The 144,179-nt window shown below is 39.6% G+C and overlaps 1 protein-coding gene across 4 annotated transcripts; it reads right to left on the bottom strand.

Annotated features, from left to right (window-relative positions):
• Nucleotides 1-41,124: 41,124 nt before the first annotated feature.
• ZNF608 (zinc finger protein 608) lies at nucleotides 41,125-129,520 on the bottom strand. 4 transcript variants are annotated; one of them, XM_021293282.2, is made up of 10 exons: nucleotides 129,196-129,520; nucleotides 125,068-126,109; nucleotides 88,210-88,465; nucleotides 52,167-52,254; nucleotides 49,246-51,697; nucleotides 47,106-47,523; nucleotides 46,386-46,558; nucleotides 45,342-45,495; nucleotides 44,002-44,083; nucleotides 41,125-43,003 (listed from the first exon to the last, which is right to left on the bottom strand). In XM_021293282.2, the coding sequence occupies exons 2-10, from the start codon at nucleotides 125,947-125,949 to the stop codon at nucleotides 42,997-42,999; spliced, it is 4,512 nt and encodes a 1,503-aa protein (XP_021148957.1). In that variant the 5' UTR covers nucleotides 125,950-126,109; nucleotides 129,196-129,520; the 3' UTR covers nucleotides 41,125-42,996. The 4 variants fall into 4 exon arrangements, with proteins under 4 accessions (XP_021148957.1, XP_064901353.1, XP_021148959.1 ...); XM_065045281.1 differs by lacking the exon at nucleotides 129,196-129,520 and adding an exon at nucleotides 128,653-128,872 and having other exon boundaries at nucleotides 42,028-43,003; XM_021293284.2 differs by lacking the exon at nucleotides 129,196-129,520 and adding an exon at nucleotides 127,029-127,664 and having other exon boundaries at nucleotides 42,028-43,003.
• Between the last annotated feature and the right edge of the window lie 14,659 nt (nucleotides 129,521-144,179).

Below are 144,179 nucleotides of genomic sequence, written 5' to 3'. Positions count from 1 at the left end.
GGCTCATGCCACACATGTGGAAAAAAACTGGAGACTCAGTCCAGCATCACCCAGCATCACCTTACATGCTTGTGGTCTCCTGTGCTGCTGTGGCAATGAATGACTGATGAAAGGGGAAGACTCAGCTTTCTATGCTACTGAACACATCACAAGATTGTAGCTTTCGTTTCTGCTGCCTGACTATTTGGGATAACCTGAAAATCCTTGCCTTTCTGGAAGACTTTGTAATTGGCAGGAAGGGCTCTCAACAGCCTAAGGGTGTTATACAGACTTGTTCCAGACACTAAAACTTACTTTTCAAACAATCTCAAAACTGTTTTCACCGAGACCTTCTAAAGTTTAAGAACAATCTCTTGAACCCAGTGTAGCTCAGAGCTAAGGAGACTTCTCCCTTTCCATAACATTTTTCTATTCCCTGAGCTGGCTTCAGAAAAATCTTCCCACAGTGCTCACAATGGAGATATCACACCACTCTAGTTTGGCTTTCTGACAACACTGGAACAGTCCTAGACACTTCTGTTCCCTTGATCAATGGCACTGTAACTCCAAACAAGCTGTATTGCACTCTGAGCTGGTCTCCACCATAAAAATGCACATTTTGTGCACGTAAATACATATACATACATTCATTTACACACTCAGCACAGAAGATGAAATAATTCTGCACCATGTACATTTTTCGTGTTAAGGCACACTGTTGCTTTGCAAGCAAAACAGTAGATCTTTCTTTTGCCAGTGACATTGCAGAAAGTGCTTATAATTCAGTGTTAGCTTATCAGCCATCCAATCTCTCACTCCAGGGAATGTGTCAACCATCAAAAGGAGTGCAGGAGGTGTGCTGAATCTTAATGGCTTCTATTTCATCAGACTCGCTTTCTTAAGGGCATTTAATCAATGAGGACAAGTAGTAGGCATATTTTTAAATAAATGTGTCACTTTAGGTTAATCCACAGTATAGTTGAATGTATTTGTTTATGCAATTCCCCGAATATGTTCCTGTGTTGCTCAGCTGAACTGATAATCTGTAAATCAAAACATGTTACAAGTAGTTTTAAACTAGCCCTTGAGCAATAACTTCATTTGACCTACTGGTGTCTAAACCATTTAGAAGTTTCAGATCCAAGGGTGTTTAATGTCAGTGTTTCATATACAGCAGAGTTTTAAGCAAGCCCTTGGTTCAGTGAATTACATTGTTTTTCAGAATATTTTTGGAATTTTGGAATATTTTTAGGAATATTTTTGTGGATTGTTTTAATTTGATTGTGGAGTTTTTTCTGTTTCTGTTGCCAAGTAAAGGTTATATCTGAAGCAAGAACACATTTTATGCAGATTATTAATGAGATAGTGTAGACTGCACATGTTTAATACTACATGCACAGACTTGGTTTAATACTAATTATATCTGGAAAATTCATGGATGTTCATCAGGTTTATCACAGAATAATGCTGTGATAACCACTTCAAATATCCCCTTCCCTTCCCTTCCCTTCCCTTCCCTTCCCTTCCCTTCCCTTCCCTTCCCTTCCCTTCCCTTCCCTTCCCTTCCCTTCCCTTCCCTTCCCTTCCCTTCCCTTCCCTTCCCTTCCCTTCCCTTCCCTTCCCTTCCCTTCCCTTCCCTTCCCTTCCCTTCCCTTCCCTTCCCTTCCCTTCCCTTCCCTTCCCTAGCATCTTTTTGGGAAAAAGAAGAAATAAATGAGAACGTAGATAAAAAACCAAAAACCTCTGCAATATTTAAGCATTACCTCAGTATTGCTTCATACTAATAAGCACCAATTAATTACTCATAAAAACTAATGCAACCATGTAATAGGATAACATATATAACTTAAATAATCTTATTTACTTTTAAAACAGTAAAAACAAACAAACAAAAAGCAACAGATAAAATGGATTGTATGGTTATGTAGACAGAGTTGTGTGTGCATGTGCAGGTGATAAGCAGCTACTACATTAACACTGAAACTGTTTATCCTCACTTCTCAGATATTAGCCACTGCTACAATGATACCAATATGTATTGATGTTCAGAGAGAGGAAAACTGATGAACTAATGGTAAAAATGGCTACCCCATCTATACTTGAGACTTGCACTGACGTGAAATACTGGCAAAGCTGCTTTGATTTACACTGATATAAACAAGATTATAATCAAGCTTAACAGCTAGGCTGAATGCTATTTGTGTTACTCATCTGTGAGAATATATAATGCCCAACTGTGTAGTTAAAATCCCCTTAGAGACCAATGCTAGTTTTACCTGCATTAATGACCACAGAGCTGTACTGTAATAGTGTAGAAATTATTCTATGCTATAACAGAAAACTTTTACAAACGGTCGTTTATTGAGTTCTTTGGTGGAAATACTCTGAAAATCTAAGCATGTGACATTGCGAAGGACATCTATGATTACAAGATGCTGCTTGTGTTATGTAATATAAATCATTTGAGCATGGGCACCCAAACAGAAGATGACTTTCCAGTTCATGTGTGGAGTAATTAGACTACTGAGAGCACACCACATGCAGAACAGTGAGTTAAAATAAAATGCATCAACAGGTCCCTTAGATAAAACAGAAAACAGGGCTGAGGAGGCATTACAGGTGCTGTCAGCAACGTTCTTAAAATTTAAGGGTGGCTGCCACAACTGCACTCTTTCTGAGTTAATCAGCGCTAGCATTGTAAGTGCTCTTATAAACGTACAGATAATGGGTACTTTCAAATGTATGTCCATGTGCCAATTTGTATCACAATTTTGCTTTTCTCCATTCAAGACAAATTAAACTCATTCCTGTGCATCCTACTGGTAATTCACAATTAGCTTCCTGAGACTGCAATCTATTTTTCTCTCCTACTTTGCAGGAGGCTCTGAAGACACCAGGTAAAAACTACCTCATCGCTTTAAGAAGGATCTTTAATATGGATCTGAATGCCACATAAATCAAACCTTTCTGTAAACTGTGCCTCAACCGCTTTAAACATATCTCCATGTTAGTTTTAACATCATTATGTCCCATTGTGATGGAAATGGACTTTCTGTATCCTGTGATAATGAAAATAGCCACTTATGCAGTTTCTGTCTGCAATTATCCAGGCTTTTCTCAGACTCTAGAGAAATCTAAGCTAATTGCTTTGGGACTTTTGCTACATTTCCATAAATTCTTTGTTAATTTTTCATGAGAAACTGTTATTGCAGTTGGCCTTAAAGTTCCCATTGTATTCAATAATGTAAAGAAGTCATTATGAAAACATAACCAATTCACTAGTGCCTCCATCAAAGCCACACTCTTTTATCTACATGTATTCTCAGGTGAGACTGAATGACTCATCCAAACCCTTCAATAGCTCTTTTTTATATATATTTTGATACGTGCTCTTCTTCATCTGAGCTTACTCAAAGCAAATCTAAAAGTGGCTCTACATGGCGCATGACCTTGTCATTATAGGACATTAATTGAGTTTGCTTTATCTGACAGTTGGCTGTGGAATTGCTTTTGTACCTACTCATCAAGTCAAAGACAAAGAATTCTGTTTTAAGTGACATTGTAGTAATAAAAGTGAGGCGCACTTTCAAGCGAATGCTTCACAGCTTATGATGTTACATTTGATTTATTGATTATTTTGAACTCAAAGTCATGATTTCGGTAGACTAGGAACAACAATAAAATATTAATCTGAATCCACTGTAGCGCACTTTGTGCAGATATTCAGTAATGAAAGCACAGGTTCTACCCTGATGGGTGTTGAGTATTTCTTACCAGAATCCATTTTTTCTTTTCTTACCCAGCTGGAATTCAGTACAAGGATGCACATTTGCCTCTGCAATGTTCTCTTAAAATGCAGCTATTATGAATGTTAACTGTTATTAATTAGATAACACCCTACAAAGAGTGAGAAAGGTGATTTTAGATTAGGGGTTCTGGGGTAAGTGCAGTTCTTTGCAGGATCCTGAAATAACAGCAGCTCTGTGCAGCTGGCTACACCTGATCAAGCGCTTTGCGATGAATACCACACAAATTAGAAACCAAGAACTGTCAAAAGCAGGGCTAAAGTTGTTTTAATGACTGTGAAAATGTATGTCACTATCACCTTTTGAAAACTGCATTGTAAAAGCTTTGACTGCATTCTGAGGACAAGCTTCTCAATACAAAAAATCAGTAGATTTGCATTCATATTGGTAGCACCATGCCAGTTTACAGTCCTCTGGCATCAGGCTCGAAGATGTCTGTACTTAAACAAAAGCGTCAGTGTAGTCCACTAAGATGCCACTTTAAAGGTCCCTGAACCATACAAAACCTGTTTGGCTCCCCCAGCCTCCTGAAAAACACTAAAAAAAATGAAAGCATCTACCCAATTCTCAGATATTATTGCATATTACAGATTTTCACCAGTTACCTTTTTCTCTTTTGATCATAAAATATTGACATCTTTGTAATCAGATACATGCCACTGCCATCTCTGAAGCAGTTAATGTAATTTGCAGTGCAAGACAAGACTTCCGCAATGATTTTCCTTGGATGTTCAAACAGAAGAAAATATACATTATTGAGAAATAAAAGAAAATTAAAAGGATCAGGGTAAAAAAACCACAACCAAACAAACAAAAAAAAACCCTGAAAAATCAGGATAAGCTAGTATTTTTCTAATTAGAGAATATTGCTTAACAATACGCTTTATGAAAAGCACAGATTTTGCTGATATCAATAGTAACTATTATAGATTAGAACTGAATCATTTAATGAACTTTCTCTAAGGTCCTCTAGCATCTGACTGCTGAAAAAAGGCAAAAGATTGTAAGCAAACCCCAGAAATCTCTAAGGTTTGACTCAGAAACATGCTCAGAAATCCCATTGCTCATCCTACACTTTTCTAAACCTCTTTCGTGTGTTAATGAAGCAGAGGATCATTGTAAGATTTGATCTCTCATTCTTTTGTAGATAGGTGGTCTAAAATAAAATAAATCAAATACTGTTTGGGATATTTATCTTAAAATGTTAGCCATACTTTTTGCTTTCTCACCAAAAATACAAAGCTGACTTTAATCTTCTCTACAGATGCAGGTCTTTCACATTTGTTAGTGGTTTTCCAGTGCTGGAGAACATTGATTCAAGACCTGCTCTCTTCTCATACTTCCTAGGACCTGTGGTGCTTTATTCTCCAAGGGAGTCACTGATGTCAATAGGACTATTGGCAGCACATGGCACCACCTAGGATGCCTGAAGTGAACACGGGGTTGTACTGGAGGGAGATTTACTCTGATTTAATTCTCGTTGTGCACACTCCTGAGCAGCGCAAGTTCACAGCCACTCTGAGATGGTTGTTTTTACTACTGCTGCTTTTCAAGGATTTGCTGTCACTGACACTAATGGCAAGACAAGTGAAAGAAGCAGTATGCCAGTTAGTAGGCTGAGATTTTTACTACCAAGACTCTTAACTGTTGGGTTTTTCATTACTGCACTGGTAGCAAAACCATTAAGTAGTGTTAGGAAGCTAAGCTTCTCACGTATATGACTTCAAAAGTGCTGAACACAGTCTATTTCTTCTTTATCCAGAGCAATGGATATGTTTTGCTGGGTAGCTACAGCCACCCTTTCCACATTGATTTTCTTCCACACAAAATTGCGTTTACTTTGAAAGAGGAAAACGATGGCAAGGCCCGCCCTCATCTCAAGTCTACTGTTGGAAGACTAGTGGTCTTAACAGTTGATCTGCCTTTCTTTTTCCTGTCTTCCCTCAACATCTGCTTTAGGCAGTAAATCCAGCCCTGTACATTCAGAGCAGCCCAGGGAGGAAAAATGGATCCACTGGCAGGGATGGAGGGATCTCTCAATTCATAAGTGATGAAAAAGGCAAGAAAGTTCAGTTCTGATTTTCCCTGTAGTTTCTGAGTGTATCTGAGGAGACAGGATGTTATTTAAGATTGACCTAAACAAGGTATTAACTGAGAGGGTTGAATGAAGGTTAGTGGAAGAGATGTGGGACATGAAATGCTGGAAACTAAAAGATCCAAAAAGGAAGGAGATATAAACACCTGTGCTGGCATGAATATGTGTGCACATCTGTCTGCTCACACAGGATTGAGGTGGGAGCCAAAGAAAAGAAAGAAAAGAGGTGCAGAAACATGCAAATGCAGGGAGCACTTCCAAGTCTCTTTGCTTAAGAGAACAGCAACAGCCAATGTTTCTTGTACAAACACTGCTGCAGTAATGCATGAAAACAGTTCACTTTGAACTTCTGGGGACTAATTGAATGGTTTGGCTGTGCTTCCCCCTAAGTAAGTCATTCTGCTTTGTTTGTACATGACAACTGCAAAAGGCTTCACAGCTGTAAGCTTGTAAAGAAAATTTCACTTGGCTAAATTCAGTCTAGCAGGCCAAGTTTATTGTATCTTGAATATACTTACAAGTTCATATGCAGGAGAGGTAGTTCCTTCTTCTGTAGCTGGATCTTGATGGTATTTTCTTTTACATGTCAGTTACCTTCTAGCTTTTTGGTATATTGGTGTTCTGATATTGCGTGAACCATGTTAGCAAATGAAGTGATTACATGAGCTAGTGGCTTGGGTCTTTTCACTTGTCTTTGCCTCAGTATCTGCTAAATAAGTGAAAACTGCCCAAACTATTCTGGGGAAAACAAACAAACAAACAAACAAACAAAAAACATAAACAAGAGCAAATACATACACTAAAGTAGCTTGGGATTTTTCCAGAGCCCTTAGTATTTAATTTCAGTCTACCAGACAGTAAAGAAGATTATTTAGGGATATATACACAAAGCACACAAACAACTTTCTCTGAATTGTTAGCTGGCTATAAGACTGATCACCAAAAGCAATGCAAAAAGAGTCCTTTTGTTCTTACAACAATCATTCTTTTTCTATTGGCTGAGTGTATGGAAAATTCCCTCAAAACACATTCACATAATACCAGTTTTCATACAAGTAAGTTCCATCCAGCGCTATCACATTCCAACCAGCTCCGCTGTGAAGACAATTGTTCATTGAAAGCTGTTGCAAAGGTAAAGTTCACATGCATAAAAAAAAACAACACACACACCAAACCAACAATCAAAACAAAACAGAAAAAAAAACTCTGCAAACTTTTGACTGTTGAGGCCCATTAAGCATTATGTTGTTCTTTACTTCAGTGAAGAATATCACAGAAAAGGTGTTACAACAAAAATTAAAACCACATTGCTTTACATGGTGCTTTATTTGTGAATTCCCTGTGGCTAGTTCATTTCTTTCCTAAACCCAAAGAAATGAAGTGTCATATGTATCAGCTTGTTCTTCATTGCTCATGTTCCTCTTTGTGTTGACAAGCATTTTTCAGTACAAGAACGCAAGAATGGTACTTTACTTAAAGATACTGCATAACGTTAAGCAGACAGTATTGTCATTATTCAGTGGCTATGGTAGACTGTGGATCCAGTCCTGGTGATGTTATTAAAGAGGCTGTCAGGATCTACAATTCACACATCATTAACCACTTCATTAAGACCACAGCAGCTCTGTGAGCCCTAAACTTGTAGAAGTTTCAAGACAATACAAGTAAATCCTCACTGGCTGAGACACATAGACTTCTCCAGTGACTTTTTCACTGGATAGTTAAAAGCTAGCAGTGTTTTTTAGGAAACACTTTTTTCAAACTATAAGCATAAATGCATAAAACATGTTCACTTAGAATTGATTTAAGTTAAAAGCATTACTTTGCAATGAGGTGTGCACTCTCACATCGTCAATCAAAAAAAAGGCAATAGCATACCAAAATGAGCAGTCGTTTAAGTATTTTCATATGGTTCAGGTTTTCTTTACTGGAATATGAAGCACCTGTGTGCTGAAACAATGTGAAGTAGAACTCTAACAGACGTGAGCAACATTAATCATGTTTATTTAAGAATTTAGAATTAATGGAGCATTGATTATGTAGCAAAATTTTTTATTTTCCTATTATTTTTGCCAAGACCTTCTATATTTTCATCCTACTATACCCATGCCCTTGCACTTGCTTTCCCTTCCACTCTTTTAGTAGGTACCTCCGTCCCTCTCTCCCTGCTTCTTTTCTTAGAGCTACCAACTCAGACATAAACACATAGCATAAATTTTGAGCTTCACTTTGGAACTTGATAGACTTGAGCAGATTTGGAAACAAGCAAAAAGATTTACACTTCCACTGATTATGCAGAGCTGACTGTGGAAGCCTCCTGGGTGGGATGCACATGCAGCCCTTACAGCACTGCCCAGCTCTTCACTTCTTGCTGGGGCAGGGCCACCAGCCATCCCTCCTTCCATGCAAGAGGGCTTTGGGCACTTTATTCAGTGGGATCCCTGTGAAGATTCTGCCCATTTGTTCCAGAGGCTGCCAACCTCCTCCCACAGCTCCTTCACCCCTAGCACCCCGATCCCTCAGATAGACCAGCAGGTCAGCCCCATGGCCACCCCCAGAGCTGCCCTAGCTCAGGGCCACAAGGCTGCAGGGCAGGCTGTGGCCAGGGGACAAGGCATCACTGGCTGCTCACCACCATCCATGCTCCAAGCCCAGGTGTCCTGACAGGTCTGGAGCAGCGTTTCTGTGGCCCAGAATGTCATCTTGGAGCTTCTCAGCAACAGCAGCCTGGCAGTCCAAAAGAAGTGCTCAGCCCAATCTACAGGTACTTCCTAACAGACGGAAAACCAGAATCTACTTTCTTTGCAAAAAAAAGTTATGCTGATGGCTGTTAAACTCTGGCAGCCTTGTGTGGGGCTCAGCCCACTGTTAGCATTAGGGTTGGGGTCAAGAGAAGAGCACGCTTAAAGCTACAGTAAGAGTGAAGCTGCAAAGGAGCTGCCAAAACAAAACAAGGGCTGCCTAGCAGTCACACTTTCTGCAGATTTTTATCATACACTTTTTGAAGGCTGTTAAAAAAAAATAATAACATGATATTGTATTTTTTGTTATCAACCCAGGAGTACTATGCAAAGTATAATTGATTGATGTTACCCCAAAAGTCCATTTAAATTTTACAAACTTAATTCATTGCAGCTTTACTGACAATTTAAATAGCATAGTTGTTGCCACAAAGTAAGTCTCTAGGTAAATGTACTGTCAGCAAACATATTTTACATTTCTTGAAGCCAGTATGTGAATATTGATATTGACATTTTTGTATAGAATAAGTCAAATTTTTATTTTCAGAATTTTTTTTTTCCTCCTCTGCATTTACCTAGAGAAACTTACAGATAGAATTCTATTCAGCCATAGCAGATTCTTTCAAGGTTAAATCCCAGGTCTCCAGGGGAATGTATTATTCTCCCTGAGAGATGTCAGTGTTTCTAAGAATGGTCTACTCAGGAAACAAAAATCTTTTTTGAATAGCACAATGCTGACAACTGTTTTTTCTGGGGAAGAGCAGTTTCATAATGGTCGCCACTTACAAGATTACTCACAATTTATTGGGATGTCTGAGCTGTAAAACTCTGGCTAAGTTAGAGATTATTCTTTCCGTGTTTTGGTGTACTAATGATTATGAAGAAATAAGGTTGGTTATGGCTTTCCAGCCTTTGTCTTTAGTGCCATCCAAATGTGACAAATACTACAAGACAAAACTGGCTTTGTAAAAGAGGACTGAATGAGGAGCTCTATGTTTTTTCCCTGTAATCATCACTGGTGAGTATTTGTGCTCTCAGCAGCAAAAGTGTTGGTTATGTCAGGAGCTGGAGGGTTTTTTACAAACCGGAAGGGTAGTCACTGTGTAAACAATTAGAGGCCCAGATTTTTCACTGTAACCTTGCAGTGACCTCAGCTTTGATGTATAAACTTCTTTGTGAGAGGTAAAACATGAATGCCTTCCTGTCTGTCCAGAATAGATGGCCTAAGACATGGTAGTAAATTCAATGTGCCCAAGACCATTCTCTAGCAATGAGGACAACCTACACAGAACAGCCCACGTCCTTTTCTTTAAATTATCCTACTGTTCAAAAGAAGACAGACAAATCCAAACCTACAATTTGGGTGCAGTTATGTCCCATGCACAGCAAACAGTATAGGCTAAAACTGGGCTGAGGTAGCCCTGGCGTTGTGTTGGTATGGATGGGTAAGCCTAGTGCCCAGCACCATTCCCCAGCTCTCCTTAATTTAATGGTACAGAAATATCAAAGGGGCTTCTTCTTGTGTTCCTCATTCTTTCCAGGAAGTAAATCTGCTCAGTCCATGTTCATTTTACTCAGAAAACTTTAAGGAAATACAAGGAATTACCTCTTAAAGGAAGGTCAATAGTCACCAAATAAGCACCTGAGAAAGTCAAATCATATTCATACATTTTCCCACCTCAACTAGCATATTCCTTTCACAATATCATCCTTTCCCTGCAACCAGTATTTATTCTGGAGTGTAAAAAGGATGAGAGAACAGAAAATCAGCTCAGACATTTCTAGCTGACCTGGTTGTGTGGAATTCTGTTTGTGCCCAGAGACAGGATGCCAAGAAGATTGTATCTATGGTAAATCAATGAGTACTAAATGCTAGAGAAAGTTATCAAGGTTTAATAATTAGTCCCGCAAGGTACCATTGGGCAAGCCAACAGTAAAATATTTGTCCTAAGAGATCATCCAACTGTGTAAGAGCTGAAAAACAGCGATCTGTGATTATGCACTGCACACAAAAATCCATGGAACTCAGCATGAGAAAATATTTGTATCAGATAATTGCACACACACACACACAGACAAACAGGAAGACTGAAATATAACTGGAGAAAATGTGAATGTTTTTCCAATAGTTATGTAAAAAACCTAATGGGGAAGTGCCTTATCCATCCCATGCAATTCCAGAAACATGCAAACATAACAAAAAGATACTGTGAAAGCAACAAGTATATCTGTAACATTTTCATGAACACTCCTCCTGATGACAGAGGATCATAATCATCTAGTGTACTAAGGCACCTATGGTCCATGCTTAAGTCACACAAAACTAAAAAAGTCCTTTTAGGAATATCTAGATATCACCAAAACATTTTTAATAAATAAAATAAAGTAAATTAAACCAAAGTAAACTAAACAAACAAAATAAAATAAAATAAAATAAAATAAAATAAAATAAAATAAAATAAAATAAAATAATAGTAGATATTGAATGCTGGTTAGATCTCAGCATGGAATGTTAGCCTTCAGAGTTCATACCTTACCAATGGCTCAAAAATCAGCTACAGGTGATGCCCTGGATGGACAATATTCTGGGCTACATGAACTTTAGGTAGGACCTCGTAGGACAGTCCTCAACAATCTACCTTTCTGATGACTAATGTAAATCTCCTTTGCTGGAACCTCATTCCTTTTATTTTTCAGCCTATCCACACTAGCCAGAAAGCAGAGTTACTTGCCTTTTTTATTTTTCCTTTTATACTGCTCTAATACTTTCACTTCTGATCAGACTCTTCTCAAAACTGAAATCCTTCATTTCTTACCATTCTCATTCTCCTTCAGACTCAGTTTACTCCGTTCACATCTCAAAATGTAATGGCCAAAAGATGAACAGGCCATGGAGCTGACTTCTTCCAATTGCTCAGTGGAGAGGGATCATTAGTTCATGTGTTAGAGGTTATGCTGCTTCATATCCCAGTATGATGTGTTGATGCTTTCACAAGAGCATGACATTGTTGACATGGTTCACTTTGATCTGTGATAGACCCCTACAGAGTGACTACCTAACTACTACTTGCACGCTTTATTTTCCCTACCTATGCATCACATTTTGCATATCTTTTGCATTGCACTTTTCCTTTAATGCACTTTCAGCTCATTTCAGTTTGGTAGAAAAAATATATTTTAAAAGGGTATATACTCTATTTTATTATGTAAATTGTTGATTAACATACTCAAGAGTGGCTTCAAAGCAGCTCAATGGGAATCCCCTCTCAGTACACACTTCAAGTTTGACCAATAACTGATGATAGCTGTTCTCCAAACACAGTCCACCAGTCACATATTTTCCTCCATCACAACAGCTTAATCAACACCACACCTCTCTCACTTCTATTTAGGAGCATTGTGTAATACACAGTCAAACTCATATTAAAATCACGATAGGTAGCATCTGTTCTTATTCTCTTAATGTCCTATCAGAGAAGGAAATTTGGTTGTTTTGTCCTGATTTGTTCTTGTTTTGTTGACTGTTTACTCAACTCCTTGTTTCAAGTGATTGCAAAGAGTTTATCACTTGTAGCATTATTCTGTGAATTTGAAAATAAGTTAGCCTACTAGACTCAGCTAACAAGGTGTGCTGACCCTGGATTACCATTTTCCCCACCTTGCAAAGCTGGTGGAATTATTGTGTGACACACAAAAACAACTGGTCCAGCTGCTTAGGCAAATAATTGTGTTTTGCACATTTACACAGACACTCTAAAAACTCAAAGGTTTTTAAGAACCTTGTGTCAGTCAGCTGTTTCAAGCCAACCATTTCAATCATATAGCAGTTTACTCATCTCTGCTCTTACAGCAAGTTTGGCAGTTGATCTATGAAAATTCATAAGTTTCAGTCCAAATTTTTGGAAGAAAACAAAACCCAGCAACTGATGATAAAAGAAATAGATGAAAGCCCATCAGCAACTAAACAGAAGTCTCCTGGCATAAACACTTTCTCCCATAAGGTCCTTGGCCTTGTTACACTTCTAACATCAGATTGATGGTTCAAACAGCTCCCCAGCAAAAAGTTAAAACACCTGCTGAGTTTCAAGGTGCAGATTGACTATGGCTCCAGTTTCATTACCGCTTTAAATAGCAGTGTGATACTCAGCAGATACCAATGTAAGTTAAACTACTAACTAAGCGGGTATTAAAATCTCTCATCGAGGTCTCAGAACAATTCTTTAAGATATAAAATGCAATTGCTTATGGGGTCCTTTTGGCTGCATGGTAACCAGAGTCCCCAAGCAGTCTCATTTTCACACTTATCATGTATTTCACATTCATCATGTATCATGTATTGACCAAGTACCTCATATATGTGGTAGGTATCTCTCTTTAATCTCAGTAAAACACCACTTGAACTGGAGATCTAGGGTAACCTGAAAGAAAGAACACAAGATCTGCAGTAATCCCTCTGCCACGGGTGCTTTCTAAAAAACCCTTCTGACACCAGTGTGATAATAGGAGTCCAAATGACTGATCAACAGATTTTCAGTCATTTCTCAAAAAAAAAGAGCTGCCTTCTCATTCTAACTGTATATTCACCATCAATAGTTACAACCAACAGTTATAATCACACAGACATATATATAGACAAAATTCCTCTGAGTGTTTGTGAAGGATGGGATTAAAGACAATAGCTATAGAAGTATTAATACTTCTACATTCCCATAATCAGGTACTATGCACTGCTGTTTTTCTGGGATCTGGCCCAGATTTCTGACCTATTTCTGGGGCACTACAGCATACACCAAGTTTATATAGTAGGCCAGGATGTATGTAATACACATAACATGCACAACAAGGAAAGCATTTCTCTACATATGGCACTGTGCAAACACAAGCCTTTACATGCACGCAAGCGTGAACTGTGTATTGGCCTCCTTTTGTAGATTGTTGGCCTTTGTCTTTTGAATCCTTGCTTTTGTTTTTAGACTTAACTAATAAAATGAAGCAAAACTTTATTTACAGAGAAGCACGTTTTAAAGAAAATGGCAGTGGCTTTAAAAGTGCCTTTTCTATTGTGCGAGAAATGTGAGGACAACTAATTCAAGATGATAATGTTAATGGAAGTTCAAAAAGTGTTTGAGTAGTCAGTTGTATGGATTTATCAAGTGAAGCATGCATCTTAAATGTATTAGAAAATTATCATCTCACACTGATTAAGGATGTAACGTTTCTTTTCATTGAGAGGTACTTTACATCTGGGAGGCTGTAATGTGGCATGCAAATGGCTTCAGTATTTCACAGACAAATCATACGTTTCTCACTTCTGCATGTTCTGTCACTAAGTGAATGTGACACTAGAAAACCCAGCTCTAAAAACGTTCACTGTTTTTCCATCCAAAACAGCCTTTTTATTACAAACTAAGCTTTTTGCAAGGGCTTTAGTCCATTTTGAGATATTTCTCCTGTATTTCCTTAGCAAGCTATGACACAGTCAGACAGACATGAGGAAACTTCAGCCCTGTGAACACTTGCTCACAAGAGACATGTAATCCCTGGCAGTGGTGCTTAATCACATTCCTCAGTCAGGTGTCAAACAGAGCAAAGGCACAAGCACACAAGAAAGTTTTGTTTAGAGGACCTCAAAAAAACAGCCAAGTGGCAAATCTGGCCATCTGTGCTAGACTGTGGCTGTCCTGTTTTTTCAGTCTAATCTGTCAAGATAACCATTTCCCCATTCTGTTAAACAAACACAGACTTCCTTGTTTAAACACTGCAACAGTTCTAACAGAGGACCGGTTTTAATCATTCTCTGCTAAGTACGCTAGCAAGAGACTCAGAAAACAAGCAAAACATCTCAAACGTAAGCTGCTGATTTTGCTGTGTGAAAAAGCACAGGGCATGTGACCCTCAGGTTTCAGATGGACTGTAAACAGTGAAACTGTAAAAAAAAATTATACATATATATATATATATATATATGTATATATATATAGTGTGCGTGTGACTCAAAAAGAGATGAGCTCTTTTTTGCCTCTTAAGTCAAAGAGGCCGAATTAAATTCCATTCCACTCTGAAAGAATAATTAGAATAATTAAGGGGAGGGAGCATCACTTTTCTTTCCCTGTAGGGTATCCTTTCCTACAGATTCCCTCTGCTACTCAGATTATGTTAATGTAGTACATGTAAAAGCTTTTTCATGAGCAATATAAAATGTGATGAATGTGGAACATTAGTCTATAGGTAGCCACTATTTTTAATACCAAAATCTAGGAAGATATGCCTCTCACAGAAAGACTATTAAATATAGACTAAAAAAAAAAAAAAAAAAAAAAAAAAACAAACAAAACACCCAATTAAAAATCAGTCTCATATTTTTCTGAATATAGACTGATCTTTTTATTCTCTTCAGCCTTTCCGCCCTCCTTCTCTTTCCTATTAGTTCTGATTATTTTCATTCACTTCTGTATTATTTTAGGTCTTTTGTTGTTCTGCATGTTGCGCTCTTGCCTTTCTCTTCCATAACTATTTGTTCTTTTTCTCTCTAAAAAGAGCATTTATTTTCAATCCATTCTTTATTGTTTCAATTCTTAATACCTTTAATGACCCAAATGCTTTCTCTCCCCTTGTCCTATGATATTCCTCTTCTTTTGTCTGTTTCATTTCATTGAATTCTACTGTTTCTTACTCTTCCTTACCACATTCATCCTTCTTTATTCCCAAAGTCTTCTTTTTCTTGTTACTGAATCCCTCCCTTTATCTCTTTATCACTGTGGGACTTCCCCACATCCTAATCCTCCACCTTTTACTATTCAACATATGGTGTCTCCTACCCTCTCATTCCTCACAGGCACCTTCTTCCTGTCCTGCTCCAGAGGATACATTTCCATCGACAGAAATGCTACTCTCACATTTTGCTCTTTCACCTCTTGATTTATTTACACTACGGCACTGGCTGAGTCTTACCACATGCTTCAGAATCAGCCTACCCAGGTTTTGGATCTTGTGATTTCCCACACAAATCATCCTAATTATTTTCTACCTGTAAGCCATGTCGGTGTACTGTTGGTGTGTATTCTTTGTCCTTTTCTCTTGGGATGAGGGTCTTGGCCAGGTCAGCGCAGAAGCTCCCTATCTCAGAGTTTCCTTGGTAGTTCATATAGACTCCCGAGAGCTCTTTTCTCATGGCACTCTGGTCAAAAACAGTTCTCCATGGAGAAAAAGAAAATGCACAATGTCTGCAGAGAATTTTTTAAACACTTTATTCTTGGACAATACAGGAACCACACAGGTCCATGCACAAACAAGAGCACCTATGTCTGTCTCTCAACCAGAGTTTATCCTTCCCTCACTCCTGCAGATTCAATTAATGATTGAGGCAGTTATACTCTTTTGCTTTTCTTTATTACTCTTTTATTACTCTCTTGTTTTCCAAGACCAGTTGTCAGTGGAGAGGGAGAACAGATAGGTCTGGAGAAGATATTCATGTTCTGTTAAAGCTTTAGTCACCCCTGTCAGGTTGCTCACCACTTTGATACCCTGGTCAGATGGCTCATACCCAGCTTGCAAAGTGAGGCTAGGACAACTGGCTGCAAATAGCTTAGTCTAACTGCTTTTGGCAAACACAGTTAACAAAATACCTCCTTTCACCTCTTACATTCAGGATAAAAATAATTAGGCACCTAGTTTTACAGCACAAGTGAGATGAAATAAACCCGAAGGAAAGTGCAATGGACAGTGAGTATAAAATAAAGTGTGTTTTGACAAAAAGAGATGCAGAGGAACAGGATTTTCTTGCACAGTAATGTATAGACACTGGAAATAGCATGTCATATACCTGGAAAACATTTCTCCTACCCAAAAGATGCAGTGATCTCCTCAGACCAATACATCAAATTGACAAAAATAGTAACTCTGAAGTGCTCCACTGATACAGTTACCCTTTTTGCTCACTGCTGAACAGTGCCAACACCCAAACGAGCATTCAGGAAGAAATAGTAGCTAAGGACCACAAGCAGCTCAGAACTGGAAAGAATAAGAAGGCATGCATGCAAGCCCTAGGAGGCATATAGTCTCAGATGGTTGGAAATTGGAAATAAAAGACTGCAAATTCACCTAGGAAGTATCCCAAGACCAAGGAAATACTAGTCATAGCCACATGAGGCAGAAGTAAAAAAATCATTGGAGGGGGAAGAAAACAAATAAACAAACAAATAAACAAACAAAAAACCTGTGACCCAAGTTCTGTTTGTCTCCAGAGGTGAGCTCCCCTCATATTATGCTCACCAAACGCGAAGTGCAATTTGCTATAGGGGACTCCATAAAGTGCCAAGTGCAGAACTGCTAGTTGTTCATAGTCTCCACCTGAAAACAGTTATTTTAATGCTTTTCAAACATTTCTAGGACCACTTACATAGAAATTCCTTCTGTTGCTGGAGAGCATGAGCATCCTTAGAAAACCTTTAAATCCAGAACTTTTTTAGAGATATATTTTAAAAATTTCGAAAATTGTTCTGTACTCCTCTGTGCTTACAAAGGTAAGTCCATCTTTGAGTTTTCTATACAGGATATCATGTCAGTATTGTGAAAAAAATAGTTTGCATTCTTCAAAGTTGTGAGGTCTGTTTTGGAAGATTTATTCTGTCTACTATGTTGAGGTCCTCAGTCAAAACAACACATCATTGCTGTGTGGAATCTTTCACTTAGTGTTAGAAAGTTCTGCTGAGAGTTTTTATGTTTATAAAACATTATGGTGCCTTCCATTAGTTCTGATAAGAAGAATAACAAATTCACTGAAGGATAATGAATTAGAGACACAACATTCTGATTTCCTTCTATCTGTTCCTTCTAATCCTGCCCTGCAAGTGGGTTAGCTAAACAATTTCATAATCTATAAAACACTTGAACATTCTGCAGTTATTAGTCACCTCAAGAAATTTACAGCTTGGGGAAAAGGGCATAGTTTCAACATTAATCCAAATATTAGTAAAGGCTGAGGTTATAGAGTTAAAGGATTTTCGCACAAAGGGAATATTGTTCTGAAGATTTAAATGCCAGAGGTTTATACAGGAAAATATCATCTCAGTCACCAAAAAAAAATGATGTTTCATAGAACTAGGTGCAAAGTGCATGAAGTAAGGAATCCAGATGATGGACACTGCAAGAAACCAGAATTAGAATAGAAACATCACAGGCATGAGAACAGAACAAGTTATGAGAAAGGAGAAATCTGAGAATTAAGAAATAGAGCTCTGTCACACATGGTATACGTGTCTGACTATTCAGATTTCAGGCTCGTGTCAAGGTTAGAATAAAATTTGACCTGATTTGGCCCAGGTCTGGCCTGTCTTGCTGCCAAGACACACTGCTGGCTCATGCCCATCTTGTTGTCCAGCAGAAAACCCATGGCCCTTCCAGTGAGATCCCAGTTGCTGCTTTTGCTTTTGATTACTGTGCCCCAGGAGCAAGAATTCACATTTACCTTCGTTAAACCTCATGCAATTCTTTACAACCCACGCTTTCATCCTGTCAATGTCTCTCTATAAAGAGTGCCTGTGCCTTCCCCTCTATGCACAGCTACTTCCACCTTGCTGTCCTACAGAAACTTGGAGCAGATGCACTTGGTCCTATAATCTGGGTCAGTTACAAGGATATTGAGTACCACTGTTACTAGTATTCTCCCTGAGGACCTCTGCTTGTGAGGGGCAAACACTTTGAGCCATTTAACACCACCAATCAGTTCAGGCAGTTTTCCATGCAACTTGTGGTCCCTGTGTTCAGTCTGTATCTTAGTGGCTTGTCAGCAAGGAGGCTGTGGGAGGCTGGGTCAAACACCCTACTAAAATCAAGGTAAGTGAATGTTCTCTGCTCCCCACTCGCCACTGAAGAAGTTGTTTCACCACAGAAGGTGACCAGACTAGTCACACCCAATTTACCCTTGGTAAATTTGTGTTGAAGTTTACCCAGACACATTCTTGTCCTTCACATGCCTGGATACAATAGCTTACAAGATGACCTGTACCACAATTTTCCCAAGGACAGTAGTAAAGTTTGTAACATTTTGGATCTGTATGTGCTTTGATCTAATTGTGATTTCCTGGAACTGTTCTCAGTTTAACACCACATACATTGGAAGGACACAAATGAGGTGCCTCTGAAGTTTGTGTATAGTACTTGAGAATAGGTCACACAAAATGGCACAGCAAAGGTAGATGTTCCTGTAGCTCATTTAGTCCCTAAGAAGCTCTTTACAGGTTCATTTGGGTATTAGAGAATCCTACAGTGTAGCTCATGGAAAAGTGGAGAGGTATAGAGGAAAAACAGAAGAAAAAATTGTATCTAAACTGTGAAGAATGTCTTCAGTACATATGTCAGGGCAAGCACCAATGATGGTACCTCTCACCTTTTCCCAGTGACCCACTATGTGTCCAAAACTGTGTTGCCCACATGTACATGCAAACAGAATCTGATCATGGGGAGGTCCTGCATGCCTATAACATCAGTACCTTCACTAGTCTGCCCCGCAAGGAGAACATTTGCATATACTTTTGGGGTTCTGTATATTAATAAGTTGGGCTGTCTGTGAGTGTTTATTTATGAAGTCCAGGATGTTTTGATTTGATTTCTGTGTTGAGGAGCTGAATGTCTTGTCTGAACACCTCAAAAACCCAGGAGGTAGGATGAATATTTGTTTGACAAACTCAATAGAATAGATACCTGAGTTCATTTCTTACAGGGCAACACAAAAGAGGTCTTACAAAGTAACAAACCTTACTTTGAATATTTGCTAAGAGAAGAAAATGATTTTGTAGAATAACATAATAGTGAAGGAATAAAATTGTCAATAATATATTTCTACTGTAGTGTATCCTTGCCTTTACTCTTATGTAAGGTATTTTCAGATAGCACATAAAGTCACATAAAGGCTTCATTCTTTTTCAGAGGAATGTGAATATCAGCTATTCAACAGTGAAGCAGATTCAAGACCCTTGTTGGCACAATCAATATACTTTTATGAATACTTACTTTATTAGTGTCATAAATAATTAATCCAATCCAGGTAGACTCCTTTAAAAAGCAATTTACTAAGCTTAGTAAACCATACAGTCCAACCATACAGCAACAAAATACCAGGAATACACTTTGCTAAGAGGCATGATTTTTAAAAAGGATTAGTTACTAGATTAAAAATATGATACTTTTCTTCTGAACCTGCAGTTCATTTGCAGTACAAAAAAATCACAACTCTCTGAGGCAGAAGAACAAATATATATATATATATATATATATATAATTTTAAATAAGAAATATTTTAAAAAACATAACATACTGTAAGAGATATTTCCCATCTAGAGGCAGTGGTAAATGAATGTATTACTTACTTCAGAATGATTTAAATATTGCTCAATAATTAATGCTCTGCTGTGCTAACACAGTATTATAGAGAAGAACTAATTCAAAGACAATTAGTAGTATTAGATACAAGTTTTGCTTTAGGGATTTTTATTATTTAGAAGCTATTTTTTACCATTAATTTAAACTTGATAGCTTACACTTAAGCTTAGGTTGCTGTGTCTGTGTGCTACATACAGACTCTGCTGGAGATACATATTCCCAAACCAGTCAGTCCTCACAGCTCAGAGACAGTGACGCCAGAACCCCTCTGCGCATTCAAGCTGTCCCATGGGTGTGCAAACATTTTTAACCCTGCCACCTCCTCGTTATTGTACCTAAGATATAAGAGAAGAATGCAGTATCCTGGCTTTGTCTTGCACTTCAGTCCCATGGAGAGGCAAAGGTTAAGAATGAGGAAAATTAGGCAGACAGCCCTGTGTGGCCCAGAGAAAGACATACTACCCTGTGGGGGCCAAGTCCCCTTACATAAATGGGAGAAAGCTCTATGAATGAGATCATTTTGACTTCCTCCGCTCACATGCTAATGTGAGCTTTCTTTCCTTTAGTTAAAGCAGGTCAGCCATGCAGGAAGGTTCAGTGCTGCATTGTGAACCATTTCCGAACCCCCAGTGCCTGGGCTGCAGCTCGGGTCCGAGGGATGTGTCTGACCATGCTGTTCCCGTGCTGCAGCCCGTGTGTGAGGGTCCAGCACTCCTGGGATCTACCATCCTGCTCCCAGACAGATCCCCATGCAAAGCCTTCAGCAATCCACACATCCAGAGGAGACAGGGAACTGGGCTGGACTTCTGGACTTCAGACCACCTTTTGGGGACTTGCTAAGATCAGATTTCTGTAACCCAGCCTTCACTAATACCAAATTAAATTTTAATGGAGGGCAACTCCCCAGCATTTAGGAGTGCCAGTGATCACACACTAGTCACACTGAGAAGATCTCAGACAGACATTCTTTCTGCTGCTGTTTGTTCAGTGGCTTTTTTTAATCTTTGTCTTACTATGCACTCAAATGCTTTTATAGCTTTCTTACTGAATTATGTTCAGTCCAGAGAAGTGAATCCAGTTTCTTCTGTTCCCACCATAATCATCAATTCAACCTGAAGTGAAAGGGTCAAATTTAGAGGCAAGTAAATGGTGGTGTAAATTTCTCATTAGCAAATCAATGCAAATCTGTGAAATTCAGTGTAATTGAACCACAGGCAGCCCTGTTTTAAGTGAAAACAAATTCCACTAATTTCTGTGGGAATAGCATGGTTTTGACTCTGTGTTTGACCCATTGGGCCATATTACCTCTATACTATTGACATCCCTGTGAATTTGAATTAATTAGGGAGGTCAGCATCTCCGACAGAGTAAATGTAAATCTGTACAATTCACCTGCTGAGACAGGAATGGAGCTGAAGCAGCAAAAAAAAAAAAAAAAAGAGAACAACAAAATGAACTTGGCCACCACAACATTTTTATCATCCCCCTGAACCTCACTGGTAATGGCAGCTTCTACCTTCTCAAAATGTGTGCTGCATTAACAGATTAGTACACTCGATGGACTTGATGGCTGGGAAGTGGAAGATAAAGTGCCCAAAAGGAGGCTGCCATGCATACAAAGCAAAATGCATCTGTGCGGCCCCGAAGCCCACGCTTGGCTGGCACCACCCCAGGCCAAGTGATGCTGCTGCATGGAGGAAAGTAGCAGAACCTCTGGATTATTGGCTAAATATGTGGTTAAAGGCAGTAGGTTATCTTACACATGTTAAAATCTTTTAAAACAAATGAGAAATAGTGATGAATGAGGAGAAAACAACACACACCCCAAAATCTGTAAATGTCCTTCAGCCAACAGCTCTCCACCAGCATGCTGTCTTCGCATATGCCTTTGTTCATATGCATTTCTGAGAGGAGACATGCTGTCTGCTCTCCTTCCCAGTGGCTCATGGTGCCTTGCATGCCAGAGAGGGCGGTTTATCTCATTGCACTAATAAGAGTGGTGCAATTAATCGCTTCTGGTGCGTGAAGGGAAACCTGCCACTGACATCGTCCAGTTCTGGGGGGCACTCTGGACCAGCAGTCGACAGCAGGTCACAACTTCTGCATCCACAGTCTCTCTGCTAATGAGACTCCTTAATCCCCATTGGTTTGTTACCAAAATAGCCTTTAATCAGGCTTCTGCACTTACTGAGAAGTTAACAAATTAATTTACTTATGCCTTTGAAAATACAACATGCAATTTAATTGTTTGAAAATCCATAATGCCATTTTACATACATGTATGCGTGTACACATATATATATATACATATAAATCAATGCCTATAAAAATTTAAAAGTAGACTTACATATAATGTGTCACATATTAGAAATAAGAAAAACAGAAAGAGAAAGAAATACACTTTACTGTGAAATTCAGTCTAACTGTAAGTTTTTTAATGAACCTTTATTAATTTAAAGTTTGCATCAGATCAAATTTTCTCCTCTTTTTCAAAAGACATCTTGCCAATGCTCTGTCATATTACAATCCCACTGTAAGGTATATCTGTTCTTACAAAATGGATGCATTAGTCAGGTTAGGTCACATTCAGCAGTAATGTTGTCAAGGACAGTCTTGGCTGCTCTTTTTTTAATTATTTATTTTTCACATTGTCCAGATTTGCTTGATATGGCTTTGCATTTTTAGCACTGTTATCTCTGAAAGCCAGGGTGAAGCATTATACAAGAGTCTTATTATTATCTCAGAAATGCATATGAACAAAGGCATATGCAAAGTATAAGCAGTTTGGAAAAAATACTATATCCAACATGGGAAATACTTAATGGATCAGATTCTAGCTGGTCCCTTTAGGCAGGCTGTTTCCTCCCCACACATGCATACAATTAATATTAATATACTTTTAAAGGAGATTTGTGGGCACTTAGTTCTGTGTACTTGCCTGTGAAGAGCCCTACAGAATTCATATAGCAGCCAAAATGAATTTGCAAACAAGCCAAAACAAGACGATAGCACCTACAGGTGTAAAGGCCACTGAACTGTATGCCAAGCACATGAGGACTTGTCTTTTCTGCAACAGACATCAATATACCCTCAGGCAGACCGTGCTGTCTGGAGTTAGCACTGGGGTCTGAGTTGCTGTCGTGTATCTGTTTCCAAGAAAAGCTGGAGTTTGATTTGCAGCCTGCAATACTGTTCCTCATTTGACACTCACTAAACACACTTTTAATGGTAGAGAATCGCAATAAATTTCAGGACTATAGATGTGAGGACATACAGACTGGATTCAGATTCTTGGCTCTGAATGTTTTAGATTTCAAATCTGGATCACAATTTAAGCAGTCAATGTTGGATTTGCTGTGTTCAGAGTCTCGTGACCTGTCAACTGTATTTCCCATCAAAATAGCAGGAGTTTTATGAAAGCAGCCGGTCTAGGGAGATTTTTTGCTGATCTCCAGACTGATTTCAACTTGCTTTTATGTACCTTGCACTATACTCAAACTCTGGGAAATGTCCTCTGCTGAGTGACTGAGAGATGAACCTGTGTATCACCAGCAAAGACTCATCTCACCTTCCCACTTGACTTGCTGGTGGGTTTATACATGTGAAATACTGAAATGGCAGAGAAGAACTGTGTGTTGTAGTATCTAACACCCTGTCAAACAGAGGAGCAAACACCCAGTGCCTTGGTGAAGGCTTTCTCTACCTCCCTGATGTGAAGCCCCATCCCTTCTGCTGGGAGCCACAGGAGTATTGAGAGCAATACACAGCTGCTGGAGGCTGTGAGACCTCAAGTATGCAAACCAGTAGTTAAAACCTCAGCTGGTCTTTGCACATCCACTCTGATGGATCATAGTATTGAAATCACTTCAGCATAAGCTGGAGTGTCATGAATTGCTTTAACTTCTACTAGCTTTTGATGGCCCCCTCTGGGGTCATTATTCTACTAGGACTGAACTTCTCAGCATACACACTCTCTCTGCAGTGGTATGTACTATATATTACATAATTCAGCCAGTACATATTACGTAATTCAGCCAGTACTTCAGGAATTATTAGTCACTGACTTCCAGTGCAGTTCTTTAGATCTAACCATCTATTTTTGAATAACTTAATTGGAAAAACAATAACAAGGATTTCTTCCAGCTTCGTGGAGATAACACTCACATCTTGGTCCTATCCTATTTGTTATTAAGAACGAGAACGGATTCATGCTGCTGCTGCTGTCAAACCAATATATCACCTTGATTAAAGTCTACAAAATCATGAGAAGGGAAAGAAAGTGTTTGCTGTTACTTCCAGTACAAAAATCCATGGTCATCAAATAAAGGCAAGAAGACTGCATCCAGGACACAAAGAGGGTCCTCATGCAATGAACAATGCATGTGCAAAGCCCCTTGGCAAAGGAGGACACTGTGGATCCAAAAGGTTTATACTGAATTCAAGAGGAAATTGAACAAGCACTGGGGGGAGGGAAGTTTGTAAACTATTACACAGAAAAAACAGAACAGGAAGTCTCCTTGCTGAAAATTGTTGGAAGATGGGAGAGTATTAACATAGATACATTCCCTACTCTTGCTCTTCTCTAGGCATTTGCCTGTGGCCACTTCTCACGACTGGCCTAGCTAGGAAATGGTTGTGTTTCTGTTCTTTGACCTTCCTTTACCCAGAGGACAACAAAGAGTGTTGAGTGAGTAGCTCTCCATGCCATGCCTGAGTGCAGCTGGCTCACTCATGGCCATCAACTTTCCTGCCTCCTGATTGATACGCCAGCACTTTGAACTCCCAGCATGGCTGATATACGTGTGTCTTCTTGAGCAATGTACACACGTCTGGAGACTGCTGCATGAGTCTTTGCCATTAATCTAAATATTAGCAGACCTGAAACAGTGGGAGTGGGAAAGTGAAATCGCTGGTGGCCTCTGCTGTGCTCTGAACCTTCCTATGGGAAGACCAGCTGGATTTCCAAGAGCTTTCAGGATCTTTGCAGGAATCTCAAAATATGTCTCACAAGATAGTTCCCAGATGCCTAGCTCGATTTGATTGCAGTGTGACAGCACTTCTGAAAATACATGACACCTATCTACATCTTGAGGCGCTTAAATCTCTCTAGTGAGCTGAACCTGTGTCCTCCAGAACTTAAAAATAGCTTTACCTAATTGGACTCCTACTTGACCCCAGCGTGGTCTGAGGTCTGCTCCATCTGCATAGGCTGAAAGGGCAAATGAAAATATATTAATCTGAAGTGAAAAGCACTTACGGCAGATGGAATGGGATCCCTTGAGGTACATTTCTGATCCCAAAGTTGTAGACAAGCAGAGCAATTTTAATATTAATACTACACCTTAAATAATAGAGAACCCGTGAGATTATGGTGTAACAAAACATGAATCACACTGTTATACACCAGATTAAAGGACTGCAGTCTGTAACTTTTCACAGTTTTCCACTAACACAATACTATAGTGATAAATACCATTCAACAGGAAATTCCTATATGTGGAAGGTTCTTTTTCCTTAACACAACAAAAAAAGAAAGAAAGGAAGAAGGAAAATGACAGGGAGAGGTCTCTGTAAGTGTGTTTGTGCAACACTGAGCTGAGCAAGCTGGCAGCTTTCGTGGGCAAGGTAAAATAATTTAAGCTCCAAATGAAAGACCTCAGAAAGGCAAAAGACAGAGCAGGACACAACAATATTACACTCACAGTGTATGCACATGTGCCGAAGGTATATCTGATTATACCAGATGATCTTGCATGTATGCATATTTATCTGAGCATTACACTAAAAACTCTAAGAGAGCAGTTTCGTTATCAGACAGAGGCATTCCTGTGTTTGGCACACTCAGGATTTATTCCCATGTCTTTGCTATTTTTTTTCCCCTTTTTTTTTTCATTGGAGTCTAAGGCACTCTAAGCACATTTTTTGGTTCCTGTTTAGGCAGAGATCTTCTTGTCCAATTCAAGGACACATTCACTCTCATTTTCAAAGCAGATGATTAGCTGTTCCTTTGCCAAGACAGTGGGAGTTGCATAGCTAAATCCTTGTGAAGGTCTTTGAGATTATTCTTTCTTGATAACTAATTGCAACAGCTGACCTTCCCAGTTTCACATCCATCCACAGTTTCCAAGCAACCGTGCAATGCACCACCTACTATGCCAGTTATCCAGTGACCATTATTTGCGAAACTGCACAATTTATTTATTTTTTCCTCTGTACTTCATTCACTGTTTTAAACTCAAAAGTGGGTAAATGGGTAATGTTGTGATCATGGGTCTGATCCTGCTCATCTGAGCTCAGTGGCAGCTCAGAGCTTCAGGATGTTGCTTCAGAGCTTCAGAGCAGCTCAGAGCTTCAGGATGTCCCCAGCTGCCCTCCTTACCTCTTTAAAAAAAAGATGCCATGCCCATGTGAGAAGCAGCCAGCCAGGAGGTGCAGCTGTGCATCCAGTCCCCCCACAGGGGTTGGTGTCAGCCCACTGTGGCCAACAGCATTGGTGCAGCCTGAGGCAGACATGGGACAGCTCTGTGCCATGCCACAGTGTTGTCCCTGACACAATGATCACACTCAGCCACGGGGCAAGCTGAGCACACATGTCAACAACATCCTAAAGCCCCAGAGTTAAAATTGCCACAGCTCTTCCCGCTGCTCCCCGAGGTTACAGCTCAGGAGGAGCAGGAAATACAGAAGAAACTCTCCTATTGCTCTCCCAGACAGGGCAGAGGCAGACTGCAGCACTCTTGAAGGTCTTATCTGGGGTACAGTAATTATTGGCTGCATGTTTATTGGATCATGTCAAATGAAAACATCATGTCTTCAGCAACACCACAAAGGGCATTTGATCAGCAGTAGAGATGAGCCTGTATTAAAAACTCAGACTCAGAAAGTTCATGTTCAGCCTTTGTGGCTGTAACCCTGCTCAAGTCAGGATGCACGCTTCCCCCAGCTATTTATTTAGCTGAAACACATAAAACTCTTATTAGTGCAGCTTGGGTTCAATATTTCCTTTTTCTCTGTTCCAAGAGAAGCATTGTTCTACAAGAAGAAACAGCTGTGTCTTAAAATAAATAAGATAGCAAAATAGCTGGTGTCAATGGGCAACATGAGCACTCTCTCTTCCCATAGAGAACAGCTCTTTCATTTGGGTGGTTAAATAAGAAAACAGGACTCTAACTGCAGGTACCCACATGTGAAAGTATTGGCCTGTGTTCCTGAGCTGAATCCTCTCATGTCCTAATTCAATTTGTAACATTCCTGTACAGCAGACTGGTGAATACTAAAACTGGATGTTTTTTGTAAACAAACAAATAAACAAACAAAAATCACCAGTGCAACTTCGGTGATAGTTATCTGAGCTCCACACTGTGAATCAGGTATATTCTTCACTTGATATTTCCTAACACCATATGTACATGTGCCTGAATGGAGAAAAAAAGATCCCCAGCAGCCACACCAACCTCATTTGAACATTAGATTTTTCACTTTCCCAACTAATCAATAATTGTTATAATTAAAATTGATAGCTGCAAATAACATGACAGAGTGTTGCTGCCAGAATACTGATTGTGTATTTGGTTTGGAAAGATAGGTAGTAGTGTGGAACACTTATTTTCCAATTTGCTTTTAGCTGTGTGCAAATTGCTTTAGCTGTATCCAGCTGATTTAGACCTTGCCTGGAGGTACACTAGATTAATTGGTAGCCACACATTCATTGCTTACAGAATGGACTCTGTAATTGGTGAAATTTGTTATTGCCAGTTTTAAAATAACTATATAGTTCTGCTTTTTAGTTGCCCTTTCATTAGTCTTTCAGGAAAGGGCAAAAAACAATTAGAACCTTTCAGATGATCAAGATTGCTTTTAAGTCTTTATGTAAAACAACCAGTGTGACTACAGTCAATATTTTATGCAGGCAAACATTAGTATGAATACGGTATTGACTTTTTTTTCAAACCTGAAAAGCTCTTCAGGATACACAAGAGGGATTTTTTTGTCCTTGTTGTGACTGAACTTTACATAAAGAAACAATTATGTTGTTACTACCCAGAGCTTTCAAAAGAACACTTTGTTCTTTTTTGTATCTTAACTAGCTTATTATTAAACAGTAGAACAATTCATTGTTGTTTGATGGCATCCAAAGGCATTTTTAAAAGGCTCTGGGCATAGCTTTTCTTAAATTCAGGCTCCTTTTTTTTGCCAGTGTGTGTAATAGGGACATGTAAAGCCTACAGCTAAATACATAAATAAAATGGACTACTTCCAAGTTACACATTCTTGTGATTATTGATGGATTTAGTAGTCAAGAGCCATGACCTGGGCTTATTTCAGTTTCTCTTGTTCATAGCTTTACTCCAAAACGCAACAAAACCCAACCAGTCACTTTTCTTTACAACAGCTGAGATGCTGAAGATGTTCTCCATCTTACTTGTAGTGCAGAGCATGGTGCAAGAGGCTGGAGTAATCTCACAGACAGGGTCCTTGCCCGGCCCTGAGCACACCCCATCTTTGTGAGGGCAAGGGAGGCTGTTATGCTCACTGCTGCCTTTAGGGTTTTTGACTGCTCAGGCTACGCACACAGCAAGGCCACGCAGAGGAAACCCTTGCACAGCTCTCATTCAGAGTTACTGTGACCACACCATGTGTATGAACTTCCTCTTGCACATGACATTTGAGCCATTGACCAGTTGCAATTAAACTAGATACTGTAATGACACTCCATAGTTTCACATATGTTGGTAAGCAGGCAAAGGAGAGAGAACCTGTCAGTGGCCTCATTTAGGAAGAATTTAACACTTTATTGAACATCTGAGAGTCTAAAAAGGCAAGAAAGCCATTGAAAACTGCTCTTTATTAGCTGCACTGTTCACAGAACTATTTGTTGAACTATTTGTTACTCTTCAAGCCTCTTTTCCTTGGTGATTAGTTAGCAGAAGACTGGTGTCAGAAGGCAGGTGTAATTCAACTGTTGATTCAAGTAGAACATCTGACCTTGATGCTGTCACTAGGGACTAATGGATAGTAAATATAAGAAGTGAGCCAGGGCAACGCATAATCCAAAAAGGGGTATGGGAATGTGAAAAGAAGATGGGGAAGAGCTCTGCAAACCTCACTGCCCTTAGCTTCCCTGATAAGATCTTTTCCTGAAAGTGTCATGTGTTTGCTTTACAGATTTCACATAGAGAGATTTTCAGTTCTCTTCCTACTGTATACCAATAAAATGATCTTTGGTGTGAATATAGAGGGGTAATTGTGTTATTAATACATGTTGTCTCTGTGAAATCAGTACTTGTTTTGAATTTTGTTTTCTATTAGGGAAGATCCTTTTCCCTAGGTTTCCTGTAGCAAAGACTCTGGCATGGATTCCAGAAATTCTTCTAAAATAAATAACCTATTTACAAAGTACAACACAGAGCAGCTTGAGGTCAGTTCCTCCTGAAGAGGGACCCTCAGCAGAAAAAAAAACTTGGACAATTTTACGCCACCAAGCCCCCACCCTCTGTGCATCACTCTGGGCCAGTTGCAAAATTGGAGTCTGGGGTCCCCCTGTTCTTCATTGGGTCTCTTCATTTTTGTCACATGGGCTGTCAATTAAAGTTCTGACCTTCAGTTGCTGTTTTGCACCCATGGCTGGAGAAAATAAGTCCTTGGTAACAGTCAAAACATTCTTTTGTTAGACACCATTCTGTTCCTTTACTTATCTCCAAAGATGAAGCTCCCTTTGTCTTTAGCTTAAAGACTCCATGGTCTTTTTCACTTAATGAGGCAGAAAGTTAAATGGTTCACAGCTTGCAGAAGTTATGCTAAGCAAACTCTACATAAGCGGTTTTTAAACATGTTCTATAAGAAGCAGTATACCAAATAATCAAATAAATTAAGGCAGTCTATTCTCTAACATTTTCATTGGATCTGCTGCCAGATGCTGCCAAGAATCTGAATGATCTGTGAAAGAATTTTATCCTTTTAAAGAAATAGAAAAACAAACAAACAAAAGCCCTGTCAAAGTTGAATTGCTGGAGGCTTATTTTTCCCTTTCAGATGAACAAGATTTAAAAGAAACAAACAAAAAAACTCCCTGAATGTATGTGGCACTTAATATGAAAGTCTAGTACTAATTTTGAACTCGCAAGTATATGAAAAACTGCATCCTGAAGATTCAGCTGAGATCATCTAAGCTGCACGCTGTAGTGCTGATGACTAAAAATATACCAAGCAAAACAAAAGCATCTAGTAAGGACAAAGCTATCGTGTTCCATGAGGGAAATATCCTTATTACAGAGAAAAATACTCAAGATGCATTCTTAAATATACATCAGCCAATTAATGAGCAGATATAGGTCCTTTATACTGGTGGCTAGTAAACTAATGCTGCAGTTTAATGGGTCCCAAAAGAATGTAAGAATCAACCTACTTGATGACAAGAAACAATGAGAAGGAATAGGACCAAAGGTTCCAACCAGCTGCTGTGAGAGGAAGTGTAAATGGAGACACACACTTCTGGTCTGTCATGCTGCCATGTGTCATCTCCTGGCTGATAATTTTCTATTCTTCAATAAAGTTTTCTTTCTGTGTAAAAAAGGGACTCTTCCTTCTTCCTGTCTTCACATGGAAGGCAGAAAAGGCTGCTTCTGGGTGTATAGCAGTTGGAAGAAAGTGAAATCATGTTCTCTTGAGGAAGGGGAGTTGCATATTAACAATGCGACAGGTGTAATGACTCCTAAAGACAGAGTTATCACGGCCATGCTTGAGCTTTAAGGCTGCCTCGTGCTTTATCCTGTCTCATCTTCTGCAGGTTGCTCAGACTTAGCAAGATAATTCTCAGCACATAAACATAAATAAACCATAAACACCCTGTCTCTTGATGCTGCAGACCTCTGCTGCCAAAGAATGCAGAGCATATTCACACACTAGCTCAAAAGCCAGCAGCATGGAGTCCGTAGCAAGCACCTGAGCATGGCAAGCACCCTCCTGCCCAATTTGTTGAACATTTTGGGATCCTTCATATGGAAAAAATATAAACAAAAGGTACCTTTGATTGATACACGAAACCGCTTGGGATAACAAAATTATATTATCTCAGTGTTCCTCAGATACTCTTCAGGTTCTATCTGCAAGAGGTCAGATGTGCACCAAGAGCATTTGTACCACATTAGCTGCATAGAGGTATGCCTGTCCAGTGCCGGAGCTGTCTTTACTACGAGGCATTGCAGTCCACAGTATCAGTGTTTTCGGATTTGCCTGCACTTGCTCAGTGACTTATGCGATTCCAGGGTTCCTTGTGCTGCTTGGGTGACCTCGCTGGACTCACGACTCTCCACATCACTGTATTTCAGTACAGAACTCAGCACTGAAGTCTCTAGAGCAGACTCTGGAGTTTTCAGCCAGGTCACTTTTATGTCAAAATCTCCTGTTCTCCCCATCTACCAGGGCCAGCTTTAATCATTCCCTCCCCTTCCTGTATATATCTTGAATTATTTGCCAGGCCTATACACTGACATATGCATACTGCTCTTCTTTAACAAAACTGAATTTTAGTGAATTCACAACTCAGAAGAATTAATCCTTTTGCAAGTGGGACAGGTTTTCAAAGCTTGTGATGTAGTCCCAGTGCAGAAAAAACTCCAAAGCTTAGCAGTCTTTAGTACCCTAGAGAGCTGTTTTAGTGCCAGTGGGCTACAAAAGAAACCCCCAAGTGAATTAATATCAAATCACACACACAGCATTTATGTGTGACCCTCTAGCAAAGGAGAGAGTGAGCACATGAGCATCTGAGAGGCACTTACATGTCCATGTACTCAAGGAAGAAGTAAAGCACTGTACTGAATATCAATTATCACCCTGACTCAAAGGACCAAATCCTTATCTGAGTTGCAGAATCAGAACCCAACTAAGACTAATGAGAAGTGCTCTGATATAAAAAACAGTGGACTCTCTCTTACTATTTTTAGTATTTTCTTTTTATAGTTGTTTCTTCTGTACCTTTGTTCTTTAAGGGAGTAACTCCAAAAATGAGGACAGATTTTTGGCAGATAAAGAGGAAAGTGGGCAGCCGGTTTCAGCAAAGCCACAAGCCATTTACAGAGGCTGAGGATTTGGCAAATTGTCTATTAAAGGAAGCCAGCTTCTTTCCAAGGAGGAAGATCGTGAATTAGCACAGCAGATATTTTCAGCAAAGCTTGGTATTAAATTGTTATGTTCCAGTGTACAGCATGAGGAGACATACTGTGTCATTGACATTTTAATGACCTTTTCTGTCTGCAGCTCTGCTTAAAAATCAGTGGCTTGATGATGCTCATCACTGCACACACTTAAACTGACTTAGTGGCAGAGCTGAGGAAGGTTATGGACAAAAGCAGATTATAAAAGCCTTGTTCTGGCATGCATTAGCAATGGAAAAGCAGAAACATCAGCTGTCCCTGCAGTCCATTGTATGGGAATGCCACAAGAATGGTGAGGAGGAGCATTGTAAGTACACTCAAGTGACTGTAGCTGGGGTGTAGAAAAGCACATGAACCATAAGTAGAACCTCTGTGTTTAGATAATGGGCCTGTGAATAATTGTAAAGGCACCTTGCCATACATCCTTGAGATTCCTACAGACAAAGACCAAAGCAATGGTGCAAAATGCAGAATTAGTGCACAATGGATTCTCCCTTATTTCTAATGGGATAACCTGTCTGGCACACCCTGCTGAGACCAGTCTATTTCATCTTTTTGTCTTGCAGCTTTCTGTAAGATGAAAGTACAATATATCGTCCTATTGCTGCTGAAGGTACATCACGTCCTGTTGGAAATGAAGTGGAAAACCTTATTCAGATGGTCACTGACTACAACCAGAACTTTGAACATGATGCTTCATCCAGTTGTAATTCTGTTATTCTAACACTATTGTTACTTGAAATTATTTTATGTATAAGAGTCTGGTGCACATCTAAGCAAAGACACCCTTTTTGTTGTGAGAAATTCCCCAATACTATGATTTATAGTGATGTTTTATACTATTGAAGCTATTTGCTTAGACATAAGTTCACACGCACGTTAACACTGTATATAGATGATATTAACATTCAAACCAAGCAGTTTACCAAATAATTGGACTCTTACCACTGAACTACAATATGCCACGTATTTATGACATGGAGGCAAGAGGTAACTGCACTATCACTCTGTGAGACAACAAAGTGGGTTGACTGTAGTCGGGGGTGGAGTGTGGTGGGTGCACTCAATGCCCCCCAGCCAAACCAGCACTCGTCTGGTCCAGGCTCCAGAGGAGGGAAGGGCCTGAGCCACAGCCGGGCCAAGAGCTCCTTCCAGGAGACCCACAGGGAAGCACAACAGCAAATGAACGCCGGTGGCTTGTGGGCGCAGGGAGTCTTGTGCAGACTTCTCCTACTGTATGCGATTTGACTACGAGTCAACCACTTCATTCTATAAATATGACAGCCTGGATGAGCCCACTTTGGGCTCTCCCTGCTAAAAAAGTGAGCTGTATGGTAATGGTTTTACTACTCACAGGTCAGTGGATGAGCCTAATTCAAGTTCAATACAGTAATCATCTAGCTTAAGTAGATGTGTGTTACATGTAATGAATTATTCAGAGATATAAGGTTGTGTGATTTTCAATATGTTCTTTGCTTCATGTTACTTGGTAAGCTGGATTTGCTAAAATTTTAAGCTGTAAAGTTCTGCTCATATTTACTAAAAGCAACTACAAACCACACTGAACACTTACAAGATAAAGCTTATTTTGCACTTTGCTAAGAAAGGATTTATTCAGACAAAAGAATATCTGCAAGGCTATGGACCAAAACCAATGTCTATAGCTGAACAAAACAAAGGCCCATGTGGAATCAGAGAGTGGGGATCCAATTAGGAACAAGAGGACCTAGAGGCGAAATTTTGCTGGGGGACTGGATCTCGTTGTGAATGGTCTGTAAAGACACAAAAGTTTGTAGTTTTCTATGCCTGGGGGGACCTCTGTGCAGGTACCCAGCTTGAGCCAGCCCTTCTGCTATTCTACTACATTCAATTTTTCATTTTCTAAGAATTTTGTCTCCTGAAAGTCTGCTCTCCATACAATTATCAGGCCTCACCTGCAAGTTTGCCTCTGGAGTTCTAAAATACAGACTCCAGAGCGAACAGTTATCAGGGAGAGAAGAATCCTGAAAGTTTGCTTTTGCAAATGGGCACAGGCCTCGCCCAGAAGTTTGTCTCTGGAGCTCCAGGACACAGCCCCCGGAGCAAAAGGTTATCACTGGGGAGAAGATGCCTCAAAGTTTGCTTCGTGAATGGGTATGGGCATCTGGAGAGCAGGTCAGCAGCATTTGGCTTGGCATGCTTCCACCATGCAGTAAATAACAGAGTGCACCCGTCACTGAACTCTTTTAAGTTGCACTGCTCTTTAAGAAATCTAAACATTGTTCTGCAGCAAGCAGAACCTTAAATTACTCCCCCACGACATCCATCTAGCCCTTCATCTGGTTCCTCCCACTCTCTTCTGGGGGACACTGAGCCCCAAAAGAGGGAGGCAGAGCAAGGTTTCTGAAGCAGTCAGCAGAGCTGACCACTGCTGAATAGGGAGCATTTCAAGGAGAAACCTGTTCTGTGTAAGGAAGGTGCTTCATTTGAGTACATGTATTAAGGGTCAGCCCCTTTTAAAGCCAATTGCAAATCTTATCCCTTTCAGCCATTCACGTTGTATGGGAAGAGGAAAAAAGTTCCCCTCTCCCTTCAATTAATTTCTAGTGTCATTTGGATTCTCAAACGCAAGTTTATACTACTGAGGAAAAATGGGAAAAAATTAAGGAAACAATGGACTGTTTCTTCATGGCAGCCTGTTAACTATGCAGAAGGTTCTTCAGTCAGAAAACTCTGTGGCTTTTTATTCCACAACTTATTTCCACTATTCTGTAAGAGTTTGATTGGAAAAATATAAAGACAAAATTTCTCTTTCACCTTTTATTTGCGTAATTAAGAAAATATTAGTAACGGTCTTACTGAAGGCTATTCCCTGCTTACCATACTATTAGAAACAGCCTAAACTCAAGCCTCCGAAGAGCAGAAATTGTTTATCCTTGTTCATAACCATGAGAGCATAGCCAGAGCTGAGGGCTCCTGAGGACTGGCAGGTTACATCCCACAGACCCCAGCCGGGGAACATGATAACTGGCGTACAGCCCCAGCCCAGGGCATCAGGCAGCCCTGGGACAGGGATGGACAGACACCAGCTGAGCTGAAACAGCCCCAGGCCACTGAGCTCAGGTGAGGGGAGGCTCCATGCAGGGCTGGGCAGGGCCAGCAAGGCTTGGCAGTGCCCTCAGGGACCTGAAAACGATTAAGAGAACAGCATTTATGCTACCTGTCAAGACATGCGTGTTAATCTTTTTTTTTCCTATAATTAAGGGTTTAAACAGGCTTTCAGAGAATCTTTGCTTCCTGATTTAGCTCTTTTTCAGCAGACATTGCTGCAGTAAATAAGCGCTATTCTACCATCAGCAAACTCAAACGATGGGTACCATCTGATTACCATATACCATTATACGATCCAAAACGATTGCAGGATGCTGCTGAAACAACAATGAGGCTACTGGAACTGAACTACAGGTGTCAGCTTGGCCTGTAGGAGTTCACTTTTCTATAGCACAATCTGCTTTAAAAGTCCCCAGAGCACTTCTCTATAATATTATGTGGAGAATAACAAATTTTCTGCATGATAAATATTGTTGGGCTACAAGTACTAATCATCTCTACCAAATCCTTAAGTTTGCTAATTTATCAGCCCAGACAAGAAGGTACAGAATTGCTACTGAGGTTGAAAGCACTATGTAGCATATGCTGCACAAAAATTACTAACAGTCAGTGAGAGCACCTTAGTGATATCTACACCCTCGTCACAACTGGGACATGTCACACTGCAATGTGTAACTTCAGTTGATGTCTCCTCTGCTGAATGAAAAACTCTTGCACTTCTTGGTAAAAGTAACAGTAAGATTCCCTAAAAAAAAAAAACCTTACAGAAAAGGATGAAGCTGTGACAATTTAGGAAATACATAAGCAAAGAGATTACATCAAGGAGAACGAGAGTTCACGGTAACACTATGGAGTGTTTGGTACAGAAATCTAAGTAAATGGCTAAAACTGAAACAAATTAAGGAAACAAAGCTCTTTTCCTAAAGCAGAATGAAGCTGATTCATGAAGTAATGACTGTATGTCTCCAGTTCCCTCTGATAAAAGGAGACAGAGCTTCAGACTTCCTCTATGGGCTTTTTGAGGCATTGGACCATTTCAAAATACCTAAGATACCTTTTAAAGCTGTAATGAGTTTTGTCAGTTATGTTAAGGTCCTTGTTAATAATGGTCTGCTCTAGCTACCCATGGCATCTTTTGCTATCATCTCTGAGTTGCAACAGCTATTATTCAGAGGGAACTACAAATATGAACTATGCTGTATGAATTTGAAGTGAGGCATGTTCTCTGTCCCAAACACTTTAGGCTGAAGAGAGACAGGATACATTAACACAAAATAAGATACAGGAAAGAAAAAACAAAACGAAACCAAACAAACACACCCTTCCACATACACACACATAAAAACAAACAAACAAACAAACAAACAAACAAACAAACAAAAAACCACCACAGGTCAAAGGAGAGAATGTGATAAAGAAAAAACTAATCAAGGGCTGAGATCACAAATGTATGCAGAAGGTTTTTAGCTGCACAAATAGAATGAATTTTGATTATATCAAATGGATGTAAGAGGGCTTAGTAAGTGGGCAAATGGGGCAGAGCGAGAAAATAAAGGAGTGAGAGAGTGTGGCAAGCAAACATTAGAGTGAGATTATGAGGCAGAAAGATGAGGACAGCACATTTGTCAGTTGTCACAGTGACAACACTATGATGCCAGGAGGAAATACAACCTCGATTCCGTGCTTGACTCTTTCACTGGTTCCCTGAGAAGAGCCAGGCTGGAGAGCTGCAGAAGAGCACTGTGGTGTTCTTTGCTTATGCCAGTTTTTATGCTATCAAGAATCTCTGGGGTGTTTTAGTATGGATTCAGAGGGTCTTGAACTTCATGTCCTTTGGGGGCACTTGTCCATGCCAGCACTTGTCAGAGTGACAAGTAGGACTAATGACTCAGTGGTTAAGTCCAACCAATGCACCTTTCAGAAGCAAGGTGTGGGGAGGTGGGGTGCTGGTGCCACAGCACAGAATTCACTCTGTGAGTTCTCTGATGTTCCGTAAGTCTACCAGGGAATCTAAAATTACAAAACTGGAGCAATGTTACTCCCAGCCCCTATTTTCACCAGCTCTAGTCTAGCCCAGGTAGCCAGCGAGCTGAGTCAGATAGACCCCCTGTGTGGCAGGCATACTCCTGCTCAATGTTTCTACAACTCCAGAAACTTCTTGACCTGATTATGGTCATGTATACACCCCAACTTCTAACCCCACAGTCTAGTTCTAAGGGACAGAGGCCCCGCTTTGTGTTTTCTTATGAGACAGATCATTCTGTCATTAATTCTAGTGGTCTGCGATAGCAGTCAGTGTGGACGCTTTGGACCTGGATGGCAACATAGTGGCAAAAATAATAGTTGGATTCACATGAATGATTAATCTGACCTCAATAATAATTTGTTCACCTACCCTCAGATCAGCAGAAGACCCTTTGCTGATCTCTGTGCAGGACATTAACAAATCACTAACCCTTTAACTCACATGGGAGCAATGTAATCATTGTAGCTGGACGTTTAGGGAGACCAAGGGAAGAGCCTATACTTATATTTCCTGTGGTTGGTTGCTTGGCATGGCAGATGCTGGTTTAGTGATTATATTCTCCAACCTACCCATAAGGCCATGGGGTGGGCCTTGAATGGCACCATGGCATGCCCCAAGGTTCCACAGGGAGCTACTGAATACAGCTCTCTATGGGATGTTGATGATCATTCTCTAATATATAGGAAACCACTAAATGCCTCATGGTGCATCAAGCACCCTGTGGATGATAGCAATGAATGCCCCAGTGCATGTGCTAATGATTCATTACACTGTCCTCTTAACTGTAAGTGGGCTAGGTACAAACATGCACATGGAAAAGCGTAAAGTATCTCCAGCATGGGAATCTCTTCTTTGGAATTGCCAAACGGAGATGGGATGCAAAAATGTAGATGAAATGCCCCTGTTGTGGCTATATCCGCCTGCTCAAAATGCTTTGATACATGGCTGCCTCTGCAGTAACATGAGCTATCTGTAATCCTCCATCCTGAATTGCAGTAAAACCAATTACATCTACTGCCCAACTATTATTACCATGTCAGGTTGATGCCAAACATCATTTATCTCTGCACCCCTGATTTATCTCTGCACGCCCTGTGGGCGTGTTCTGACGGCCACCTATATTCCTGACCATACTCAACCATTCCACAACTAGCCTGCACAATAGCTGTGCTTTCTCTCAGTCCATTTACCAGGAAGGACCCATACCAAAGCAGTGTTGAGGCTGTATACCAAGGGATTTACACACAGATGGCAGAAAACCTTGGCATGAGTGCAGCTGGAATCGACTTTTGGGATGGGAGTTGCTCTGACACAGAACCAGCAAGCTATTCTAAAACTAGGCCTGCAGCTATCAGCATTAGCCTATGCCACATATGTTAGTTTGGGACTCCTAAAAAATCAACTACAAGTAAAATGAACCTTCAAAACTGAGCCATTCTGGAGTTCACACTGTTAAAGAAGAAACGTATATGTGAAGTGCTGAACGTATCAGTAGACAATTGTTGCATCTGCATCCTGAATGTATTGATGCCACTTCAGGACCAAGTCAACGAGATTAACAAAGTAGCCAAGGACTCAGAGGCGTTTGTTGCCACACTAGGATCTAATTAGTTGGAAAAGTTTTTTGGCATATATTTTATCTTTCAGGGTGGCTAACCAGTCTTCTCCAAACTTTAATAATATTAGTAGGTGTGATTATTATAATCCGCATTATTATAAGTGTGCAATAATGAAACTTCTGGCCACCGTGGAGCATTCTCCCTCAGAATTTGTTCAGGAAATTTATGTTCCCTTAAAACCCATTCATGTGATTGATGTCCCTCTGAAATCTTTGTCATACAATTGTTTCTATTGTTGACTGACTACTGATTGCTGATATCAATTTGTAACAGCCAGAAAACAATGCAGAATGACGATCCACAGTGGCTGTTAAAACTCACCAACACTGTGTTCCCTTTTAACTTCGGAGGCAAGAGATGACTACACCACTACTCCAAAGAGACCAGCTGAAATGTGACTATGGTCATTGGGTAGATGCGTGGCACCTTCTGCCCCATGCCCCCGCCCTGCTTCCTACAACTCCAGAAACTTCTTGACCTGACTATTGTCATGTATGCCAGGCAGTGGGGGAATGGGTAAGGCAAGGCCTCACAGTTGACAGACCCTTAGCCACTGAGATGCCCTGGTCGAGAGAAGTGTCTAGACCACTGACCATATATGACCACAGATCTGATTCGATCTAGGGTATAAATGGGGCCCCATCAGAGGCCCCATTTGAGTTGGTCCTCCTTGGAGCAGCGAGTCTGCAGTTGGAGACGCTCCCCTTGGGCTGGGATGCTGCCGAAGGACACTACTAGGACTGAGTGCCTTCATCTTACTGGTGAGGGATCATACCTTCTGGACGCCCTTGAGTGCCCTCACCTTATGGGTGGGTGATTGTGTCTTCCAGGCTGCCATTGAGGGTCCTCATCTCATGAGTGGGTGAGTGTGCACTTCGAATCATCATTCCTGTGTGTTTAATGTGTAGCTGTAAGATCCCAGCCAGTATCTTGAACCTGGGGTTTGCTAAACATCATCGGAGTGATGAATAACTTTGGATAAACCCAGTTAAAATTGGTTTCCTGTTGGATGATTTTTGGTTAGAATAAAGTTTGTCACCTGTCTGGTTTAATTTTGGGTTGCCTCCATGATACCCGTTCATGTTTCAGTCTCTAGAACTACATGATTGCTCAAAAAAGCCCCAACCCCTTCCCTGTTAACATCCATTTCTTCCCAGTACAAGCACCACAGGCAGCAGCCCCCTGGCTGTTTTATTTGGGTCTGTGTGATGGGCTCCCACTGACAGACCTTCCATTTCTCTAGCTGCATTCCATGAACAGGCTGGACACTTAAATAAAAAAGTGTGGTGCATGAGCCCTGCTTCAGCTTTGCAAGACATCCAGCAACACCTGGATGGAAGACAGGAGTAGGGTCACTGATCACTGTTGCTAGAAGAGCAGAGTGGTGGAGGCGTCAGTTGGAGGTAACAAAGAATACAAGCCCTTCCAGTGGAAAACAGTGCAAATATACCTGGATCATGCTGCTCCAGCTGCCCCTCCCGGTGAGCAGCCTCTACAGCTCTTAGTTCCCAGGTTTGTAAATTTTCTTCCTCATATTGCTGCTTCAGTTTGCTCATCCTTTGGATGAAATGACCACAGCAGCTGCATGTCGGTGCTGGGACATGTGAGGGGATACCTTTTCACTTTGGGGATGCTGAACCAGGGAGTCATGCTCACTGTTGCACAGCCTTTAAGGAGGTCAGCATGACAAGTGTTAAACCAAAAGCAAAGCTATAAATGTAGAGGGAAGACTATAAGTGGAAGAAGACAATAAATGAAAATGGACGTTAGCCCCTCTTGCAGACTTCAAGGATATAATGAAGCTGTAACATCAATTATAACTTTAACTGTTGCATACCCTGTATCAAACAGAGTAATTCATCACAGTTACTTATGACGCTCAATGTTAAACCACATTAAATCAAAATCACCAATAGTGGGAATTTATATGATCTGTTTTGCTGCAGAAGCATTAATGGTCTAGGCCGGAAAAAAAAAAAAAAATCAATGGTACATTTCAACACAAAAACCATCTGAGCCTTTACTATAGAAGTAATAAGGCATTTATTTTTTTTCAAGAGCCCTGCATTCACAATATCCCCTTTCAAAAGAAAACACCCTTCCGTCCCATTTTTATGAGGCTAATTTGTAGTATGTCACCACTGTGAGACTTTAGAATGTATTCAGAACAAGACAATAAGAGTAAGCCACAGATGAACGATGTGTAGTAAAAATCAATAAACCTTATAACTAGTCACTAAGGGAACTTATTTTATGCCTATAAAAATAAAACAATTATAGCAATATTAATGGCAGATTCATCATAGTAATATAAAAAGTCCAAGTGTGCTTGTCTGTTGGGAATCTTTAATTCATCCTTCTGTATTAAGTATTCACAACGTAGAAGAAAGGAACTGACTTCAAGAACAAGTTTTAACTTGTAGGAATTCACCCTGTCAAAAACAAAACAGAATAAAACACAAAACCAAAAAAAAAAAAAAAAATCAGTAAAACTTTAAAAACATTTTTGACAATCAATATAACTGGGATATGTAGGAAAGGACAAGGGTTAAAGCCTTAAAAACCTGACCAGTAGATCTGATTTTTTTTTAATGTCATGATTAGTGATTTCATATTACTGTGTACTGTGTTAACCACACTGTAACAAAACATGTGGTACAGCCACATAAAATATTTATTTTGTGGTAATGCAGGTTAAGCACAGCAAGGGACTTTTTTTTTTTTTAATTGACAGGTCTTCTGGTTTTAGGCATCTATTCAGCGGGTGGGGGCCAATACACATATAATAGAAAATTTGCCTATAATTTATAGCACACAGAGCTTCTCTAAAACAGGTATTAGAGGTTTAAGTTCCATTAATACCATACAAAGTGTTACCATGGGCCTTTCTTGAGTCTATCCGGGTCAACTGAAAGAGGTCCACTGCCATTTGGCTTGAGCCCTGCATTGTTCACTGGGAGAGGACAATCCCACAGGCCCAGCAGGGACACAGCGGGTGGCTGCAGGTGCCCACCAGCAACTGAGCCCTGGGAGAACCTCTGGGGACACACAGCAGCAGCTGTGTGGCGCCTGCAGCCCCTGACATCTACACCTATGACACATCTTTCAAAGTGGCCCATAGACACTAAGAATAAAACAACTTTTTTTCTTTCTTCTGATTGCCAAATTGTTTAAGGCAGGTATAAAAATGAACGCATTCAATATACATTTTACATAAAACGAACTAGATTACAGCATAAAACAAGTAACCAGGCAATGGCATTAAAGTCTCTCTTCTAAAACCGGGTAATTGTAAACATTAAAAAAAGGACTGCAGGACTATTCAAGTAATAAAACAATCACAGATGTCTTCTGGTATGCAGGCTATTAGGTTATCTGCCATTCAAGATTATCAAAAAAGACATTTCATTATTCACAGAAGTTCATTATCTCCATTTAAAATCTATACATTATATACAACACAGTTTTTGTGGTACTAGAATCCCCATGCCTTCCAAAGGTATAATTTTTCACAATACACAATTACAATGAAAACAGTGAATACAGTAACATTTTACACTTATGCATCTTAATAGGAGCCACCAAATAGACGTCTACATTGTACCAAAGTGTCATCACAGTTAGCCTCTCTGAGAGCTTGTGGGAAACATCAGAAGGGTATGCAAGGTTCAGGCACACTGATACATAACATTATTTATTTACAATCGGAAAGGGAAAAAAAAAGGAAGAAGATAAAAGAAACAAACAGCCTCTTGCGGTTAACGCTTTCTAAACATGACAAATACATATCTCCTTTTACTGTGTGGTTCGCAACTTAGCAGCAGACCCTGTGTGCGAGCCCTGGTACTGATACAAAAAAAGTAAAGAATATATATATATTTTTATATATATATGTATATATATATATACGCATATATATATATATATAAAAACAGAAGTCTAATTACAGCAACATTTGTTACTCTGTGATAAAATCTGCAATTTACAAAAATGAAATGACTGGTTTTTGCCTGCCATTAAGGCATTTCAAATTAACACCATGGAACTGATGTCTGTAATAAAGCGCTTCCTCATGTGATCCAGTCACATGACAATGTACATCTCCAAACTCATTCTCTGAAAAGAGAAAGAAGAATGTTTTAGTATGCAATATCCTTTCCTCCCAGTTTTTTCTGCATCTCGGATACTCCATGAAACGAAACATGCACAGTACTCTCAGTCCCAAGAAGGCAAGACAGACAGCCATGTCCTTGTCCCTCCCCTGCCGGGAACAATGTAACAATAGATAACCTGTGTCAGGATTTATGTTCTGGGTCCTGAAACCATAGCATCCACCAGCTACAACCCTTTCTCACTCAAATAATTCCAGCTAAGAGCCTTACATGGCTGCTTGTTTTCAGAGTCAGCTTTCAGAAAGACACCCATAATCACGGAACGTTACAGTACTATTTAACACATTAAACTCTGAAACTTAACATGGCAGTGATGAAAGAAACCCTAAAGTTTTGAGTTTTTCACTTGAGATGGTATCATTATAATACAAAAGAGTCTCTGTCCTCTTGAAGAGTAAAGATGATGGTTGAAAAGCAAATTCTACCGAAAACCTAGTAAATAACTGAGAAGCAAACACGTGAAATGGGTATGTAACTTAAATACGATATGACTTCTCATGGACTCCCAAGCAAACTTCTCTGAAAGTAAAATCAGCAAACCAGGCAGACTTGCAGAATAGATAAAATCCTGAGTTTTCCTGGTAGCACATGGATCTAACTGAACATGAACTTTAAAACCCTTTGATAAAAAAATCTGGATGTTAAATCATAATCACTCTTTCCATCTCAATACTGATCCTTAAAACACAGTCTATGGAAAATCTCGGAAGACATACTACTTGTTCCTTATCAATGACCTATGTTACAGCTAAGGGATGTAAGTAAGGACAAAATGTCACCTTAAAGAGAATAAAACTACAATTAAGCCAAAGTCCCAAGTTTTTCTTCATCTATAAAAACTGTGTCAATCAAAAAACTGCAGACCATCAGGCTATGAAAGCTATGATTTGCTTTGTCCTCTCTACATTAAGATATATCATTTAAGATTTACTGGCTATTTACCTTCTTTGTGCAGGAAACATACCAGATGCAGATGCCTGTGCAGCCACCTGCTGAGTGGCAACAAGGGCAGCAGAGGTCAATCCTGAGGGAAAGAAGAAACGAAGGAATGTTGATGTACTTCTGGGTTTAATACATTTGTGTGCTCAGAGAAATGTTAGGAAGCAGTTCTAAGGCAAGCAGACAAAAAAACCCCACCAACAGAAAACGGTGGGGTTTTAACACTACATAAACGGCAAATGTCTCAGGCAACAGTGTTAAGACAGTCTGCCCGGTATGATCAATATGCCTTCATACAGTAAACTGAATTGTCCTTGCTAGATATTTTACAAGAAAATACAGCATTCCTACTCATTGTATTCCTTTCCAAGTACTGCACTGCATGATGCTAAGTGGTTTGTATGAGTTCCTGAACAGGAAGCTCAGTGGAAATATCAAGTACCAGGAAACAACAAGAACCAAAAGTCACAGTGAGTTACAGAAACGACATGCCAGCTGCTCAGAATACAATACTTTCATAATAACTTATCATTTTTACAGTTTTCCTACTGAACAAGCATAATGCATCCCAAAAGGCATATGGAATCACTGAATCAAACTGAGTAATGTCAAGACTTCTACACAGGAAAAATAACTGCTGAGACACCAAGTGAAGGTAATGAATTAATGTCATTTAGCTACCAATTGTGATAGCAAGTACTTTGCTGCATGGTAGGAAACCTCCTTTAATTCAGCTGGAGTTCAGGGTTAGAGAAAAACAGTCCAAGACTGGTATAAAACCTAGGGAGAATGAATCACATCTTATTGTGCTGCTTTTTCCCTGACTGCAATTTTGTGCAGTGCATTTGCCAAAATACAAAGAGTCCTTTTTCAGATGGTCAAATTATAACAAGCTCAAACCCTTGTGACTGCAATGCCTTGTACATAAAATACGTTCAGTATAAAAAGCTTTTGTCTTTGCTACACTTCTTCCACTGCTTACACAACCCTAATTATACAAAAAGGAGGTTGTTTGGTTTGGTTCTTTACTGCCTTTCAGCCTGTTAATGTCAGTTTGCAGTAGGAATCAAAACATTCACATGAATGACAGCCTAGCTGTACATCTTTAATAATGTTATAACACTCAGTTTTGGAAAAAAACAGTTGGTGTTTCTCAGGCATGAAACTATTCATTTGCTGTTAGTCCATGCTGTGAATTTTCAAGGCTTCTTCCCAAATGTAAAGCACTTTTGATTTAACAAGGGCATCTCTCTTCAAAATGCTTCATGTAGGCATGATTTCCTGTGTCAAGGTAACAACTCCATGAGGCAAGCTAATCCCACCACTGGGAATCTTCTGCTCACCTTGAAATGGGTCATATTGTCCAGGTATAAGGGGGTAACCCATTCCAACATGTGTGTGATGGTGCGTATGGAGATGCCGCTGGCTAAAAGGAGAATGACGGTCTCGTTCCCTTTCTGCTTCCCGTTCACGCTCAGCTGCTGATTTTTCCACAGTCTAGTAATAAAGGTGAAAGAAAACTAATGTGAGAATTTTAAAAGCGACAAAATCACAACAAGACCACACTTGCCACTACCTGGCAACAACCTTTTAAATTCAAATTATGAAGCTGACATATTCTGAAGAAGTAGTATCTCTACTGGATTATTTGCACTTGATTCTAATCTAAAACTGGTGTTATCTGGATAATGGAAGATTTTCCAAGGCACAGAGATTTTGAGGCAACACGCTGCAGGTTGAAGCCACCACAATGACTTCTGGTTTTGGGTTCCCTTAAGACTGGCTGACTTGGCAACGCCTGAACAACCTAGTTAAGCTGCTGAAAGCTGATGTAAATGAATCCTCAGCCTGCTTTAATGCACTCAGGGGATCAAGACTGCCTGAATAGCAAGAAAGCCCTTTTAAAAATGGAATTGGAGTCAGTGACTTGCTCACAATTAAAACTAGCAGCAGCTTATTTGAAAGTAAAATAAGTGTGTTTGCTCCAACATGGAAATCTTCAGAAATGCAGGCTGGTAATCTGCTATTTGGAAGATGTGGCTTCTTGGCAAACATAGGGAAGGGATATTACCAAATCCCACAGCACAACTTCTGATTTCATTATCGGTTTCCAAACAGGAGTTTCCTGTTTAACTGCAATAAACTGTGCACCAGGAGGTATCTCTAAATCTGTGTTTCTACATGAGTCCACTCAATTAAGATAGGAAGACTCTGAATGCAGAACTGACTCTGATACATCGTGACTATAAATCGCATTTATTTTAAGCATTACTAAAAAGAAGCATCATGCATTCAGAACTTGATGCCAGATTGTGTGCTTCTTAAAATGATATTCTCTACCCCTCCCCATATGTACCACTCATCAGTAACAACAGATGACGCCTTACAACAGGGGACTTGCTGCGATACTGGTTGGCATGCTGCTGGAGCAAATCCAGTGCTTTGGACTCAGTGGTTGATTTCACATTGATGCTTGGGCTGGTATTGACTTTCTCTGCCTCTTCTCTCCCTGACATCTTCCCATAAACTGGATAATGAAATCCTGGAGAGAGATAGGCCCCTGCAGGTAAACAATAAATACCACATCAAGTTACTGGTTTTACATTTTGGTTATACCAAGGTGGGAGGAGGGGATGCCAGGACAGAGGATAACATCAAAAATGGATCATGTGACTATCACAACGCATCTTTGCTCTTCAATTTCTCCACCTAGTTTACCCTGATGAATGGAGGTTATAAAGAGGGCTGAGCTGATAGCCATTTTAGTGAAGTTTAAATGAAAGGAATAGTAACTATAATGATTCTGACACTAAGTGCTTAGAATATTTTTATAGGCAATAAATTATCTGTCAGTCTAACAGCAATAGCAGACTGTCAAGTTGAGAAAACTGTAGCGGAGAACTGTGACAGTTCATAAAAGGAACATCTTGTATTAAATCAGTTTCATCTACAGAACTTTCTCTAGTGGAAACACAAGCAAAACAAATGTCAGCCATGAAGATTCTAATTCAGCCTAGTTACTAAAAGAAATATTAAAATGCAGGCTTTACTGCACTTTGAGGGTGTAAATCTTAACTAGTGTGCAAGGCAAATTTCAGAATACATACCAGGATAGCCGTGCATTAAGACAGGAGAGACTGCGCGATAGGCTGGATGGTTGGGATCGTACATCTGTGGATAAGGATAAGCATGCAAGTACTGGATATATGACTGATGCTGACTCATTGGTGAGGAAACTGCTACTCTAGCACCCCGAGAGTCCTTCCAATTTACAGGAGTCTTTCGATCATCGTTTTTTATCTTGCTCTCATCCATTGATTGAGAATCAGAACGCTTGACCTCTTTAGGCTCCTCTTTAATGCTTGTTAATGAGACAGGAAGGTTAGGCAGGGAACTTTCCTTATTAGGTGTTTTTCTAGGGCTGTCTTCCTTTAACTTTTTCTCACGATCAAGTTCTTCTGATTTTTGCTGATCAAGGTACTTGGGCTGATAGACATAATGATGCCATGTTCGTGAATCTGGATCCTAATACGGAGGAGAAAAGAAATTTTGTTACGAACTTAGATATTGAAGTAAGATCATTATTGATACTTCCCATACTTCAGTTAATGTATTTTTAATAGCTGTTTTAATAACATATCCCTATTACACAGAGAAGAGATTTGCTTGCTACAGAGTGTCTTGAGCTCAAAGCCAAACGAATATTCCCATGAAAGAGCAAGAGACTACAATCAAAATTAAATTCAATTGCTTCATCTTATATCCTTCTTCATGCCTTTAACTAGTTTAATCATGAAACACATATGCATTGTATCAAAGTCCTGAGACCATACTATTCATGAGATATTTTAATTAAAGCCCACTGAAAGATTTTCTCACTAGAGAGAAAAAATATCTGTGAACCACAAAATGAAAGCTGGCTAATGATATGCCACAGCACTTAGACTACCTGGAACAATGAACCTGAAAAACTGATTTAGCTGGAAAGATGCTAATGCTGCCTGATGTTACAGACATTTAGGAATCAGTGGAAGTCAGACATTAAGGCAGACTTCTTCAGCTGTCTTATTTCAAGTTTATAAAATTACACATGGATAAGTATTTACAGGATCAGGACTACACAGTTTAAAGTACACATACAGGATATCATAAATATATTTCTGCATAAAATGTTACATAGACTGGTTTATAGACATGTTATAGAATTGGGTAGGTGAGTTCTTTACAAGACCACACCAAATCACTGCTGAGCAGTAACAGGAAATGCAAGAGCTGACTGTAAACACTGTCTTCCATTGATACACATTTATGGCACATGCAAAGGAAACATAAGCACACAAGTAGACGCTTGGACACTCTGGTTCAAGAACTCATTTGAATCAGAAGAAATATTCTCCTACTTGAGGCTGTACTACCCCACTTCCTTCAGAGCTCCCTAACGCCCAATCACCTGACCCCACCGCATCTTGAAAGACAGCCTGTAAGGGTGAAGTCTGGGATGTGCCACACACCAGAACATGAAAGCATCAAGGTTCCAGCTTAGAGCACAGAGACAGTCGCATTGCCTCGAATGAAGGCAGTCTGACATCTAAGAAGGTCAGCACAAAGCTACTGGATGAAAACCTGGTTCCACTGAAGTCAATGACAAACCATCACTAACTTCAGTGGTGAGCGGATTTCAACTGTTGTGTAGGTCTGTAGGGGCCTGAGGTTGGCTGAGGAGAGAAGGGGAACTTAATGGTTTCAAAAAGGTCACCTTGGGTTAAGATAAAGAGCTGAGCTTCAAAGAACCAGCTCACCTATCTTTAGTAAATGCCAACTGCCATTTAACAAAAAAAAAAAAGAAACACTTCAAACCATGTTTCAAATATACTTTATAAGTCCTCTCATAATGAAAGCTGCTTATTTTGCTTGAAATTTCTCATTTCTGAACTAAGCAAATTGCTTAGAATTTACATCTGAAAGAGAAATCTAATTCTATTTTATTCATGCATGTAATTTAAAATAGTCTATTCAGGTCTTAAGCCTGGATTCTGTCACCACCTTGCAAGATTTTTTTTTTCTTCTCAAACAGCTGAACTGAAAGGTGTGTTGGTCTATTCACAGACTAAAGCACTATCTAGTGTGAAAAAAAGGATGGCAGAGCTTGTTTGACTGCAAAGGTAGAAGAACATAGCAGAATCAGGGGTAAAACTTCACATGACTTAATAAATCAAGACACTCTTGCTCTGTTTCCTGTGATCTCACCTGTTTAAATCTTGTGGTTGGATCTACTCCTGTTTGCTTCATGGAGTCCATAACAGATTTCATTTCCACTGCCTCCTTTATGAGTTGGTGATTTTCCATTTGTTTGGCTTTGAAACTGTCAGACTGAAGCTGCTGCTGGTGATTGGAAAGGATCTGTGATTTGCTTGTCTCCTCACCTTTGTTAGGGACTGATGACCCTATTTTAGTGTTATTTTTGCTGGACTCTGGAGTTGAAGGGGCCTTTGAGATAGTGGCAGATGGAATATTCTTCTGCTTGTTGTCATCCTTCCCAATCTCCTTCACGGGGGGTTCATTCTTCCTTTCACAGTCCCTCCCAGTTTGTGCCATTTTCTGTTCTGCTAGTCTCTGGTCCTCATAATATTTTTCATACTGCTGCCTGTAAGCAGGGTTAGAGGCCATTATGGACTTTTGGTCCATATAGAGCCCATAGGCATACTGTCCATAATAAAGTGACTGAGCAAGTGCAGGGTGTCTTTGTGTTATTACTGATTGATGCTGTGGCTGCAAATTAGAGGAAGTGCTTTCGCTTTTCTTGGCATCTGATGGTTCTGCCTTCTCTTTCTTTTCAGCCTCTTCCTCAGTCTCTTTTTTGATCTTCAGTCCCTGTGGGGTACTGCTGTTCCCAGCTGCTGGGGCACTGACCTGTCCAGAGTGCATGTAACTTGGGGAATAATAAGGATCGTAGCCATGGTAATAGGGAGAATGGGACTCTTTTGCTTGAGCCGACTGTGCTGTGGCTGAAGAATGTCCTTTTACAACACCGTCCTTACTAGAAATAATATCCGACGGAGAGCTGGCCTTTGACCTCATGCCCTCCGACCTGCTGTCAGAGCCACCGTCATCAGCCGCATCAGAAATATCTGAGTAAGCAGGGCTGTTGGTTTTAGCAGCCATGCTATCGGCACCGTTTTGTGTCAATACGTGCAGTGGCGCCATGGCAGATTGTCCATTCACCAAAGTGCTGCATTCCATCCTGGAGGCGCTCCCTATGGAAGGGCTGGGCGCATTGTCTGTGAACGTGTAAACCTTATCAGCTTCAGCCTTAATACTTGCCATCCTGCTTTCTTGAGACTCTGACAGTCCATTAGCTAGCACTTCATTCTTATTGAGATGGTCCTTTAAAAAATGTCCAGATAAGTCTTTCCCAGACCCTTTTGAATCCTCCAGTTTTCCAAGCTTAGAATCCATCTTGGGGCTTCCTGTCTCTTTGCTTTCTTTGTCTTTTAGCTTTCGCTTCTCCTTTTTCTTTTTGTCCTTGAGGGATGCGAGAGCTGGGTTTACAGTGCTTGGCTCTCCCATAATTGTAGGCTTTGGTTGAATAGGTTTTAGCGGAGGGCTCTTTGGTGTAGCCTGAACAACAGTTGTTGTTAGAGAGGGCAGTCCTGGTATTGTCCCTGTAGTGGTGGTTGTAAAGGCTGCAGTAGGTATAGCTATTAATTGGGGTGGAGTCGGTGCTGGCGCTGGGGCAATGGGCCTGGCTGTTTTCAGTTTGGAGAGGTTTTTATCCACTTTGCAATTGTTTGCTTTCTTGCCTTTATCACCCAAACTTTTTTTGTCGATTAACCCTTCAGCCTCCAATTTAGGCATTTCGGTTTGCAAATTGCCATCTGCTACTGAGCAATTATCCAGTGTGGCTGCCATATTAGAAATTACCGGAAGGCTGTTCAATTCACTGTTCAGACCCTTCTTTTTGCCAGAATTCTTGCCAGTTTTGGAACTGATAACTGAACTGGGGCCATTGCTGGTCAATTCCCTTTTTCCTTTGGGGGTCCCCGGCGTAGTGATGGAGGAAGGAGACATTGGAGCTTTTAGTGGATCAAAAACAGGCAAATTTGTGCTTGGCTCACTGCATTCAAGTGCCACATTACTTAATGCCTCTTCACAGTCTGAAATTTTGTCTTCACTGTCAGGCTCAAACTCCAGTTTGTTTTCTGGGTCTAAATGTGCATGAGCCTGATGGTATCGTAGTCCATTAATGTGCTTGTACTTTTTGTTGCAGTTGGGGTGAGGACAGTCAATCAGCACTGGAGAAGAGCAGCCTTGGTCCAAAAAAGTAGTCTCAGGTTTCCCCTGTGGGGTGGTAGGAGTGCTTCTAGAGTTAGTACGAACACGTTTTCCAGATTTATTGTCCTCTGAACTGGAGTTCAAATCTAGCTCCATTGGAGGCTTAGTTTTTCTCTTGTTTGTGGCTGAGGGACTGGCTTTGACTTCATCCATGGCACAGTTCGGGGGTGTCCTGCGCCCACTTGAGTTAAGGCTGCCCCTCCTCCCCTTACCATTGGCACCACCTCGATTCTTATTTTGAAGTCCTCTGGACTCTGCAAAACTCGCATCATTCCCAGGTACAGCTGCAGCTGCAGCGGACCTTGCCCGCTTTCCCCTGCCCCGTCCTCCACGCATTTCCAGGTCACTTGTTGGTGATTCACAAAACCTATATAAACAAGAGCAGATTTCATGAGCAGGAGCTGTGAACTGAATAAATACCAAAAAAATATCCCGTCCAGTAACAGAACCATCACCATGTTAAAGGAAGGATGTCCTACTTCTAAGTGAGAATGTTACAGTCCCAAAGGATAAGTCAATAAAAAAAAGACAAAAATGGTAAGAACAAGACCACCTAATTAGAACAATAGAAAGATTTTCCAAACTTACAGAAAGGCATTTCTAAATTAATTGCCCTCTGAATCCCATCTATTTCCCCTTCCCTCTCAAAAACACAAAACAAAAAGAAATAAAAACCCCCACGCTACATTTCAGTGTGGAACAGAGAATAACTCATTTCACTGGTGCATGTTTTCAATTATAACCAGTTGTTTTTTATTAATCTCTGTACAGTCTCTTGACAGAGGTTAGGAGTGAAAATACAGCAGAGAAAAAACAGACTCCGAATGACTGCCTACCTAGGAGGGGCCCAGTCATGCTTTGTGCAGTCCAACAGTGTTCCCACGTAAGTCTTGTTCCTCCACGTAACATTTACCACTAGGACACCTGCCAGTGGGAGAAAAACAAAGCATTATCACAGTCAGAACAAAAATTGAGGTAGGCTTTTTGTTTTGCTCTCATTTTTTCTCTCCTTCCCCACAAAGTGAGAGCTTTATTCTCATTTGCTTTCAAATGCTGTGGTCTATACTCTTCCTCTTTTCTGGTTTCAGTGACCTCAAGTTAAAACCCACAGGGAAGAGTGCAAATAACAAAGATGACTCTGTGTGTGCGTGTGTATGTGTGCAGGACAGAGTATGTGCCTGTGTGACTGTGTGTGTAATCAAGATACAGCTGACAGAAGGAAATGGGTGTTGCCATGTCCTGCTGTAAAACAGCAACACTCACCTCTTAATTTTGCTATTATTGCACATAATTGCTTTTGCTTGGCAGGCAGCCAGCATAAACCAAGCACTAGTTACAGTGTTTAAATCAGTAGGTGACTGAGAAGAATCTGCTTTGAACAATATGATAATGATGCTTCTATTTATTTGAAATAGCATATATCCAAACACAGAAACACACACACACACGTATGCACTGCAAGTTTTATTCAGCAGATATGGATGGAAAAGTCTATTATTTGCGTTGCTTTTTCCTTTTGTGCAAAGCGAGGAACTAGACATGAACTGCAACCATACAGTAAGGAGGAATAATAATACAGAGAAAGAGGGATCTTTTAAAAAATTCAATTTAACTGCTTTTCCCACTGATAAATTTTATTAAATGTAAATTCATCTGTCCACCTAAAGCTGACTTCTAATTCTGGTTTATTGGAATTTTCCCTGTAAATGCATGCACAGGAAGGATATTCCAAGCAACAATAAAAGAGATGTGGCAGACGCCATTCAAACATTTTCAGGTTGCCCTCAAACACTTCTTCACATAACGTATCATCATGCTTATGGACTAGCAAGCATAACGACTCCTTTAATTCATTAACTGCAGCAAATAAACACAAAGTAGTATTATTGAATCAGCAATCTCTTCTCATTAGAACAGACATTGAAATAAAAAATACATTTTACCCAGAAAAGAAAGGCATGATGCAAAATGCTTCCAGTTTATGAGAAGCATGAAGACACAAACTCGCAGCTGCCAGCCTTGTGATTTGTTTTTCCTCTACACTTCCCTTGTTCTAGCTGTAGCCTTTCTGTAACGGATATAATAATGGCATTGTGCCAGAATGTTTCCAGCTGGTCTTTTTTCTTTGTCTTACCAGTGCGATTTCTAATTTTGTACTAAAACGATCCCTCTCTGCTGCACCAAGGTAAACATGCAACCAGCGCTTATTTCCTCAGGGGCCTTTTAACAGCGGGGAAGCATTTGAAGTGTTGTTAGTGGAGGCACCAGGGAAGAAGGGATTTCCTCGAAAATTCTCTGTAGCAGATTTGAAAATTATTCCCCATCTGGTTTTAAGCTGCATCATGATAAGGCAACTAGATTTTTGTATGCTGGGGCTACACGGTCTGTAGGATGAAAGATAAAAGGCTCTTCCAGCTAGGGTCAGAGCCAGCCTCTGAACACCTAGAAGGATTAGGGTTAAACCGCCATGCTGTATTTTTATGATGTACACAAACTTAGCAGCCTGGAAAAGAACCAAACACCTCTCACACTCGCCCCTTTCAAATGGAAACGACCGCCAGAGTAGGTGGTGGTGGGGGCAGGGACCTGGGGCTGCCCAGGGCCAAGGGTGGCCTGGCAGGCTCTGGTGGAACCGGCCCCCATGTGCTTCCACAGTGCCCCTGGCACTGGCACCAGGGTGGAGGGCGGCGTGTGGGCTCTGGGGACAGCAGGTGCCGTGCTCGAGTGCTGAACTCGCGCCACGTCTTGAGTCCTCCAGGCCCACCGAAACATATGGGCAACAAATGTGGAGAGCAAGAGGAGATCCACCAAGGAAATATTTTGTCAGTGGAAATTGTTCCTCGCAACAAGCAACTCCAAACTACATTCCCATCTGCCACTCGCACACTAGAGAGAGGCATTAAAAAATTGTTTCTGTGGCAACCTTGATGCTTTTCCTCCATCTCAATAGCTTGTCAGCTGTGACTGCATAGTGCACCGAGTGAAAATCGTGAGTATTTTCCACTGCTAAATTCTATTGTGTCACACAACCTGTACCCCAGCAGCAGCACAATTGCTCCCTCCTGTCCATTTGCCAGTGTTCATCCAATCTCCTAAACGCACAAAGCAAAGAGGGCTTTCTGACTTCACATGGAGTATTACGGGAGAATTAACTGTGCCTTTCATTTCCCCCCCACTAGTTTAGCTTTATCCTTTGTTAAAATGTCATTTTTTGTTTTGTTGTTTTTTTTTTAGTCAAGGTGTATTCCTAAATAAATCTCCATCTTCCTTAGTATCTGTAATCTGTCTCTGCATGTTCGTTATTTTTTTATATAACAGACCTAGTGATATTAATAAGGTGAAGTAGAAGGCATGGAGTAGGTATAACAATAAAAACCCTGAAATCAATACACATTTCAGTAATTCTTAGAAGACATTCAAATGACCTTCCAGGGTAAGAAAGTCAATACTTCAAAAGCAAACACAAGTAAATTCTTCCCTTAAAGTCAGTTACATTTAGCATCTCATTATGTTTTTTAGTCTTAGCAAAGGCCCTAGTATGTAAGTAAGAGGAAAGATCAATCTCCATGCTGCGTTAGAACAATTGTAGCAAGGAATAAATTTCCTTTCCCTAATGAACAGCCCATTTCTCAGACACAGGTAAGATTCCACAGAACTGGCAGTGAAGGTAGCTCACTTAATCTTCTAAGATTATCATGGAAATGGGTCAAGAGAATACAAGTAACATGGGAGACAGCACTGACCCTTCAGGAAACATGCAACTGGAGGCTTATTAGACCAAGCACTGGAAAATGAAAACAGAGACGATAAAGCTAAATAGTCCACACTACATTCCAAATGCACCGCTGAAGAGAAAGGGTTACTTTTGCTTCACCCAGTCAGGATGTACTATTACAAGTTTCTTTGATCCAAAGTACTTGTCCTGGCAGAGTTCAAGCTCAGAACAAAAACCCCTGCTGGATCTCTTCCACTCTGTCTGGGAGGCAGCACATAAATAGTACTACAGCAATCTCCACCTCTGAGTATTGCATCTGAGTGCACTGAGCATGCAGTCATAGATGCACTAAGCCTTCTCGGAGTTGTTCCAACTCTGCTTTTGAGCGTGCTTGTGGTGAGGCATAGCTCTACACATAATCCCTCCACCTTCTGAAGTAAGTAACATATCACATAAAGGATCAAACCTCCCTGAGGCTGTGTCCAGTCACAAGAAGTCCCCATAATGGAAGTTCCCATTACATTTTACTACAGATGACACTACACATTCTGTAACAATCATTTGTTTAGCATTGCCTGAACAAGACTGAAAAATGCAAAGACAATATGAGGAACCCACACATTTGGTAATGTCTGAATACAGATATGTATTTTCACCTTAAAGCCCAAGAGACTAAACCATTTAAAGTAACCATTACTGAAGAATAGGAGAAAAATTCAGATGCGTGTAATGGAGTGTAGCTGAGGGTATCAGGGCTCTAAGATTACAATTCATGAAACCTGGCCAAATATCTAATCCTGTTCTTGTGAGGCTGGATCAAACAATAGTGAATATATTCTGAAAGCGTGCAAATGTTTCTTCTACCGAGTAAGGGTGTCAACTCAAGAGTCTCAGCAATTAGCAGAGCACAGTTCACTAACTTTGGATGTAACAAAGAAACACTTAGCCTAAAATGAGGGTGTAAATTTCTTGATTTAATTTAGTTTATCATTCCATTTGCAAACTACATAACTACACACAGTGTATCTGAAATTATCAATATCCTCTGCAGTCCTCCGTGTCAAATAGCCTAAATTAAAGCAGCCAATAATAAGAAAACAAAAATTTCAAAAGTTACTACCCATGCTACTCTTTATCATTAATGAGTAGAAACAGTAAGTGGTGAATGTGTTATGTGTAAGAATTAAGAAATAGTGTCTAACACAAGAAAATGGGGTCATGTTACCTAGCGGTTTTACAGGTCACCTACACTACCTTTTCTGCCAAAACCCATTATTAGCAAAGGCAGGATCACACGCAAAAGCCTTAATGTACAGCCAAGGTGCACACAGGATGTTACCTAGTGCCCACCACTGTCAATGGAAGTCCCTACTTTAACATCAAGAGGAACTTAATTAGCCTGGTAGGAGCAAGAAAAGATTCTGTATTTTGCTGTTTTCCTTCACAGTGCATGTACCACTATGAGCTTTTTTCTTTATTCATCACATTCTTAACTACAATGTTTATGGCAAAAAATTAGCCAACAGGAAAAGCTAACACGTCTAGAGGAGCAAAAAAACATTTTACATAAGCAGTTCTAATAAATATAATGTAATGATCTGTACAAAATAACTGAGACAATTTGTACCTGGCTTTTATTATGGAATGAAAGGTCACATGTCACAAAAGTGATCTGCAATAAAATTATTTTCAGAAATCTACAGAAAGAAGCACTTTTTATGATTTCTGTGGATGCGATGTATCTGTTCTCTTCTTTTCAGTGACTGCATAACAAAGATCAGAACTAAAATTGGCTATTCACAATTAACTCAATTTATAGAAAGAATTACGTCATCATAAATTGGAAACGAACTACCTAAATTCATTGTTCACTATTTGAAAAGAGAGCCACACTCTTCTGAAGTCTGCCTAACAAGTACAGATGTGCTATTTTGACATTAAAACATCACAACCACAAAGCACCTTCAGTATCCAGCCAGGGTACCATGCATGTTGACTGCCTTGACACTACACTTGTAGTCACATCAAGCTTTTAAGGATCTATTCAGATCTAAAAGGATACACTCCTGCAGATTTCTTTCATCTAAACAACAAAAGACTGAAGGATCTAGTCTAAAACAGATACTAATCCTTTTTATTTCTTGACTCTGTTTTCTGCAATGGACATAAGCCAAGAATTTTTATGCTTTGTATTCAAAACTTTGAAAATGAGATCATGTAGTTAGGAATCAAATTATCACATTAATATCTTAAATGCAGGGCCCAGTTTTTGAAAACAATGGCTTTAGAAAACAAACACATTCAAAGTCCAATATAAGTAGACATTACTCAATTAATTAGACTGAAAAGCCTGACGTAATGTTTACAGCATAGGCTGCTTTTGTGTCCAGATCACAGCAACTGCTACAAAATTCTGTTTCAGTTCAGGTTGATTATTTTCCCAGAAAACTCAAAGACCAGTTATCTGAATGGGTAAATGGGTATGCGTCCATTCCTGTAAAAGAAGCCATTCCCTCTGTTCTTAGTTGAGAATCCGTTAAAAAGTAGCTGCAAAATTCTGGAGAAAGCAGATATGTGTAAAGTCTTTTTGAACAATTCTGTAATTGATTTGTCAAAGAATATTTCAATAATCTTCCAAAAATTGGAATAATTTGTTTGCTTTTCAGTAACCAAAAGTCACTTATGTTTAAAAAGTCATGTAAGTCACATACGTTTAAACATAAAAGGAGTCCTCAAAAGGGGTTGCTCAAAACTCCCATTTGGTTAATAGTTTTGCCTACTGCCTCTACTATTCCAAATGCCATTTTAAACAACTTTTGCTGATTCCAGAGGAAGATCTTGCAAAGTACACTATGCTTTGTAGTAATTTTATAAGATTATTTCTAAAAAGTTTAATATGACAAATTCTTGTAGCAATATTCCTGTGGCATAGCAGCTCTTCAAGGCTGTGAGATGCAATTCTCAGTACTGAAAAGGCATCACATCATCACCTGATGTAACATTACAGCAAAATCAATTCCACGTATCCCTGTGATCAGTGAATCCACAAATTCATTTGCAAACCAAATTCCATTTGCCTTTTGTCCCAGTGTCACCAAGTACAAATAATACAGACATGCCTGGGACAGCCAAACTATAGCATATCTGTCATCAGGGACTACACAGGCACCATGGGTTAAACACATTTTATTCCACACCTGGTACACCAAAATTTTTAATTCCACATATATCTATTTGGCATCACTTTTCTAACAGACTAAAGTACATTAAGTGCAAAAATATGCAAGATGAAAATTTGTAATTTTAGGATTATCTCAAGTTTTTCATTGCCATTGGATTAGTAAGAGCAGTATAACTCATTTGCCTCTGAACATCCACCACGTCATCATCAATCCCAGAGCCACACACACACCTGCAATTCATCCAGGCATAAAAAACACAGAACAATGTTTATGTTAGACTTCCAATGCAAATGGCTTATTTCTCCCTGATTGCTTCCATCAAGAAGGTAATCTAAAATTAACAGTAAACATTCTACGTATAAAGTCAAGCCTTCCACACTGAATACTGATCTGGTAGACGTACAATTTATTTACTACTTTAATCACACTCTGTATCTAGCATGGAGCATGATCTTAACTATATCTACAGCAGGTGCACATGTAAAAGACATCAACATCAGAAAGCCTGAGAATGTAATGACTGTCAGGTGGCCTGGAAATGCAAGACTGGTGGACTCTTTTTTTGTTGTTGTTGTTGTTTTGTTTTGTTGGTAGGGGTTTTGATTTTGTTTTTTTTTTAGAGCCCTACTACTCTACTGCTGCGCTTAATGTTTGAAAAGTCATTTAACCACTTCCTGTAATCAAACCATCTGGAGCACAGATCTGCAATTAGTCATCCTGGACACTGGACTTTATCTGAACAAATAATACATAGCAATGAAGCTGAGCACACTGGATAGCATTAACGAAAAGAAGCATAATGAAATACTGCTGGTAGAGTAATAAACCTGTGAGATGCTTAGCCGTGATGTTAATTCAGTACTTTATGAAAGCATAGTAAGCTTAAAGGTTAAAGGGCTGAGAGGCTACAACCTGCTATTTTAGTTAACATTGGCCTGCTGGAGGCTGAAAAAAGGTCGGCATCACTCTGGCCAAATAAAGTACAGCAGCTTCTTCAACAGCATAACAAACTTAGTTCATATCCATGTGATTTCCAGTAAATTCTGAGTAATGTCCACCTAAATTTCATGGACACTTCCTTCAAATGGCATGTCATTTCTTTCCCCCTTCATTATGAAGTCATCAGTACAGTATATATAGAGTAGCAACCACCACCCTAGCTTGAAAAAGCTGTGTTATACCTTTAATGACAAACAAAACATATATTCCCTGGACTTGCATTATACATTGCCATTTGCATTCAGAAAAGAAGCATCAACTATACAGTGAAGAGTACCTCTTGAAGCCATGGAGTTGGGCCATCAAGGAGATAACTTTTTCATCCCACATAACTCTGTTTTCTTAATCTAGAGGTTTACAGAATAAACACTGAAATAACTGAAGACACCCTGTTTCCCCATGTGCCCCTGTGCTTAATACACAAAAGAACACACAGGCAGTTCCATCACTGTCACACCTCCTGCAGCCTTTGTTCTGAAGCCTGATGAGCTGTATTGATTTGGGAAAATCATGAAGCTTCTTGGAAAACTAGACTATTCTTACTAGCTTATTCACTGCCATCTATTTCTTTCTCATGAAGACAGCTGGTCAATATTCAGTTGAGTGGTCAGCTAGAAGCAGCTCTGGTTTCTTTTATTTTTCTTGCCTCCCTAGTAACATTATCCTTTTCCAGCATCAATAGAAAACAAAAGAGGTGTTAGGAAGACTTGTTGCTGAAGGTGAGCTGAAATGGCTCAGTCATGGGTGGACAAAGCTATGACCGAAATTCTAAAGGCAGGTTGGCTTTGGAAAACAGGACAGCATCTAATAAAAAAGCCTGTGTCCTTTATCAGTTATAACAACAATTTTTTGAGTGTCTATTTCTTCTAAAGACAGTCTACCTAACAAATAACCAATAAGCAAGATCTAAATACAAATAAAGCAGAAAGATAAACAAATAGTCCTCATTAAAAGTGCAACAGAAGAACCAATGTAAACTGGGTAATACCCCAGGAAGTACATCGGATTGGATCCCAAATGCCTTTTAGGTTTATCCACAACTGAAAATACAAGCTACTTAGAATGGTGTTTTTGAAAACTGTGAAGCAACAGTGACCAACATAATTTTCTCCTGTCAGATTTATATCAAAGGGATTAGATTTGGACAGGACAAGGAAAACTTTCAGATAAATTGCTGTTACACATCTTGAATGTCATACCACATGTCTGCAGTGTTTACAGGAAAAAGTGCCATTACTGTTATTATAAACTAACCATAGATTTCTGACCTCCAGAGTACAACTGAAGATTAGCTTTTGCACAAACCCTACCTTTTCTTTGGCCAGAGCAACTGAACCACTTCACTGTTCTACTAAAGCCTGAGAATAAAACTGAAGTCTTACTTTATTTCAGCTGACGCTAAAAATGCAAGTTGAAAATAATTTAACATCTGTGTGTTCTGAAGAAAACCAAATCTGTTTCAGAAATAAAGTATTTTGTTTCTAGCAGATTTTTTCTCTTTTACTTCAGTAATCATAACTGTGATTCACATAGCCTGACACAGAAAAATGTCAGTCTCAAGGAGAAGGAAATGCCATTCTGTAATCCCCTGAATTTCCCACTTGCTTCTCAAGGAGTGCTATTTCAGCTCCTATATTGCTGCCCTGTAGAACACACAGACACTCTTCTGCCTTCCACTAGCGCAGAAGAAAAAGAAGCCCCACAATCCACCACCTTCGCTTGTGCTCTAATACCATATGTCACTCGAGATAAGCAACAGAACATAGGGCTTTTCAACTCATCTGTCACACTTGCTTCCTGCAGTTCATATTAATTACAGGATCTCTTCAGCTACTGATTTCTCTCCTAAACTCTTTCACCCCTAAAAGCAACTAAATAGCAAAGCAAAGCAAGACCAGAGTGTAGGCTAAAGCAGTAAGACCAAAAAGGGAAAACCAAAACCACTTTTTCTTACCCCGACAAGCATTCAGGAGCTCCTTTAAGAATTATCTGCCTCTATTCTTCATCTCAGACACTAGACCACAGAAATAGTGTTTTCATCAGCAGACTGCTGAGAAACAGCTCCAGAAATAGGGAAGTGTGTATAATTTTGTGTATGCATGTATCTATTAAAAAAACCCAAATAAACAACAAAACCAGAAACTCCCCCCCAAATACAAAACAAACAAAACAACAACAACCAAACAAAAAAAAAAAACACTCTTAAGGAGCTCATATATTTTTATTTTTCTTCCTGAGGTGAGTATTAGAACATCTCAATAGAAGTTTGTGTCCCAGCTCTGAAGTTCTTGGTGATTAAAAACCAAGAAATAACAGATTCCAAAATGCACCTATAGACCTTCAGGTGTGTTTGGTGTTTAGCTCCCGAGTGCTCTACATCATGATAAAGAGCTGCCAGGTGCAAACTGTAGTACAATTATTTATCAAACAATGCAGCAGCTAATGAAACATAAAGGAGTGGGAGACAGAAGAGAGAGAATTTGTGGAAAAGAAACAGCATGGATAAAGAAACAGTTCCAAGCCCAAGCCATGAAAATGCTTCCAAATCTGTAGACTGCAGATACCAGAACTGCAGTCAAGCCAGGCAGGCAATTCTGCTCATCCTCAAAGAGCTGCTGCTGATCCATGTACCTCATTGGGATTGAGACGCAGAGCCTCTTATAAATTATGATGCTTTATTTAAAGTCAAAGCATTCATTTGCTTTTGTGCCAGATTTGGATTCTTTTCATCTCTAGCTACCAGGCCCAAGAGAGAACATGTTCCTGTAGCTCTGCTGGCAGCCAGCTGTGGCCTCAGTAAATCATAAAGCCTCCTAACAAGCCATTCTTTACAAAGGACAACTGCAGCTACTAGACATGATAACTTCTCTATTATTCCACTCACTGGAATTTAAACCAGCAATTTAAAGCAGTGGCTGAACACACTGAAAATCTACTGAAGTGCATTTTACATCTCTTTTTCTCTCCACATTAAGCTTTGCTTATTTCCTAAGCCTGGGTAAAGGGTAAGTGACTATCTGAGACAGACACATCCAAGACAAAGGAGAAGGGGAAAAAAAACATTTGGGATTTATTTTGCAAAGCTCCCTCAGGATTTCTTATTACAGCTAATAGGAGACAAGTACCTCTCCTTTCAGTTTGTGGGACTTTGGGGGATTCATCTTTTATGTTTGTGGAGGTAAACTCCATTAAAATCTTAATACAGTAATAGCCCTACCATGAAACTTCACAGTAAAATATAGAAGGCTAAAATTGGTGTATAGTCAAGCATGGGATGTACTTCAGATCCCTATGAATACTGCAACTGTAAATGAGGAGTTCTGTCTCTTCTACCTCTTTCCCACCCATGCACCGAAAAGGAATCAATCAGGTACAGTAAGGTGAGACCCACCATTCCACTTTTTTCTCTGTCTAGGAAAAGCAGATAAAGAACTTTACACATCTGAGACTCTTGTTCCTACACAATTGCTTCAGTTTAGGATTTGGAGTAACCATACTGTAATGTCTTTTGTTGTTATAGTTTACAGATTAAAATTGAAACTATGCTTTACACTACACCTTTTAGACCTGAAAACCACAACACAAATATTATGCATGGCCAAGACTAAATCCTACAGAATTTTTATAGCTCTTATCCCACAAACTAGTTCTTTTCCTTAAAAAGTAGTCAGCAGTGCTGTCCTTCCTATTATAAAAGTCTTGTATTTTAGTGGGGGAAAAGATGCACAGATCAAAGTATTTCAGCAACACACCTAAGAAGACACCAGTTCTTTTTTGTAAACAAGCCTAATGAAATATGACTTCTAGTGTTCTCCCCAAGAAAAAGGTAAAGGGGCTTTTGTTAGCATCTACTAAAGCAAAATACTAATATTGCTGGGACAGAATTGAAGTGAGCTGCTTACCAATTAACCAACTTCAACAGGTGTCAAAGTTCTGCAGAAGAGTTCACTGTGATCTGTTTCCTCTGTTTTAAATTACATCCCAAATGAATAAAGTAGTAAAACATCTAGTTAACCATTTGCCTTATTTCAGCTGCTTGTCAATACTGATGCAATGCAAGGGCAAGCTACCAGCATACGGACTTCCCACTAGTGATCAGTACACTTTCTGCTAGGCTGCTCTTGCCAGCGACTACTTGAACAATTTTCCTGTAAGTGTCTGTTGTGTAGGATGCCCCAATTTCTCCACTGATTAATAAGAGCCTGGCTAGTTTTCCCTGCCCTGCTGTGAACTATGCCACTATTACAGCTTTTTCATGCACTACTACAGATTTTTCATGCACCAGAGCTGATCCCCCTTTACCCTCATAAGTTTAGAAACAAACTATTTAGACACTGAGGACAGACCGATTATGCAAAAAATATAAGTAAAATCTTACGGTCCTAGGAATCCTGACATAAGTTAAAAATCTCTACATTTCTTTTGGCAATGAAAGGATCATCACAGGCATGCCCTCCCACATTAAATACAACCAACATGACGACAGAAACACATATTTTAGTATTAGGAGACTATTCTCCCATGTCAGTAAAAGAAAAAAAGAGGCTGGACTTTCAGATGTGACTTAATTCTTTCCTTGGTAAGACAAACAATATCAAGATAAAGCTTGCTTTAGTCCAGGATCTACACACAAATTTCTGTATAAATTATTGACTGCACTTTGGCCTCATCTGAAATGTTGGCCCCTGAGGCTGATAAGCTTTGACCCCAGGTGGCACATGCAACCTTCTCACAAGAGGCAGGAACATTATTGCTTTGCACTGAGGACTGCAGCCCAAGAGCCAATCAATCAAGCCCTCTGACAGGTTTTACAGCCTCCTCACATTAGGCCGAAGTCAACCTCCATGGCTCCTATTGTATTCTTTCTTCCTCTGCTCTCATGAAGTTAGGGCAAGTCCAAGGCTTCAATGAAAAAGAAAAGCTATTATGAGCAGCTTGGAGTTTATTGACTCTGAGCTGTACAACAAAGGCCCAAAAGCCTTTTCCCTGAAAGTAACACATGCGTAATTGCTAATAATCATCAGCGACAAAGATCAGCCCTTAGGCACATACTTGTGTGAAAGAAAGGTGTAACATTTGAACAGCTAGACTCAAGCATCTTCACATACTGAGAAAGATTTCCTAAGATAATTTTATGCACTGCAAGAACACTAACCTTTCAGTCACACAGAACTGTCATACAAATGTTGCTATGTTCCATAACATAAGTTGTGCATTAGAAAACCAGTGACCAAACCAGATTTGGTTAAAAATATCCCTTTTGGAATCATGCTATGCTAACTGTGGACAAACAGATACATTCTTCTTTAGTCACTCTATAGTATTTCAAAATCAATATCACATTGTGCTCAAAATTGAAAAACACTTTTGCAACTAATCACCATGTCATTATTTTCCCCGAGCGTTCTCCTGAGGTCTAAAGAGCATTTAAATTGGACTCTTACATGCTTCACATGGAATACCGACTTGTCTTTGAAAGCATTCACCCTTAATTATTACTATTATTTTTAAACAACTGTGTATCACATCAATTGCATGCATAATTCTTACTACCACTAACAGGTAATTTACAGAATCATAATGTGCTGTCACCAGATATGCAGAAACCCTTTTTTGTGTAAGAATTTCAATATTGTGTACTGGGACTAGATTCTACAATTGTGAGTCTTCTATGTTGTTTGTTGTTGTTTTTTTTTCCATTTATCAAAGTTAAAACGTATGGTGGGGGGAGGAAAGGAAAGTTTTTTAAGGACCAGTTTTGATAGGAATGGAACTTGTGATCAACTTGCAGAAACCAACTGCACTAACTCCAGAGATCGGTTTTGCTGGGTATTGAAACAGAAAGAAGAGAGTGGTTCTTTCCCCTTTTTCCTTTTTATTAACTAAGCTGTAGCTTTACATGATTCTGACATCATAACTTCAGCTAAAAGCTGAAGGATAATCTCATTTCAAATTACAGAACAGAAATTGATAGCCTTAAGGAATATTTATTTACTTTCTTAAACCTGAATATCGGTACTAAGACAGCGAGAGGCACTTCAATTAAACTGTTTCATCCACGTGTTTGGTAGTGCACCGACCTCACAACTGGACCGAACTGGTAAGGGATTCAGAGACCTTTCTGGGAAGGTGCTGGTTGAAAGAACAGCAGCTTCCTTCTGCTAAATCCCCTGATACAGCAGCTTGCCTTTTCATCTGTCATTCAGTCCAATGTGGCTTTTCATATAAAACCAGAGGAGATCAAGTGTAGACTAAAACCTTCTTTCAAATGAAAGATTCCCCTTCCTGCCCGGCTTTCAGCTGAAAGCATATTTACACCCAGAAGAATGAGAAGAACTCATAATTTGCCATCCATCAAATAGCTTGTTTTCAGATTCTGCTGAAGTTTCACAGTTATTTAGGTGGACACCTGAATAAACAGAACACTAAGCACTGGTAGTACTGGAGCAGAATAACAAAAATTAAAATAGAGCAGGCCTTTTAATTTATTTATGCAGCTACTGTCGATCAAACAGTGACAGTTTTAGTAACTCAAGTTATTCTTATGAATATTCACGTATTTCCTTTCTTAAAAATAACATTGTGTGCAACCTTACATTTCTTGTCCTTACAGGGACGTAAGACATAGCTGAGAAAAAGTGTCAAAGCAGTGTGTGAAGGTAAGCACTGCAGCATCCAGGACTGTACGCTTGTAGTGTATGAGGATTCCTGTTTACAACGCTGCCAATTAGCTACCACTCAGAAGCACTGCATTCAGTTTGACCATTTTTTTAAACAGAAATAAATGTAGTGCTATTCTTGTCAATTTACAAAGCTGAATGCTGCTATATTTAACCTAAGTGCTGTTTTTCATGAGTGCTCTGTAGGATGAATGATATCTGATTTAGAAAAATGACAGTGATTTTGCTTAGCTTTCCAAAATCAACACCCATTTTAGTTGAACAAAACAAGAGGCTGTTGAAGCACATTCGTCGCCCTGATTATGTATATTCACCAAGTACAGCCCATAACCCACCTACTCACAGCAGCTTCAGACAGCCAGCCTCACCCACAGATCCTTACAATTTAATGAACAGTCATATCCAACAAATCTTTTACCAACAGCCTGACAGGAGTTTTTCTTTTAGATTCCAGGCCTAAAAGAGAAATTTGTCATTGCTTAAATAAATTTTACAGATGTGATAAAGGCAATAAAGAAAACAGGGCTTTTATAAAACAAAACCGACAGAGCAGAAAGCTGTTCTACACTGTGCGCAGGCGCGCTGGGCTTGTGTGTACTGAAGGGAAATAGACAATGAAGATTAGGAGGCATGAAATGACAGCCTTCTTTGCTTTTCAGGGAACGTAAATTTTATTCACAGAATGTAAATCTCAAAGTCATGGTTTTCAATCTGCATGCGTGATCACAAGAAATTGATTTCAAGGAGATTTGGAAGTATTTAACTCATTGCTCAGAGATGCAGATCCCATCTTGTACAATCATTATCGTAAAAATAGAGAAAAAAAAATGGGTGACGTTTCAAGGACTCTGCCTATACGTTTTCATTTTTCAGATAGTCACAGCTCATTAAGCTTCCATTTCAAATACGAACCTGTCTGTATTGAAGCACCCAAATAAAGCTGTGTATGTTCCTTATGTTTTAGGGCAGCTTAAAACTCTCCATGAATAATACATCTCAAATGAAAGACATTATTGAATATGTTTGCCACAATGTAACACACCCATGCTTATATTCCTCCCTAAATGAGCAGGAGAACATCCTTTAAACGCTTCAGCAAACATGGCAGCAGTCCTAATGTGGATGCAGTGCTGAAAAGTTTTGGCAAATGCATAAAAACATTGATTGACTTTGGTATGTCTGCTACATCTCACAGTGGTTTTCTTATCTTTTGATACCTCCTTCTTGATACTTCACTGCTTATCACAAAAACAACCAGGTAGAAAAACTGTTGTTAAATTAAGAAATCCCAAACCACAGATTCTTAGGCATGGTGTGTAAAGTTAGTACGTAGTATCTCTGAAGTGCAGCCTTTTCTAACAGAAAACAGACCTATTCTGGAACACAGATGAGCTTCCTCTTCATCAATAAACACAAACTGACTCTGTTTAAAACACAGAGGAAACTGGTTAATTTCTATCTCAATAAAATTTATGAAGCAATAAAAACTTTGTAATACAAGCTTTGTGGTTTATTTCATTTCCTTGCCACATGAATTAATGAGGAAAATTCTTCCCTTCATTCTGTAACGCAGACTTGTGCTGAAGAGTGCACCTTAAACTGACCAAAGCCCTGACAGCCTAATTGTGATTTACACTCTGTGCCCACAATTTATTTCTAAAATTCGCCAAGGAACATTTTAATTTCCCATCCTTGTGATGACATTGTTTGTGAACTCAATCACCACGACACTGTGAATTGTGCTTAGTAACACAGTGTAACAGACAGCAGGGGAAAAAAAAAGGACCAAAATGGCATGTCTGAACTAGGCAAACTGTCACCAGATCACACTAGTATAACCCTTAATCCTCTACTTAGGATACTGAAAGTGTCAGCTAATTTAAATTTCTGCAACCTCTGTATAGAAGCAAAAGGGAGGAGGAAATGTACTGAATGTCTGAAAATATATGCCTGCAACAGGAGTAGAATAGACTGAAAAAGACTTTATGTGTTATATTTAGTCAGATTAAGTACAACCTTCCACTGCCTGTTTTATTGTCATTTATGTTCTCTCTGTCCATATGAAGAAAGCTGCTTCTGACTGGCCACAAAAGCAAGGCTTCTGGGAGTGTTTTGTTCTCCCTCTTCAAATTCTCCAATGCATTAATTACCTGACCTCTCTGCTAATATAAAACTGCAGCTTACTCCTTACATGATCATCTTTGTCAGAACAACTTCCACTCAGACAGAAGCTAATCCACTGCAGCTAATGGCTTCTGTCAGGAAGGAAGGAAATGAAATGGTGCTATCATTGTACTACATGGAATAATCTACATACCTCACGTGGACCTGCCCTTTCGTGAAATATAATACCCGCGTGATGTTTCAAACTCACATAAAATCAGGCTCAGTCTGAATGTGGGAATGCCGCTCCATTTAGCCAACGCATTTCTTGTGATAATGTTATAGCACCAGAGATTGTGAGTGTTCACTGAGGTATTTACCCTCCCGTAGGCTGGGAGACAACTGCATGGAAAGACTGTTCCCTTGATCTTGGTCCTCCCATGCTATTTGTGTAGTTGTTTTCATCCCTCTAACTCGCCTACCTGCCTTATAAAGAAGAGTGTTTGTGTTTCAGGACAGATCACCTGAAGATGATCATGTGAAACAACAAAAGTAAATAGCAAAAACAATACTGTGTTTTTATTTACTTTTATTTACTGTGCAATATCACCAGCAGATTAAGGGGAGGGAAGGATGGAGCAGTACCACACAGAATCAGGGCACTTCATCAGGAAAATAAGGCAGCACTGACAGGGAAAGGGTGCCCGTGGGGAAAAGATCAGACCTCCGTCTGCCTCCACCCACACGTTTCTGTTGATGGACAACATCTCTGAGCAGTAGACAACCAAATGCAGTAACAACAGATGCCACAACGAGAAGTTTGTAACACTTCAGGAAGGTGTGAAAGGAATGACAGCTGGCTGCCTTTCTCAAGTCTTTGGCAGAAGCCTCCCTCCTCACCCAGAAAGTAGACTCCTCTGTATAGACCCTTTTTTCCTCTCTTGATAAAACTGCTTATTGACAGAGAACTATTTCTGAGAACACCAAAATCTGCATTTGGTCCATCAGAAATGCAAACTTGACTGAATAGTTCATAAAGACTATTCCTATAAACATTTTGTTCACACTTATAAGAGTCCTGAAGGTATAAGCACACTTATGAAACAATTTGCATTTCCCAAACGGTGATGAATTTAACAACCATTTCCTTCAAGAAGCTTCTGTTTTTCTCTGAAAATAAAATTTTGTATTATCTTTAATGACATACAGATTACTGCAAAGACATGACTCAGTATTTCATATGACAAATGACACAAGGCAAATCTGCTAAACCTGAAAAACTCAGAAGTGGAAGTAGCACATCCCTAAACCAAAAAACTGCAGGTGATTCTTTCAGTAGAAAGGTAAACCAGAATTATTCCAAGGAAAATGGCAGCCACTGAGTTTATTTCAATTACTTTTAAATTTCAAATATTAACACCCACTGTTTTAGAAAAATTAAAACCTATTTTTGTTGCTGATATGTCTGTATTTAGGTGTTAAACATATCCACTTCTAGTGTTACACATTTGGGAGTTGCTTAAGAGAAGCCTATAAAAGTCCATGGCTAGGAGGCTCTACCTGAGAGGGGACTATCAGAAACATACAGAGAACAGAAAGATAATTTATTCTCTCCAAAGGATTTTCCACCTACACAATCAACAGTTCCTTGGTAGTCAAGCCAGAATGATTCCAAAAAGATCTGAATCAATCTGGGCTTTGTTTTTGAAAGCAAAGGCACTGCATACAGAACCTTCCAAATTGCTCTGGATTTCAGATATTCACAATGACAACCACTGCAGACATAAAGAATGAATTTGTGTCTAGATAAAACTGCTTTGAACTTATTTTTCTGATTCTACCATCTCACCTGTCCTGTCTAGAGAATATAGAAGGCACGATCAAAAGTTAAACTGTTATTGGCTGAAGAACTCTTGTCTTCCAAAAAAAAAGCCTTCTCACTGAGTTATTAGTAAGCTATCTGCATTAAATACTTCTAGAGAAGTGTGGGGTTTTCTCTTACTGTTCATGAAAAAACTTCCTCTTTCTTTAGAGATTCTAGACGGAAAGAAATACTGTGTATTTGCAAGCTACTTGCTCACTGGCAAAAAGATTCATGGTTAGATAACCTGATGGGTAAAGACTGTTCTTCGACAAAACTGTATGACAGACCAACTCAGAAATTCATGAGATCTTCAGACTTCGTAAAACTTCAGGAGTGCAAGGGAGGGCTGCAGAAAGAACTCAAATGAATCAAAGAGTACATTGTTGGTAATGCTCACTATTATTCTCTCTGTCACAGGAAAATCATCTATAGAGAAAACACCGAGCCAGGAAAATCTTGAATCCTATAACCAATAGGTGGTAGGAAATTATGAGAAAACTGGAAAGACTAGGAGTGAAATTTGTCTCTTTATGGCTGGCTGCCAACTGTCTTATAGATGCCATAAATAAAATATACCTGGCTGTATATTTGAGACCTTGAAGAGATTTTTTTCTTCTCTCCGAGCAAAACTCAGCATACAACCAATATTCCTCAAAGAAACACACAGGCAAAAATGTTAATATCTATTTACTGCTGTCAACATATTCCACTGAAAGGAGTTTGAAGGAAGAGAGGAGTATGTCTTTATTACTCTCCAAACTGAAACCAACAGCTGTCCTCACAGAAGGAAGATTAGTATTATTTATGTGCCTCACTCAGACTCAATGGTATTCTTGGATCTCAATATGCTGTACTATGTTTATAACACTGCCTTCCCTCATTTCTCATCAGACAGCTTTTAAAGATTATGTTACAGGAAAGCAAAGGTTACTGGAGAAGCATCCTTCAAAATTACAAGGTATTTACCAGCTAGGTATTGATATGAAAAAATAAAGAAAAGCACAGGAGTAGCTTTCCAGCTGAGTGCCTACACTCCCATCTTTTTCCTCCAGCCGTACAGATTCAACAGTTGGTCTCTTCATCACTAGGCTGCCTGTAAGAGAGTTGTTCTCTGTTCCATATTTGTTTCTCATGAGCCCTTGATTAATAGCTGTCTGCTATAATTTATATATAGCCCTGGTTTTGGCAGCACAACTTCCTTTTTACTGACATTGTATAATATTTCACTAATGCTGTTCAACTAATTTTAAATCTAAAAGAAATACAGAAGGTGACACACTGTGTCACAGTTTCTTAGGAAATCCCCATGTGGCAAGTAAACAACAACAACAAATCAATTATGAACCATCCTGCTCTTAAAATCACTGAACTATAGAGCTGAGGGGACCTCAATAAGTTGTCTGGTCCACCTCCTTCACTTCTGAAGCAGTATCAGCGTCTATCCTAAAAAATGCTTGCAAAGATTTCCTCTAACAGAGACTTCACAAGCTGCTAGACAAGCTACTCCACAGCCTCATTATCCTTGTTGTTAGAAATGCTTTTCTAATGTCTCACTTGAATCTCTCTTGCCACAACTTAAGATCATTATTTCCTGTCTTTTCTGTCATGGTCACAAAGAGCAGACCAGCCTAGTGACAAACAAGATCTGATCTGACTTAATACCCTCTCCAAACCAACCAAAAAAACCCAAACAAGTAAACAAAAAAAATCCTAAATCAATTCATTTACTTCAATATTGTGATATATTGTCTAATCCATGCTGTGAGGTTATTTTCTAACCTATGGTGACTTTCTTCAGTCAAGATTTGGGTTTAAGCAGAGCTGGGAGCAAAATGGAAACTAACTAAAACCTGTGATCAGGAACATAATGCTACTTACTAGTCTATTGCCACCAAACCTGTGTTTCCTGCATAAATGCACTGTGGCTGACCCAGATTTTCTGTCATAAACACCTTATACTTCAGCAGCAGTTAAGCATTACTTATTTTCCAAAAAGTATTGCAAGGAATGGCTTTGGAGGGTAGTTTTTGTTTACGGATCAAAGAGGAAAGACTGTTGTACTGCTTCTTTTGCACTGCTTAAAATAGAAAACCTCTTGTGAGGTCTTCTAAAACAACAATTCAGCAAAAAGCAAATGCTGAATCCACTGAGTCAGCCTCTACAAGTATTTTTTTTTAAGGCAGCTTTCAATGAATCCATTTTACATGTTTCTCAGCTCTCCCTCCCCAGTTATTCTTACATAAAAACTTTCCCTCCCAATCCTTTCTCTTTGAAAATTTGGTAACCGTAGTTTCTGTATCCTGCTGAGACTTGATATGTAGAGCTGTATTCTACCTGCTATTAAGCTGCTGATAGCAATGTTTCTGTTGCAATTTATGAGAAATGTCAGTTGAAGGCAGAGAGTATTGTACACACTACATTTTCCCAGCTGGATACCTCTCTGAACAGAAAGCAAAAACATGAATACTCATCCACCATACATTTGAGGGAGGGGAGGAAAGAGACTACAGGAAAAAAGGCTTCAGGTGAGATGTGATTTTGGGTGGTCTAAAGCCAGTAGAAAATGAACACATCAATGGGAAGATATCTCCAACATTATTAGAAAATACCAGAGGTTCTTAATGCAGTCCTTGGTGCTACATTACCAACACAAAGACGCCTCTATGGACTCCTCAGATGCCTTTTTCCCTTCCACATATAAATTGAATGGCTGCATTCTGAAAACTGTAACATTCATCTGTTTGTTTCTCTGACCCAGGCCAGCAGGTTCTTGTTTAATGTTCAGCATGAAGACAGTTCAGCCACCTAAAGGTCTTCAGTGTTTTGTGTGGTTTTTGCTTGTGTTTGGTTTGGTCTTGCTTTTTTCCGCCTTCATAGAATGAAAACCAAGTCACCAAACACAGGAAATACAGCTGTCTCTCGTCATGCTCTTCAACATCAGTTTACTTACTTCAATGATAGCAATATCACATAGCAATGAATTTGTTGGTGCATGTATTTTAGCCTTCCTTGGATAACAAGGATAGCAATTTTCATGTTTCTTCATCACAATGACAGCTGAAGGTAGTAGAGTTAAAAAGTGAGGAACTGAAGTCCCATTCAGCAAGGAGTGAATAGAAATTAAAGCAAAATTTTGGTTTTGTCTCCTAAAAACATAACGGGACCATAGCTTTTTCTACACCAGAAGGTATTGAAGATTACGAAAGTATTCACCAAAGATCACTACTCTTCAAACACTGCCTCCCTGGAGATCAGAGTTTCATGGCCATGACCTTCTCTCCAGAAAGCACTGTATTGAACTTAAAGTTTTCAGGCAAATAGCTTAACAAATCCTACAATTTATGTCTGCTTCACAGTTCACACTATACAGAAACATTCATCTGTCAGGGAGGAACTATCTCAGATGTAAAAGTCACCACTAAAGAAGAGAGAGGTTATTACAGAAGCAAAATAATTCATTATGGAACACATGTTCCTCAAATAGCATATGTGCCTTCCCAGAAGTTATCAAGTTTTGTCACTAGTAACTAGCTTCCAAATTTGCAATTAATCTTTGTCATTCCCCAAATCACCTCCTCCATTAGAAGCACAAAACTGAAAATCATGAAAATCGCAAACCTACTGAAGTTAAAATGCTCACAGTCAAACCGAGGACAGAGCCAATTACCATTTAAATAACAACATGGAACTCTTTGAGGGAAAGGCCTTTTCATCTTGAAGATTCAAATGCTGAACAGTGAGAATCGGAGTTCTTTCCAGGGAAAAAGCTACAATAAAAAGAACTATGACCCAATCTGTCAGTCATGTGCTTAAATCCCTAGCATTTTTTACTGTTAAATGTAGCTCCCTTGGCATGTAATTAGTGGCGATACCATCATCAATACCACAATTAATAAATGCTTAAGTAACTCTTTTCTTACAGGTTGTTCTGGAGTGGAGGCACATGGATTAGCAAGAAGTGAAGAGCAGACACACCAAGGGTGAAATATTAGTTGCATTTTTCATCTTTTCCCCTGTGGAACATTAAATGTAAGATTTCCAAGTTTTGATCAATTCACACTTAGTTGTTAATACAGATTTTGCAAATTTTAATGCCTTGTTAATTTCAAATACAAAATAGTGTAAGGTCAAGTAGCATTAAAAATCTCATTTGGGTAGAATTATGAACCATGTGCCTTTTGAGTGGCAAAGGCAAACAATAAAACTGTACTGAACTGCAGTTCAAATTTCTGTCATTTTTTAATCCTTTCTCTGGAGAACTGTGAAGGAACGATGCTTTGAAAAGTGCTTTAGCCTCTGACAGTCTGTGGAGTTTGCTGATGTCACACTTCCTAATTGACACAACACAGGGTCTGCATGGCACATTGCTACAACATTTGTTTTACAAGTGCACATTTCACAGGAAACCAATGATTAATTTCCCGAAGACTTACAGGCATACATTTCCAAAAAGGGAAAAATAAAACTGCTACATATCCACACAAATCAAAATTTACAGAATCATGGCAGCCAGCCAGCAAAACTACTCCAGGTCTGCTTTCCCATCTGTTTGGCCTATTAACTAAAAGAAAATAAAACCAAATTGCTCCTTCTGCAACTAATTCTCAGAAAACTCCCTAAAACCCAAATTTCATTTTAATAATTTTAATAATGCAGAATGCCTTACAGTGATCAGTAAACCTCCTAGCACTGTACAATGTTGACACAATAGCTCAGAAATAGGTATTGGGACAAGAACAGTTCCCTCCTCCCCCAGCACTGAAAAGGTGCTGTTACAAGCCACTGTTGCTGACCACAGAGCAGACCTCTCTTCATCCTTCTAGCAAACTAAGCCCTCCAGCAGATGCATTTAGCCAAATCTTCACGTAGTGGGTGATGCTACCCCTTCCTGTACATCTGCAGCAGCCCTTTGATTCAGGCTACAGCCTTCAGAGCAGGGACGGTAGAAACCCACACATGTCAGATCCTTGGTCATCCACAATCACAGTGCTAATGCAAATGAAACTAGCACTGGTTTATGCAGGCTTGTGAACTTGCTGGCACGGGAGAACGCACACAATCCCTGCTGTTGCCTCTACTAAATGGGAGGTAACTTACACAGATAACTGGCTGAGCAGTTGAAGTCAATAACGCCTTCAGCTATTTGTCTGCTGGAGCCCTGACAAGTGATTCTCAATTTATGGCAGTGTACTACGTCAAAATAATTACTTTTTCTTTAAATCTATAAATTAAAAACCCATAGTAAAGATTTGCACAGCTTTTGTCTGTCTACCATTGCAATGGTATACAGTACTTAATATACTACAGGTTTCCACTTCATAGATGAAAAAATAGTTTGTCTAGGAGCACTTTCAACAGCTGCTCATAAATCAGCCCACCCTCAAGAGTTCAACTCAGGAGTTATTGTGTCTATTGTGCATCTTAAGGTTCAAAGAAAGATTATTGATGCATTCATTCATAGCCAAGAATGTATCCCAGCAATGAAATTTACCCTTCAAAGCTGACCCAAGCTTAACCACTGGATTGACTAAATAATTTAATTGTTCAATGATATGCCACATCTCTTCCCTGAAGATTGCATTTTTGGTGAATTAAGCTAGGTTTATACCAGTGGTATGTTAATGGCACATACTCCAAAAGCGTAAGCAGCTGCTGCCCACAAACATTGCCAAACTGAATAATAGGAATGCAAACAAATCTCCCGGTGCAGTTAGGTTTTTTTAAAGTATTTTAAAATTGTAGGGTTATAAAATTACTTTTGTGGAAGAAAGAGGCAGAAAATAGATGAAAGCAAAGCTGTTATTTACATAGAGCCTGTAATAACTGAGTAATGTTGCCAGTGTAAGAACATTAATTCTGTCACCTCTTTTTCATACCCAACAATTTATTTTCCTTTTTGTGCAAAAGTGTTTCTGCATCTAGATGTAATAATGAAAAGAACAGCAAGTGTTCTCCTCACATACTAGAAAATCAGAAGAGTCCCACAGCAACTTCTCGCCTGTTAGAAGCTATCTGGTGCAGCTAATTCAGTCAACATTCCAGTCTTTCCTAGCCACACTAAGCCAATACAGCTAGACTGAAGATTAAGGAGAAGGGAAACAATTACGCTGTATGTTACTGCCAAGGATGCAAAGACTCTAAATCTCCTTGAAGCTGAAAACAAATTAGCAGCTTTGCCTGAATCAAGCTGTCTGTCCAAATTGAAGCTTCTTTTTACAACAGCATTACTAACTGTGCTCCTTGAAGATAACGCTTTGGGGATACAAAAACATTTTCTCTAAGTTCTTTCCTGTCACTTGTTTGTCTAGATCAACAGAACCATTTGTAACCCAATCACCACCCACTGCCCTGCAGCAAAACCAAGCACAGATTTACTCCTATCCCTCAAGAATCCCTCTGCTCCCTTATTTTTACTAATTTCCTGTGCCAGCTGCATGGGCAGAATCAAGATAAGAAGATACGGTGTTAGTTTTCTGGTTCACGTTTAATAAAAATGCACCATTAACTGATAAATCCAAACCTCTATGCCACCCTTAATCTTTACCTCAAGGAGAAACTGCCTGTCAGTTCTTGTGGAAAAACCTGCAGAAGAGGTATCATGAAATGAATTACTAAAACGCTACATAACTTAATTCCTACTGTCAACAGGAAGATGTTTGCAGTGGAGGTGTAGTCATTTCAAATCCGTTTAAAAGTTGGCTGGCATCTGCAGTTTCCCAGGTCAGCAAGAGGTCATAACTCAGTGTAACAGTGTGCACATATGCACACACAGAAAACCTGGGAGACCACTCTCAAATAAGATGTGAAGGTTTGTTGTGCGAAGTTTCCAAAAGAACTAGATTGGAAGAAAGTGCATGTGGTTCAGTGATACCTGTGTTCTCATGAGCTGGATCAGTGGAAGTTGGAAGCACTGTGGAGATCTTTCAGCCTTCCACCAGCACTTCTGAGGACAACTTCACTGCTGCGTTTTCTCTGCCCACCAGAACTATGTTTGAACGCTTTCCCAGATAAATCTGTTTCTAACCAACCCTGAATAACCAACTTAATGAGAAACAACTACTATGTCACTATATTGCAAAACCAAGATCTTTCACTCTCATCTTAAGTAGTCCTCCACTCTGGAATGGGGCCTAGCTGGGGTTTCAAAAAATTGGTGAAGCTGAAAAAGCTCAGAAGTTGGCTACACCTGGGTAAAGAAATGGCTGGATGGCTGGGCCCAAAGAGTGGTGCTAAATGCAGTTAAATCCAGTTAGGAGCTAGTCACAAGCGGTGTTCCCCAGGGCTCGGTATTGGAGCAAGTTCTGTTTATTTAACAACAATCTGGACAATGGGATCATGTACACCCTCAGTAAATTTGCAGATGACATGCAAGTTGGGTGGGAGTGTTAATCCACTTGAGGGAAGGAAGGCTCTACAGCAGAATCTGGATAGGCTGGATTGATGGGCTCACACCAAGTCCAGCAAGGTCAAGTTCAACAAGGCCAAGTGTTGGGCCCTGCACTTGGGTCACGACAACCCCATGCAACACTACAGGCTCATGGAGGAGTGGCTGGGAAGCTGCCCAGTGGAAAAGGACATGGTTGTGCTGAATATGAGCCAGCAATATGCCCAGGTGGCCAAAATGCTAAGGGGATCCTGGCTAGTATCAGAAATAGTGTGACCAGCAGGACTAGGGCAGTGATTGTCCCACTCTACTGGGTGCTGGTGAGGCCCCACCTCGAATACTATGTTCAGTTTTGTGTCCTTCACTACAAGAAAGACATCAAGGTGCTACAGAGAGTTCAGAAAAGGGCAATGAAGCTGCTGAAGCGTGTGGAGCACAAGTCTGATGGGGAGTGGCTGAGGGAACTGGGGCTGTTTAGCCTGGAGAAAAGGAGGCTGAGGAGAGACCTTATCGCTGTTTACAACTACCTGAAAGAAGGTTGTAGCATGGAGGATGTTGGTCTCTTCTTCCCAGGGATCAAGGGATAGGTTAAGCAGGAATGGCCTCAAGCTACACCGGGGAGATTTAGATTGGATATTAGGAAAATCTTCACAGGAAGGGTTGTCAGGCACTGGAACACGCTGCCCAGGGAAGTGGTGGAGTCGCCATCCCTGGATGTGTTTCAAAGACATGCAGATGTGGTGCTTAGGGACATGGTTTAGTGGTGGACTTGGCAGTGTTAGTTTTACAGCTAGATTCTATGATCTTAGAAGTATTTTCTAACCTAAAAAATTCTACAATTCTAACTAAACTATACTCCTACTTACAAGTCACACTGGTCTGACATCCTTAAAAATACTGAATTTTTAGTTTTTATAAGACTACTAAGGAAAACTTATTCTTTCCTTCATATAACAGTAGAAAATTGAAAGGCTTTTTCAAGTGTGTGGGCACTGTGCTGAAAGGTCATTCTCTCTTTCAGAATTGAACAAAAATTACCTCATTTTCCTTAAGTAATGAACATAAGTAGCTTTCACTGGCCTTAGTTCAGGGTGTAGCACCTCTAAATACAGGTCTTTAGCTGGGAATTGTTCAAAGCCAGGAACAATTGTGGGTTTTAATTGCTCAGGCTTGTAACCAGCGATACTTCTTCCTCTACAGCTAAATGAAGTCCATCAATAGCCAGCTGTTCTTCTGCATGAAACTGGCTTGGAGGCAGACTAACTTGTACTGGCTTCATTACCACCAGTAGTGGTTTGAACAAAATTTTTCAAGAAGCAAGTATTAATACATTGCAAGACTTTCTCAGACACCACAGAACTTAAGAGTCGTAACTTCCAGGACTTCAATAAAGTTGTAGAGAATAACCAAAAAAAGCCTTTTTTTCTTTTTAAATCCATAACACACATTAGAAGTTATACTCTGCTAGAGGTTGACATCAGCTTATCTCTTCCCTAACGAAAACAGATCCTTTAGTGAAACCTGAGACTCTTCTCTTTCTAAAATCTCCCAACTACAGGGGGTCACATCGCCTCAGGCTTTAAAAAATCCACAAAAGCCAGCTCTATAGGAATGCAAGGTTAAGAAGTACAGGTTCAGTCGCTGTAGGGGAAAGTAAACAGGCAGTAAAATGTAATCACTTGTTTCAGCCTACTTAAATGTAATAGTTTCAAGTGACTGTGGTGTGGATGTGGGGGGAAACAACAAACACCACCTTTAGATTAATTGAAGATTGATCTGGAACTGCTCCTGCTTGAAACCAATTTTCCACAGCACTTGTCCTTAGTGTTAGGGACCAGCTACAGAACTGCCATCTACTGACAACTAACTTAGTTTCATTTTATTAATGGGAATCTTCATACTATTGGGTACATCACTAGAGAAAAAGCAAATGGCTGTATCTGCCTGTTAACACTCATATAGAAACAATAACAAAACTCAAACAAAACAAAATCACTTAAATACACTAAAATATCACCTCAAGCAAAGTCCGGGTAAAAACTTCCACACTAAGCTTAACAAGTAACTGACATCTACTAAAACAAAGTACAGGAAAAGAAGGCTTTTGTTAAATATTCTCCTTTATTCTGATTAAACCTTTAACAAGGGTAGTATATCCTGCCCTTAAAAATTACAACTATGGCCTTAGCTATATCCAGCTATATCCCCTTAAAAATTATTTGAGATTCAAATTTGCAGCTAGTGAACACAAACTAGTGTTAATTGTCATGGACATAAAGTGTGCCTGCTTTAGTTGATAATCCTTAAAATAAACAAACAAACAAGTGAAAACAATTAATTAAAAAAAAAAAGGCAAAGTGCTCTAATAAAGGACTTTTTTTCGTTTTTTAAATCTCAAATGCTGGTATTGGTTTGTTTTTGTTTTTTTCCCCTAAATCTCATGACATTTGGGGATATAAAATTGATGAACGTCAATTATAGTTTCCATTGCAACACTAGCTTTAATAAATTTAGGCCTAGTTTTTCAGCCTAAACCAAGAAAGCTAATTCCCTTGACCTTTTCTTTTTGATATTCTTTGTCTTCACCCTCAGTCTCTACCTTTCCTGTCCCCTTCTTTTAGAACATAAATATAAGATGTAATCTTTTAGTAACCCTGAAGACCATGTTCAAAATTTAAATGGAGGTTTTCCTTCTGCTTTTTGGATTGCATCTTGTCAGCAACTGTTCCAGACTAGTGATTAGATCCTACCACATCAGTAATAACTGGAAAGACTTATGAGTATGCCCCCAGGGTGAAAAAAGTAAGTTTCCACTGATTCTAAAAAATGAAAAGCTGGATGTTAGCCCATCCATTGATCTTATACAGGCAAGTTAGTCCCAATGCCAAAAGCAGCTTTTCACTACATAGCCTGAAATGCAGAAAAAAATATTATTGAGATTTATCTGTATTAGTGAAAACATACAGTAGTCCAGCAATAAAGAGAATCTCTCATTCACCACTGCAAAAGACCAGCAATACTTAGGAGTGTAACAAAATGGGAAGACCATAGCTTGTCCTAACTAAATAAACTGTGTACAAAATTAGACTGACTGTGAGAACATCCTTTAAATAAGTGTTTTAGTCCCTTAACTACACCAGTTAAAGACACCATTTCAGTTGTGCTTTCATTCCTTACTCCAGTGGTATTCTTTAGTAAGAAAACACTTGCACGCATACACACTTTCTTCATTAGCAGTCATCTCTCCCCCCTGCTATCTACAAATCCAAACACCACATGTTGCAAGTATTTTCTGCTGGAACAGTCTCACTTTTATGCAATCTGCTGCTATTGAGATTTTGCTTTTGAGCAGTAAATGCTCAAAACTGTTTCTTTTCTCCTTCAGTGTTCATAACCTCACTGCTTGAGCAGGCTCAGTTTCACATTCAAATAGCTCCAAGCAAATGTTTCCAATCTCAATTATCCTCCTTCCCTTTTCTGTGCACCCTCCCTGCCCCCATATGCTTGTTTGTAAAAGGGATAATTTTCTATGTATGTACAAGAGCGCAGGGAGTCTTCCTCTGTAGCAGTCTGGCAATATACAGTTTTTTATGTAATGTCTGGAATTTGTTAAGTTTTTTCATTCTCTGCTTTGAGTTATACCAAGAGAGTTGGACCCTGTCTTCTCACTGAGCTGTAAAATACAGCATTTGCCAGGTCCCTTAAGATATGCTGGCCCTTACTACCATGGCTACATAAGACACTTGAGGTACTTTTGGTCTGTTATTGCAGCTGCATTGTGGCTGTGCTCTGCTTAGCATTACATCTGTACTCATAAGAATGATGCAACAAGACAAGCACTCAGCAGTAAACAAACCACGCATCCCTCCATGCAATAGAGATGTACAGCCTCTCTCAACAAAGTTGTAGAACTAGCCCTAGTTAGACCCTGTGGTGTGAGTATGTTTAAGGAGGAATGCTGTAATTTAAATACCAAATTTAACATTTAACAGCACCTTTACACAAATTTTCTCATTGCTTTTCTTCCAGTGGTGGTCTGCAATCTTTAAAAAACTTCTGAAGTAGTGGTGTTGAGAAGGAATGGAAGGGGTGATGAACTAGCATAACTTCTCTGCTGCATTAGGAAAGCCTGGAAATGAGCAGTGATTCTGTTTGCACATTATTTTTTTCTTTTTTTTTTTTTTTCTGCTACAGATGTTCATTAATCTGTTATACTTCTCATCACCTATACAAACATCTTGAAACTTAACTTACTGTTTAAATTAATAGCTAAAAGTATATTTCTGAAAAAGGAGTGCTTTGTAAAAGCATCAGAATTAAACTTGAGATCAAAATATATCCCATCTGACATACAGCTTTGCCAGCAGGGAAGATCCATAACTTATTTTGCATTTCTCCTTCACTGAGAAGGTCTGTGCTGACATGATTTATCTACTGTTTGCTGTGCACAAAGAGCCTGCAAAGCTTTGGTTATCGTAGCCCAGCTGATTCATGGCAACGCATCAAAACCACATCAACTCAACCATGTACACTTGGATCATAACAGCCAGTCCCAATGGTTCAAAACCATTTTAAGGGGCTTCTGTGGATACACAGGGGTTTGGCTATAAAAATTACTATTTGCTTCATTTATTTTAGATTAAAACAGTATTGGACAGACTACAAGTAGTTGTCTACCTGGGAAATTGAAGGTTGTATATGACAGTGTCTTATAAGGAGTGGCTGAGAGATCTGGGGCTGTTCAGCCTGGAGGAGGCTGAGGGGAGACCTTCTTGCTGTCTACAACTACCTGAAAGGAGGTTGTAGCATGGAGGGTGTTGGTCTCTCCTCCCAAGCAGCAAGTAACAGGACAAGAGGAAATGGCCTCAAATTGTGTCAGGGAAGGTTTAGACTGGATATTAGGAAAAAATTCTTCACGGAAAGAAAGGGTTGTCAGGCATTGGAACAGGCTGCCCAGGAAAGCAGTTGAGTCATCATCCCTGGAGGTGTCTAAAAGATACGTAAATGTGGTGCTTAGTGACATGGTTTAGTGGTGGATTTGGCAGTGTTAGGTTTACAGTTAGAACTGATAAACTTCAAGGTCTTTTCCAGTCTAAATGGTTCTATTATTCAGTCAAAAACAGTTCCTTTTTTGGTTCTCTCAGCACAAATGTTTTGTGTTATAGCAATAAAATATATCAATATTAAATTACTGTCATACTGGCTTTGACCAAGCAGTCAAGCTAGCTCACTCCTTGCCTCTAACACTGGCCAGCACTGTTTATTTGTATTGGATTTGTGTGGCATGGTTTTGGTAGTGGGGGGGCTACAGGGGCGGCTTCTGTGAGAAGCTGCCAGAAGCTTCTTTCAGTGTCCAACAGAGCCAATGCCAGCTGGCTCCAAGATGTACCTGCCATTGGGCCAAGACCATCTGCAAATGTGGTAGCACCTTGGGGATAACGTATTTAAGAAGCAGGAACAACCCTGTGCAACTGCAGCCAGAGGAGAGGAGTGAGAATATGCAAGGGGAACAACTCTGCAGACACCCAGGTGAGAGAAGAAGGAGGGGCAGGAAGTGCTCCAGGTGCCAGGGTAGAGATTCCCCTGCAGCCCGTGCTGCAGCCCATGGTGAGGCCAGCTGTCCAAAACCCACAGACATTATCATGCAAGCCCGTGGCTTCCAATTGTGAGATACAGCCCATTTCTCTTTTTTGCTACTAGTTTCTATGTAACACACACTAGGTATTAGACTCTAAGTGTCTCAGAGTGTATAAAGAGTGTATAAAGAACCCCCTATCTCAGGCCTCTTGAAATCCATTGATTTACTGGGTGTGAGATCACAGACAGCAGAAAGAGGAAAAAAAAAAACATAACATCTCAAAATGTAAACATGATTATAAGCTTTTTCTGGACAGATGACATTTTTATTTTGGCTGACATTCATTCTGGTCAGCAGATGACTCATGTGACAGTAGAGAATAGCTGGATTTTAGGTGTTCTGTTAATGCACCTAACAAAAAAAGCCTATCTTCTCCATGAACCACTTCTCTGTAACACGGACATAACAAAGCTTGATTTTTGAATAATGGACATCTTCATGCTTCTCTCCTATGAAAATACCCATTTCAATTCTGAACTGAATATGACGGTTAACAATACCAAACCACTGCTTCCTGTATCCAGCAAGTCAATGGTCTACATCACACAGAAAGGACAGAATATAAATGCACCCAGTTTGACAGCTCACCTGTTTTTTTTTTAAATGTATCCCTTTGTTTAATAAAGGATATTACCTCTCTCTATAAGCCTTGCCTCAGCTCAAGACAACAGTGTGATTTAATCATGTCTATCTGAATTTTTATTAGTTATTTTAAGGTCATTTGATAAAACAGATTTTTAAAAAATACCTAATTTTTGCATTTGTTTTTTTACATATTTGATATGGCTTTCAACATTAAAAGTTTCATTGTTTCACCATGCCTTGTATTTGTGAAAGTAGGAAAATGTGGTTGTTAAACCACAAAAATTGCTAAGTGGACTCAGAGGCAGTCAGACTACCTCTCATTCTTCTATTTCTATAGACAAGTACACCCTCTTACTTATACAAGCATGTGCAAACACATCTATAACCAAGGACATTTAAAACAGACTGTTATTTTAAAATAGTTTTTGCAAAACAACGGTTAGTAAGGCAGGCAGGAATCCGCGCCAGCTCTGTGCAAAGATATGTTTTCAAAACAACATCTATGCACAGGAGTTGCATATGTGGCAGACTGGGAAACCCATACACAACAAATACCAGGATGCCTGTTCGTCATCTAAGCATTCTCCTTTCTACTAAACATTTCTGCAAAATAGTGTCAGAACTGATGCTAGGATAAATTTGGAATAGCCTGGAGATGATCCCATCAGATTTCTGAGGCCTAGCAGATTCCAGTTTCTTACATTTGACAACTAGTCTCAAGTTATGAAAACCAAGAAGCTAACCTGGATAAGAGGACACTAAAAAATACAACTTATTGCCCCGTTATTCATTACTGAACAACAGTTTGTACCCAAACTGCACAAAGAATGTCAGTGCAGCAATGCAAGAACCCTAACACCATGTGTAGGCAGCTTCTTCTGTACCCAAAGGCAGCAAGGTGATGGATGGCTGTCTCCTACATAGTTTTCAGGCAAACAAGACATCGGAACTGTTGCTTCCCACATCTGAAGGCAGACTGTGCTACTAGATGCAGAACCAAAAATATTACATGACCCAGGGCAACTGTGTATGAGAAACTAAACAAAAAAGCAAGCTCTAAGTGATTTAGAAAGTTGGTTGGTGGTTTCCCTTTTTTCTGGGTCATTTTTATTTCCTCCAGGCAGGGCAAAACAATTACTGCTCCCTTCAAAAGTGTTTACCCCGAAGATAATTACACAATTTAGCCAAGTACCTAATTCTAGACAAACCTTACTGCTCCGTATAGAAATACAGACTTTCAACAGCTTGTTGCCAGAGTATCAGAAGCACCAACCAAACAAAAAATACACTCTAATAACAGCTGCTCTTTGTGAAGGACTTCCACTGTTACTGGATGGTAGTTTCTGGGGTCAAACACCTGCATCAGCTGCCAACTTTAAGGATGACTTGCCCATAACTGTTCCTCATTCCACTACTTACAGATCCTTCAATATTCTTTTCTACAGCCACTAACACCACTGTGGACACATTATTGAGTCGTATCCAAACAAGGTCATTATGCAGATCTAAATGCCTACAGTGTCCATATGTAGAAAGTAAACACTACACAACTTAGTACAACTGAGAAATGCCCATGTGATAACCATCAGTTTCCATCAATTGTGTGAGTAACCAGCTATGGTTACTTACAAAGCCCTGTAATAAAATGTGACAGACTTCAGATGCCAGCTTCCCTGTACCTGTTTTAAAATCAAAACACTCTGGAAAAAACAGTCAGATTTATTAAATCTGCTGATCAAGTCAACTGAATAGATTGGCATGGAATAAACTAAAAGAGCTGTAGTAACAATGCACTTTTTGATCTGCCACAGTTCAGTCTGAAATCCAATACTGCTTTTTTTCCCTCCTTTGGACAGATTATCTTAAAACTATGACTAATAAAACCAAACATCATCCATTTTCTGACCTTGGAGAACAAATGCAACAGATTGTGACAACTTGTTTAACATTCCTAAATGAAAACCGGTTATTTCAGATACCAAAAACCTTGAAAACATGAATTCTCAAGTATACGTGTTTTCCTCTATAAAGCATGTATTACATTTAATAATAAGTTCTACATAAACTATCTGATTTCACCTTTCTCTACTCACTCTGCTATTCTTATGCTAATAACTATGATCACCACATCCTTTCTGTATTTGCACTCCTACAGCTAGTTGCTGCAGCAAATGAAAGCTGCTCAGCAGCACATTTGATTCATACTTCCCACGTGCCATAGAATATGCAGACATCCTACAAGCCTATTCTAATCACTTCACAAGTCATCTCGCTAGATCAGATACAAAATAATTCAAACATCTTGAAACACAAAACAATGTCAGAAATGTTCATACCTTGGCTTCTTAGGATTGTTTTAAGTTAAAAAGCTATCAGATACATAGACAGCTAGATACATGTCAGTTTGCTTCTATGTTTTTGTTAGGTTTTGGAAAGTAGTGAAGGGACTGAATATAAAAGAAACATATGGCTATCACAAAGTACATTTGTATTTCAGTTGGTCATTATGAGCATCAAGATGGTTTTAGATGTCACCAATTACAAAGATTTCAGTTACAGTATTCTGGATTTACACCAATTTAGGAAAGGTCATGTTCTGGCCTAATTAAAGTCAAAATCATAACTGGAGAAAATGAGTATTTTCTAATCTTCCTTCTGTTAAAGATGAATTACGAAGACCCATCTGCACCCTGTTTTCTACAACTTGGCAGAAACACAAGCTGTTACATAGCCGCTCTAACGAACACATCACAAAATTTGAAACCAGCTATATATATATACATATATATACGCCTCAAACATCAAAACTTAATTAAAATGCAAAAATGATCATTAGGAACTCATTTTTCATAATACAGTGTTGATTGTGAACACTAGAAAAGAGAGTACATTTTTTGTCATTTTCTTCAGTCAGCAGGGTCTGAAACAGTAAAACACAAAGAGCACAGTACAAACCACAGAACATGAAATCATATCAATTATCTTCAGTCTCTTTATCTACATTCTAGCTATATTTCTAGAGGATTTTAAAATCCCATTTTATCTGTTATTGTAGTCACTCATAGATGTAGTGTCAACAAGCAGTATTTGTAAAGCTGTGAAAACAGGCACATTCAAAACCGTTTCGCTCACACATGCTGCCACTGAACTCTGAGTTGTTTCAGAAAATTGTTTTAGACAGACTTGGAAAAGGTTAAGGGAGTTAATTTCTATTAAATAACAAGAGTTTTTAAACCAGTAGAGCGCTGAGAAACTGGTAAGTGGAATGTCATCCTGAACAGAATGCAATTTTTTCAGTACTTCATTTCTGGTGACAAACCTTTAACAAGGCAAGCTTCTTAAATTCAGTGGAGGTCAGAAGTTTAGTTTATTCAGCAAGAATAACACTATTAACAGCTACTGCTCTTTCATGTCAACACAGTTAACGCCCACACATTCCAACTCTGGCTAATACAGGCCCGTCAAGGAAGACTGGAGCTGCTAAGGGCAGTCATCTCTGCAGGGGTGTTTTAAAACAGAATTTATACTCTGTTTTAAAAACAATCTAAAAGGATCAATCTACCTTATGAATCCGCTGTAGGCATACACAGAGAAAAAGATGGATGGATGAAAGCATATAAAAGCAAGTAAATCTGACTCTATTGATTTTTGAAAGGACAGTGTAGAGCACTTTGGTGAGGTCTTATATATCACTGCAAAGGACCAAATGCCGTTGTTCATATGTCTGAAGGATATCAGGATTTATCATGCAGCAATGCACTGCTGTATTTTTTCATTACATCCTTCTGCAAATAATATTTTTTTCAATGTTGAGGGAGGTAGATCACTAAAAATTAAATACTCCTCAAAACAAACATAAGAACAATCACAGGAAGACTCTCAAGCAGCTATAACTGGAGAAACCCACTATTATTAACCAAAAATTGCAGAAGTTTAGTGTACACATGCAGTATTTTTTAAGAGCAAAAGGAGAAAGCTGCTATTTTAATACTGAGCTTTTGAAAACCAAAATGACAATATTTTCATATCACAGCATAATCCTCTTCCTTCTTACTTTGTTCTAAATCATAGCAAATAACGTTCAGTATTCCCCAAAGCTCTCCAGGACTCCTACTTGGCCAAATGCCTTCAAAGGATATTAACAAAATCGCTCTGGTTCAAACAGCACTTCTTCACTAGACAGAACACCCTTCTCCGAGCAAGAACACCTTACTCTTAAAGCATGTTTCAAATAACCAAAAAGCAAACAATAATCACATCAAATTGAATTTCTGCGAGGATCTCTGGGGCTTCTATTGTTACATAATAGTGGCATTTTTTTTTATCATAGTGTCTGAATTCCAAAATATTCAGCTAAGTTCTATTCATATATCCACTCCCATCACATATATCCCTTCACGACGTACATTTAAATAGTACATCTATGTTATTCTGCTAAAGATTTCTTCATATGCTTTTCTCAATATAGCAAAAGAAAACAATTCTGTTGTTAGCCGATGCTACATGGGTAGGTCATTTGGAAAATGCAGTTGCTTAAATAATTTAAAAAACCTGCTATTTGTTTTTAAGATAAAAACTCACTAACTGAGCTATAGAGCTGTGACTGCCATTGTACAAAACGGTGCCCCAACAGACTAGTAAGCCCCTAGTTAGCACCCAGGCAGATACAGCAAAACCTCCTCCTCGTTAACATATCTTACAGACAAACCTAGTGGAAAAAACAATTTACCTTCTTCAGTTTCATGCCACACAATTCCTTCCAAGTTCACGCTGGTCCCAGGCTCACAGGGTCCAAGGCATTCGGGTTCTGTTACTACTCCAACCTCGCAAGTATTTACACCCACTGAACGAGTCCGTACCAAAAGCTGCTCGACTGGTGCTGCAATATTGGATGAAGATGGGGAAAAGTAGGAAGGCAGAATCTGAGGTGTGATACTGCTGGAAATCGGAGGTGGAGGTGCAGGCACTGTAAACAGGGGATCAACCTGAAAACAACAGACAAACTTACTATAATGGTGCTGTGAGATTTAAAATAATAATAATAATAATAATAAAAATAATAATAATAAAAAAAAATATGAAAGCCCAGTTTGTTGAAATTGCATTTGTGTATGCAGGGATTTGATGTATCACGGTAATTTCAGTCTTACGAGTTTAATTTTTTTGACATCAGACCAAATGCTGCACATGAAAAATTAAGTACTAAAGTATCTATCACGCTAAACAAGGCAAATTGCTAAGTTTCTACAAGACTATTCCCTGTTGTCATAGACTGCTACTATGAAACAATAATAATAAATTTTCAAAACAAGGATTAAGGCCACTTTTTTCTTGGTGTTGACAGAGACTGATTTGTGAATGGAAATCAATTTTGCAAACTGGGAACTGCATTTTCTATTAAAAGAAAAACATTTATAAAGACAGTACAAAGACATATAAATGCCATTTTTTTTCATATGCATCACAGAGAAATTAGCGCTTGGAACAATTCTGAAATCCATATGGCATCAAATATAATCTTTTGTCATCCAATAATTTAGAACACATTATGATCACCCACCTAACAGCTTACAGATAACATTTCCATTTTTCTACTTGAAGTAACACATGAGGACTTTTACAATAATGAATCCAAACGATCTAATTTCTCGGGGTTTCCAAAAATGCATATTTGGAAGAATACAACTCGCCAGATAATCAGTCCGTACACAGACAATACACACAGAGACAATATCTGTACATGAACTGAAGAAGTTATCTTTCCCATATGACTTCAAGTATACCCAGAAGCAGATTTTCTGTCTACAAGTTTAGCCTGAGGGTTCTCAGTATTTTACAGTGGCCACAAAGTCCTTTGTTACATAAAAGATACCTAAATGAGGATATGAGTGTGCTCACTCAAATGGCCAAACCACATAAAATTCATATTTATTTGGCCCACTGGATCATAGCTGTAACACCAAGAAACCATCCTTCAATCTAATTGTTTTCTTAAAATGGCTGCTTTCTAGCTGCTTTCAAGTAGATCACCAAATGTCTTTAAGTCGATACTGTTTTTAATTTTGGACTCCATAAGAACACTCAACAGAAAAGACATAATGACTCACTGTACATTGTCATTTAGGTTTCACTCAAATTTCTCTTAATGTAGATCAAAGTTAGTTTTTGCTTTCTTTTAAAGCCAAGTTGGCAAACAGGGATACAAAGAGAAGGAGGACTAAAGAGTATTATCCTTGTATTATATATCCTCTGTATCACAGATCAGCTCACACCATCACATGGCCACTTTTCATAATGAGAAAATAAAATGGAGATCTAAAATTAAAAAGAACTTTTTAAAAATTATAACAATTGTTACATTTGGCCTTTGTAAGAGTTCTTTTGCTTTGAGCATCATTCATACCTACAAACTGAGAGCCAACATTTCTAATCATGCATACAAGCCTTAAGTGTGCTAAACAGTTAACAAAAATATTTTGTATGATCTTTGTATGACCAGCCTGGATTCTGATCTCAGTCATACTAGAACTAGAGAGAAGAGAGGAGGGACCTACAACTACATTTTTCTCCAAACTCTTCCTCATTTCGGGGGTGTGTTCTTTTTATTTAGGACTAAAATAATATTCAGGTTAGAGAGAGAACAAAGTGGGAGAAAAAAAAAAGGGCAAAAGCAATACTGAGTAAAGCTGAGTTCCTGTGGCATAAAAACTATGCAGTCAAGCAGTGATATTTTTATTATTTTCTTTATGCCATCACAATTGCATAGTTCAAGCCCATGCAAGAATGCTTTGCAGAACAGACTTCAACGCACACAAGCAAGTCAAATATCAACTGACCCCCAAGAGCAGCATACAGAAAGCCATAACCATGTATGCCCAGTACAGGGGGACACATTCTAAGCTACACAGACCCTGGCTGGCTGATGCTGAGTTGGGGCAAACAGCTGGATGGCACAGAGCCCTGCTCCTGGGCACTGCCTGTGTAATGGGACTCACAGTGAAATGGGATCGTGTACCCCATGTCAGAGGAGTTTTTAATGCATCTTACTTCAAGCCAGAAGAAATCCAGGATTCATAACTGGCACGTAAATGGAGTCCAGTGCTTAAGAAACACTAAGCCGCATCCCTGTTTGATAGTTTACATGGTGTTTTGTAAAGCCGTGCAAAACCTCCCACTACACATGCAACATATTTCTTTCATAAAACACACTCATCACAAAGCCTGAGAAAAAACCCAAAATGTTTGCTATTATCATACTAAACTACCCAATGTTTTAAGTGAACGTGGACCAAACTGGCAGATGTGTCTTCCATTTTCTAGGTATTCTAAACAGTGAGAGGGAGCTAAAGAAAGCACAGATTTGACAGTGTACCCAAAGTTCTTTGTTACAAATACCTGTACTCAGCTCTGGTTTATTTAGACCTACTAATAAATGTTCATTTTTTCCACTAGAAACACACACAGGGTAAGACCAAAGAGTGGCTACTGCAATAAAAGAGGCTGTGAAATAAAACACTATGCCTTTGGTTTAGAATTAAATGGACATTGATCATCCCTGAGTTTCATGTTCATTGCACAAATATGACCTTACTCATAAGAAAAAAGATGCTGAGCTTAAGTATTGCCCCAGTTTTCCATGTTTTAAAGTTATCCCATCTTGTCTGATAATCATAATGTCAGCACAGCAAAGTGGTGGCTCTTAGCGATCATTGTGGTGATACAATTGTTTTCATTAATTCTCCAAAGGGCACTGATGTAAGCTATTAGAGGCAAAGAGAGGCAGGAAGGCTGCCATCTCCAGTGGAAAAAAGGCACATAAGACTAACATCTGGTGGTGGCAGTCTGTCAAACCGAGGAAAGTTAATGTCAAGAACAGATGCTCTGCAGTTTCTCACTGTTATTTTTGCATGATTATTCCCAGGTGTTGGCGCATACTGAGCAGTAGCCTTGCTGTTTATCACACTAGAGATTCCAATATGAGAATGAAAATCTAAATCTGAGGAAGGTTATTTAAATAGATGCTCTCTTTATACACATTATCAAAGGGCTTCAAAAAAAAGACAGAAATATTCAAGCAATATTTTCTTCATTCACCTAATTCCAAGAGCTTTTGAGAGCTGATTAGTGACAAAGGCTACAAAGCTAGAGTGTTATTCATGGCAGCTTTCCACTGCCAAGTATTTGATTGTATCAGAGCTATGCCTCTCAGTAGTAGAAAGCTCACAGAAAATGAAAGATGCCTGCCAAGCAATGTAGTCAATGGTCCATGGAGCTCCACTATCTGAACATGACCAAAAAGAAAATATTTTGGTATCTGTGTAACATTAGTCACTATACCTAAGAGGGTATGGAAGAGAGAGGAAATACCATCCTAACCAGAAACAGGCAAGACTTTCTAATAAACAAGGCTCTCCTTCAGTTACTTAGGCACTTGACATGCTGGAATTATGTTCTGCTCATCAAAACCTATTTTTCTGATGCAGTGTAAGCATCAGAAGCATTCTGTGTGAAGATTAACATTATGTGTCCTTTGTACACAATTTCCTGGCAACCAGGGGAGAGATTCCAGTGTGTAATGCCGAGTCCACAGATGAAGGTATACAGATCTGAGGGGATTTCCCAGATGAGAGAGTGCCCAATATCATACTAGTGCCATAAGCCATATCATATTCCCATTCCTGCAGGAATGGGAGAATTTTAAGCCTTTACGAGACAGAGTATCTCTTATGTACTCCTGTGGAAAACGCACCTAAATGAAAGTGAGATACTAGGAATACCTCTATCCGTATTTGACATGCTACTAATCTGACAGAAGCAGATTTACAGTAGTATTCAAAATAAAATCACTTTTCACAGGCATTTAAATTGATAATTTTGATCATATTATCAAGTGGAAGTATTCTGTATCTATGTATTCCATTCATTTCAACTTTGAAAACTTTCAGAAAATCTGTATGTTAAGTGTGAAATATTTCTGTCATAAATCACAAAATGCAAACTAGAAAACAGCTGCCATGCAGCCAGGCCACGTGATGTGACCCATCAAAGAGTGCCACCACATGCATAATCATGAATGTATGTGTAGTTCCACCTCATTAATGAAGGTATATCTTTGAAGATATATCTCATTTCTGACACAGTCTACCAACTTAAGATCGAACAGGGTCATACACTACTGTAGTGTCATCCATGAGCTGATTTTGAAATGTACAAACCAAAAGCCATTGAATCCATATACGAATATATAGCTTGGAGAAAGGCGGGGGCAGGTTTAAGCTCAGGATAAACCCTTGTGAGAGGGCACTGTTTTTTTAAACTGAGAAAAAAAATCTACTGTAAGCATACCCAGTGGGAACGTCTGCACTAGTAGAAAGAATGTGGAAAGAAGATCCAAACCCTACTAAGGGGTGTGCCTAAAAAGCTACACCTGACCTTCTGCAAAACTAAATCCTCCCTTAAAAAATACACCAACATAAAGGCTGAAAGGAAAAAGAAACCTCCAACCTTGAAAATTACATTGACAAGTTCTTCAGAGTCATGAATTAATACTTTGCAGAATCACTATGGCTGAAATGAAAAACAGGAAATAAAGGAATTCAGCCCTACATGGAAGCTTTGCCTTCTCCAAATTGCTTTCTCTAGATTTGGAGGTGAAAGGGAGATAACTTGGGTTTTACTTGCCTCTACCTTAAATTTCTAAAGCAACAGTGACCTCAGAAGACCTAATTCTAAGATCATTCACAGCAGCATAAATCAGAATTCTAATGAAACCCATTAAACTACTTTGGAAGAAAACAAATGTGGGAGACTGTGACATGGGATGACTGCATGCTCAAGTGTGTCCGCATTTCTAGACATCTCATTTATCTCTAAATCTCTTCTTGCTACAAATCTTGTTTCACAAGAATTTAAACATCTGAAAACTAAAGCTATACCTTCATATGCTACCATGTAACAGAAACTACCCCTATAAAGAATCCCCATTTAATCTGAAAAAAAATCTCAATTTAATGTCAGTTCAGTATTTCTTGCATCTAAATTCACGTAAGAAGCCACACAGAAGCATCTGGACAACAAAGTTAACAGAACTGATGTTGTATTTTCTTAAATAAAGTAGTATTAGTTTTTAGATGAGAAGGATTTAATTATACATATGAAATACTGGTCATTACCTGAAGTTATTTTATTTATTAAACCCATGCTTATTATTTAAAAAACGCATTTTTGGCCAAAAAAAAAAATGCTCTACACCAAACTGTCAGAAGAAATGGTCAGTGCCATGACAGACACGCTTAGAAAATAGGAAAGAAATACTACAAGACATGGATGTAGAAGGAGTTTTTCTCACGAAACAGACATATCTATTACAAGCCTTACATTCAAAATACAGGAATGTCGGCAGCACTAAAGAAGTCACTTATTTTGGTCAACTTAGTTAAGAATCACAAGAGCTTGAATATTAAGGAAGCATGAAGGAGATTCAGACTGCCTAAATTTAATCAAAAGTTTAGACTTAAAAACCTATAGTCAAAAATATACTTCTGTTTTACAAATATTGTAGTATGGATGAGGGATGAGAAACCTGACATGCAATTGTGTTGAACTGAGTAACACAAGTAGCATTTACTTGGAGACTTTAGGTAACTCCTATTCTTAAAATCAACTTCTCCACTCAATGAACTGAGTAGTTGAAGAGCATGGGGGACGTAAGGGGGAAAACAAGCAAAAAGACACAATAACAGAAAGTGACCTTTTTTTCCCCCAGTAAATCAGCAAATCGCTCACATCTGGAATAATTTCAATATTCTTAATATTTGTTTTTAAGAAAAAAAATCCATTTAAAAATCTTACTATGCTACTAATCTTTTACTACAAGGAACAAAGAAAAAAATCCTACTTGTAGTCAAGTTCTTCTGTGCTGCTCCCATCAGCTGCTGAACCAGCACACACAGTTCTGTAAACTCATAATCTTTGGCAGTTATATATTCTTTCTACATGCAGACCTCCAAAAGTCCTCACGCATTATGTGACTATCTACAACACTTCCACTGGCACGATAATGCCACTATTTTTTTAATACAGCATTAATGTGTAATGAAGACCATGATGAAAACTCAAAAGCTCTGAGTAGGGTCTAATGGAGAAACAATGGCTCTAAACAACAGGCAAGGAAAATTCCTTGTCCTTTGTTATATCTTCTGTTATAGCTCAGATGCCTGTGATTTCCCAAAGCCATTCACCCATTTTATTGTGGGAAAGATTAGCATTTGACAGCTGCCAGTGATATCCTCCTGCCAAAGGCTGCATCTGTGTAAAACTGTATGTCAACTCCAATGTTTGGCAGTCCTGGGAGGATGCCCAGATCACCACCTGCAAATTTCTACTGAAGACATTTCTCCTCTTTCAGCCCAATAAAATTGTATTCATTGAGATAATTTTGTCCATAGGTCTCTAGAACACCTTCCTTCTTTGAAACTTGAATTTCTCCTGGTCAGCTCCTCAATCTGCACTTCCAAACTTTTCTTCAGTCAGTCTGGGTGCTTTGCTAAGCTTTAATATAGAATAAACACTGAAATTAGCTCAAAATACCTATTCCATTTAGACAAATACAGCATATTCCACAGTCAATAAAGGATTTTTTCTGAACAGTCAAGAAAATAATTTCTCTGAACTGTTTGGGTTTAGCCAGAAATGTGTGTAAGATGATCACCAGTATCAGATGGTGTCATGTGACTGAATATGGTAAAAATTGAGGCACAGCCATGTGCTCGTTAGATATTGCTTTATCAAGTTCTGTGGCCATCTAGAAGCTTTTTGTTTTAACGAAAAAAGATTTTCATTTTAAAGATGACAATCAACCTCTTTTTCTTCCCAATTTTCTGCTACACTCAGCCTTTCAGGGTTCTAAGCCTGAAAAAAAAAAAAAAAAAAAAAAGAGGGTATTTGCTTAAGGAAATCTCACAGCATTATTAATAAACAGTACCCTGAAGTTGCCTTGCCAATCATTATTTCTAAGAGGTGTAAGACCATGACCCAGCAATGAAGCTATGCTTGCTCTATAACATATGAAGACACCAATGACCAAGGAAAATCTTCCTACTTTTAATCGTGTATAGAAAGATAATAGATCATTTAATCGCACCATGACTGAATGCATTTTACTGTTACATTTCAAGTTTTCATTCTCAATGTCCAAGCAAATCATGCCACAACCCTATGACTCCATCACAGAATTTCTCTATTACCAAAAGATGCTTTCAGTTAGTCAGCAATGTTACTGCAGTTCGGTGGAACAGCTGCCTTTTCAGCCATTCTGGAGTGCAGGGACATAGAGAATCAATATAACTTTCTGAGTTTTTCCAGGAATCCGTAATGTATTATCCAGCAGCAAACATGTCTCAGAAGATAAATCACTTCTTTGCACTTCTTCGACTTCCTGAATGTCAATGGCCTATCAGTAGGTTTTTGCTGCCTTTTATCAATCTGCAGACTACTCTACTTTGCAAGTGTAAAGTTCCATATATTATTATTTGTGCTGTTGCTTTCTCAACTCCATACCTTTTTTTATTGAGAAAAGTGAACTTATCTTCCAAAAGCTTGTCAAAGAACCTCTGTAATCCCCAAAAAAATAATTGAGCTTCCTTCATGGTCTATCTAAACCAAAAATCTTTTAGTTGCCTAACTAGATACTTACGGATGACTTTTTCAGGACACCCTGAAAATCCATCGTTTTACTTCATGGCTCTCTATTCATCAGGGTTTACAGACCCCTAATTTTTTAATTTAGCTAACCCTTAGGCTTCCTAAGCAAGACAAGTGGATCTTTGGTTAATTTATTCCTGTATTATTGCCTTTATTATTGTCTCCCCTTCTGGGCTTTTCAATAGTGTGTAGGATCCTGTACCAATTAGTTTTTCTCTGTATTTCTTAGACCAGCTTCATGGTATTAGCCACAGACACTACCAAGTACATGATACTGTGTTCAAATTTTATTTAAGAACAAGACAGTATTATCAATTTCAAGAATGGGATACACACATTCATGATTATTTAGCACGTCACTAAAGGAAACATTTCTAAAATTACCTTTCAGCTTTCCTTTTCACTGTGATGCTCCACTGAAAAATGAGCTAAAGCATTATTATCTAGCTACCCCTGCAACTACATACTGCTGAATATGTATACTTAACAATAAAAATAAAATCTTTATTCTCAGTATCTTAGGGAAAGTATCTTACAGTATCTTAGGGAAAGCAAATTTATCATAAGTAATTTTTTTTCTTACAACTGTTTTTTTTTTTCCTCTAACCTTTACTTGGATGTAAATCTAGAGTAGTTCCACTGAAACATAACTATAGCCAAAATTTGGACTGTAGTGTTTGTTTTACCAGGGAGAACAGTAGCATTTCAAATAATTCTTCAAGAGGTCTAAAAATATTCTGAAAATAATGAAAATTCTGAGACCACATCTGGAATATTGTGTCCAGTTCTGGGCCCCTCAGTTCCAGAAGGACAGGGAACTGCTGAAGAGGGTCCAGCGTAGGGCAACAAAGATGATTAAGGGAGTGGAGCATCTCCCTTATGAAGAAAAGCTGAGGGAGCTGGGTCTCTTTAGCTTGGAGAAGAGGAGACTAAAGGGGGACCTTATTAATGTTTATAAATATATAAAGGGTGAGTGCCATGAGGATGGAGCCAGGCTCTTCTCGGTGGCAAACAATGATAGGACAAGGGGTAATGGGATCAAGCTGGAACACAAGAGGTTCCACTTAAATTTGAGAAAAAACTTCTTCTCAGTAAGGGTGACAGAGCACTGGAACAGGCTGCCCAGGGAGGTTGTGGAGTCTCCTTCTCTGGAGACATTCAAAACCCGCCTGGACATATTCCTGTGCGACCTCACTTAGGCGTTCCTGTTCCAGCAGGGGGATTGGACTAGATGACTTTTTGAGGTCCCTTCCAATCCCAAACATACTGTGATACTGTGATACTGTGATAATGCATGTACAGTAAAGATTTTTAAGAGGAAATTAATCTTCGTGAGGAAGAAACTGCTAATACCTTTTCCCTCCAAATTTTTTTGGTTTTGTTTTTTCCTAAACTGAACATGGTACTGATGCAAAGTCTCCATTAATCCTTAACAATAAGACTGAAGGATTAATCTTACAATATAAAGGCAAATACAAGAACTGCAGTCAGCAGAGAAGACCATTCTAAATTTACTTACCTACATGCCTCAGTTCTGAAGCTGCAAAGTTTTGGCAGGGAGAAGAAACGCACGTTTAGTGTTCTTCTAATTCTCTTTCATGAAAGGATCGACACTATCAGCACCAAATCATCTGATTACAGGCTACTGAACTGACAGACACATCTTGTAGTTTCTGTGGCTTAGAAGCAGGTCACCTTGAGATCTCTGTTCTAAAGTCTCTACCTCAAAGACATTTTTCCTTATTGATTTTGCTTTAGTACCTTGGGATCCTCATTAGCATGTTCTGCTAAACATCCAAACACAGACAAAAGTTTACATTTGCAGAGTTGCAGTAAGCGATCATCATTCCTGTCTTGCTGTCAAAGAATGAAGGCATGCAAAGGATTTCACCCAGAAAATCCCAGACACCATTGTTGAAACACGTTGTGTTTCAGTACAGCAATCTAACCTTTAACTTCCTCTTTTCTTAGCCTGTATCACAGACTATTTTTAGGTGTAATACTATGATCAACACCTGCTGTAATTGAAGCTGTCTTTCTGTTCAAATTGTCCTGGTTTCAGCCTGGGCGAAGTTAATTTTCCTCCCAGTAGTTCATATAGCACTGTGTTTTGGATTTAGTATGAGAAGAATGTTGATAATACACTGATGTTTTAGTTGTCACCAAGCAATGTTTATGTCAAGTCAATGATTTTTCAGCAAGGAGGCTGCAGGTGCACAAGAAGCTGTGAGGGGGCACAGACAGAACAGCTGACCCAGACTGGGCAAAGGAATATTCCATACCATATAATGTCACATTCTGTATATAAACTGGGGGAGTTAGCCAGTGGGGCAGGGATCACTGCTCAGGGATGGGATGGGCATTGGTCAGCAGGTGGTGCATCACTTGTTTTGTATATTATAACTTTTATTATTATTACTAATTTCTTTGCAATCCTATTAAACTGTCTTTATGTCAACCCATGAGTTTTTTTCCGGTTCTCTACCCCACCCCACTGCAGGGCTGAGGGTAGGGAGAGAAGAGAGGGACTGAGCAGTTGTGTGATGCTTTGTTGCTGGCTGGGTTTAAACCATGACAAATAATATAAATCAGTAGTCCAAGTGTTCCACTTCTCATGTACATACGTGTAATTCCACAGTTACCTGCACCTTCTACTCTCTCCTCTGCTTTAAGTGTATGTATCTTTTACATGCTACCCACTGCATGATGACCTTGTAACAAAGACAAACATTTTTGTACACTTGGTAGAAATTCAATTATTTTGCTTAATTGAAATAAAAAATTAATCTAAGCTGTCATTAAATCATGAAATTACTCTGGCAGTTCTATCAAACTATATAGACATGTACAGATCCTTTGAAGAAATGAAACTGCAGTTTATCAAGTGTGATTTATAAGCAACACTGATTTAGCTGGGAGATAACATTGCTGTCTAATCATTAGTAGTCAGACAACAGCCATGTGAACACATCAATTATGGGCCACTGCCAAAAGCCCTTCAGATCCCAGAGATTAACAGCCAATCCTCTGTTTTACAAGCTCACATCAAAAAGAATATTAATAAGAGGAGGGGCAACGTGAAAGCTTGTCAGAGTAACTCACACACTAAAACAAGGCATTTTTCCCTCTGCTCTGCCTTGAACTGGTCCATGAAAAAAACTGGCATCAGCTACATAGCACGATGCTGCCAATTTCTCAGAAAATGTTTCTCATTAACATATGGGAAGTTGTGAAAGGCTGCAAAAGCTCTATTTGTTGGGTAAAGGCGACAACTTCTATGTGTTCCTTTCCTAAATCTATCAATTATACAATCTCAGTCATTATTCAGATATTTGGAAATGAACATTCATGCACAGAAGTGTTTGATGGCTTTTATCTCTCTCAAAACTAGAGCTCTTTACTATTATGACAAATTAGCCAGCTTTCAAGGCATCCATTTACTCTCTCACACCAATGACTTAGAAAAACTAAAGTAGAAATACTACCTATTTATCTTCAGGTTCATTTTGGTCTTCAAATGTGTGGAAAAAAAAAATCCCACAATTGTGCCTTTCTTACTGACTTCTATGCAGGACGGCTGACTAGCTGTTTACTCTTCTTACATATAAATGAATGGAAACAAGACAAGAATATACCTCCAAAGGGACCAGTTGTTCCTCCATACAAATGTAAATATGCCTATTGAGATGGACCTCAACCAACCTGTTGCTGGCATTTTAAATGCAGCAATATTAACTGGATAGTCTTTAAGGTTGGTCCAATCATTGCCCAGTCATCAATTTACCTGTCTGGATTCCACTGAAGGGTTTAAAGCCAGAGAGATATCTTAACAGCATGGCTGCAAACAACCTGTGTTTAATTGTGCCAATACCATATTAAAGGGTATGTGATCTGGAACCGAGAATTTTGTTTATGGGCACTTTCCAGAGGTACCTTTCTATCAGCTATCTCAGGTGCTGCCAGCAATTAACCTCTAAGCAAAGAGGGGCAAGAAGCAGGGACTTTTTGGACTGCATCTACTACCTCAGAGCCAATAATGTGAAAATAACACCTTTAGGCACAGCTCCAGAATACATATGCTTTGTCAGATGAGTCAGTTTAAAAGCTCCCATTTTGCTGTGGTCTTCTAGACACTCCTTCCCTTCAGGTTTTTTTTTTTTTTTTTTTTTTTACGTGGGATATTACACATACAGATAATATTGGAGAATGGCATATTGTTAGTCAAACTGACACAGCTGAGGTCCATAACCACACACGGAAGGACACAAAGGCAGGAAGTTTCAAGTAGCAGATTGATATTGTAGAACTGACCCTCTAGTAAACAAGTGGAGAAAAGAGATGTCAGTCCCAGACTGTTTGCTCAGGTAACCACAGCAATGTTAGCTTCCACAGCTTTACCACTTCAGGGACATCTGTAATGGAAATTTTAACTAAGTCTTGAATCAGTCTTTGTTTTCCTACAACTGAATAGTTGGACAAGATCTATCTGGCCAAAAAAATCCCACAAATTGTTTCACACTTCTGGTGGGATTCATCTTGACATGTCAGTTAGTTATCCAGGGTCCACGGGAAAGTTAGACAGTGACAGCTCAGTTTGAAATCGGCTTCTGCAGAGACGGAACCACAGGCTCAGTGTACAATTTGCACCGAAAGGGACGTACGATGCTCTCACAATCACTCTGCCAGCACAGCCACAGAGATGGCAACATCTTTAACTCACACTGATGCTTGATAGCTTAATACTGTGTGTGAGAGACCTTTGCCTCACTTTTCCCGCAGCAAAAGCAATGCCTGTAACACACCAGGTCCTTAAACATCTATCATTAGCTGCTTGACAGCTGACACAACTTTAGAAATAGTTTTTATTTTATCCTAGACATGTTTTGGGAATATATCAACTGTTTTAGAAGAAAACATACCCTGATATATATCCAAAAAGAGTATGTTTCTCTTACATGTCCAAAAAAACCCCATCATGCTATGACAGCCACCTTAAAACATCTCAAGATTTTAATTTCTATGTATTCTCTCTTTCTGTCATTCTATGAAAACTAGTGATTTTGCAATTTAATTGCTTAAAAGCAAACCTGGGAAAACATTTATAAGGAAGATGTCTTCCAAAGCAGTAACTTCATAAGTTCATCATAAAACAAGAAAGTGATTCAACCATCGTCCAGCTGGAAAAAATAGGAAAATAAAAAAAAAAAAAGGGGGTGTGGGAAGATTGAAAATAAGTTAAATTTATCAAGAGGCCATGTTTTTGTTCAGCTGACCGGGACAGGAAATTTGTCTTCCAAACTTTGTTTGTTTTCAAATTTGAATTAACTAATACAATAGTAACAATAATAGTAAACAGTGGGAAAAAAAAAAAAAGAGGAAGTAAACAATAATACAAAATGAATAATACAAAATGTTGAACTTCATGACTTCATGCACCAAGTGACATGAGCTAAGTTTGACAGAAGTGGCCTCCCAGTATCTAGCAAATTAAAAAGAGAGACTGTTTATCTATTTTTAGATTTTATTCAAAACAGGGTAAAGATTTTCTAAATTTCCAACTTAAAGACATCATTTTCAGAAAGCACTGAGCAGCCTGTGTAAAAAAAATCTGTGACTTTTGACATGTCTCACACCAGGCAATTAGAGACCTCTTAAATAAGAATCGAAAAATTTGATTTAAGAGCATAAACAACCAACATAGCACCCGGATCAATGGCATCCTATTAGAAAAGTGGAGAATTTAACTGACTCTAATGACTTTCAGATTGGCTCTTACTATGCCTCCTAACTCCCCACCAATAAATGCAGGATAAACCAGCAAGTTAAAAGACACCTTTTCATGAAGTGGATAGCGGGACTTAAATCAATTAACTTATTTCTGGTGGTGATCCTACACAAATGCTTTGCAGACTCTACATGGCACAGAAGTGTCAAAATTATATAGACAGGAGTGCTGTAAAACAGAGAATGCATCAGAATAATTGGATGATAGCCCTAACACAGAGCTCTGGATAATGTGCAGCAGCAGAATCTTTATTCCAACACCACTAGTTACTTTTTAAATTGACTATTAGAAACGTTTTCAGTGCTGTGTCAGGCTCTAAACATTTATTTGCTCTAAGACAGTGTTAATGACTTAGCTAATCACACAATTTTATAGTTCCATAATGTACTGTGCTGTAAAAATTAAACCAGTGTTTATTACACCTCTGCTGCCTTCCCTTTTCTTCTTATTGGACTAACTCTTAAATGGGTTAAAGCAAATACTGTACTACAATAAAACATAAAAAGTACACTGGTTGACAACCGTTCTCAATATGTAACATAGTATTATAGTTCAAAGCCTATTCACAAACAAAGTAGTACAAAACACTATGCTCAGATACGGAAATTAGTGGTGTGAAAAATGCAGTTGTGATTCGTGCTAAGATGTTTAATGTTTACAGGTATAACCAAATGAGGCACGGACTCTGAACTTGGAAAAGGGAAAGGTGGTTAAGTTCTATGCAAAAAGTTATGGAGCTTGTTTAGGAAGTTATATTGATATTGGGAACTAACATTTTAAGGGTTAAGCAACTATGTAATAAGGGCCTACTAACAACCTAACATTTTAAACTGCATTATTAATATCTAGTTTAGAGCTGTATGTAACTAATTGTGCTAAAAAAAGCAGGACTTCATTAAATGCCGAGATAAGAAGTTTTACAGCACCAGCTGCAACCTTGAGGAGACAAGATAGCCAAGATTTACAGCAAAAAGGAGGCACCAGTCTGGTTCCAGTCGGTTTGGTACCTTGGGTTCCAGCCAGTTCCTCCTAATGAGCCAAAGGTAAAAAGTCCACTGTGACGAAGCTGAAGGAGCCTTCATCCAAAGACCCCTAAAGACCCTTCTTTAAATTCACCAAGTGACATTGCGCAGGCGCAACAGGAGAGGGTCAAGGAGAGGAATATGTAAATGGTTATCTGAGACTCATTTTAATAAAAAGCGGGAAAGGTCATGAATATGTATAAGTGTTCCTGGGGTCATTATGAATATGTAATACCATACTGTATTTAAGCACACTTCTTATTGTTAAAAGTGTGCGTGTTGGGTGGAGCGAATCCCCCGTGCACCCAGTGCTGTTTTGCTTATGCTCTAATGAACACATGTTTAAAGAATACAATTAAGGAATTGGATTAAACGTTATTTATCCATAGAAAAAGCGTAAGTTATTTATTTCAGTGGCATACATATTTTTCAATTTTGAGGGAGCTACTCCATCTGAAAACATACGAAATTGTATCAATGCTCAATTTAATTAAAGGGATACTGACAGATTAAAAATGAAGCTACATTTCTTGTATTGTTACTAGCATTTTAGATAACTCAAAAAGGAAGAAGCTACATTTTCTTGTCATTGTTTCTATGTGCTTCTGGAATTTCACTCCTTTCGGAGACTAAAACCAATCTAGGCATTTTTGATTTTGTATCTGAAATACAAAAAGGTGTAATACAACTTGGTTTGTATTTTTGCAACATTACACTTTTTTGCAAAGCCTCTTTGATGTCAACGTTTATGTGACAGGCCCTGATACTGTACGGTTAAAACCACGTTGAGAACAAAGCTTCCTTTATCACTGAAGAATCAATATGATGAATGGCCAAGCAGAAAAGACTGGGTCAAAGATATCTGAAGATATGCTGCTTATGTGTTGAGGATAGAAAAAGAGGAAAAGGCACACACACAAGAACATTGGAAAAAGCATACACGGACACCCAGGGTACAGCAATAAACTTTGAATATCAGCAAAGAACTTCATACACATTCTTACATCACAACCTAGCTTTTCCACAGAGAAAAAAATAGAAAAAAAAAAAATCAGATAAACACAAGTTTCTTTGGTATCGGTAGGCATGATATGGAAAATTTTTCACTCTTACACAGCAAAGAAATAAGTATTTAAGCTATCCTAGACGGGATTAGCTTGAGTATCTACTGAAGACTGCTTTCAATACTGCTAATAATTAAAAGATAATCACCATCTGTTTTATTAAAATTAGTTTCACAGCACTTGAATTGTGAGTAGTACTTTTTAGTGCTCCATAGAAAGAACACAGTATCTGCTGTTCTGCCCCCAAACAGGGGAATACTATTTCACATTCCCAAATCATGCTACGGAGTCTGATGATAATGTAGGAAAGGATACAGTCAGTGCTTATGGCATAGTATGGCTAATTTCCGTGCCGTAATGTGAACAATTTAATTTGTGTTTACAAAATCTAGGAATGTTGACATCACTGATGCATTTCTTTTGGTCTGGATTTAGGGTCTAAAAGCCACTTTTGATGGAAATACATGGGCAATTTTCAGCAACTATGATCTCTACATCTCAGTTTCACTGACTATAAAATGGGGATAGCTTTCCCCCCACCGCTTCCCTCCCTCTGGCATTGTGAAGCTTATGGCCAGACTGTGTACTATATTTAATTAGAACTTAAACCCCAGAACTGATGCCAGATTTTCAAAATAGCTCACAAATCAAAACAAGAGGCCAGATGTTCAAAAGAACAAAGCACACTGGGTGCATGGGTTTCCCTCAGATTTTCATAATGGCAAAAGTAGGTGCTAGACTGTTCAAAAATCTTACCATAGTTGTAGGTGTTAACCGCATTAAAAATCTGACCTTCAGAAATGAACTCATAATGCCTCCAAGTGGTTTGAGATCCTTGGAAGAAAAACTAAATAACCATGTATTGAAATATTTAGACCTAATTCCTCTCTTCATTCACATAAAAGGAATCTGGAATTTGGTCAGCCATCTGTTTAGTGGCAAGGAAGAGACTGTTTCTTGGCTTGCTTTTTGCTTAGTATCACACAGAAAGCTTTCTGGGCTTTTTGCACGTGTTTGTTCAAAGCAAAATGAGGAAAGATGACTAAAACTGGAGCAGGATAGGATGCCAGTGGATACCTCTGACAAATCAAGCTATGTTTCCTTCTCCCACACACAAGCCTTCAGCTTAGTTAAATACAAGGGAGGAGGATGTATTGGCTTTTTTCTGTTACACTCACATTTGCATGAAAAGGAGCAGTCAAACGAAAATTAAGCACTTAAACAGCTTTAAAAAAGCACTAGTTCAGACTACTGTACTTCAATAAAATATTCATTGTTATTCAATGCTTGGCAAATGACATTGCCATCACATGCTAGTAGAAGAACCGTGAAGAGTAAATGCTATCTGAAAAAGAGGCTTGTACTTATGCAGCGCTAATGACCATCTAAAAGAGCAATTCTGCATGGTTACATCCTCTTTGAGATTCACAGCTGCAGTTTCACACGAGCAGCCATACATCATAATCTTCAGCCATTTTAGGCTACCCTTGTGCTTTCGAGAGCAGTATGGGCAGTAAGGAACTGCTAATCTGCAAAATTACAATCCAAAACAAGTTTATTCAGCGGTGATGACTGAGGAGGAGGGGGCATTCAGATGTTAATACTGACAACACCTTAGACTGTAACAGGAGCACACGGGGAGATCTCCACATGTAGTTTCATTAGGGAGAAAACATACTCATTAGTAAATTTTCATTTCTAACTCATTATAACAGTGGCACAGAGCAGCACACAAGCGATTCTTTTAAAAGGTCAGATAACTGTATTTTACGATTATAACACTCACGTCTTAATTAACACGATTAATTTGCTTATTGCACAACATGCAGATCCTATAAACATCATTAATTAACTGACATACAGTGACTTTTCAGAAAGTTAACGGTTTGGGAACAAACATTATTTCACCATACTTTGAAGCTGTTTGATAATCAAAGGCAACGTTAATATGCACTAAATTACTCATGGATATTGTGTGGAAGCCAAAGAGGGCCTCTACTTTCTAGATGCACAAGATTTACAGCCACACCCCTCACATCAAAATATTTTCTCCAATTATGTACACTTCTTCAAGCCGAGTTATATGGAAACGACTACAGGCCTCTGCACAGTACCTGTCTGTGGCTTATCAATACAACTCTTTGGATCTTTAATTAGGTTAGACACAGTAAAACAGCCTGGAAACTTTTTTTGTCATTACCGTGCTGGTTTGCCTCATACACTAAATACCTTTGTCTCTTTCTACAACCACCTAAAGCATATTTGTCAGGCCAGGTCATTCAAACCAGCCCCCCCATTGCCCTGTAAATGGTGTCAGTCATCATCGTTATAACTCCTACAATATCTGCATGTACAATTTTAGAAGAGGAAGCTCCAGAAGAAATGGGACTGATGCCACTTTAAGCCACCAAGAGTTCAAGCAGAAGTTAACTGTAACCAGGAAAGATGGTGTTTTGCTTTCGGCCCCCCGTACTGCAACAGTCAATATGCATCTCTTGTTGCTTCTTAGGCTTCTCTTGCTGAGATCAAAGTAGCTTGAAATCCAAGTAACTACAAGCATAAGCATCTATATGAAAATGCTGGGGTACTGAAGAAAAACTCTTTGCTAGTCAGGTACATTCATAGGCTCCTCTACGCTGTGAAAAGACATCTAAAAGGAACAAGTTCACACAAAATGCTCACTGATTTACATTGGTTACTGAGAAACTACATTTCAGCATTAAAGACAGCACTTGCGATATCTCACTAGGGCCACAGATGGACAATGAAGCCAATATTCATTAGTCACTCTGTGTCACAACCCTCAGGTGGGCAACACAGAGACTCAGAGTCCTCCCCTCACCACAGGCATACGCTCTCTTGTTTCCTTTCTAAAGAGGTAGGTTTGTATTTCCTCATCATAGGATAGCTTATAGAAAGATAGCTAATGTGCATTAAATGCAGAGCAACAGCATGTTATTTCTATAGTCACACCAGTACCTGGCTCCCTAAACAGCACAGATTTGCACATAAACATATAATCTATCAAATTATATAATTTGCCCAAAGAATCATATGGTTACCTGTTTCCATAGGTTACCATTAACTATTTCACTGGGTACACAGAGGTACCAAGGGACCAATGAAAGATCCCCCAAAAACCGTTTAGCACCCAAGAGTGCCACAAAGACAAGGCTGTTCCTGTCTTGGACCAGCTCCAAGACCTGTGTTTTCCCGAGTCTGGTGGCAAGCATGGAAACTGAGAGGGGAAAAAAAAAAAGCCCTCCTTGTGAGCAGAAGACAGATGTTGCTCAACCTCCCGCACCACCCCACACCCCAAAACAGCATCCCCTGAAGAACCAAAGGGTGAACTTTTTTATCTAAATGAGGTTCACTCACATGAAGAGACCCAGTTTCATTATGCCTGCAAATCCCGTCCTTCTTGCTGTCTGTCACATTCTTTCTAGCTACGTCCAGAGCACCTGGCCACCAGACAGCCAAATGAGAAGTTTCAAATGTTGCTAAAAATGGAGACTCCCAAGACAGTACAGCAAAGAAGACAAGGATTTCAGGAACGGAGTTTCTACCAGCACTGTCCCTTCAGGTTAATGAGAGCTTTTCAAAAAGGAAAGCCCCGACAGAGCTTTTCCAAATACTCAGCATACCCTGGAGACTTCTATACATTTTTGCAGTTTCACAACACATTTTCCTATTAATTTGGAAACACTATTCTCTCCTCAGCAACTGGTTGATAAATCCACAGAAACAACAGAGGAAACTGACAAAATACACCAGGGAAGCAGAGATTTGACTACACATACAATCACTCAAATGAACAGGAGGGTCTTGAGGAAAACCTTCTCCCTATATTCCACTTCTTCTACTAACACTGAATATGGTACAAGATGAGAAAAAAATGAAAAAGGCACTAAAATATGAGATTAAAATGCGAGGATGTAGTATCACACAAATGCAAGGGAAAGTAAGAATAAACCATTGATCTCGTGGAAATGAGGAGAAAATTACACATGAAGTCATGACAGCCTTCATGAAGAAAGCAGTCAATGCGACATAATAAAGTAAAAAGACTTTCAGTGCCCATTTCTCTTGATATATTTTTTTAATAAATTGCTCTGGTTAACCAAGAGATTGCAAATTTCAGTCTAAATACCCAAATAAAATCAATACATTTAGGCTGGAGTCACACACCTTGTTACAGCTGCCACTGAGCTCACTTGAAACTAGGGTACCAAACCCAGCTACTCCTCACCAGCCTCCACCTCATCTATTCTGGAGACCACTGCCTTTCCCTCCACACTGCCCATGTAACCCCACCTTTCATCCCAGCCAAGCTGGCCCACCTTGTAGAAAAATAAGGGGGGAAATTAAGAAAGTACTCATTCGTGATGAGTATTGATAGTAACGGGGGTAGGTAGGTGCCATTAGGACTCCACAAGGGATTATAGCTCGAGTCTCATTTTCAGAAAGTAAACAGAACTGTCCCACTGATACCTGCAGGCTGAGACACACTCTGGCACTGCCAGCTGTCCTAATGTCATTCCATTCATGCCTGCTTCACAGATACAGCTTCACTACACATCCAGATGCAAGGACTACAGTACAGCCAAGATAGCTGCAGAGACTCTTTTGTAAGAGACCTGTGCAAAACCTTTTGCAAGAGAACTGAGCTAAATTGTGACCTTTCACGTCCAGAAATCAAAGAAACAAGATTTATCATAGCCCACTTCCACATCCATAAATGTATCAAAGAATTTCTGTAGTACTCTAAGAGAAGTTAGTTTTGGAGGTACTGGTTCCTGTAAGTGCAGCCTGACTTAAACCAAACCAAAGAAATTACATTTCCCTCCTTAAAAGACGTGTAAAGACGCTTTGCTCTCACACCCCAAACCAATGAATGCAATAATTAAACTCTAAAGTGGGTTATGAGTTTATTTTGAAATGAAACTGTAATTTAAAAGGAGAGTCTATTAATCTCAAAGTCATTAATATTTTCTCCCTGCGCATAGCCTGGTCTCTCAGAGAGCGCTTTACAAATTTAGGAATGACTAAACCAAATCTGCCTAATTACCTGGAAAACCTGGTATGCTGACTTTCCATTTCCAGATCAGATGACCTTGTCTAAGTCAAAACACTGAAAATACTAGAAGTACAAGAACGAACAACGAAGGTGTCACACTCCTCATCCATGGAGCTGGTCTTTATTTGCAAAATCAGAAAAGCACAGTGGCTCCTCTGTTCAACAAAGGCCAGACCAAATAAAAAACACCCAGAGGCCATACAAAGGCAAGCCAAATAGGACAGAGAAAAATGTACTCTGACCGCTATATTTAAGCTTACCAAAGATATGCCTGCTGCAAGAGACTGAAAATGTGTTAGTGCAGGTTGAACCACTCACCCCTACTCAGTTCTGAAAGTAATTTAAATGCGCATGGCTTTTCTTCAAAGAATTAGAAGTTGATAAACATATAGAAAGAGAAGCTCTTATGCCACCATAAATATTATCCAAAGCTATTTTTATCTTTAGTTAAAATCATGTCAGCAACTTCCTTTTTCCTCAGATTTTTACCAGCCCTTTGACTCCCAGTACAACAACAAAAATCAAACCAAGCGTGTATCAGTTTCAAAAAATCCAGAGACTAAATAATTTAGTGATCTTAAATTGTTTATTTAGAATGCAAATCTCCTTTTGAATTTACTGAGGCCCACATTTAAGGGAACATTGCTTAATTATTGTTTTTTACTCTACCAAGGAGACCGCGAAGTTCATTAAGTCTATCAAGCACTTAGATAGGGTATGACCAATAAAGAAAACCCTTAACTTTCTATAATGTACTTCACTACATTGATCCAAAACAGAAGACTTAGCCTGGAGTGAATTTGTCTACTGGCAGTTAAATCTCACATACCTGCAAAAAAAGAATAATTTTGTCCTGAGAATTCATGAAACTTAACCTGTTATTTCAATGCTATCATTTTTAACATGCACCGTGAAGACCATCCATGTATCTGTTAGAAGCAGTAATAACAATAAAATTATAAACTTGTAAGTAGATATAAAAAAATATTACCATGCGGATGCTACATCTTGAAATTTCCTATTGCGAGTTTCCTATTACAGAATGGTATTTTAGCTCTGCCACTCATCACATTATACAAGTTCTAAAGTACAATGTGAAGAAAATCCCAACGCCAGAACATAACATAAAGTTATTTAAGGGTCACTTAGAACACTGCTTTCAATCACTTAAAACACTGTGTCAATGGTCATTTTAACAAAGAAGTATCAGATAACAGACTGGTTTAATGTTGCGATAGAAATAGTCATTTCACTGTCTAGGGAGAAAACAAAGGGATATAAACATACACAAATATGCATATAATTAGACTGCATATGAGAAACCAAATTCTTACATAACTTTCACGGCAGTATTCTGTTTGCAGGGGTATTAGTGCTAATGTTCTTAACCTTTTCAAAGCAATCAGATTCTGCCTCTAAATGCAATGGGCAAGGTGGACTGTTACTTGGCAATACAGCCAGATGCAATTCACCATGTACTATCTCATCATTCTCTAGATAAGGAAATACAGTGAAAACTAATGTAAAGAAAAAATATTCTATAAGGAAGAATACTATCATTAAAGTTACTACACATATGACTCTTTGAGAGTGTAGTATTTTTAATAGCACACACTACTAACAATGCTCTTTATGTTTGCTTATATATAAGCAGAGAGAGTAATATTTTACATACTGTCAGTAGATTTCAACCAAGCAAAATAAAAGAAAGAACACATAGAATTGCTAAGCACTTAAAAAGTCACACGTAAAGGACATTAACTTTTTTCCTACTACCTTACAGAAACTATGCAATATAATTTACACTAAAAACTTTGGTATTTCTGTACTGAATTTCAAATATGAACAACTATTAAGTTGTTTTTATTTCTGCAATCTTTTGATTTTTCTTTACATAAACTGTTCACTAGTCAACGAGACAGAAAATCCAATGCCCATTTTATTATAATTTTAAGGAGATCAAACTAAAAGCATGTTTTATAATGACTTCCAATGACCAGACACAACTTGCCAAACTCAGCTATGCTCACTCCCTCTCTCATGCAGAGCTACTATGGCCATTCATGATGGAAAACTGAATATTTATAGCCAGTTTTACATAGGCCAAACATATTCTTCAGGAGATTCATAATCTGATAAAATCAAATCCAATTTTCACGATCATTTTCCAAGAAGGCTTTGCTCACCAAGCTAACGGCGGCAGGGATGTTCTGTATAAATAAAATATTTTCTTTTCCAGGCTGGGTTTTCCCCACTATATGTTTTCCCTATTCAGACTTTGTAAATTCATTTCATGGCAGCGACGGTAGGGATATTACAGTAAAGAAGTAACAGAAAATTCAGCTCTAAAGGTAACAGTTTTGAAAGGCTATAAATTACTGAAATAAAGGAGGTACAAATGAAGAAGCATAAACAACCTTTACTGCAGAGGTTACTCCACTTCTGCTATAATGCTTTCTTAACTTTGATCTTTAAACCAATGACTCATGAAAATGGTATCTTCAAATTTACAGGCCACGAGTAAGTGAGTCTGAAAAGAATGTTGTACAACAATGAAGTGGGAACCACAAGCACTTCTTAACCATTTGATCTGTGAACTAATTAATTACAGTACTGAAACAAAGGCCCATTTAAAAAACTTGCCCTTAAGAAGGGGAGAGGTGAGAGAAAGAACCAGGGAAGAAGAACAGGAAAAAAGGTTTTGTGAGCAAGCCAAACTGCATTTCAGGGAGAGGGGTTCAAGAAAATGTATTATGTTTACTCACATTAACAGAGGCATTTCTCCCTCACCCCGTTCAGTGGGAAAACAAAATAGGGCAGCTCCTCTTGCTACCCACCAGTGCCCCATAGCTGGAAGCAGCTCCAGTTGCCAGGTTCCTTTAAGCGTGTAAAGCACATCAACACTTCCCTTTTCCCACCCTTTTGTTCCTGCTTAATATGTGCACTTTGCTCAGCAGTCTTTGCTGTTAAACAATTCATTTTTTCCTTGCCTCCTCTGCTTTAGGAGGAGGAAAAAATAGCAGGACTTTGTCACAAAATATAAAGCTCATTTCCTGTACCTTAGTACCTCATTCTTTTCACCTCCTTGTCCATAGGATCTGGCTACCTAATAGGTCTTAATCTGTAAACAAATGATTTGCTCTACAATTAAACCATTCAGCTCCTTCCCTCCACCCCTGGGCCCCCCCGCCTTGCTTTCTTTGGCTGCTTGGCTGCTGTCCAATGTGGAGGCTCATAGGTTCCTTCATTATTTAGTGCTGGTTAAAAGGCAATAAGCTCATTTAGAGTGTATAAAACTATAAGCTATCAACAAAAGCATTTAATGCTTCTCTGAAGCACTGTGGCTTTTGCTTGGAAAATTAATAATGTGTGGTTGTGTGTGTGTACACATGTGTGTGGATGTGTGGGTTTTTTTTAATGTGCTGGCCTGGTTAAACACTCTGGGTATCTTTAAGTCACTTATCCTAAGCTACAAATATATGCATTTCACTTCAGTTTTAGTTGTCTGTGTACTTTTTTCTCAAAACTGACAATCATAGCACCTTCAATTCACCATGGCTCAGAGCTGAACCTCAAAGACTTTGATGTTGTATGAGGGAAAAAAAAAAAAAAAAGTCACGCTGCTGCAGCATTTCACAATGTTTGCAAATATTGTTTCCTTATTAAACAATGTTGTGAATCACAGGAGTCTACCAGAGTAGGTGAAACCTTTAGAGAAGTAAATAACATGTTAGGTTTCTCATCTCTGAAGTTAGAGAGTCACGCACAACCCAAGAGAAAACAAAATAACATCAAGGGCATTCTCCTTTATCTCTGTTTCTACACTTCTGTTCTTGGTGGAAAGTAACTTCTCAGAGACTATGAACCAAAACACAGCATGTGTATATTCACCTTCATTCAGATGTTTATACACACAATATGGGACTAGCAGGCTACCACCTCAATGTGGGAACATAAAGACAATTAATTTATTTTTAAAATGTGTTTATAAATAAGTGAATTACTGTAAATGGAAAGATAAATTTGCAGGTGCAAATCTCATTTAGTAATGACAGGTACTTAGCAACATGAACTTCAGCAATATACTTTCAATGAAATTCTGCCAGTCTATTTAAAGTCTGTTATGGCTGCTGACATCAATCTGCCAAGCTGCAGAGTGCTAAGCTCCACTAAAGATTTGCACCTATAAATTTAGCTACTGGTATATTGGAATTAAATACACTGTATTACTCCGTATAGGCAACTACAGACGTAAGGCATTAAGGTGGATGGGCAATAAAGCAGAATTGTCAGGGAGCCTCTCATGCCAGTTTTGCCACAAGGACTGAAGTTCAGCATCCCACTTGGGTTCAGATTCCAGTCATCTCCATGGTCTTTTAGTCTACATTTCCACACTTCACAGTCAAAATTTATGTAAAATATTTTAAAGGTGCACCCATGCACTCATATGTATGCACGCACACACAAATACAGACACATACAAAGGGACAAACAGAGATTTTAATTAGCTCTACCTATTATTAAGACTCAAAGAGCAAAATGAGCCTCTATCCCCCTCCCCCCAGCCAAATTACAATTTCTGAAGTTCCAGATAATAAGTGGTAGGCAGACAGGTGGCAGATAATTATGTTTGTCCTGAAAAACTAGTTAAAGGTTTAGAAAAAGAAGTTGCACTAGCCCTGGAGGAAAGAAATGCCTCATATCCTGAATTGGCACAGTAATCACAAGCAAATTTTAACCTGAATTATAAGTACTGTTCATTTTTCAAATTTATCCATACGCAATATACCTTCAATAATTACCGAGCAGCAGAAAAGGCTTTGTAAAAATTAAGCAGTAAAGGGCATTTTAATCCTATAACAAATATTACAGATTCAGGAAAAATGTAGATCTTGGAAGTAGTTTGAAAATAGTTGGCAACTTTTCCTCCTAAAGTACATCTGAAGGCTGAAATATAAATATTCAAGAGCATTAATTTGTTTCTAGATGTGTGCGTGCAAGTAAAACAGCAGCCATAATGTGGAAATTTGAGTCACATTTTGCAACTAATTGGAAGCAGATTAGAATTCTGCCTCAGGGGAACATTGTCAAACTAGAAGCTGGAGCAAATGAAGAAAGAGGTGAAAGCATCGTGAAGAGCTGACAGATTTACAGTGCTCAAGGCAATAAACGGGTACTAGATGAAAATGAATGTGCTTCACTGTACTGCATGCAGTTTTCAGTCATATCTCAGCCGTAAGACCATATAGCCATGAAACTATTTGCATCAGAGAGACGGTGAGGGACAGAGTGAGAATGAACAAAACACTAAGCAGATGGTATGCCAAAAAAAAAAAAAAAAAAAATCATACAGTGGCTCAGGTTGTTACAAGAATAATCAAATTGGTCATACTGGATCCTGTTTTGTAACCTGGACTCATCTCAAGTAGGCTTACACAGACATAATGCAATGAACTACTTACTTGAGAAAAGACTGTAAGCCCTTGCTCACAGTGAACAAGAGTCAAAGCATCAAGCTCTTAGGAGAAAAAAATAAAATCACACAGATTTTACATTTTTAAGGCTAAGAATAATACAGAACCCTGGAGGCAGATGAATTGGAGGCAGAAGGAAAAAATCCTTTTTAGAGGGTGATTAGGAAAGGTTGGAGTGGAATATAAAACTGAAAATAAACTGTAGAGGCTAATGTACCAATGCTGTAATGGAAACAGCTGCTAGCTTTCTCATTCAATGTTTGGCATCTGGTGCAGCATCACAGGAAAGATTGTTAAAAGATCTGGACATGCAACATAAATATCGACTATCAGCCAAAACTTCGTTGCTGTATTCATAAAACGGTAGCAGCTCTTTTTTTCATGTATGCATATACATATACCCCTCCCCCATATGGATAAGTATATACAGTGATATGCATACATGTATACAATCCTGTCCTTAAACAGCAGTTAGTAAAACTATTACACGACACTGACCTTACTGCTGGCTGAAGTGGGTAAGAACATTAATTTAGTTTTTTAGTAACACTGGGTGTGGAACAACCACCTTCATTGTTCTCAAATTGCGAGAGGTATTTTTCCTTCGAATTCCAGAACTCAAATGCAATTCAATATATGCTGCCTAACATTAAACCCAGGGCAAATATTAACCAGTAAAACTTTGTGTCAAATATGTTCAATATATCCAGAAATACTCCTAGAATATTAGATACTTACTGTCAGGCAGGCTAACTAAACAACTCCCTGGACATTTACTAAATCAATTTTAAAACTCCTAGCAGCAAAACAAAGTTAAATTGAGTAATGAGGTTCATTTCTAATTGTATTTGCTTCTAACTATTAGCTTTTGTCGAAGAGATACAGATCTAGTTTCATTTCCCTCCTTCAAAAAGGAAGAATTGGCAAGAACATAAATGCAACTACTACCATTACTCCACTGCTATAAACCTATAATAAAGCACAGATTTGATAGTACAATCCATGTAGTGTGGCGAACCACATACAAATAAACAGTTCTCAACGAAGAATGAAAACCCAAAGACCAAACCTTTCAAATTCAAACACTATTGTTGCTTTCAACATAAGCCATCCACAGAAACCAGCCAAGGAGGTGACAGGAAATCCAAAAATAATTTGGTCTGGCCCTACACATTATGAGAAAGGAGATTGAAACTTGCTTTCTACTCTTCTTACTGGTTGAGGGAATAAATGAAAACTGTAAAATCTATGTTTATGTAAGAGACACCTATGGTACCACTCATGTGACAGATATATTTCTACCACAGTTCAGCACATCATCACTGAAATTCATCAATAAAGGTGGCATTTGAGCAGTGTGAATTTATGTTGGGTGGCAGCAGGGGGGACCACTTAACAAAACCCCTGAGTTAATTCAATGGCTAATGCAAATGACTAAATGTGTGCAAAATCAAACTGTCTATCACACACAGTTAAAGAGGCCAGATGCGCCTCAAAATTTCCTGGGAAACCAAGCCTATACTTGGCACTTCCTTTTATCAGAATGAAGAAAGCGAGCTCTAGAAGTTTACAAAAGTGTGACCAATTGGAGCTTAGTCTTCTGTTGTTAATTGAAGCATGAAAAAAAGAGGCAGTTTCTGAGGGCAAACTACAAACATATACTTTTTATATTCCACTGTCACATGATAAAAAACAGAATAAAGCTGACTGGTAGAAACTTGACTGGCAACCAAAGACCAAGCTATTATTTCAGACTCTTATGGGAAAGCAATAAAAATGCTACCAGGTCTCCTCACATTACTCTTCAATAAAAAGAAGCCATCAGGGAAATAAGAGGAAAAGAAAACACATCAAAACCTCTAAAGTTTCTTTTAGTAAAAATACACTTCTGTGGTATAATGCCATCTGCTTCCTGGTTAACATGGTAAGACAATTCAACAACTAGAATACCAGTGCATTGAAAATATCAAGTAACTACAGTCAATATATTTTAGTTTGCTCTTTTGACTGCAAAACCAGTATTCACATGCCACTATTGGCATATGCTTCAAGCATCCCCATGAGAACATTCTTTTAATGTTATTACTTGGTGGAAATTCTCAGAACACAAACACCTTAGCCAAGCTGGGTTTGTACCCAGCGATAAGATTTAGGCTAGGAAGACTAAAAAACTGGGAGAGGACGTGAGAGGATAAGGGAACCAAATGTTCAGGGTTGTTTTTTTTTTTCAGTATATCAGTTAGTCAAATGGCTGAGGAAGATTTATCATAAAGAACATACAATTCAACATAGCACGTCTTCACTCAAAGATCAGCGAGATTTAATTCTCAATGGCTTTGATTTGAATAGCCTCAGTGGATATTACAACTAGATGCTAGAAAAGTTGATCCCTTCGTTTTGAAATTTAGCAGTATCTGCCAGCTTCCAGGAAAAACAGACATATTATAAACTTCAGTCACTAAATTGCAACTTTTTAACTTGCAGTGTTGGCTTAAGATTTCAGAAAATCTAATCAACAACATAGTCACTCTAGAGCTGGAAAACCTACGTATACGGTCGTCAGTCCTATTTCATTGCATGCAACTTAGCCTACACACCCACTTAAGTTGTTTAATCAAGTAGTCTTACATATAACCATATTTACTATGTATGTGTACACGAAAACAAGGGCATCAGAGGAAAACACCTATTCCCACCCCCTTGAATTTTCTCTCAGCTTTGTCAAAAAAGGGAAAAGAAAAGTATAAAGAACTTGCTTGTCAGTCAAGTCACTCTGAATGGTTTTACAACCTTTCATTCAAATGTAAAGGCTTTGTTCCAATTGCCAAGACCATTTAGTCAGAATTAAAAGAGAAAATGCAATAGAGAGTGCTTACTGAAACCCTGGCTACAGCATAAATAAAAGTCATAGTCTGATCTTCATATTTGCCCAAATGGCTACTCACAGCTTGCAGTAAATTGTAGTTTTAATTCAAGAATGTAATAACTTTTTAAAAACTTGTTATTTAAAATTTCATATTAAGAAACCCCCTCAAAACCTACTATGAAACCTGGCAAATATCTTTATTCAAATTAGCTAATTTCAAACATATTTTTAAGGAAATTAAATAATGACAGCTTGTATTATTATTCATTTTGGCAAAACACTGCACTACAAAAGACTTCCACTGTGCAGAAATACTCTGGTGCAAAAATGGAAAATAAAAAAAAGTTCATCACATTGAAAAAAGAAATACAAATGAACTTTATATACTTAAAAAAGCTATTTCCTTTTTGTAGTAATGTCAATATCATAAATTTTCATGGAACACAAGTTTGTTGTCTTCCATCCAACAGGCAACATTATGTACAGGCCTAAGTTTTTAAAAATATCCATATATTTTCTGTGATTATAACTAAGAAATAGAAACAACTCCTTGACACGTAAACACATAAAAGCAAAAACTATGTCCAGTCCTTCAACTGAAGTCACTGCATCCATACATCCACAAGTGTGACCCTATCTGAGGTGCCATGGGAAGATTTATTTCTACTGCAAGGAACAAAGCACAATTAAGAAGTCAGATCATCTATCCAGCCTTTCAGGAAATGCAGTGATGTATCCCCATGTACATTAGAACACTATGTAGGAACATTATAAAGCTAATAAACTGCTAAGCATAATATGTAAAAAATAACCTTGTTGTTGGATCATCTGTACAAAGAAGCTCAGCTCAGATCAGGACAGATTCTAAAGCTTGGTTAAAATTCAACAATCCCAGTTGTATAACATCAAACAAATCTGGAACATGTAGCTGATACGCCATTCAAAAAGTGAGTACTGTATCAGAGAAATACATAACATGTGTCAATGACACAAAGCTGCGTAAGTAGCTGCAGAAGTAATATAAGTTTTTTTTCCAAGGCTGGGTGATGGAAATCCAAAATATATAAGTCTTTTTCCAAAACAGAAGGTTGTGTTTCTAATAGCAGAAGTGATAGCATTTCTCAGACCCTATTCCTGGTGATGCTTGTAAAATGTGCCCAGATACCACATGTACTATTCACACTGTGTAAGATGTACAGGAATATAGATTTTTTAATTCACTCTTTTGCTGTACATAAGTAAAAAGAATGCATCAAAAAGAGCATTACAACCAAGACCATGGCTCCAGGGGTGACCAAGCATGCCTAGTGTGTTGGCAGTATCTTGACAGGCATTTTGAAGGAAATTCTAAGCATGTCTAGGATATGTCTCCCAACTCCATTTCTTTATACCTTCTCTTCAGGCAAGTCTTCTCATCTACTGTTTCACAAACTACATTTGTAGACCTTTAATCGCATGTGTGGTTTCTCTTTAGTGGCTTCAGAGAGGAGAAAAGGATGCCGGGATATAATCTCATGCTCATTACTAACCTCACACATGACACCTTTTTGGAGATATCTCACACACCTGTCCTCCTACCTGTCCCACAGATTTTAACAAGTAGATGCATGCAGTCTAGCTTTGAACTGGAACAGCCTTGAGATGGCCTGTGTAGACACCAGGATGTACACATGTGTTCTGAGACCTAAATATTGACCATGGAGACCACAGAAAATTTACGAAGTACACACAAGGTACTTCAACCACCATCTCACAGGCCAGGAGGTACAGAGCACGCTGATTATTTTCTGGATGTGTGCAGGAAAGCAAGGGAGAAAGAGAAGCAGATCTGCATAGCCCCATACAATATAAAATTTTCAATTTATAATGGGTACAATGATGTTCCACCCTGCCACCTACTCTCAAGTCTTTTATCCAAGGAAACATAATTTTAACTTTTGTAAATTGTTGATTTTTTAAATACACCTGTTTTACAAAGCAAGCACAGGACAAAGACTGCTCTCACTGAAGTAACAGCATTTAGCCTACTTGTACAAATGCAAATCGCTTAGACAGCACAAAGAAATAAAGGGAAATAAAGGGGAACCTGTATTCAACATACAAAGGATGTGTCCAATCAACAGAAACAGAATCTCCCACAGACATCAGTACAACGGAGTCTAGAGATGGCACCTTTTAAAAACTAAATCATTCATTGGAGGGGAAAAAAAAAAAAACAAAACAAAACAAAACACCACCACCAAAGGCACGAGTTTTACCGTGCAGGAAAAACTGCCTATTTCAGATACATGATTTACATTATTGTCAATAAAATAGCTTTCCAATTATGAACGCCCTGGTAGGAGAAGCTGGAATGTATTATGTGTTAATGATCACAACCAGGGGTCCAAGCTTTACTCTTTTGTCAGAGCTACAGCAGATCCTCCCCGCAGCTTCACCATTAACATGTCTGTTTCCTGTCAGACCACTCAGAGATAATGTCATTTATCTCAGGGCGGCACAAGACCAGTCATTAGCTTCAGTAAAAAACCTCAAACAAAGGCCGGATGGCGTTTTATCCAGAGCTTGTAGGCTGCAGCCAAGAATCTCATTGCCTAACAGTTCAGAACTTAAGTTATCTTTAAAAGAGTAATTTTCCCCCATCAACAATTCTAGAACACTTCTCTGAAGAACAGAAAATCGCTGCATGGAAAATTTTAGTCAATAGTTTTATCATATGCAATTAGGTGACTGATAACAGCTTGCTAAACATATCCTTGGAGTGGCTTTTTTCCCCCCGCACTTCCATTTTACCTCTTAGTGAAAAATCGACAGAATAATTCAGATTCTACCTAAACAGTAAGATCTTTGAAGACCTGACCCTTATTGTGTTTGCCTGCAGGAGGTGATTCACTATTATAAATTCTTCAATGACTAAGCTTCTGGAAATATCTTTAAATGAAAGTGGAACTGGTTAACTGTATGTACGAACATGTGTTTTCACAGTCCCTCCTGTATTATTGCTTTTCAGAAAGCTTCTATAAAGTGCCAGGTGAACTTTTCAAAATAATGATAATAATAAAATAAGAGAGTAGAAAAAAAAATATGAGCAAATCTCAGCTATTCAATTCCTGGTTTTATGTTGAAAACTAGGAACAGATGGTACTTTCCATGTTACTTGAATCTAGTTATTGAACACCTCTATGGTTACGGGACATTTTGCTTAGCACTTTTAACATACATTTCATTTATTGGACTATAAAATGCTACTTTGGAAAAACAAGTCTTTATATAGCTATAATTAAAACAGTCTTGCAGGAAAGCCCTTTAACATGGAGAACATGGTTAACCTCATGACATCCGGACAATCAATCCTTCCCTTTTTACTGGGTATTTATGAAGTTATTAAAATTGTAAAATTACTGATGCCCAAAGTGTAATATTTTTCCAGTAGTTCCTAGTCAGGTTATCAGCTTCCCTACTTTATTTTATAACTGTTCCAGATGAGGATCCATTGTGCTGAGCTAACTCTTGCTTTGCACAGGAATTCGACAGCAGGTCTGGTCATACATATTGGCAGAGGTCAGCAGGTTCACAGGGAAAGCTTTCATTGGCCAAAGGGCAACATCTTTTCACCCAGCTCAAAAAGCATGGTCACACTACTAGACATCACTACAGAACTTTAAGAACCTTGAGCTGTGCTTATTGTTAGACACCCATAGTTATCAATGTTTTTAACAGCTAAATCCCTTATGTAGCTTTCAAAACAGTTTGCTGTCAAACAATAGACTTTGTTCTTTAATCACAGCAAGTGACCTCCCTGCCGTTTTATTTCACAGTGAATAAACTACACTCAAGGCCACTCAGAAAAGTACGTGTAATGCATATCTCTGTAAAATCATTAATCAAAGACTGTACTTAAATGAGTTACATCAATAGGTAAAATGCAGAGTTCCCTGATGAAGTGTAAAACATCCTCAATCCTACTATAAAAAGAGAAAATAAACAATAGCACCCAGTATGTTAATTTGCTGAAGACAATTTTGAGATGTGAAATGCAGTCTTAATGAGAAGCAATACGCTAATACAACATAAAAATTACATCCTGGAATACCACTAGACTTGATTAATCTAAAAACTGCAACTAGACACGTCTGATTATAGCTTCATATCTTCTGTGTTGTTTTCATGTAAACATAGTGATTTTCACATGCCAAATACAATATTACTGTATCTCAGAGTAAATTGTGACTGAATCTCAAAATCTCCCTGTAATACACACAAAGCAAGTTCTTGTAGATAGTCTGAACACTTCTCAATGTGACAGCTGTTAAAAATAATAATAAAAAAAAACCTCTTAGCTGAAACAGATGAAGAGTTCATGCTGACAAACAGTCAGTAATTGTGCTAAAAACAGTATGGATGAGAAATGGAAAATGGAGACAGGTTTTAGCACCAAAAATCTTAGGAGTGGTAAGTCTACCTGTCAAAGCTGCTTATTCAGACATGTCACTGGCGGCTTAACCACAAAATGGGCTGCACGAATATAGCTCAAACATCTTAGAATTACAGCTTACTTTGACTTTATCCACATATTAGGGGAGTGGTGACTTTTACAACATACTTGCGGCTTTTACATAAAAGAGCCAGCAGAACACAGTCATTGATTTAATTAGGCTTCATAAGATCCAATTTATCATGTTTTACATGACTTTCTGCAGCAAGGAAACAGAATAAATAGACCAAAAATAGACATTGAAGCATGCTGTGAAAGCTAAACAGTGACTACAACTCCTGGGAATCTGCTCCACACTCTTCACAAATAGTAAACAAATGCAGTATTATATTCCACACTACATACAGAAACCTGTAATTTTTAATCAGCAGGCATGAAGTCATTTGTATCTAAGAGGAAACATCCAAATTCGCAAGACATGTTTTTCACAACATTAAAATAACTGGAAATTGATTTTAACATGCAGACTTGAAAATCATCTATTTATCCACAGGCACAAGTTGCCCTGTGCTAGTACAGCATATATATTCTAGTGTATAAACTGTAAAAGCAAGAACCCTTAGAGAATATAAAACCCAGGAATAAAAAAAAAAGTGATCAGTAAACATTTGGTAAAAAAGCCAGAACAACAAACATAAAACACTTAAGTTTCACTAATAGTACCACAGGCTGGGCTTAAGGTTGCAACCATTGTCAGCAACAAGCTTGTAATTATTGTAAATCTAGAAGGGAACATTCTTTGGGAAAAGAAATACTAAGGGATTTTATTTAAGACAGAGAGCAAGCACACCATTGTGCCAGACAATGGCCAAGACTGCACGACTCTAATGTGCGAAGCCTATATTAGAGTCAGTGTGTGCCAACAGCAGCGGCTGTTCTTGGAAATGTAAGCTCCAAACCTCCTCCAGGAGCCACAGCTACAACACAAAGCATAACACTAGCTCTACACCACTCCATACGTGTTTGCTCTGAATTTGCATGCCATCCAATTTACACTGCACGTAACACTACTCGCATGTATATGGATTCTTCATAGAATTTCCTGTGTGACTGCAGAGTGAAGGAACACAAAAACGGGAGAAACCACACCACCCTCTAATCTCTGTTGCCATGACAGCAGCCTTTGAGATACCGAAATGTTCAGATTGCCAGCTAAACAAAATTGTTGAATGTGAACATTTGGCTGAGAGATTAAAAGGCTAAGGGGGTTGCAAAAGGGCAGTACCTCCCACATTCCAGGCAGCCACTGAATCCAATCAAATGGCTCTGACTCTTTAACCACAGCCATTGTGAAGACCGGATTAGGGCAATTTATCTAGATAGTTAAAACAGATTAGAGAACTGCAATTTGAAGACTATTGGCAACAGAAGTAAATGCCTACTGTACTAAGTTAATAAAGAGACCATGAGATTTTAGGACACCTCTCTGCCGCCGAGAGAACTTTCATAAATCAAAGTGCAAAGATATACACATGAATTACAGAAATCTGTTAGAAAAAGTCACAAGGCTCAAACAAATTCATCCATAGATATGCTATCTTAAAAGCAATAATATGCATACAATATGAAATTTAATTTATTCCTTGCCTTGAACAGAAGCCCTTGAAGTTATCTTGCAGTTTTAACAAGTATCTTACGTCACAAACACCCAAATCTAATCCTCCAGTCAATATTATGAAAACTTCAACATGACTGAAACACAAAAACAAGTCTGTAATGCGTCGTAAAAAGACATAACTTTTCCCTGAGACCTTCAGCCCTCCCAGACACTTGCAGACCATACAGTTAACACCGACGTGTAAGTTTTCTCATCACTGAACATTTACTCAGGGAAGTTGTAAAAGCATGTAATTTAAGACCAACAGCTAACAATAAAGTCACAATCTATCCCCTTGACATTGTTCATCTGGGGAGTGTTCGTTTGCTTTATTTTTCAGGCATACCTGGTTATCTTTGTTAAACAACCTGTAGAATTCATCTGACTCGAAATCCTGGGCCAAGGTTTGTCCCCAGGTTCCCCAGAAAATGCCTTCTGCTCTATGGACAGAACAAATCTCAACAGTACCAGAACCCCCTTGAATGAGTGGTTAAAAAAAAGCCAAGCTCTACTCCACCCTTCAAAAATAATTTGGTCAGGCCATCTATTCTTACAGAAAGCATCATTGATAATGGTAGGGAAGAAAAACACACACCCCCATCTGATTTCTTTCATGCATTTCAACCACTCAACAAATGAGCCGTTCACATTCAAGAGCCAGTGAGGATCAGACAGGAAAGCTCCCCCAGACAGGAGATAAACTGCTCCCCTCTGTTCCAAGAGCTGTTTTGCACACAGGCATCTCAGCACAAGGTGCATTCCCCTCCTCCCAGCCTCCTCCTTCCAGGAAGATGAGAGGCACCGCCTGTCTGCTGTGCCCTTCCTCCCAGTCCTCCACACCAGCTTCTGGGGCCTCTGCTGTGCCATCGGCGCCCCCAGTACAGTTAAGTATCCCGTGCCACCATGAACCGCAATGGCGGAGCCCATATTTCGCCTCCCAAGGACAATCTCAGCTCCAGGTAGTGGGTCGGGGGAGAAAGGGGATAAGTCGCTTCAGATTCTGGGAGAGGAACGGCCACGAGTCCCCACCGCTGTTGTGTAAAAGTGTCAGCACATACAAGACGTGCTGCTCCTGGAGCCTGAGCTGTTGCACCCCCCCAAGGCAAACACACAGACCTCCAGCCTGCAAACACATTCCATCCCACTGGTACCAACACTGCTGCTCTCTGTTAAAACCAGGGACAGCTCGGTCAGGGTCATCTTGTGGTGTCTCCTTCTGAGTGAGTGCAATCAAAGGAACAGACAAAACCGAAATGTTCTCCAGGTCTGACTACACGGAGGGGAAGTCACAACAGAGACAAGCACACTCAAAACATAGTGTCTTCTCTCTAGGGTAGAGGTGTCAGGGTTGCTTGGGATTTTTTTAGAAGAAAGAGTAAGAACGAATGTATGTCACAAATACACAGCAGAGAGAAGACACAGGAGCCAAACGCACAGTTGTGGGACATTTATTATAGAGACAGGGAGACACAGAAGAGAAGAGGTGGAGAGGAGCTTTGTCCTACCTTTTCTGTTTTCAATTTCTTGATTCGCCTGTGGCTCTCCTCCTCCTCCTCTTCCTTCTTTACCAAAATAGAGTTCCCCATTAACCCCGAATCCGGGGTTTTGCTCACCTCCCCCGTGGCAGAGGAGGTGCAGTGGAACGGGCTGCTGCTCCCACCACTGCCTCCTTTGGCCCCAAAGCCATAGAGGTGCCCTGGGGGAGCTTGGCTGCCGCCACCCCCACTGCCATTGGGGTGACCCTGCTGCAGGTCATGCTGCTTGTCCTTCCTGGATTTTCCCGCATCTTTATCCCGCTTGGAGCCTCTGCTGCCCGGGGCTTTACCTGGTTTTTCCTCTTTGTTTTTCCCACAAGAGGCAACAGTGGTGGTGTTGCTGGTGGTGTTATTATTGCCGTTTGGGTTACTGCTCATGCTTTGACCTAGTGCTGAATTCATGCCAGTTGCCTCTCCAGGGCGCCCTTGGACTTCCTGCCTCTTGCCAGCACTGCTGATCTCGGGAATCCCATACAAGGCAGCAGAAGGCAGAGATTTATTAGCATCCTTAGTTTTACTCCTTTTCACTTTTGATTTGCTAGTCTCTTTGTGAGAGGAATTCCCCTGGGGAGCAGAGGGCTGAACAGAAGCAAATTTTAGGCCGTCAGCTAAGGCTGAGGTAGTATTAGCCCCACTGGAAGCCAGACCCCCGCAATCCTTGGAGCTGGTGTTGCTGCTGCTGGTGGTATTAGTAGAATTATTCATCTCAAATTTCTGTCTGTCCTTCTCCAAATCGGCGTCCAAATCAATTATTAAATTCCCAACACCGATTTCCCAATCATCGCCACTGTCGTAAGTGTCAACCGTGTTTGGATCCACACCTTTTCCTGCAGTGGAAGTGTTCAATGACATCCTGAAGATGAGATCTCTAGAGTAAAAATCCGATGAACTTTCCTTTGAAAATGCGGGGACATTCGTTTATCTCCGTTGGGCTCTCTTAAGTTCAACTCTTCTTGTCTTCCTCCCCCAGGTGCGTCTAAGTTCACAACCTGCGGTTCACGTCCACCTTGTCCTGTGAGGAAAGGAAAAGTTGAATATTTGTTTGGGTGTTATCACAATATAATAAAACTAATAAAAAGGGGGCAAGGTAGGGTAAGCAAAATCATTCATTTTTTTCTTAAGTTTGTTAAACCAGGGGCAGTGGCTGTGATGCTTTTATAGGGAGCATCTTTAATCTAGTTGTATACCAATATCCGCATTCTCTCTTAAATAGTCATGTCCACAAAAAAGGAGAAAGAAAAAAAAAAGGAGAGAAAAAAAAAAAACTACATGATTTAAATCCACAAAGCTCAGGAAACACAGTCTTAGAAGTGGTGCCTAGCTGTTGGAGCACATGTTGTAATCTAACCCCTTGGACCACCACCTAGGCACAAAAGGGAGAAAAGGAAGGGCACAGATTCACTCTTCACTGCATTCCATGGATTTTGTGGCTTTAAACCAGACCCTTGAAGTTTTGTGACTCTCCTATATTATCTTTTACCCCCCTTCTACTTAATCTCTTGAGAGGGGAGGAAGCACTAAGGGAAGTGGGAAATCCAATTTTCCTTGCCACAATACAGCTTCTGTTAAAATCCAACAATCTATAAACACAAATGTCTACCTGACAACATTAAACTCCATAGGTTAAAAAAAAAAATAGAAAATAAAAAGCTCTTCTTTCTTTTAAAAAAATATTCTCAAGATAACAGTTCTAAAAACAGTTCTAATGTACTCCTAGGTCATACAATTGTTAGGTCTGTTAAATATAGTATTACTGACTGTACAGGAAACTGATTAAGACATACACTTTAAGTGATCTGCACCAAGGTGGCCTCAGTGACCACAAATGAGTGTGTGTTTGACAAAGCTTAGTTAAAACGATTTTTAAAGGGATCTCTCCCTTTTACAGTCGACTGTCGAAATATTTATACATATATACACATAAAGCTTACCTTTAATCCTTTATCATTTTTTAATTAAACCAGCAAATCAAAATGCTGTTCCCACTCGTCTCAGCAACAACTCTGTGCCTCATTTTACTTAAAGAGCAAGTGATCAAGAAGTAGAAAGCAAGTATCATCTCAGCCAGTATAAATCGGTCAATAACATATCTCCCCCTACTTTGGCACACGGATCAGAAGTCCTTTTTTGTTTGTTTAGGGTTTTTTTCCTCCTGGCTTAAAGAAAAAAAAAATGCTGATTCCCACAACTTTACCAGCTGGTAGGTAATATTTCACATTCAGAACTGAAGCATCAAGGAACAGATTTTTGTTTGTTTGCTTTTCCTAAATAAGCACCGAGAGGTAATAATCATCACAGTAATTAAAAAAAAAAAAAAAAAAAAAATGTTTCCCCAACTTCACACTCCGTCTTCAGCCCCGGACCAGGGAGCCATCCTGATCAGTAAGTAATGATCCCATGAAACAAACCTACAGGCGCCCGGGTGTTACAAGACAGAATGTGCTAACATCGGGATAAATTAGTGAAAGGGAGGAAGGAAAAAAAGAAGAAGAAAGGACTGAAAATCTGGGCTGGATTCCGCCTGTTAGTTGGGAAGTGGCATTTTTTTCGCCCGTCCTGACAGATCTGATTTCTTGAAGTAACTTGAGGGGAAACGGGGGGAGGGGAGGAAGGCGGAGGGGGGGGCGAGGAAGAGGAGGAGGAGCGGGAGGGGGGAATCACTGATCTGATAAACCGGTTATCAAAACATTTTGTGGGAGTGGAGGAAGGACAGCGTGCTCGCAAACGAAGCAAATTCTCCCAGGGATAAGATTTCGGGGAGGGAGGTGTCTGTCCCCGTCCTCCCCTTGCCTCAAATCAGCGCTTTTGAAAAACAGTGATAACAAAAGCATGGGCACAGATCAAAGTTAGAAACTGCTGTCTCGGAAAAAAAAAAAAAAAAAAATTAAAAACCCGTGAGCTTGGGCTAACCAGTCATGCGGTAAATAATTCAGTAATTAGAGTCCGAGGAGATGAAGCAGACGACCTTTTTTTCAGGACAGATCGCTCCCACCTTATTGTTTCGGCAAACCTCGCAGTCTACTCCTATCCCCCTTCCTCCCCTCGCCCTCCTGCCTCTCCCCCCCCCCTCCCAAGCCGAGTCAGACGGTCTCGGAGCTTTAGCTTAGTATTTTTAATTAGCCGGCGATGGGAAGCTAAAAGCCGTAATGAATTGCCGGTGGCGGGCAGGAGGGGGAAGGGTGCGGGGGGAGGGTGGGGGGGAGGGACGCGGGACGCTCGCGCCAGCAACCGCCAACCCCCGAGGCGCGGCAGTTCCGTTACAGTTCAGGCCGCCCGCGTCACGTGAGGCTGGCGGGCTCCATTGGTTGTCGTGAGAACAAAAATGGGTGACAAGCGTATCCAGAGAATACGGGTCTGGTCTTTAACACACACAAAACCACACCACGACAGACAGACAGGCAGGGCCCGCCAGCTCTGCCTCGCTCCCCGGCCTCTCACCGCCACCCCCGCGGCCGAGGGCATCCCTGCAGCTCGGGGGTGCCGCGGCAAAGCGGGTGCTCCCCAAAAACACCTTACAAACCCCCCCGCACCGCCCGGCGGGGGGGATGCAGTTACCTCGGGGCTTTTCACTCCTTTCGCCCGGGGACAGCGAGCGGCGGCCGGCTGGGAGACCGAGGCGGGGGGGAACGGCCAAGGCACCGGCGAGCAACGGCGACTCCCACCCCCCACCTCCGGCCTCGCGTTTCTGGCGTCTCCGTGTGACAGAAGAAATGCCTCCCGTGCCGCCGGGACCTGTCGGTACCCCATCACTCCTCCTAACGAGCGCCTCGGTCTTGGGGCCGAGGGGGGAGGGGGAAGTATGCAGGCTTGTCTGTAATTGTGTCACTTTTATTTTTCCCCCTTGGTTAGTTAAAACCCCAAAAAGGCACTATGCTTTAACGCCCCCCAAGTGCACCGTCAAGAATGATTTGTGTGACTACACTGCTTTCACCCTCTTATTTCCCTCAAATAACTCATCCTGCTTGTGGGATTTTTCTCTTTTAAAACCCAAAAAAACTCTAGTTATCTCAACTCCCCAAACTCTTTAAACACTCCCCTTTGCAGAGAAAAAAAAAATCCCCTCTAAGTGCTATAGACACACCACGCAACCGTACTTACGGTCTGTATTGGATCGAGTTGACCTTTTCCTTCTAACTGCATTGAGTGTGTTTTTGTTGCAGCCGCTTTTTATTTTAGGAAAAAAAATCTAATGTCTTCAACAGATTTATTGTGTTTGGAAGAAGAGAGCACCAGATAGCATGAACCTTCCTTTCTTTCTAGAAACAAAATTAAAACAAAAATAAAAACTGGGGAGAGAAGCAAAAAAAAACACCTAGGCATCTGTCCCCCCGCACGCGCACACGGTGACACACACGGGGGACACGGGCGCTGCCCCACGGCGGCCGCGAGCGGCGGCCGAGGCGGGGGAGTGGGAGCCCGCTCCGCGCGGTACCTGAGAGGGACTTTTCTTTGTTCACAATGCCCTTTCCCTCCTGGCCAATCAGAAGCCAGCTTTTATGAAACCGGGGCCTCTCATTGGTCCGGCGCTCCTCCTGCCTGCCGGCGAGGGTGAGAGACAGAAACACGCACATACAGACACTGTACACACAGGCATTAGGCGCACGCAGATACACACACTCGCCCCCATACACACGCATTAGACACACACACACACACACACACACACACACACACACATTAGACACACACATAAATAGCCCCTCGCTCTGCAGCCCTCAGCCTACACCGAGCCCTACAGCCTCCTGCTGCAGCCAGATACAAATCATGTTTCCAATTTCAATTATCCTATATAACATTTAGGGCTTAGGGAAAAAAAAAAAAAAGGAGACAAAGAGAGGGGGGGAGGGGAAAAAAAAAAACAAGGTGGAGAGTAGCTCTGCCAAGACTCACACGTTGGGAGGAAGACTCCCTCATTTCGTTTTAATTTAATTTCAGGGCAGTTTTCAAAGTGATGATGAATGACTTTTCTGTGCCGGTTTCAAAGAGGCAATTTAGAATCTCACTCATAATTTTAAATGCCCCCTCATTCAAAATTATAACAGCTTGAAGTCAGCGCGAGAGGGCTGGTGATACACATGTGCGATTATTTTCGTGCTTGGTGGAGGAGAAAAGCAAATAGTGTCTGGAGGAAGGTGGCAAAGGGAAATTCAGGGCAGGGCAGCACCCCCACCTCTGCTCGAAGGGACACCGAGGCGCTGCTGCGCTTTTGGACTAGCCCTCCTTCTTGCACTGACTCTCCTCACGTATTTTATTCCACGTTCGTTTTTACAATATGTCTTGAGTTAGGCAGATCAAGTTTTACCCCCCCCTCCTTTTTTTTTTTTCCTCTTTTTCGGAAGGAGGGGGAGCAGAAAATAACTCTTTTGTTTCCAGGCTGCTGATTTACTGCTGCACGCACTGAACTGTGAATGCCAGCGACCGTATAACTACCACGTGAACATCCTTTCACAGGAATTAGTAACACAAATCTTCCCTATCGGGCTTTGTGTAGCTCGAAAATATCCCCCTTAATCATTCCTTTTGTTTAGGCTGGGAGCCATTATGCTACACCACTGCGTTAAATTGCGTTTAACCCTTCGCAGACGGCAGTGGTGGGTGGGGGCGGCGGCGGCTCCCACCCGCGGGCACTGGGGGGAAGGGCGGAAGGAGGGCGCTGCTCCCCGCCGTGCCGGGCCGGGCCGGCGGTCGGACCCGGTCCTTTTTCATGCCCTTAAGCAGGTTTTCCTTTTTTTTTTTCCCCCGATTGATCTCACTGGGAAAATCGATAGAGGATGTTTTTCTTGCCAAAGGCACGCGTTGCCCAAGTCAAGGTTTCCTGCAAGAAGTCAAAGCATGGCATTTACAATGTCCTGCACACCCGTGACAGGGTGACATAATACCTCTTTGGACTTCATCCAGCTGAGCAAATTACAGGCGTTCGTGTCCCCACGTTACACGCTTCCCATCAAAAGCACCATTAGTGGAGAAGCAGTGGAGTAAAACCTCCTAAACCTGCTCACTGTTGGGGCACCACGGAAGGTGATGCAAGATGGGGGGTTAAAAGCCACCCGTGATGTGGCACCTAGTCACGTCTTGGCCACCAGGCCACCATGACCAGGGCGTTTAGGAGGAAAGGTCTGCCCAATTGGTCTGGTGAGCCCCAGTTCCCGATTGCCCTTTTGGCCTCACGCCAAGGGCACTGGGGTCATTGGCACATGCTCCCTTGGGAGGCCTTGAAGCCGCCTGGAGAAGACCCACTCCCGTTTCTCCTGGTGTAAAAACACTTGCCCTTTAGTGGCTCATAACCAAGGGTTTACTAGCAGGGACAAATTTATTGCCAAGGAGGGCCCTTGGTCACATTAAATTTTTAAGTTATCACAAAGGGGAAAAAAAAAGAAAGGCACGACGTGTGTAGTGCAAACAAGAAATGCTGCACTGTGAACGTGTCCTTGCCCTCCCACGTTGGTGCCTTCACAGTGCTGGGACATCCCAAGGCACGCCTGTGAGGGACTGCTTCCCAGCTGGTGTGGCAGCCAAGATGGCTGCGACACTGCCAGGAGCACCCAGGGGTGACCTGCCTGTGCCCGAGGAAAGCAGCAATTCGTGGGAGAATGAGCACGCAAAATGTTACAAGGTACTGAAAATTGCAAGTTCCCCAGGGTAACTTTTGGGTGATTTCACTCAGTGGATAGTGCAAATTTTAATATTAGCAACACCAAGCCTACTTTTTTTTTAGTTTATTTAGTCATGGATCACTCTTCCTGTTTCTTTACAGTATGTATTTTTCAGATTTAGGTAATGGCCCTGATTTTTCAGTATCGACCTCTGTTTAGACACGTTTCACTTTCAGCTGCTTCTCGTCTGCGAAATTACAGTCATTTTCACATTATTATACAGTGAGTAGGAGACAGTTTGTATTTAGCATTGGGTGGGGGAGGGGGTATTATGGGAAGTGATCTGCTACGGTCAGCACATAATTTCAGCCCAAAGAAAATTGCTTCTGAATAGATGCTCTGTTAACTAGCCAAGGAACAGTCACTGTGAGAGATTGCAAAAATGCCAGTGCTTTATCTGCATTACACCATCACTTTAATTTCTGAAAGCAACAGTCCGTGGAGGAGCTGTTTCTCCAAACACAACTGCCAACTGATCAATAAAATATCCTCACAAACCTGCTCAGATCATGAAATTCATACAGGAGATTCCTCTCTTGCCCCTCATCCCTCCTGGCCTGCCCAATGTACTGCAAGATTACCGAAGCAGGGTTTTATTTATTTATTTCTGTGGCAGAAATTCGGCAAGACCCCTGGCAGGCCCGTGGGTGCATCTGCAGCAGTCGATTCCCATGAGCGGCTACAAAAGACCACTTAACTCACATTGTCTTGTCAGGTTGGAAATGTCCCCATTTCAAAGAGGCCAGTGCCTGCTGGGTGATTTAGTAGCTTTTTCGCTTTAATTTCTGCCTGCCCGCCAAATTAAATTACGCCTCTGTATTCGGGTACGTTTTACAAGACAGACAGAAGGCAAATAAATTAGTGATGTTTGTCTAAAATAGGAAATCCGTTTTTAATTAATGCAGCTGCAGACCGCTAATAATCCCAAAGAGATCCCCATGCATCCTTCTCCCTCCCCCTCTCTTCTTTCTTTTTAATCTTGCCAGACATACGCGTAATATACACCAAGAAAAAATGCCGGCGAACATCAATTTTTAGGGAAAGGAATGTGAGGCTCTTATCTTACACTCCTGGACAGCTTAAAAACACCTTTGTTACGAGGCAACACTCCCTTTCCCTTTCTCCCGGAGCAGCCTAGCGACCAGATCAAGGAGCGCGGCCCGGCGGGGGCCTGCGGCCAGCCGCGGAGCGGCGGCGAGCGCTTCGCTCCCCACCCCCCGCCTCCCGCCGTGCCGCCCCGCTCCCCGGCCGCCGGCGCCCCAGGCGCGGAGCGGGCAGCGACCAATCATCGCTTCAGAAAACGCTTTCCCGCCCTCTCATTGGCTGAGGCCGGGCGGGGGTGTGCGGCTGGCGGCGGCGCCACTCACGGCTCGGCACCCGCCGCGCCTGGCTCTGCCCCGGGGGGAGGCGGCCGGGCGCCCGCTCATCTGTGTTCCCCGAAAGCCCAGGGCGCCTGTGGCTGGAGACAGATTCGTTGGTAAAATAAAGACTACAGCGAATACTTAACGCACGGACAACTTTGGGAAGGCTTTTTTACAACCCTTGCCGGTGTCCCGCCAATGGGACGAGCTTTGAGATGGTTGGTGTTAAATGCCACGTAGTCCTACCGTCATTTGCAGCTGAACCTTAATTACGTTTCCGCGGACGATCTTTTCCAACTGCACCCTTTGTTCGTGAGTTTGAAGACGTGTATGTGCACACAATCCCAGAATTACACACAGCAGGTCCGCAAACATTAAACCATCGTTCCTTTTTCTTCAACTTCGTGCTGAAGAGAAGAATCTATTTCTCTTGAAGACTTATTTGCGAGATTAGTTGGTTAAACAATGACTGGCATTTCTCTTACACAACATTTTGCACATAAAGCGCTTCTTACAGCAGATTAGAAAGCAGTACCTTGGAAATCATCATATCGATCCAGAAAATTTGAATTAGTATATCCTTAAAACCCTCGGAATTTATCACAGCCTATCCTGCAGTTTAATGGACAAAGGTTTAATTTATATGTGCAAACTACTAGCTCTGTAAATTAGTTGTGGATGATTTATTACAGCGTTGCAGACTGCCAGTGATACATAGACAGGAGTGTTGGAGCTGGTGATACAGTCATACAATTGGCAGATACTTATGTTAGATACTACTTTCACTTTGAAAGACGCAATGCTAACAATGCTTTCTTCATAGACTCTTATACATTTATCTGCATATTCACAAGGAGTCTCAGTTTGATATCTAATCTGAAAGTCAGTGACTTTGATGCTCGAGCACACAAATATAGGTTACATATTGAAACAAAGTACCCCTTCGTTGTTTATAGAAGAGCAACAAAAATGGCCTGGCAACTGGAAATGGAATCATTAGAGGGAATGATCTGTGAAAGACACTGTGTGTTTGTGTGTGTGTGTGTGTGTGTATTTATTTGGGGGTGGAGAGTGTAGAAGGAAGGGTAGAAACTAGCTTTCTGAGACCACAGTGGATTTAAAAAAAAAAAAAAAAAAAAGTTATAGATTAAAAGAAAAATTCTCAGAGTGGAATGGGCTAATTAGTGAAATGAATAATGTCCCAAAGGAAGTTCCAAAGTCTGATTGCATAAGACTTGAAAATTAGGCTGGAAAATGCACTAAAAATAAATACTATGGGGAGTGACTCCATTTTGGCATTAGAATGGACTGAATGACCTAGTAAGTCTTTCCCATTTTGTAACTTATTAGTTCTTTGGTGTACTGCTGTAAAATTTGAACTACAAACCTTTTACCCAGACATAAGTGTAGCCTTCAGTTCACCATATAAATACTGATGTCCTCCAGTAATTTAAACAAAGGCTGATTTATTTACATGGTGCATTGTGTAAACATTCAGAAAAAATTGAAAACATACATTTCTTGCTTAGTAGACTAATTTGCAATGAGAAACAGGCAATACATGTTTAAATCTGCCTTTGTCATAGCCTTAGTGCTCTATTAAAAAGGATATTTTTTGCAGCTACTTTCATACAAAATATCTTATGTTTCATGGTCGATTATAATTTGTAATAGAAATGATGGATGCAGATTCAGTATTTTAGTTGAGCAGCCTCCACGTTATAGTAGTGCTAAGGTGAAAAATGTACAAAAGGCCAGTGGCTGGGTGCCATACTTCAGATTTCCAGAGAGAACAAATGAGCATGGAGAAATGAAACTGAGGCTTAGGGAACAGGATTGGATTGCATTATTAGTGAGAAGGCTGTGAGTCATAGCCCAGGGAGAGGGAAGATGAGTCTTCAAATGGAATTTGCAGGGAAGCAGCCAGTTAGACCTAAGGAGTCTATAGCAGAAGTGAGACTGACATGTATTTGTTGCCCAATGTGAAAGGAAAGTAAGAAGCATGGTACTGGATGAACATGAGGAACAGGCCAGAGTTTAGATAGTACATGCTAGGAGTAAGATAAAGATTACTAAGAGGCAGAGTATGTACTAGCTGGTGAAGTGAGGAATCAATCTGTGAATGTTTTCAAAGCCAAGGTTAGGTATGTCATCCTCAGGGCAAGAATGTGGAAATGTGCTGCTACAGTTTTTGACATACAGGAGCTTGAAGAGGCATGACCCTGAATACTCACCAAAGAAGTTATCAGAATGTGTTTGGGAATTGACATCTGGTACATTTAAAAACTGCAGAGGTATGAGAGCAGAAAATAGATGCACTGAGACAAGAGGAATGCCCAAGATCTTGATAACCAGGCCAACAGACCTGCAAATGAAGTATGTGGGCCACTGGAGCTACGAGTGAAAAGACTATTCCTAAGAACTTCTTTATCTGTACCAGAGCGGGTGACTGCTCTGCTCTCCCTTTCCTGACTGTTCTTGTTGCTCTTTTGTTGTTTCCTTTGCTGTACTGAGACAGGAAGAGAGAAACATAAAGAGAACTTGATAGTCTCAACTGCACAAGAAGGGACCTGCTGGAGAAGAAGTGTGAGGGAAGGAGACAGAGATCAAGACAGTAGGAGAGAGGGGTTTGAGACCAAGAGAGAGACAGGGAAGAAGACAGTGTAAATACAAAACCAGGTGGAATGCTATAATCAGTGCAGAGGATGAGGAACTGGGGGATCTGTTCTCAGCTGTTTCACAATTATTATCTGACCTTGGGGAGTTTGTGGTACTTCTCTCTGTGTCATGACCATCTTGCCTTGAAATGGTAACTAAAACAATGCAAGGATGTAAAAACATCCTTAATTCCTCAGCCATAAATAATGCAGCCTTGGTTTTTAGTGGAAGAGGAACCTGAATCATATGAGGTGTTACTCACTGTCAAGGCTTACATTCTCTATAGAGCTACCTGACACATTGCAAACTGCATTCTTGATGTTTGAGGAGAAGACCCATCCAACCTCCAGATATTTTCTACATAGATATGATTCCAAGAGTCTAATTTTAAAACAGAAGAAGCCTGATAAGTAAAGAAGAAACCATCAAGAAAAAAACTCAGACAAGTCTATTGGTAAGGAATATCAAATCACAAAATAAATAAATTGTGTGAGGATTTCCCACAAAAGGCAATAAATCAGCTCAGAATCCAGAAAATTTTATACAACATACAAAACAATTTCAGTGATGTTTTATTCTGACATATGTGGTGTTTGTACAATACTCCCATATTCTTATTATGCTCCTTGGTTCATTGTGGAGGAGTTGTACCTCAGCAGGGGTCATGAAACTTAGCTGGTGTTACAAACCACAGCTGTGATACAAGAAAATTACAAACACCATCATCACTGATTGATCATTCTTCTCATTAGGGAAGAAGGTTGTGACTGTAGCTAAACCAAGTGCATCGCTGATGTCTCTGTTTTAAAGCAGTGGCATGTACTCAAACTGGCACTGTTCTGTCAGACACAAGGCAGAGGTGATCAAGCCTCTGCACAGTCTGGACTTTGGAACCTGTAGGTCTCCCCATCACAGTGCTTCTGCTTCCTCACTTGTAATTTCATGTAACAGTGATTACTTACCTTACAGGGTGCCCTGAGGACTGTGTTTGTTAAAGATATTGAGATCAAGTGTAATGTGATTAAAAACATCTGCATTAGATTTAGACGTGTACTGCAAATAACTGCTATTAAACCAGACCTTCCAGTGACTGAAACCGCTCTCTTCTTCGGGCTTAGAGAAAAGAAAGACAGTCCAAAGAGTCACAGGTCTCAGCTTTATCTGCCTTATGTAAAGATCCTTTGTGCTTTCAAAACCTTTGGGTGGGGATGGCAGCAGACTTTTTGTCTTATTCCCAGAACAGACACACAGATGTGAAAACCAACCTGGTGCACATTTTGTCGTTCTGATTAGAGAAGTCTTGAGTCCTTATGAGATGCTCGGACATCCTTCTGGAGCCTGAGGTCTCTGTGGTGTCTTGGAGCTAGAAGTGCTATTTTTTCATCCATCTTTCCACAGCAAGACTATAAGAGAACCTGGAAGAAGTGTTGTGATTTACAGAGTGTGTTCTAGCTCATTTCCATCAAGAGTTCCCAAAAGAAGATTTCCAAATTGTACTTAAAATACAAGATTGCTTATTAATTATTCCAAACTCCAGAACATGGAATAGTATTTTGCAGAGTACATATTCCTTCTTCCCTTTCTCTCCAGATTTGAAATTCAGAAGTTGCAGAAGTTTTATTATAAAATTTTGCTTTTTCATTTTACAGTTCTATAATTACAAGTGCACAAATATAATGACCTCAGAATGAAAACACTTGGGTTAAAATTTTGCCCAAAGTGAAGTTTTATAGCTTTTAAATAGTGTTGTTTGTTTTCAATTTTAATGGTGATATTAAGGGATATCTGCAAGCACATTGATACTAATAAGAAGATCTGTAAGCACATTGATACTAATAAGAAGTATTAAAATGCAGTGGTTTTATTTGGATAAATGAATTTGTGTGAACTATTTCTAGCTCTAAATCTTTTTATCTAGCACTCTGTATTTTGCTGGATAAAAGCATTCCTCTGAACTCAAATAAAAATTTGTAATCAAATGCAGACCGACTTTCTCTCATACTGCTGTTCAAAATGGGGAACTAGTTCTGAAATACAGTCTGTTAGCATAGTATTAATGAAAACATTTAGCACTGATGTCAAGGCTATTGGGAAAAAAGGAAAGTACACTTTTTTGAAGAATACTTGCTATCTATTTTTCTTACTTGTTCTTTGTAAAAAATACAGGGTTATAATTTGTCTTTTTGGGGGAGTATATTGCTGACAAGAATGCATTGCAAGTGCACAAAGTAAGTGGACAATGGCTTCTATATGATTACTTTGCAAGGAGTAGGTGTGAGAACTGTGCCTGTGTTGAGCACTACCCTTATCACATCCCTAGTTCCACAGGCTTCAGGATGAGGAAGAATGCCGGAGTGTGACCCTAAGCAGAAAATATGAAGCCGTAAGTATTAACTGCCCAACACTTGAACATGTTCACATACTTCAGAATGATCAGAAACTTCCAAGGATACTTTGCTGTATTCACACAGTGTCACAACAACTCAGATTGCAGACAATTGTTCCTAAGTTCAGTTCTCCAGAAGGTATTTGTAGAAAGAGCTTTGAGGAAAATGTGATTGTGTTCCTTTTGTTTCACCCTATTTTAGTCTTATTAAAGGGAGAAACTATGCATCTGAAAAGAAAAACATGAAGAGGAGACCCCATTGCCATTACTTTGGAGAGCTGAGAGGTGGAGAATGAAAAAGCCATTGGTCTCAGTTTTACTACCACAATGGCTTTTTATGAGAGGGATTAGATACGCCTAGAGCTGGTGCAGCATTCAGTGCTGCCCGGGACAACAATCTGGAAAGAAAGACGATAAAAATCAGTTTGTCCTAAGGTTAAATCACCACAGACTAGCTAGATTGGCTTTTCAGATTGTTTTTTGTTTGGGGAAAGGAGGAAAAAACAGAAAGAAAGAGAGAAATATGACTTAAAAGCTGCCTTCCTTCCTTCCTTCCTTCCTTCCTTCCTTCCTTCCTTCCTTCCTTCCTTCCTTCCTTCCTTCCTTCCTCCCTCCCTCCCTCCCTCCCTCCCCCTCCTTTTTATTTTTTTCAATATTTTTTTCTTTTATTTTCCTTTCCTGCAAGATGTAGCATTCAGAAAACATGTTCAGTGAGTTGAGGCATTAAAAAGATCAGTGTTTGGTTGCTGAATTGAAAGACTGTTGTGTGTGTGACTCACATACTAAACAGAAATCTGCCTTCAAAGCCTATTTTACTGCCTAATTATATATACACAAAATGTAGCTGTCTGTTTCAATCAAATCATAGGAAAAAGAATAAAACTCCTCTTAAGATGCAATTTTCACGGTTTTTCATAACCTTAGAACACACACTGCTAATGCAAAAGAGGGAAGTACAGCTGCAAGGTCCAGATAAGCCACCAGTAATTGTTTTTCTTTTAATTATTACTTTATAAAGACATTATACCTCCCACTCAGAATGAGGAAAATTAGTGTCCTCTCTTCCTTGTACCTTTTTTTTTTCAAGTTTTTTTTTTCTTCTTTTTTTCCCCTTAAGGAAGCTTCTTGTTATGCATTTCAGGAGCAGCCAGCAGCTATGGAAAGTACTTTTAAGCAGCCTCTGTTAATAACAAGCTTTCAGAAGGGATCCAGGAATTCCAGCCCTCTACAAACCTTTGTATTGCACTGAGCGCTCCATATGAACAAACCAAATATAGACTGAAAGAATGCACCATAAAATATAAAATAATTGCTGGCAATGAGCTCTTTTGGAAACTTTCAAGCTGGACAACATGTGTGAGCCATTTCTTTTAAGAGAGACAAAAACCCCCAAAGAGATACTAGCTTTTCCTGCACAAATGTATGTGCATGTGTTTGAGTATATGTGTGTGTATATAAATATGTATATGTATATAAATATATAAATAATCTAATATTCAGAGGTCTTTTTTTTAATAACTTCAACTATAAAGTTTGATAAGCCATTACTAATTTACATCCTCTTGCAGATACAAATCATTAAAATGAAATGATGTTTTAATGACTTATCCAATATGTATCTAATTGCTTCTTAGAAGTTTCTTACTCTGAAGACATGACTGGATATTTCCCTGGGAGACTGGAGCGGTAGAGACAGACTGACCCAAACCCTCCCTAGACGAGGGGTGTCAAAATAATTTTCACGGGGGGCACATCAGTTTCGTGGTTGCCTTCAGAGGGCCAAAACTGATTTTAGGACTGTATAAATGTAACTACTCCTACCCCTGTCCTAGCCCATTCCAGCCAAAATGAGACAAATCAGCAAAACTATTTTCCCCATTGCTAAAGTAGTTGAACCCACTTAGACAGAAGTGAGGGGGCTCTTACTGGAAGAGATGAAGTTTAGTTACTTCTGGGAAGAGGCATGGGAGTACAGTGATAAGTCACAACAGACTTAGAAAATAACTTATCTGCAATGGCTCTTTACAGCCCAATAGTAATATCCTGAAGCTACCTCTATTGTTCATGAGCTGTTGATTCTAGTAGAATATTCTCGCTAATTACTAGGGAGAATAAGGTCGGAACTGGTCACTGAAAATTTAATTCAAAAGCACATTTGCTGTCCCAGGCACTGGCATTACTTGTGCTCACAAAAAGGCTGATGTCTCCAAAACTGGGAAATGTTTGTTAATTACAGAATTAATTAGATAAGCAGCCCTACATGTTCTGCTGTGCAATGTATGTGCATTCAGCCAGAAGTTTTCTGGCAAACCTTTCTCCCACCTAATCAACGTCTAGAAATTTGAACTCTGACATAAAGCAGTGATGGGGTGAATGGGTAAGACTTAAGAGTTCTGGTTGGTGTGGCGATCTTGCAGGTTTACTGTACTTGTGAATGCCCTGGCAAATGGGTATCCAGCTCACATGTATTGTGTCGTCTTTCTCCCAGACTGGTTACAATGGAGGCTTGTTGAACATAATGGCTGTACTTTAGCCAGACAAAAGGTATGCTAAGGAGATTAGCTGAAGCTACTTCCCTTACCTGCCCGCAGCGAGGGAATTTGGAGAACAAACATAGGACAAAAGACTTATGGATCAAGTGAAGTTCCTGCAAAGTATGCAGGGGTGTGACTTTACAGCACACTAACTACTGCACTCTTTCTCATGTGGGCACCCTTTGTGCATGGTGAGAGTGCAGCTCAGCCAGACACTTGAGCTTCTCTAACAGCTTGCTGCTGCCAAAAGGGGCAGTCCCATTCATCAGACCCTGTTTTCCCACTTTTTCTGCAGCCCTTCAAGCTGTGTGGTCTCATCCTCTCAATTGCACAGCTCTGGCACTCATTTGACCCCTAAGTGAGTCAGTGGAGTTTGTTAAGCCAACAAAAAACTGTTGATTGTTTTGAGGGGTTAGTTTGCTGCTGGCTCAGTGAGCTGAACCAGCTCTCTGCAGTCAGGGGGGCAGCTGTTGCACCTCTAAAGGGGTCACTGGCAGCATGTAGGTTAGGTGGGAGCAAGGAAGAGGAAACTGAGGGCTGAACAGAGCAGGACCATCCGTTTTAGTCACAGTAAACCATTAAGTTAGGTTATGCCATTTCATCTAACTATACCATAAGGACAGAGACCTGCATCTTCTCCGGCTGCTGTCCCATCTGCCATCACCAGATCTGCCATCTGAATTGCCAAAAAATGTATTTTAAACATAAACCAATGCAGTTCATTTTGCCAGCAGCAGACTAAGACATTTTCACGAAAGCACTTCATTCAGAGAAACAAGTAAAAACTTTTGGGGGATAGAAACCACTTTCTCTGGCACTGCTGCAGTAAAAAGAAATTATCTGCTGCTGTCCTCAGAGCACCCTCACTGTGAGGGATTTAGTGCAAAAGAGTGACTGTGCTATAAATTCACAACAGTATACTTTGCAGTAACTTCCTCACTGGAAATAAAAGGCTGGGGGGGGTGGGGGGGGAGGGCGGTGTGGAAATCAAGGTGTTGGAACAAGGACTTATAGAGACATCTGGAAATCCTAGGCAAATAAAGGGCAGAAATATAGCTGCTTTCATAAAAGAGCAGAGAGGTTTAACTCTTAGATCAACATATGTAATAGAGGATGAGCTGAGCTGAAGGCAGTAAATGGTCTGGAAGACGAATGGTTTGGAAGAGTTACACAGAATATTCTGGGCCAAGACATTGACTAGAGAATGTTCTAAAATTGTAAGAAATCAGGAGTAAGAAAATAATTGTGTATTTTTGTATTCAGTGAAATTCATTGAGCAATTTTAGAAACCCAAAGTAAATCTCTGTATGACTTCTTTCAGATACAAGGAACCCAATACAAAGTCACTTGATTTCTTGCCATGTTGCCCACTGCCTTCTCCCCTGTTTTTTGGGCAGGCTACCTATTTATTGAAGTATTTCATGACTGTTTCAGGCTTGGCCATGGGCACTGCTTCATGCTTTATCTCCCTTGGCCTTCAGAGAATCGGTCTGGGATGCATTTGCTGGCATAAATGTAACCACAGATTCATATCTTTTCACAGGGAGAATTTCAACAGTCTATTCTTCATTGTAAATTTAACAAAACCAGAACTTTTTATTGACATTCTTGACACATTTGCTTTGTTTCTCCAGCTCTAAATTTGAGCACGGAGAAATATCTCTAAGAGGCATACCTACTCCTAGGACTGGTATAGACTCACTATTAATTCCAACTCTGTAGTGGGATATCAGTCATCCAATCAATCAATCAATCAAACAAACAAACAATTAAAAAAAATAAAGGACTCAGAAGAACATTGTTAGATTCTTATGGTGGTGCAACTTCAACTATAGTAATACTACCAACCCAGCATAATACCATGGCATCACCTAAAGTCAATGGGGCAGGTACTGGTTTCAGATACAGCCAGTGGTAAACTCTGATTTCCATGGGCAATGTTGTACATGCAGTTTCATATACTGCAGCAAGCAAGGTCCTGTCAGTTGGCTTTACACATGCATTTATGAAACTTTTGGAAGCAAATATTCTTGAAGGCAGAGAAGAGGAAACAACACTTTACAATTTTTTTGAGTTTTCTTATCTTGGTTTTTTTCCACAAAGTGTGGAAGAAAGTGTGGTTTATTTTTCAAACAGATGTTCATAAATACTCCTTCAGAATATATAGCAGAAGCTCAAATATGACAGATATATCTAGTACACAAACTACTAGACAGAGAGGTAGTATGGACGAGTTCGAGTTCAAATGTCATGCATGAATGCTATGGCAGAGCTAGGAGCACAGTTGAAATGATTGGACTTCTAGCCATTTTGTAAAAGAACACCAGAGTATGGGTTTGGAAAGGACACCACACAAGAAGTCCAAATCTCTGCCATTGCAGAAATCCCTCAGAAATCCATGCAATAAGTATTTTAGGAGGTGCATAGAATATGTATTCTACATACTACTGAAACATTGTAGGCCACAGAATTAATTGCCAAGTCCTATAGCAAATATGAGACCTATTTTCAAACAACAAAAGCCACACCCATAGTTTGTCCCAGGAAGACAGCAGACTTGTTTGTTTGGTTGGTTGTTTTTGTTTTTGTTTTTTGTTTTTTGTTTTTTTTTTGGAGGGGTGTGTTTGTTTTTTTGTGGATTTTTTGTGGTTTTGTTTAATTTTGTTTTGTTTTGTTTTGTTTGGGTTTAACCCCAGCTAGCAATCAAAACCATAATGGGTGCTCACTCCCTACTCTTCCCTCCTCACCAACAGGGGAGACAATTGAAAAGGAAGGCAGAAACTCCTGAACTGAGATAAAAGCAGTTAAATAAAACAGCAAGGTAATACCAATATAATACCGCTACTCTTTATAAAATGGAAAATAAAATATAAAATAAGTGATATTCAATGCAATTCCTTACAACCTGTGTCTGTGCCAAGCAGCCTGTCTCTGGAGGAGAGAGAGGTCCTGAACAGCTGGTCCCAGGGAGAGAGCAAAAAGGCCAAAAAGACAGAAAGGCCTAGAGGCCACTGCAAAAGGGCAAAACGGCAAAAGGCCAGAATAAATGAAACTCCTGAGTAGAACTCAACCCAAATGGAGCAGCACCAGAATGAGCCAGAAATGAAGCATGAAGCTAATAGAATATTCTCATTGCTTGGTCTGGATGTCAGTCAAGGTTTGCCCCATCTATGCTTCCATTCCTAGCTGCCTCGCACCTGCAGATAGAGAGCCCAGAAAGACCGTGGCTCCCACTAAGGTAACAGTAAGTTCTCACATTCTCACCATTCTAATTCAAAAACACTGGAAAGTTGTGTGGAAAAAAAAAACATTAAGTCTGTCCCAGAGTGTTATCTTATTATTCTCAAACTAAATTCAAACAATGACTGTGCTAGCTACAAAACAAACAAACAAACAAACAAACACCCCAAAACAAACAAACAAACAAACAAACAAGTTGTAGTTGCATGAAGGAAATTTACTTGATTTCAGTCAAACCAGCACACCAATG

Source organism: Columba livia, chromosome Z, assembly GCF_036013475.1.
Source record: "Columba livia isolate bColLiv1 breed racing homer chromosome Z, bColLiv1.pat.W.v2, whole genome shotgun sequence".
NCBI lineage: Eukaryota > Metazoa > Chordata > Aves > Columbiformes > Columbidae > Columba > Columba livia.
The sequence above is the reverse complement of the archived record's forward strand: the minus strand, read 5'-3'. Positions and strand labels throughout refer to the sequence as shown.

Excerpts from the sequence above, each read along its gene's own strand:
- ZNF608 (XM_021293282.2), bottom strand. The coding sequence starts at position 125,949 with ATGTCATTGAACACTTCCACTGCAGGAAAAGGTGTGGATCCAAACACG. Across the intron at positions 51,698-52,166 it reads CATGACTGGGCCCCTCCTAG|GTTTTGTGAATCACCAACAA; the intron begins GTAGGCAGTCAT and ends TTGTTTATATAG. Across the intron at positions 44,084-45,341 it reads ACAATATGACCCATTTCAAG|GATTGACCTCTGCTGCCCTT; the intron begins GTGAGCAGAAGA and ends TCTTTCCCTCAG.